Raw genomic sequence first — 116076 nt, forward strand, 5'->3', positions numbered from 1 at the left:
ACTATCAAATTTTCAACCAATCAATTTATAAAGTATAGGCAAAATATTGGATTTTAAATACGCAAATGTACCTATACCCTGCGTGGTCCAAATGTGTGTAGATCGTACGGGAAGCTTCCGCAACTGTAATAGCGTGCTAAAGGGACCAACTATCAATGATTTTATATCAATTCAATCATGAAAATCCAAATATTAATACCTAAATCCACTATATAAAGCACTTTTTTGGAAATTAATCGTATTCAAGTTTTCGGTGTGAAGGATTTGTTTTTTAATTCTGAAACTTTACACGCATCGTCAGGTTAGAACCACGAACAATAATAAAATTGTATTATTATAAAAAAAAATACATGACTCAAGTCTCAAATAGAACATTTTTACTTTCTTTAAATAGCGGAATAATGTTAATAGTGGCTTAAACAGTATATGTATTGGATGTCGGAACATATTATATTTACCGGATCACAATTATATGAGTAATATAATATGGTAACATGAAATATCAGTGCTTCTACTATAAAGACGCTAGTGACGTGCTCAGATTTTTTTGAAGAGGTGGAGGGAGTTAATACCCTCTAATATGAAATAATTTTTTACTTCTCACAGACCTATAGCGATGGGGTGAATAGTGAGGATTGTAACCTAAAAATGAGTCCAAATGGGGAAGGATATGAACCCATTAACTAGCTTTACCCGTAAGAATACCACTGAAAGACGTGTATATAACGAGAACTACTGCGTATAACCCACTGCAGCTTACATATTATATGGTGCTACCCACTGCTACCGTTAAATCGCGGCGCGTTATTACACGCGTGGTTACACAAAGACGGTGATATTTGTGTACCAGTACCACCGATTATAATATACCAATATACCATGCCTATAACGAATGGACTATACAATCGTGGACTGATATCGAACTACATCCGCAGTGATATTGTATAATCCACGTGACTATGTCTCAATCGTCTCGTATGTCGTGAACACAGAGCCTTACGCAACGACCGCACCTGCCCGCGCTCGGTAGCCCAAAAAACACACGAATAAAGGCCGTGTGGCGTAATCACCAAAAACAAAAAAAAACTGTCGACTGTCGTCTGTCAAAGGCCTGCGCCAATAATGAAGACGAGTCACAAACTAATGTTCAATTGTTTTAATATATTTTCACTGCGTTCGAATTTAAATAATGCAATTGTGTATAAATAGCTGCAGAAAATCGTTAAAAAATATAATATTAATAATTAGAGGAACGGGTAGCATATATAATATATTATTACCAATCTGCACGCGTGAAATAAAAACCATGAATGAAAAATGGACCTATAATAATATGTTTGGAGAGAAAAATTAAATTATTACAGATTTATTATTAACTTAATATAGCAGTTTGATATTTAATAATGTTTCATAGTAATGTAAACATTTAAACTTATAATTCACATTACCATATATAATAAAAATAAATATGAGTATATACCATTATTTATATTGGTACTTTTTCGACTATTGCAAGATCTGTATGAAAAGTAATATCATATACTAAATTACCATAATCAATTATTATGATATTACTAGATAATATAATAATATATCGATAAATAATAGTGTTCGAAAAAATAAACGGGTCCGCATATTCCTTTTTGTAACACAAACTATATTGCTATAATGCTAATGAGCCACTTATAAGAATGATGAAAATTGTCAATACTGAACCGACTCACTCTTATAAACTAATAATACAATTGTAAACAATATGTTTTTTGTTTTTATTATTATCATTAATCGTATGGGAGCCGTATATTTGATTCCAAAATCAAAAGGAGCCGTGGACCCAAAAAGGTTGAAAACCACTGATATAGGTAATAATATTATAATATATCGTAGTCGGACACAGTAGGTCTGTGGACTACGATCGCTGATTATTTTATTTTCTGTTCGTGTAATTTACGATGTTGTTTAAGACGCGTAAAAGTTTGCCTGCACCGTTGGCCGTTGCAGTACCGCATGATAATTCAATGGACATTCGACGCACCTTGTGCGACACGCGTACCGGATATCGTTTGATGTGTCGGTGTGAATTTTTTTGTTAGACCAAAAAAGCCGAATGAAACCTACAACTGCAAATCATAATAATATGACGTGTTTAAAACGTCTACGCGTATATGCCCGAAGTCGTATATGAAAATCAGTAAAAACGGTTTCGCGGACGAATGTGTATTGCTATTCAGTGCAGGCAAATTCCGCTTAGATCAAACCAACGGCGACGACTGGTTATGAATTAAAATTATATATTATATTGCAGAATTAACGCACATTATATTAGCCGCCCCGTGTGTGAAGGAAAGCATTTTCTCTTTTGTACCTATACGAATATGTAACTATGTAAGTGGTAAGTCGATAAAACGCCATTTCACTATACATAATATATGAGTTGTTTACCAATTTTTATTTTCGTTAAATGGTCATTATTTCCGTAAATTATACAAATATTTATGACAAGAATTTTTTCTCAGAAATAATCTTAAATTATGTTTTACAATAATAATATTAATACGGTCATCAGTAATCTTATAAAATGTTTATTCATCTATGTACAATCAACGCGTAAATCATTAAAATATTTACATGACAACGTCTAACGGGATTTTTATTCTATTAATTATTAACAACACAGAAAACGATTAATTTTGTATTCAATTTTGTAGATTTGTACGTTATCGAAATTCGCGGTCAGCGTCAAGTCGATCATATAATACATGAATAATTACGAATGTTGAATACGTTTGTGGGTATCCAGTCCCGGATTCAGTTCGGTTGATCGTGTAGTAATAAGGTACCGGCTGATGAGAACTCAGCGCTTTGACATACCTAATCCAACTATACCCGCCGGAGTTCATGACAAATAGTATCCGGAAACGATGTACATGAATTATCTTCGAAGACTTCGAGAAGTCTTTCACAGTCATATTTGGCCATCTTTGTGCCGAATAGAATCTATGAAACGACCGGAATCCCCAAACAATACGGTAATAAGTATTAATTTTACTGACATAAAATCATCGTGTAGAAATCCTGCTTTACCTTTCTGACGGGAAACTATAATACATTAAAACCAGTACCGAAGAAATGCTTCGTTCTGCAGCGTTAATTATTACCGTGATTATGGTATATGAGCCTGAAGCGGTCGGGGACAATTCTATATACTTGGCAAACGGCTCGACTGCTCGAGAACAGCAATATAAAAGTGACAGGATAATTTTTCAAAAATCATAAAACATTAAATAGGTAGGTGAAAAATAACTGATACACAATGATAATAAATAATAATAAATTAAATGTCTTTAAAAATAAAATTGATAACATATTATGTCATATTACCATTACAGATTTCGAAATTGTATTAAACTGTGTTGGCAATTACAATATTTCTTATTTAATTAAAAAAAAAATATGTATCTGTTTTTAATCATATAAATGATTTATGCCTTAAATAGTGGGTGATTATGAGTTGGTAAATTAAAGTATGTAACATTTTAATTGTTTCTTCCATCAGAGTTCAGGTTTCTTAATATTTATTTACTTAGCCTACCCTGCCACAAATGCCTGCGCACGCCTATGGTCACAACAATATTAATATACCGGCCACATATTAACAATACTATATAGTATAATATATTATATGTGATATTAACGTCAATACGTCATTGATAACAATAATAATATTATTAATATATGCACAACGGGACAATGTAACAATATATTTACAAGGTGACCGGCCGACGTTTGCACCGGCGGGAACGCGCGCACGATTTCGGTGTGATGCGTCGTCCGACAATAGGGCCTAGAATATTCACAACGAAACTGATGCGCCGATGCGAGATCGACGTACGAACCACACTGGTAATATTATAATATGTGTTCGTGATGCGAATAACACACCAAGACGAATAGCGAATCGTACGAGTTTTACGCACCAAAACGGTATAGGTATGACCAATATACACTCGCCACTCAATCAACACTAACTAAATTGTAATAATGTATATCATTCATTTTTTTGAATACTTATAAAACTTTTAAACGATTATAATCTTCTAATAAAAATGAAAATTATAATTACCTAAAACCTAACATTCTTTTTCAAAAGACTTTCATCTAACAATATCCATTCGCAGCTATATGCCTATTGCCTATATATTATTATATAATTTCGGCTAATGGTGTATACTAATACCAAATGTCAAGTTAAATCAGCTGCAGATAGTATGTTGAAACACTTCAATGAAATTATAATATATATTATCATCAATGTATTGTTCTACGCATACGTGTAGTCAAATTGTTTGTACTACAATGCGCCGAACAATCCATATAATGAGATACACGTAATGCATAATTAATAATGTTCGGATATAAATGCCCTTAGGAACACCAAAAAATGAATTTATGAACTAAAACCATTAAAAAATGTCCTAAAAATAACAGAAAATGTGTTATTTATTAAATAAATTCAAATTATTATGTAAAAAAATATATATGTAATATATATATATAAAACAGTCGTTTTAAAGATAGAATAAAAGTCAAACTTTCATAGGCACACTTCCCCTTTCGCCATAATACCCTTGCTACGCCTCTGTGTCGTCGCAACGACGTTCTTTTGTAAAAATGTAAAACTATAAATGTACCCGATATACTCAAGATCAATTACAAAAGTGCTTGGAAAAATATATGTGGTCGTCGGTTATAACGACTCTTTGAAGAGCGACCCGGCCGGCTACGGTTCCCCTCACGAGTCACGACGAAAAAGAGAGTCGAAAGACCGCGCCGTGGTCCTGATAATATACTCTCTAGTCTCCACATGGTGTGTGCTGCAGTAGTCGTGGCCTCGTCCGTCATCCGCGGTAGCCGCCGTCGGACGTGTATATACGCGTATTGGTACCGCCGGGACGGGATTGTTGCCCATGACAAAATACATGTATTTTGTCATGTTGTTGCCCGCATCAGTACCGCTGTATAGCTCTGTTCGTCGTCGTCAACGTCCACCATCGTGCGCACGCGAGCCGAAACAGCCGGGCGCCCGTAAAGCCATCGTAGTGATCGATCGCATCGCGACGACCGAATTCGCGAGACCCGTCCTATCCCCGCCCAAGCAGATTACTAATCTACGACCGCTCGACAATTATAATCGTTACGTAACAATGCGACCGACGGCTTGATGGACACGAAAAGTCATATATAGAATATAGATAACAGTAGTATAGTCGGAGCTATAGACTGTACTGCAGTGCGCGTACAAATAGGTAACGACGAATGGTAGAAAAGTTGGCGGGCGGCGATGGAACAACCGGCGAAGAAGCCGGACAACGACGATAGAACATTACAAATAACGTACTAAAGCGTTTGACGTCGAGTAGGTTGCCGTTTAAAGCGGTGGACTCACGTCAGAGTAAAAACGTGCAGGTGTACGGTGTACTACGTTTACGTGTCGCAATCGGGCATGCGTATATACAAATAATACGACGACCGATAGAGCAGCCGATCCAAATCTGAAATCGCAAATGGTATTTTGCGATAGACGATAGTCGAAAAATACAATGTCGGTGTCGGAGACGTCTCGACGAGATATTGTAACAGTAAAAAAAAACAAATATCGTGTGACATGGGAACACACCACAAATTCATGTCTTTGAATGCAGTGACAACGTCTAGTTGCGGTGGCACGGCAGTACTATATAAACGACATCCATATGGTAATACACCTATATATTCTGACTGTGACTGTGGTTATTACAATTTGATACGCGTGTTTCATCTCAATGAGGTTACTGGTTAGCCATCTTTTCACCCTTCACCCTGTATTTTCGGTCGCCGACAAGTGCCGAGGTCGATCTTACATCTGACATCGACAAAAAATGCTAAAACAAGACTACATAAGAATATATACAAATATTAGTGTTTTTTTTAAAAAATAGCAATTAAAAAAGGCGGCTCAAGAGCTCAGAAAACATATCCTATTTTGAATAATGAAGTAATTTAAAAAATATAAATTTTTGAAAATCAGACTCAATTATAACAACAATATTTAAAACAAAATGTATTAATATAATCAAAATACATATAAAAAATATATTTTTAGGGGATTAAACCCCCTAATTGCGCCAATGCGTCCTGTGTCCGGGTCATTTTGACATAGCAGTCGGCAAATCGACACTTTGTTATTTATGCACCATCATCAACTCATTTTGTATATACCACGTGTCCACGTATATTATATATGTGATTATATAATAATAATCCTTTTTTTGTACTGCTAGTGATCTATATATAGGTACAACCGCAAACTACAGAAAGTTTCAATTCGTCGAAACTTATTAAAGGAAAGTTATAGATTCAATAAATAATATGATTTATTGAATTATTTATAAAGTTATTATTGTTGTATTTTTTATAAAATATGCCTAATATTATAATTTTATTTTTATTGTTTTACTATGTTAATATCTAATAAGTTGTTAAGAGGGCGTCAGTGTACTGTTTGTTTTCTCTCTCGGCCAATGCGCAACATAGAAAAAACGCATATATGAAGATGCAGAATCGTTTTTTTTGTTTTTGAGTATACCTACCTAATCTTAGAGTAAAATCACTCATTACAAAGCCGAAAGAAAATAATATTTTTGAGGGTATATCGTTGTTTAAATATTGTTTCAAACAAATTTAAACATTATAATTGAATATTTACATTTTTATTTTGAAAGTCGAAAATAAAATAAAATAACAACAAAATATAAAACCGATTTATCATTCTCTCAAAAATATTTTTCTCTATAAATGTTGTAATAATTGGTTTAGACTTCTCAAATCATAATAATTTTAGGTGAAAGTATCTATGTTGCAAGTGGGGTCTGAGTGAGAAAATAATTTAAGCATAAAAATGGGATGAGGGTGTTTAAAAAATTACCTTAATTAATAATTTACTTATATGATACATGTTGTGGTGAGATGAACATACATTATATACAAAAAATACAAAATCCTTCTATTTTTAGATAATAAATAAATAATTTAATTTCTAAATAAACAGAATTGTTATTAGCATTATTGATTATATTATAGGGTCCTGTAGTCTAAAACTCTAAACATTATTCATTCTGATGAGTGATGAGAAATATAATAAATTTTAATCATAATAATATTGGTTAATTTTTTTGAATAGATATTTCATAATTAACAAGGTATAAGGAGTAATACAAAATACAATATTGAATCTGCTGTATTACGCTTGTAAGACAAAGACAACACATGCAGGTATGACGTCCTCAAGAAACTACTTTTATATTAAGTCTAGCCAGTCTTAGACAGCTAAATTAATGTAGTTACTTAATTCAAGTAAGATAATTTTAGTATTTTGTAAATAAATGTATATACTTATTAAATAAATAGAGGGGGGGGGCTAAATGAAAAAATTTATTTAAAGCACTTAAAAAGCCTAGACATTTAAGTTTTAAAATATTTTAAGTAGGTATCTAAGGCCTTGATATAATATGGAAATAAGTTGAATTGTATAGTTAAACCATAGACAAGTATACATACACACGTCCTGCCAAGAACGTAAACAATGTGTTGATGAAGTATTTAACTTTACAATTGATCTTATTTTCATCATAAATATTTGTAATATTACAAAATCGTTGATGTGACATTCTTATAATGTTTTAGTTAAACATCAGACATTATAATCATAATTGTGTATATAACAGATACTCATTGTCTTAAATTGTATCACAACTTACTACATTTTTATGGTTAATTAGAAATATTGTTATGAAATAGGATCAGGTATAATATTATTAAAATAAAAAATAAAAAAAAAAGTTTTTGTAAAACATTTAATGTATTTAAACCATTTTTCTCAATAGCTTGTTAATGGTATCTTCACGGTTTCCAAAATCTCCACCTTCAACGTAGTGATTGGTCTTCTTACGCCAGCCTCCAGTTGGGGTGTTTAACTAGAAAAATAATAAAATTCAGTCAGTACTCAGTATACAATTTAAGAATATTTACGACTTTATGTAAACACATAAATTAAACTTAATTTTTCATAATACATATTATCTATATGAATAGGTATAAAATATGAAATTTATTATTTATCAATTAATATTTACATATATAAGAAGTTTTTCTAAATTTATTGTAATTTATGAGGCATATATTATTTAAACAATAAAAATATTGAAAAACACAACATATCACTTCATCATTTGCTATATGACGACTTGGAAGGGGCAACAGCTAAATTGATGTCACACCATGGATGCGTCAATTACAAGTAATTGGAATTCTACACTTACTTTGAAAGGCCAAAGGAAGTTCATCGCATACTTGAATCGACGATCGGCTCTATAAATACAATGAACTAAATCTTCTGTACAGATGATACCATATTTTCCCAATTTCTTTTCAATCATTTCATTGTTAGTGATTGGAATGCGTTGGCCCTTGATTTTGGCAAATCCTCTTTTGTAGACCAATTCTCTTACACTCTTCAAGTTAGGATATCCCCAAGTCACATATGGTTCACAAATTCTCAACATATTTAATGTTGCCTAAAAATAATTATAATAAAGTTAAGAAATAATACATAGTATTTACATTTAATTATATCATTACTTTGTTCAATTTGATGAAAATTCCATTGTTGATTTGGCGTAATCTGAACAGTTGCAATACTTTCTTCACTTTAGGAGCTACTTGATTCACACTAAAATATTTATAAAAATTGTATCAGAAATGTTATAAGATCCAATAAATTAAAAATGCAAACATACCCACGAATACGCATGATGAATGCTAATTTTGGCTCTGGAGGAATATAAAAGTCACCAGCTTTCTTAGCATTTCTTGCTAAACGGATTTCATCTCTTTCCTTCATTCTAAATTCCTTAACATAAGCTTCGGCGCGTTTAAAATACTTCTTAGTTTTCTTCACGCGTTCTTTACGTTCCTAATTAAAAAAAAATAATAATATAAGAAATGTCAATCTATACAACTAAATAACTTTAAAATACAAAAAACGAATGTACATAATTGAATCTCAGATGCAATATAAAAATATTTGTTATTGAAATAAAACATTTACACTTTCTTTAGTGTACCTAATCAATGTAAGAATAAAAATGTATTAATACACAAGTACTAAATAATATATTACTCCTCATACTTAACCTTTCTCAAGAATATAAAATAAATTATTTTGATTAAAGAAAACCAATGAGTGTTTCAGTATATAAAAAGAAGCTTAGTTATCTAAATGATATAATTAGAATGAGATTTGCCATTGAAGTACAAATTTGATTAATTTAAGAAACAGTATATCATATTATTACATATTCAAATATATTATATACAACATTCAAAATAAAAATATTGTTTGAGATTAAACAGATTCTGATCAAAATAATAGTTAGTAAGCAATCATGATAAAAAAATTCATTTTAAGTAAAACTAAGTATATCATTAGAGTATTTTCATCACTAGTTCAAATTGTATAATATTAAAACAAATAAACGTAAGCATAATAAGTTGAAATAATAAAAAACAAATATTTTATGATAGAGTAAACATTATTATACCCTCAGTGGATAACATAAGATTTAGAAATAATGAAGAATTTTGTCAATTTTAATATGTTGGAATTAGTTTAATGTTATTGCTGTTATTGCTACATACCTCAATAGCTTTTTTCAATGACTTAAGTTTGAACGCTGTACGAGCCTTACGTCTTTTGAGTACAGACTCCGGCACCGCCGGAAGCCTTTTTGGAGCACTGTAAACATAATATTAATGTAAAAATTAATATTTTTTATTGACATAATAAAAACGAAATTATCGTTTGCATTGGTCTTCAGTGTCCAATAATTGACAAATTTTAAATGTTTAAACAACACTTTTTCAGAATTCATAAACGAATTATGAATACGTCATAACGTAAAGTGGATTAATATGGATGAAAAATATTACTCACTTGTCATCAACCATTTTTGCAGAACGGGATCCAAACTATCGACACAACAAGTAGACTGTAAATACTAGTGCACTAAAAAGAACGATCCTGTGTAGAAAAGTTGTGTTGAAAATTGAAATTCAACATTTGAGGTTAGTGTTATACCGATGATCGCGGGTACAGTGTGACCGTTTTAATCACGGATAACAAATGCACTGTAGTGTTATCAATAATATCGTTGATTTTAGAAATGATAACAAACAACCACAGATAGGTATAAAAATAATAAAAATATTTACTATTATTATATGTTTTAAACACGAACTGTGGCTAATGGCTATAGATTAGCCATGGACATAATCGAATGGTTCGAATCATTCGAAAGTATGGATATTGAATACTTGAATAATAATATAATATTATCCTCGAACTCCTCAGGTCTGTGTTATAAGCATTTGACATTTTTTATTGTCATTTTTTTTTTTTTTATAAACTCCTATAAAAGATTATGTAGATCAAAATACTTGAAAATTGTATACATAATCGTCATAATCCCACATAATTTGAAGGTTTAGAATTTTGACGAAATTTGTCAAAATTCCAAAAACTTTCAAATTATAAAACTATTTTGTAGTTAGAAATTCATAAAAAAATTTCTACCTATTTGAATATTGAATATTTGTATCTCAGTCTTGAAAACTTAATCAAGATTCCTCATAAGAAGTTTCTACTGAAACCATAATATTTTAAAATATATATAAAAGCATTTACTATTTATAGACATTTTAAGTTCAAATTTGAACGAAATAACTAATTTAAACAAATAACGACGTTAATTATCTTGTTATAATTTAAAAACATTATTCATGGAAACTTAAAACGTTAATGAAATTTATATTTTAATACATTTTTATGAATTTTATTATAAGCATCAACATTTTTAAATTATTTTAAGGCATTATCATAAAATATATATGCAGTAAAAAGTTTATTATATAATCAATAGTATTTTGTTAAGCTGTATTAACTTAGATATTGAAAGCTTTAAAAAAAAAAATCCAATACCTATTATTATTTATTCTATATATACTTTTTACTAATTTTAGTTTTTACGGTATTTACTATTTACAAAAAGTTATAAAAATGAAAATTTAGTTTATTAGATTTGGGCATTTCAGGTAAATCAATTTTTTTATTTATGGATAAATGTAAATTTATTTTGGTTAATTATGATTAATTACTAATTAGGGTGTTAACTCTTGTTTCATATCAATTAACATTAGATTTTCTATGTGAATTTGATATAGTAATTTTAATTGATTTTTAAAGCAAATATAATAAAAAAAAGCTATTTTCTTCAGTTATTTTTCTACTGATATGCCACTCATTTTTTTAATAATAATTTGGGTTTCGGGTTAATGAAAATATTAATTCTGGTTTCTGATTAATTTGGGTGTTAATTAATACAGGTTTAGGTTTAGCAATTTATTTGGGTTAATTTGATTTTCGGATGCAAAGCCCTACTACAAACTATATGAATCATTTAGTCTGCGACTAAACCTCTTTATATCATACAACTCACCATAAGTAATTATGTAATGTTGTAATACCTAGAAACTTAGAATTAAGTTACTTCCTAACACTGCTTATAAGCTACAACTTCAATTACCTACTATAATGCTTATTATGTTAATTAATAGTTAACAATGTTCATTAATAATAATATAAGGTTGTGATAAATGATAATAGCAGAAATATATTTTTTATGAATCTAAAAAAAAATATAACTATTAATTTTACTTAATAAACTTATGTATGGAGAAAGGGCTAAGCCACTAGAATACTCAACAAAAAATTGTCGAGAAAGACTTAGTTTGTTAGTGATTAAAGATGTTAATGTATTTTAAAAATAAAAAACTCATTTTGCAATAAAAGTATATTTTTTAGAAGTCCATAAATTATATTCTTGAAATAAATAATACTATAAAATTAATGTTTGGCAAGGGTATATATGTAAGAATTCAGAAATTCAAGAAATGGAAAACAATGTGTTAGAAATTAAAATTTATCCAAACAATTTAGATGGCAGGAATGTATTTTTTAGAATATAATAATATTATATTTTAAATAATAATATGCATATTATTTCATATAATAAATTGATATATTATTATTTGTTATTATATTAATACCATCTATTTTATTATGCTGTCACAAATTTCGAACAAATTAACTTTCTAACACTTTATTTACACATTTTATACATGAGTATACTACCTTTATAGTTTACTGTAACAATGTAATAAACTGATTCAATTACTTATACAATAATATGAAATAATTATTTACAAAATGTTTCTATATAAAACTGATACTATAATATAATTTATTAGATATATCTTATTGTATGCGCTGGATCAACAATTTTAATAACCTCCATATTTTTCCTGCAAATAAAACACATATTAGTTCGCATAATAAAATATAATCATAATTATATGTATATGTTGTTATATATATTCATGCAATTAAATTATTATGTTTATTACTTTACCTGAAATGATGACATCATGCCATTAGCCAAAGACGATAATTTACCAGCTACTTTTGTTACACCTTGTTTAACGCTTTCTTTAACATCATCTAAATCTGGTGGTTGGTATGTAGAATTGACACCTGTCATTTCTTCTCTGCCAAATAGTTCAGCAGATGAAATACTATCACTTCCTTCGAAACGTGAAAGATTTGATTTCTCACCCTATAATTAAAATATAAATTATAGTTAAAAAATATGGTAAAAATATTGTGGTAATTTTGTTTTAACGAATACTCGATAGATAGGTACATATAGTCTTATATACATAACAATATTTTCTCATACTGCATGAATTTACTATAATATAACACCATGAATTGTATTATAATATTAAATTGATAAATTTGAAGTTCATTACTAAATACATCATGATATTTGTTTTTATTTATTTATATTAAATAACATAAAATAATATCCAAAAAAATATTTTATAAAATTATATCTTATTAAAATAATTTACTTATATTACGTGAAATATAAGGATGGTGGAGTCCTTTTTCAAACATTTTACCTTAGGCGAGGAAATAATATTCCAAAAACTTTTATTGGTAATTTAAAATTAAATAAACTACTTCCATTGCCTTTGTAACACTTATTATTTTTTATTATAATAGAAAATTAACAATACAATCAAATACCTGTTAATTGTAATTAATAGTACCAAATTGTACTTCAATTACTTTGATAAAATTACTAGTACCAAACTGAAGCAATTCAAAAATTTTCCCTTCAATCTTACATGTTATATAAACTTAACTTACTTGTGTTTGACTATCACCAAAATATTGAGTAGATGATATTGATTTAGCTCCACCAAATTTTTTAAAAGCTTCATTATTTTCTGCGGGTTTTGACACTAAATTTGTTGATCTATTATTTCTACCTTGTCTTCTATTAGAGTTTTCATAAAAAGAGTCCCAATTATCATTTTCAGCTTCTTTGTTTACTTTTTTCGCTGGTTTTATATTATCCCAGTCATTTTTTATGACATCAATAGTGGAAGGCGTATATGATAATTTTAAACTTTTAATAGAATCATCAAAGTCCAAAAAATCATCACTGGTAATTTGACGATTTCTATTCAGACAAATAAAATGATAAAACAATTAATTCTAACCAATTTATTTGGCAAGAACTTTTTTGTGAATTTAAAACTAATTTTTTGCTTTTTTTGCCAAAGGTGTATATTACAAAAAAAGTAAATAGAATTGGTACAAAGTTATCAATTTTTGCAATAAAATTATGAACAATAAGAATGAATAATAAAATATGGAATGTTAAATATTAAAGATTCTGAACAAAAGTACAAATTACTTTTTTTTTAAACATTATTATTATAAGAAAAATATACAAATCTTACTTGTTCATCATTTTTAAAATCATTTCAGGAGTTTTGTCTTCATCAAAACAATCATAAAATTGATCTTCATTATGGTCTAATGTAGTTTGTTTTTTTACTTCTTTATCTAGTGTCGTCATATCATTTAACGCTGAATGACTAACAATACTATAAATAAAAAAATATTAGATAACATTTACACAATTCTTATTTACTTATAGTTAAAACATCAAACATACTTTTTTGAAGTAAATCCCATACCAAGTCTTTCTAATTGAGCAGCTTTTTTAGGATCAACTTGTTTTAATTTTTCCTCTTCTTTACTCTTTTTTAAACTCAAATCATGATAAGCTAACCTCATTGATGACATCTATGTTAATCATTAACCCATTTTTTAAACTGTAAGTTTGGTTACCATAAAAATTAAATATATTAATATTTAGTTTTATATACCTGAGTTTCTTGGTCTTCATTAGATTTTTCTACATTTACTGTTTTTTCTGGTTCGCTAAATTTCATTTTATCAGCTAATTCTGCTTCTTTTTCTATATCAGCAAAATTAGCATGTACTTTCTGAGCACCCATACCTAATCTTTTTCCTCCCAACTGAAATCAAATATATTAATTTTATTTTACCATAAAACTGTTTGATTATAGTTCATTTTTAAAATGTATATACTAAAGAATTGTAACACAGTGTAAGAGAATGTAACAGTTTCTAACATTTAAATAGCATTTGAATTATTGGTGCTTTGTGATACACACTGAATATTAAATAGTAATTCATACATTTTGTTTATATTTTCTAACTAAGAATTTTTTTTTAAATAGATTATTTTTTTTTAATTTATGTACTTTATTATTATACATTAGTTATGTTTTTAAGAAAATTTTTTATTCGAGTCTGTTAGTAGCAATTATTTAAGAAACAAACTACGTATGTGGTATAGTATGTCACAGAAGTCTGACATAACCATTAGTATCTCAGCATTTAAAAAGAAAGATCCAATTTAATAGTATAAATTTCAAATTTTTCAAAATTATTATTTAATAATTATTATCATGTGTTTTAAAAAAAAAAGTGGTTTAATCAAGATTGATTGGAATGTGAATTTTTTTTAGTAGATTCATCAGAAAAGTTATTTTTTTTTATATTGGATCCTGACATATAGTATTCACTATTCATTACTCAATCACAAAATTTTAAATGTGTTTTCCACCACTTGCGTAAAACTGTTGAACACATTTGGTTTTCTATTGCTTTATTTTGTTTATGAGTAATATTTTATAAAGGAACATTTGTTTACTCCAGCCTCCACCCACCAATAACATACAGATAATTTTTGAGATATAACTACACTTCTAAAAATTTTAATAGTATAGTCAACATTTATTTTACTCTTTGATCTACCTGACTTATTTTACTTATTGACATTAAATAGAAGGTGAAATTATATTTTTAATAAAATTAAAAAAATCAATGAAATAACTTAATACTACACTATCCTATATCTATACAATTTGGTCTATTTTTGTTCAATTTTAATATTTTTTTTATTTTATCTTGAAAATTTAAAAAAACTGAATTGCATATAAAATTTGTTTTGAAAAAAATTGATGATATTAGACTTCTTAGATATACTGTTTACTTACACCAGATCTTTTACTATGTGCTTGACGACCACCTAATAAAGTTTTATGATCTATTGATTTTTGTGCTGCATCATTTAAGATTTTAGTACCTCCTTCAAGTGTTGTATCACCATTATCCTAAAATTAATATACTTTTTAAAACTTATCAATATAAATTATTATCATAAATTATAAATGCACATACTTGTTTAAAGGACATAAAATTGTTACTTAAAAAGTTGTCATTACTCGAATTAACATTAGTTGTATGTTGTTCAAAAAAATCTATTGGTTTCACTTCAATTGTTTCGTGCGATTGGTCTAAAAATAACTAAACAAAACATAAACATTAACATTAATGATAAGGCCCTTGCAAATATGTTATTTATATGCTATTCTTTCATGAATATGGATACTGCTTATATATGTCTTTGTAGTAAAATAACTCATACCAGATATTTAGTATACAAATATTATATTGAAATGCATTTATAATTTAAGAAAATCAAAATATTTAATACCAATTTATTAAGGTAAAGTAGTTATATTCCAGACAGAAATTTAGAATATTTGAAAATTTAAAACAAGTATAAAGAATATACCATATAACAATATAACATTATATTGTAATAATTATAATATTATTGTACAAATATCAAACTATAGTTTAAACTTTAATAGCTAGTTTACTATAAGATATTTATAATATTTCTTCATAAAAAATAACATATAACAATACATTAATACAACTTCTTTAAGGATATAAAATACCTGTGTTCCATAGGTTTTCATTGCTTGTTTAGCACTTTGTAAGAGTTTATCTCTATATAATTGAGCAGCTCTGGAATTATATTTCTGTTGTGCATCTTTAGAGATGCAATTATGTTGCCTGAAGAAAACTGTCTGTAATATCACACACATATATAGAAGCTATAAGTATAGGTGGAACCTCGTTAACCTTGATAACTAGAACCTCTATAAGTTGAATTTTCGGTAACTCAAATTTGTTTTTTCCCCCAAACTGATTCAAGTTATCGAGGTTCCACTGGAATGTTAAAATCAATTGAGAAATAAAAATAAAAATAACTATTACAGCATTTGAATTTCCGCCCAATTGCATTTGTCGCATTTGCAACCATGTCCAATTTGTGTCTAGTTGAGTAGACCTTACAAAAGTCAAATGAACTCCTAAGCTTCTATGTACTGCAGAACAATCCAAACAAATAAACACACCGTATGTTATACTTGACCATGTTGGATTTTTTGAATTACAGTCAAAACATGTCTGAAACAGTTATTATTATTAATTTTTTATTAAAATAAACCAGCCGCAACAATGATTGGGTTATATTGACAATATTAGATTACATGCACAGATAATAGAAGTATAATGATGCATAAAACATAATAATAAAATGACTTAAATACTAGATGATAAATCAGTGAGGGTTTTATTTATTAATTTATTTATTTCAGCCAAAATAAATTACAATTATATGATACAATAAGTAAATTATTACATTAAGGGTTATATCTTATTGAGTAAATTAGAGGTGATTAAGAATTTGATTGAACGATGAAGTGAGTAATTCGGATAGCATAACATTTTTTTCTGTTCTTGGCATAATTATGATATCCAGTAAAAATATGTTTGATTCCGACATGGACCCCACAAGCAATGCATATTGGTATGTCATTGAAGAATTAAACATGACTTGTATGGCCAATCCTTAGTTTATAAATTATAATATTTTTTGGACAATTCAAGAAGGAAAGACCAGTAATAAATATTTTGTTTGATTTTGTGCAGTATAGTGGATTAAGATAGCCACTATTGGAGCCATTTAAGAATACATTAATTATTAATCAAGGTTAAAATATCTTTGTTTGAAACAATTATAAGAAGGATGATTGTGTGGATGAGATTATATTTTTGACTGTTTCATCAATGCATTTGTTTCCATTGATGTTAGAATGGCTGAGATTCAAAATAATTTGATTTTGAAATTTGTATAAATTATTATTTACTTTTAAAGTTAAAGAATAAAAAATAAATTTATACTTAATATTAGAATATTAATTGTACTCAATTAATTTAAAGATATTTGAATTTATTAAGTATGCTCAATCAATAGTATAAATCTACTGGTACACATTAAATAATTACTAATATTATTAATAGATAAAAATAAATGTTGAATATTTTACTTTTAATTTACATAAAAACAGTAACCATAAGCATCTATGAAACTATTCAATTACTGAAATTAAACTAATAGAATCAAACAAATTTTTCTAGTGAAAATCACATAATTTCATATAATATCTTCATTACATAAAATGTAAATTTTGATATTATTTAATTTAAATTTATATTGAATTTATATATACATATACATATTATATGCAGTAATCAATCGCCAGATTTTATTGTAATAATATCAGTCAATAATTAATTTTTAATGTATTGCATACACTTTATTAAAAACTCATATTATAATTGTACACATTAAAGTGCCTAAACTTTATTAGGTAGTAAAGTAATAAAATATTTATTTTCCACCTTTAATATTATTATATTTAGTTTTATTTATTTTCTAGTAATATTAAAATGTTTACTTTATTGACTGGCAATGCTCTAAGACGTTGAAATACAATTTCTATGTCTTCACTGTTAACTTTTGCTTCCGACATGTTGATATTTAAAAATGGTAACTATAATAATGTATAATGTTGTATTATTATAATTTATACTACGTACAAATAACAATTTAATAATGAATGATCTTCTGTTACCTGTAATTATGTTAGTGAATATAAATGGTAACAATGTAAGAAAATTTTAAAACAAAAATACACTTTATAAAAGACGCATAAAGATAAATAATTATTTGCTATATTATATTATTTTAATAAAATGTTAAACCTTGAAAAATTGAAAAGTTGTAAAATGTTATGACACTAATTATTAACTAATAAGTAATATTAAGTAATAATAGAAATCTAAGAAAGTAAGAAACTATAATTTGTGTTGATAAGATGAAATTGAATCTTAAATACATTCAGTATGACCGGAGATGACGTTTACCGTGATGATGTCATCAATTAACAGAGTATTTTAAATTTTTATTGAAAATTTGGTACGATTGGTCATTATCAAATGTTGTTATCAAACACATGTCACAACGTTATAATCACAAAATACAAATTTAAATTAATAAAATTAATTTAAAATTTAAATACTAAATAGTAAAAGTGGTAAAATAATTAAATAGGTACTATGATCATTGATTAAAAATTGCTATAGTTAAAAAATAATTAAAGTTTTCGTAGTCTCATAGTGTAATACCAGAATAAAGACTTCGTAAATGATACATGTAAAAAGAAATTAAATAAAAACAAATAACTAAATATTATATTTTATTTTAATTTCTATCATGTGCTCTATAAACATACATCAATGAGTAAGTATTGATATTTTTGTATGTTTATGTTTAATAATAAGTACAACACTATATGTTTTAACAAATTTTGAAAACTGTGGTCTCAAAATATATAGATTAACTACTAATATAATTTCTTAGGTATAAAAATACATTTTGCAATCACAAACGTAAAACATAAACATGTTTGTAAGTTGTAACACATGACCACTTTAAATATTGATTTGTAATAATAAAATCAATTATATTTTAAATTTAACTTTTGCCATTCCGGTCAGAAATATCAAGATGTAACCTACAGTATAATGTTGAATATATATTGTTAATTTTTTTTTTTTACAGGTAAAATGACATTATTTAAACTATTTGGTACAAATTTAAAAATAACTACCAAAATTATTCACACAACAACAAGATATAAAACCAAAAATTATAATGCTATTTATACTAAAATGTATGAATTAAATCCTTTAAAATTAGTATTTCCACTTCAGCAATTTCAAAGGAAATATTGTTTTCGTTCTTTTAGAGGAGATGAAACTGACAGTGATTCTGAAGATATTGAACAAAAACGAGACATTAAAAATATTATATTACAAGATAATAATGATATACTGGCAATAAAAATAAGTGAATGTAAATCTTTACAAGACATTTTTGATTTGTTGCAAAACAACAATGATCAATTGAATTGGAAAAATATCTCTATGGCTATAGCCATGGTTAGAGAACTTCAAATAATATTTTACAGAGTATGCATGTTTGAAAAAAATTTAAATTCTTTTCTCACTCCTGAGGATAATTTTGAAAACATTTTAACAAATAATGATTTTTTGAATTTAATGAATTTAATGGAAAAACATTATGAGTTTATGAACATCCAATGTTTATCTTACAGTTTATTGTGTTTACATAAAATAGGAGTTGATATTAATTGTACAGTAAGTACAAAACTATCGCATAGACTACAAAATATATTAAAGACTACTCCTGCTGAAGAAATAGAATCTTGCATACTATCCAGATTTACAGTAACAATTGTGAGTCATAGAGACCTTGTGGGTCTGCATATTCTAAAAGACATTTGGCCAATAATTTTAAAAAAAATAAGTAATAATATATATTTACTAACTTTAAAAAATGTTTTATAATTTTACTTATGACTTTTATTATTTGTTGTCGTAGATTTATGTGACACTTATGAAGATATTAAACATATTTCTATATGTTTGTACAATTTGCCATGGTTTTTAAATAAATCTATCATGGATAATTTTGTTACATTAATTGAACGTAATTTATTGAACAAACCCCAAAATGATGAAAAAATTAAATGTATAGTGAAAGTGCTGAGACTGATAAATAGTCCTTACTGGATTAATCAAAATATTAATCTTACTAGATCTTTGTTGCTCAATTTACAAGGTGTTATTAAACACATAGCACTTTATGATATGATACAGCTACAAATGGTATGGAATACATTTTGATCAGACATTCCATCTAAAATTGATTTTTAGTTATTTTTGAAATTATTAATTGTTTAAGATTATTGTGAAACAATCAGAACCATATCAGTTATTTGAGGAAATACACAACGAAACATCTAAATGGCTATCTAAAGCAGATATTGATACTGATATCACTGTACTTCGATTATTATCTTGTATAGTACCATCTTCATCTGCATCTCAACGAAAACATATAGAATCTTTGCTAAGAAAACAATTTTTGTTAAACAATAGTTTTTCTCAATTATGTATTGGACCTCTGTTTAATATTATAAGAAATCTTAAAACATCTGATTTACAAATTTGCAATGCATATTGGTCAAGTGTATTGGATTGGCTAATATCTGGGAAACCTTCAATCCGTGAACACCATAAGCTATTACGAATATGTAACAGGTTAATATATTTAATTTACATACTTAAGTGGCATGAATAGATTGAAATGAGTAAAGGAATTAATTATATTTAAATTATTATTATTGTTTTTGTATTTTATTAGTTTAGAAAACTTTATAATTATTTTTTTATATATATATATATATAGATACATGAACTTTCATAACAATATGTCTGGAACATACAGATACTATAAATTTGAAAATCAAATGATCAATTGGTTAAATGATGAATTAGATCATGGGATATCAGCAATAATTCCATCTAAATTTAGTAAAATATTTTCATTTTTTATAAGTTATCCTAATAAAAATATTGGGTATGAAATGCCTGAAGTAATGGTTAAAAAAGTATTAGATACTGTTGGTCAATATAATATTTATGATTGTTACATTATTAGTAGAGGTCTAAATACAGCATTTATAAACCGAAAGAATAAAACATCTTTGCCAATGTTCTTAGATCAATATGTAAGTAGTATTTATTTATTTTATTTTAATTTGTAGTATTAATTAAATACTTCTTTTGTACCAATTGCATTCAATATATTTTCTTTATTCATTTTCCTGTTTGGAATCAAAAGTTATATAATTAATTAATATACTAAAATACTAAAATAATTAATAGCTTATAGATGCAATATGTAATGCACTATTTTATAAAATATCATTCAAGATTAATTAAATTTGTTCGTAATTAATTTTTTTTACCTACTTTCAGGTACATAATATTTAACTTATGTGGTTTTTCATATGTTGTTGATGGCTATTGGATATTGTCAATATTTGAAGCAAAGGTAATAAATGTTTATATTTATTCCCTTTCTTCCCAAATGCTATAGATTTCAGAATTTTTCTTATATAAATTATATACTTGGCTTCGATTATTTCTGAACTACCTTCCAACCCAGTTATAATATAATTAATTAAAACCAAAATTTTTTAGAAATCAGTAAAATTACAACAAATGCAATTATTAATTAGTACATTAACCTACAATTTATTGAGGGCAATTGGTACATTATTTGTTATATTTTAAGGCAGTTCATATAGTTCATTTATATCTATAGGTTAGTTAATATGTGTATTCTGTGAATTCAATTTTAAAGGTAATAGGACATATTTCAAAAGCATGACTTTGAGTATCATTTGGAGTTTTTTTACTGTTTACAGGACATATAAATACATCTGTTTTTGATAAATTCTAATTTTTAACAAATTTTATTTGCTCATGTGCACTAAAATAAAAATTTCTTTAATAGGAACTACTATTGTTGATACTAGATTTGGATTGATTTATTTTTTCTGAGTAACTTTGATCTTTTCAGTTTTTTGATAACTTCAAAATTAACATTTTTAGGACAGTTGAAAGTTTTAAATTAGGTAATTTGTAATTATCGCATTTTTCAACGCTCTATCTTAATCTATATAATTAGGTATAATTTATCGATAAATTCCAATGATATTTTTTTATAAATTTGATGTAATAATAAATACACCTTGTAATTTTAATCAAAATAAATTATTATAATAATACCTATAATTACAAATTACCAAATTTAAAACTTTCAACTGTCAATTTTTAAGATATCAAAAAACTGTAAAGATCAAAGTTTCTCAGAAAAAAATAAATCAATCCAAATCCAGTATGAATAATAGTGGTTTCTATTTAAGAAATTTTTATTTTAGTGCGCATTGTGCAGATAAAATTTGTTAAAAATTAGAATTTATCAAAAACAAATGTATTTATATGTGCTGTTCGCAGAAAAAACTCTGAATCAAACTCAGTCATGAATTTGAAATATTTCCTGTTACCTTTAAAATTGAACACCGGTATATAAATATAATTACTTATATTTTATATAATCAGCTTAGATGTTTATTACTATAATACCTATATATTTATATTTAATAAAATTTAATAATTTTAAAATTATTTTTAAGGTGAGACTTTGTACTGCACTTAACAAAAGATGTTTAGAAATAATAAATCAAGAACCCAATTTAAGTATAAGTCAACTAAATTCCTTATATCGTGGATATAATCATCGATATAATGTTAAAGAACCGAGGCTTTTTTATAAAATACTTGAAGGGTAAATAAAGTATTTTTTTAAATAACATTAATTTTTAAAGTGTTTAATAACAAAATATTTTACAGGTATAAAAACTATACATCTGAAGATTTTTCATCTAGGAGTATAAGAGAACTTACTTACAATTTAGTTACATCTGATTGGTATGATGCTGAGCTCTTAGACAAATGCTTGGAGTATTTCATAAAAAATCACAAATATTTATTAGCTGAAAATGTAGAAAAAATATTAACACTATTTTTTTTATACGGAGTTAACAGTGAAAAATTTATAGAATTTCTACCTCATGCAACTGAAATCATTAATAGGTAGCAACAACGTTTATATTTATGACCTAATTTACACTTGATTTAATAATTTATTTTTATTTTTAGGGATAAATTTAAAATGTCTGGTTTAAATTTCATGAGAGCTTCACTTGCTTTATGTTATTTTTATAGTCTATCTACATCCATTAAAGATTATTTATTTAGTGTTGAGTTTTTAGAAAAATTAGATGATGAATTAAATAACTGTTATGCTAAGGTTAATTTTATTATAAATATTTATTATATTAAATAACTAAAGCATCACTTTCATTGAATCGTATATTTTTTAGGCTACATATCCATTAAAAATAAGACAATTATTAATGATATTAAATAGAGCTGTTTGTATTGATTATCCAGAATTTGATGTACCATGGTTTCATACTAAATATTGTGAAGAAATCCAATCATTAGGTATAAAAAAGTATATAATACAATATCAATATACAAATAATAATTTATTTAACTATTTATTTTTTAGTTCCTAAACATACTGGTTCATTTTATTTGGAAGTGGAAAAAAAAATAAACCAATTAATTAAAAATAAAGGTTTTCTGAAATCAAACTCTTTTTCTCCATATGGATACAAATTAGATTTTGAATTAATTCTAAATGACTCAAAACAATTAAATAGTGCAAGCAAAAACGAGAAGTAAGATTATATTTTTTAAATATTCAGACTATTAACACTTAATACTTTTTCTACTAGGTTGACTTTGCTTCTTCTAAATGAAAAAGATTTAAGAAAGACTGATAATGAAATGAGAGGCCTTTCTAAATTGAAGCAAAGACATTTGGAAATACTTGGATATAGAGTGATATGGATTAAAAAATCTATATGGAATTCCATGTTTATGACTGAACCAGAAGCTAAATTATCTTATTTAAAGAGTTTAATTTGGAAAAAACCTTAACAATTTAATTTCAAAGATTATTTTATTTATTTGAGTATTATACATTATGGATACTTAATAAAATGTATTCCTATCCCAATGCATTTAATGAAATATAGAATTATACACTTAGTTATAAATTGATTTTTAACTACAATTTATAATTAGTAGAATACAGAAAGCTTATCTAAGTCAATAATTAAAAATTAACATCTTTTGTAAGTGTTATTGCAATTTTTTTATCAATATAATACATATTTGAAGAATAATTCATTTTATTCATGCCTACTATTAATACTATTTTTAAGTTCTTATATAACTTATGTTTTATCATAATTATATAATTTTTATAGGAAACTTATACATTTGTGCATTTGTCACCAATCTGTTTTTATTGAAAGTGGACATTTGACTGAAGAAAATATATATAAATTATATAAACAACTATGATCAAAGGATATTGTATATATGTTTACATATTACCTACAAAGAATTAATAACATGGTTTACTATTGAACAGTACAGGCAGTGGCACTGATGTTATCTGAAATACCTATGAAAAATATTTATATGCTGGTAGTAATATTGTACCTGAGGAATAGATAGCTTGAAATTTCATCAAAAGAATCAACCAATAATCAAAACATATTGTTTAGTATATAGAACATCCATATGTCCATTCCTTTCCCAACTTTAAATTTTGTTAAAATTTAATATATTTGTTAGCTATATGGAGAGTGGAACAATTACTGCTGTCCGCTATCCCCTGACTACAACTTGAGTAAACCTTCTACCCGCCCCAACCAATCAGAGATTTTTTAACTCCCTTTTTACTTTTAACTATAAGCAAATTGTTGAGTCTCTTGAGACGTGGTAATTTAAACTCTGTTTTTTACTAATATTAAACCTGAGATTTCTACACCTACTTAAATTACTTATGACATTTTTCATAGTTGAATTATAAGATCAACACCACTGAGCTTAAATAAAATATCAAATTGTGTATAACCATATTTTGAAACATATATTTGAAAAGCTTTGAAACTAAAAATAAATAACAACAAGTGAAGTATAGTCAGGTGTGTTTTAGGTTCTGAAACATCTCCACTGCCATTGCCATATCATGGAAAAACATAATTGCTATACCTATGCAGCTATGCTCTAATTTCTAAAACTTAATATAGTTGTTATATGAATATAGTATGATTCTATTTCATATTTCATTTAGGTACCTTACTAGTTACTATCATGAAGATTGATTATTATAATGGTAATGTCTTAAGCTTCTACAAGTTATGTATAAATATAAAATTAAAACTTCCCTAAAAAAATTCTTGGCTATGCACCAAAGTAGGTACAACATATACCTAATAATGATAATACATTAAGATATCAAATGCCTCATAATTCATGGATGTTTCACTAGTAGCTTGTAGTTTATTTAATTTAAATAATAGGTAGTTTATAATACATAATCTTATTAACACATAAATTTATTATACCTTATATAAATATTTATATACCATAAAATAAGACATTTAGTTGATGGATACACAATAGTCATTAAGAATTGTAGATATTAAATAATACATTTAGTTAATATATTATATATATTATACAAATTAGATCTAATAGATAGGTAGGTAAAGTATTTGATTTAAGTATTGAATATTGTCATAATTATTATGTGATATAGGTTTGAGGTCACAGGTAATGAATGTTGACACTTGACATGTAAATTGTAAACATCTTTTAGAAGCTTAGCTTAAAATGTAGTCTATATTAAATTATTAAACAAATATACAAATATTATATCAGTATTATCGTTGAACAATGATAATTACTATATCAGTACACTAATGAATAAAATATAGAATATAGATATTATATTTATTTCGTAGGTGTGATAAGTCAGAACAACAAAACAGATTGTATAGAATAAAATTCACCACGAAATAAATATTAATAAGTAGGTATAAAAAACCCCAAATAAAATAAAATCGAGAATAAAATGAGTTAAATAAACATTACAAAAATTAAATAAACAATAGAGATTATATTAAAGATTACTATAAATAGAGAACTATAAATTAATTCCCAGGTTTTGTATAGGTAATCAACTACATCCCTACTAGGTAGCAGCCAGCAGCGTAAATATCATTTGGAATTTGGAGTGCCTTTGAATGCGTGGTCATAGGGTTACCATTTATGTTTGACAATAAAAGAGGACATTTTTTTCAAGATCATGAAAATAATTAATAGATACATTTTATTTTATTTTTATAAAATACTCTCCTACTGACTAGGTACTGTAATGATAATTTGATAAACATGATATATATCATTAAGTATAAATTATATTTAATTGTACACATTTATTAGTTGACATTTAGACTTGAGAAAATAAATTAAATAGGTACTATAGAATTTCTTCGTAATTTAGAAATAAACAGGCCCGGATTGGGCCGACGAGCTACTGCGCTAAGCGCGGTGGGCCGCAAGATTATTATGATACATGGGCCGCTTGCTAAAGTTTGTAGCTAATGTTATGGACCGATAAAATTATTGTGCTTGGTAAGTTTCTGGGTCACAATCCGGCCCTGGAAATAAATAAATACTAACATTTTTATCATAATGTACAGTCTTATTTGTATAGTCTTTATCAAATATTTTTAAATATTAAAAAAGAAATAATAAAAATAAAGAAAATCATAATGGCATAAATTATAATATTAATCAGGTATTTTGTCAATATCAATATTTTTCTGTTTTTCTAATAATGTGATTATGGCCATAATTTCGATCGTGAACATTGAGCATATTACATAAATACCGATATACTGATATCGATTTATCAAGGTAATTATTTAATAAATTCACATTTCACGAAACACCCTGACATTTTCCAATATCGAATAAAACCCCCAGGACATTTTTATTTAAGCTTAAAAACAGGACATGTCCGGGGAAAAGAGGACGTCGATCTTTAATCGTGGGTAACCCTATAGCGTGGATGATTGTTCGCGTATCCAGTAGTTTTGTGCGAGATTTTGATTCGTATACAGTCATAGGAAGGGTTTAGTAGGTAGGTATATAATTTCCATTTGTGCATCATGCTGTGTTCTGTGTACACCTTCCATGGCCCGCAAACAATTTAAAGTCACCCAAATTTTTCTTGGAATATCGAAATCGGGTTGCTTGATTGTTGGATTGATAAACAATGTTTTGTCCATCAGGGTTCTTTGATGTCCAATTCTTATGCCATTTAGTATTCCCTTCATATTCTAGTATTTTCCAGTAATAATTCTTTGGCGGTTATCCGAGGACTTGAGTCGTAGTCTTCCCACTACCGCCCTTGTTCGTATGTATCAAGCAGCGCAATTTATTACGCAAGAGTACAACAATTATCAAAACTGAATCAATATCAAGTACCTATGTACATATATAGACTAAATTGGTTTTACAAAATTACATTTTTTTTCTCAGTGTCCCGATGACCCGATATTAAGAGTGTCGATGTAAACAATAATCAATGGTCGCGACTGCAATAATTTATTGGTGTTAGAGGTTGGAACCGATACTTTTTAAATACAAGATAAAACTTGCCGCATATGAAGAAAACTCACGGCGCCTCATGAAATAGTTAGACGTTGCGATGTTGATAATTTTTTTTATTATTTTTTAAATGAACACTACGTCGATTAGATTCTAAGTATGAAAACTTGAAAAATCTATTTTGAAAAGTTATAATAAATAACGTCTATATAGGTACCTATATATCCAAATTTTATAGTATTTTGATAAGACTTTTTTAAAAGTCAATTAAAAAATCAGAATCCAGTGCGATCCAAATACACAAAAAAAATCAACAAAATCCTAAAACTTTGTGAGCCGTGATTGTGATTGTTTTTCCTGTGCTTAAAGTTATCTATAGTCGTTGAAATGGTATAATTTTATTTTTGAGTACGAATAATAACTTATCGCACGGCTGCCTTGCCGCGCAGAACTAAAAATTGCATATATTTTTACTTTAAATATTAAGCACAGAGTTGCGGCGTGAACATTTTTTACAAAAACAATTTTAGAGACTACCCACTCCCAAAATTGTCGTTTAAAATTTTAAAATATTGAAAATAGTTATACGCATATACGGCCAGTGGCGTGTTTACAGGGTAAGCCGACTAGGCCCGGGTCTACCCAATTTTTGACTGTTTGGTTCCATGTCATAGGAAAAATCTTCCCAAATAGTTATAAGCCAATTATTTTGTGTTTGTTTATTTGAATGGCATACCCGCATACCTAATATCTTATTGATTATAAATAATTTACGAGTTCATTATATATTTTATAATAATGTTAATAATATAACTGTAGCTGGTACAGACATGAGACCCGGGTCTTATATAGCAGGGGTGGCCAACTTTAATATAGACTTGAGATAGACCTCCAAGATTTTCTAGGTTGTAACGATCGACCAAAAAAAAAAAAAAAGGTTGTCAATGTGTGTTACAGTTCTTTTATTCGATATCTGTGTATAATCTCGTTTTTCATAGTTATTTATTGCTTTTTTCTAAATATTATTTTCATATTCCTAGGATATACAAAAATATACAAATTTACAAAAAATTCAAAATTTCAAGAAAATGGGAAAATGTGTCGTGATCGACTCAAATTCATCTCGCGATCGACTGGTTGGCCACTCCTGTTATATAGAGCCTTTGTCACGCTGTCACATATTATTGCACAACTATAAATACTAGATTTATAGTCGCGATATTAAGCTGTTTACCCCAAGTCCGGGTGAGTCCCCAACTTAGTGATGACTATTAATTGTAAATTTGTAATTATTTATTGTCGAATACGTTTATTCTTTTTTCGATCAGTGGCGTCTTCATAAAAATTCGTAAATACAATTAAAGTCTTTAGAAGTAAGTCAAGTGTAACTTAAAATTAAACAAGATATTAGATAACGCCACCTTTGGTATTTAATAAAAAAATATTATCGAAAAATATTTAAAAAATTTTAAATCGTAGATGTTTTTGTGGCTTTTATCCAAAAAGAAAGATATTTTAAACGATTAAGTATATTTATAGGTACTTTATATTTTTTAATTTATTTTTTTTGTAAATAAACCATCATTCTTTTTCTTGTAAATTATTAAAAATATGACTTTTAAAAAAAAGTTTATTTATTTAAATCAAAATTCGATAATGAGTAGTTTTTAAATTATTTAACTTTCTGTAGCTCTGTAGCCTGTACTCTGTAGGTATAAGTACTAAAGAATATAGGTTTGAAAGAAATAATAGGTATAGACTATAATGATGTGTCAAGCGTATAATGTCTAATATCCATGTTTTTATTGTAGTTATTATCAAATAATATTATTCTATTATCATTATGATTTGTAAACATTGTCGGAGTAGAAATAGACAATATATATAATATAGTCAGTATTAGGTACCTTAGTACCTATAAGATTTATTGCTTATCGCATATTCATATGTAACGGTGCATCCGAATTCCATGCCAAAAAAATAAGGGAATGGGACTTTTCGGCGCTGCCGTTTCGACGCTGCCGTATCGGCGATAGATATTTTCGACGCTGCCGTTTCGGTGATAATGACAAAATACATGTTATAATGAAAATAAAGTATAAGAATAAAAAAATAAAAAAATGCACTATAAAATTGCATTTAAATTATATTTATTATAATAACTAAAAAATTGGAAAAAAAATTGTATATTTTATTTTTATAGTATTGTTACTTTTGTATTTATTAGTTGTTTAGTTATGGTCGTACTAATTGGCTACTATTACTACTAGCTATGATAAAATTGTTATCGAAATAACTGACTATAAGTTATATGTGTATTATTTTGTACTAAAATCCCAATTCTAATTATTACTACACACTATTATTATACTATTTTTATAGTCATGAATGTCGTTGAACTTGAATTTTATAAATTTAGTACTTAATAAAAGTACTTATTAAAATAACTTAATATTTTTTTTAATTACACATAATATTGTACTAAAAGAAATTTTCACTATAACATGTGTTTTGTCATTTTCGCCGAAACGGTAGCGCCGAAAATATCTATCGCCGATACGGCAGCGTCAAAACGGCAGCGCCGAAATGGCAGCGCCGAAAAGTCCTAGACCCAAAAAATAAATATAAATTGGAATGTCCAAATAGCATGCCGACATGCCGTGTATCAACAAGTTTATCTTTATTTAACATGCACTTAAACAACTTGATTTTTGATTTTTCTATTTTTTTTTTTTTTTAAACGCACGAATAGAAACTGATTAGTTTCTAGATTGAAATATTTTTCAATCGAATAAACAAATCTAGGAAAAAAAAAGCCCCGGAAAAAAAGCCTCATACCTGCAGCTTAATACATTATTTGTTATTTTATTTTAATTTACATAACTAAATATAATCATTAGTCAATAGGCATTACATTTATCTATACAACACTTCTTTATCATATCTATAAGTATATAACTACATTACTGCAATTTGCATTTAACATTGTCGATAATATTGTCATTTGTAACTACATAATTTTAAAAAAATTTGAGGATAAAAATTTAAAATAATAGTTTATCATTTGTATTATAAATTTAAAAAATGATTATTAAAAATAAATTATTTAAATTATATACAAATAACAATTATTTTAATATGTTATCCTTTAACAATTGTTAAATTATGTAGATACAAATGATAAATGGCAATTATCGACAATGTTAAGAGGCCGCAACACCCGCATGTGTTGTCTCCGGTTTACTGCAAGTACGTAACATAGCAAATTTATGCTCATTTATTTTACGTTTAGCTCCATTAGTTTAAAAATTAGAGTAAATCGACCTATTATGAAACTTGATGGTAAGGACATTATCTGTGTTTGTGTGTTGGTTTTTTACGATAGTTCAATTTTTTAACAAGTTATGCGTATATAACATAGCGTAAATTAAAAATGCTCATAACTCACTTAAAAACTTAATAATCGTAAAAAACCAACATACAAACACAAATAATTTTCTTACCATCAAGTTTTATAATAGGTCGATTCACTCTAATTTTTAAACTGACGGAGCTAAACGTGATCTGCTGAGCGTAAATTTGCTGTGTTACGTACTTGTAAGACTGAGACAACACATACGATTGTGAAGCCCTCTTAAGTACAGACTGCAGCTATACTTTTAGTTTTAGATATGTTAAAGAAGTGTTACATAGATAAATGTAATAATTATATTTAATTATGTAAATCATAATAAAATAATGAATAATGTATTTAGTTGCAGGTACAGGGCTTTTTTTCCGAATATCGAGTAAAAATTTTACCAAATTGGAGAAGGACGACACTGTGAATATTAAATAAAAAGATTGTATTTGTAGTTTAAAGTAATGTGAATGTATTTTACATTTTTATATGATGGCATTTCAAATAGGTAAATAATACTATGATAAAATTTGGTGTTTTTTTTTTTGACAATATACAAAATACAATATAGTATAAGACATAAGTATAACTAGTATAAGTATTAAGTATATATAATATACTATATGTCTATAACAAAATAATAAAGATGATAGTTTATAATAGTATTTTGTAACACAGTTAATACTAAAGGGGGAATAATTTAAAATTATTTAGGGGCCTAATTTACACTGAAAAATTACGTTACAATAAAATAACAATAATATATTAATATTATAATAAATCAAAAACAATAATAATAAAATACGTGTAATAATATTATCTATATTGAAATATTCAACGTCAAATAATAGTAATTTGGAAAAGTATTATATTTTATTTATTTTACTAACGGAAACGCCATGTAACTTTTCTACATATTTAATACTATTTATTTTATTATTTTGAAATTCTGTCATCACTGAACTTATACATTTTTTTTATTTAGTATTTCCCGACGTTTATTATTTAAATTTTAACTACGCATTTTCACTTATGTATTACATTGTACTTGTTTTAAGACATCAACTATCGATTAATTGAAAAATATTAGTACTTGCAGGAGAGTAAAATATGCTATTGGGTTTGTTGTAGAATAATTCATAAGCATTGGTTGTACCTTGTAGTTTGTAGTTTGTACACATAGTACACATAGTAGAATTAGAAAATTCAACCCAAATAGATGGTGGAAATAGCCATCACTCGGATAAAAAAATATTTTAATCTAGAAACTAATCACATAACAACCATATCATAAAGCGTTTCTATTCATGATTTTTTTTAAAAATAAGAAAAGTCAAAAATAAAGTTATAAACTAGTTTAAGTTGTGTACATAAGTGCATCGTGTATGATAAATAAACGTGTGGGTATCTACAAGGTATGCAATTCAGACAAACCCTTCTAAGAGGTGACATGCAATTCGGACATATTATTTTTTTTGCATGCAATTCGGATGCAGCCATATGTAGCTATGTAGGACATGTAGGTGTTTTATAATATATTTGTTAAACTATTTTTAAGACTATATTATCCTTGGTATATACATTTTAATAACTGAGAAACTTTGAAACTACTTTTTTGAACTTTTACTTTTAAATACCTATATCAATATTAAATAAAAAAAATCATCTTCGCAGTTTACTATAAAATAGGATGGTTTTTATTTGAAAAAAGAAGTTTTTATCGTCATAACTCATAAAGTCATAATACACTTATTCTTAAATGGTATAAAATCGAAATATTTAAGAATATGGTCTTTATAGTAAGTTAACTTAAAAACACATACATAAGTTTTTATTACAAATGTATAGTATAACATTTAATTCAGATATTATCACCTAATACCATAGACATATATCTATTATGTCTATGCCTAATACCATTGATTATATATTATAGTATTTATAATCAATGCTAATACCTATATTATATTATTATTACGTTAATATACTACAGTAGGCACATATTTGGTACATGTGGTTACATTGATATAAAATTAAGTTAGCTCACCCCCTCATGGCCTCATGGCCATTACCATAAAAGTTGCCAACGTTACGCCTGTGGTTATAATAATATGTATATAGGTAGTACTTATCGACGATCTTTTATCATAATTTGACTGTTTTATTTAAATAATAAGGTTTATATGTTTGTTTATACAATTATCTGCTATCTACGTAGGTACTAGGTATCTACCATCTGCGTCCAACATAATGATTGTGGAAAAATCAATTGTTGTGTAATTGTTGTATTTAAACATAGGTATTTAGTTAATAATATTTATAGTGTATTTACTAATTAATAGACTATACTACAATAGTATATTAGTATTTCACAATTTCACTGCTTCAATATAAGTGTTTTTATATTTATAGAAATTGGTTAGTAACTATAGTAAGTAATTACTAACTACTAACTTGGTAATGAAGTAAATAGTAACATAAAAACAACAATAGCTCAAATTGCTGCTCCATGCAGTTCAAACTATTACAAATTATAATGAAATGTAATAATGATATTAAAATTAAACATTAGATATTATACATTTATAGATATTGACATAATATTGTGATAACTGACAGATAACTTGTAATATAAACTAATATCACATGACCAAAACTCACATGGAGCGCGCGCGCGCGTACACACACACACACGTACTAAATTTAATAAATTTAAACGAGTACCTATATATGTGTTATTATTGCGACAATGTATCGCTCATTAATTAATATTATGTACCTATAAATTATCAGTATACAAATAAAATGATTATATTAATTATGGTTATTTCAGTTATTTGGGAGGGGCATAATAATGTGGGCTATTGTTATTATACAATCTTGAATCTATGAGATCTTCAAAAAGAAACAGAAAATCTCTTTCGTTAAACACTAATCAGTAATATTAAATCGTGGTTGATAATTATTTGTAATTCTTAAAATTAATAGTTATTAAATTGTATTAGTTTTTGTCCAATTTATTACTTTAAAATAATTTAAATAATATAACATAATATTCAACACGGATTTTCAAATCAATATAGAAGAAATTCTCATACTTTCTTAGTATAATTTATCCGTGATTGTTAACAATCAAAATATGAATATATCGTTTTCTGGATGTGGATTTTTAGGCATATATCACATAGGGGTGGCATCGTGTTTAAAAACTTACGCGCCGTACCTTTTGGAAAATAAAATTTGTGGCTCGTCCGCAGGTGCCATTTCTGCGTGCTGTCTGCTTTGTGACATACCTCTTGGTAAGTTTTTAACTAATTCGTAAATTTAATATTTTACTTAAAAGTTTAATTTTTAGTTACCTATAACGGCTATAACCTTAGTCCCTAACCGATACAGTGATAGAACTATTATACTAAGTTGTATATTATGGACTATGGTATGAACTATGAAATGTGAATATGATACTAATATTATACTACCTAATACCTATGATAATTTTACATAAATAATTATTATTTTATAATATACAATTTTTATATCTCCTGTCTTTTCTTCAACTGTCCCATAAAATATCTCTGATATCGTTTTTTTTTAATACTTCAAACTTCCTCTATACAATATTATATGTTCATTTGATTAGGTACCTATTGTCTATTATAAATAAAATCATATTTTAGATTTTGAGCGGAGCAATAAATGTATTGATTTTAAAATGGCGTATATTATTTTTTGGTACCTAATAGGTTGACAGATCATCAAAAATGTTTTTCGTATGCAATACTTTACAATTGAATTCAAATGTAACATATCTTTAACAGTGACTTAGGTAGTAGGTACCTACTCAATGATGAGGTACACTCAAAGCCTATAAATACTATACAGCGGAGCGATTATCTTCCTACTTTTTTTAATATTATTATTTATTTTATTACCTATAGGCTATAAATAATAGCTAATTTTTTTTTACTATAGAAACAACGAGAATGTTGAATATAAACCGACAAAATATTATGTATTTTATATTTATCTATTATCTATGTATAATGTATATAGTGATGACTTTTTTGTTTGAATTATTATTCGTTATTATTAGTTTAAGTAATAACTAGTCAACTAGAATACTATATACTATACAGTATATAGATCAAATTGGCTACAAAAAGGTTAACTGAACTAACCTTACTAACCTTGAAATTACAGAAAAGCAGCTTTTTTCCCCTTATTAAACGTGTACCTACATATACTTAGATAAAAAAATTCTCTTAGTTGTAAAATCATTTGTTCTGCTCAAAATATAAAATTATTTGGTTTATGTTATAATCAAATAATCATCACTTATATATTATATTATTAGATATATCGATATATGTATATGTTAAGTAATAATATAATTTATTTAAATTCAAATCACGCGATTAAACATATTATCACGGTCCTTATAATATTTAGAGTCAACTGTCATAACGAATTATAATAATAAATGTCCAAATACATGATTGGTATCAGTAGGGGTTGACTATATTTTCCTAATTTATGATGAAACGAATGTTATACATTTAATATAATGACTAATGAGTGTGTCAAAAAGGTGCATCAATCGCCATTAAACGATTAATAAGAAAGCTATAACATAATTTCATATTAGAAGTTTAAAATTCTTATAAATCTTAATTTTACTTATTAGTAAAATAGCAATTGATTATAGTTATTAATTTATTAAACATATTAGTGGTTAGTGGTTAGTGGTTACTAATGACTAACGACCAGGACGGTTGGGAGGACCCCAACCCTCTATAGTCTATACCATAATCCTCAGTAGTTAGAAGCTCATTGAGATATTTAAATCCCTACTTTCGAGCCAGCTAGTGAGTCACTGAATATTTTAATAATTATTCACCTTATTATAAGTCAGGGACCCACTGGAAGGGGGGAGTGGGGGCAATTGCTCCTCCCTGAGAATTTTTGTGTCATTTACGAAATTGGAAGTTTTTTACATAAAGCTGATCTTGGGTATTCAGCGACTAATCGGCAATCCTTGTATCAGTTGTATTTATCAAGTCATATAGGAGGTATTTAATCGTAAAAAGAGACATAACGATTATTTTCATTCGCCGAGTCACTTTTAGCTGGTTCATACAGCTTGACCGTTAGCGCGGACGAGTCAAAACTCAAAATAATTAATTTAATTAATTTATTTACTTCAAACAAAAAAAGATTTCCATTGCTATTTGAATAAAATAATAAAATATGATGTAAATTCAATCAAATAAAGTTGTTTTTTGTTTAAACTTTATTATGTTTTTTCTTATAAATATTAGAGCTAATAGTGTAATTTTATATTAACTTATTAAATTAGTTTTGATTTTTAAAAAATTATTAATGATAGACGATAGTATTATAAAATATGAGTAGATGAAAGATGTAGCGGTAAATCTTCCTATATAAGTATTCAAGTACTTACAATTTTTTTTTGCCCCCCCCCCCCTCCCCTAGCTACATTTCTGTGGGCGTCCCTATTATAAGTTATTGTTATCCAGATAATATAAATGATACATAGCCACACAAGAACTTTTAAGATCTTTTTGTGTTAGGTTATTTTTACACATATTATTCATACACTCTGCAAAGCTACCTTGGGGCAATGTAAATACCAATAGTAATTTACGTACTTAGCTAAGTGTTCTTATTTTTAGAATTGATGACAAGTCAAATGTTAGATATTGTAAAAGAATCAAGATCAAAAGCATTAGGCCCATTTAGCCCATCTATGAACATAACAGAACATTTATACAATCGTCTAAATAAGGTTAAATAACTTTTTTTTTAATATTTTGTAATTAAATAAATTAGATGTATTATAAATTTTTTCCTTGTAGGATTTACCTAATGATGCGCACAAACGAGTGAGTGGTAAATTATTTGTATCGCTAACAAGAGTGCCAGATGGAAAAAATGTCATTATATCTCAATTTTCTAGCAAAGAAGAAGTAATTCAAGTAAGAAATTAAAATTTACTACATTTTCCTTAGGTAGATCTAATACAACTTACAAGATGATTTATTTTATAATTTAATAGGCACTCTTTATTGACTATCAATCAAATAGTTTTAACGTTTTTTACTTTTTATTTTTTTATCATTTTTATTTAGAGAATTATACAATTTGTACACATTTTAGTACAATAAACATAAGATATTACATTTATAGTGACTTGTGGTCTACACGTTGTAGACATAGTGTAAGAACACTAAGAATCATCCAGTGATGGCACTTTGACATGGGTTTATTTTTTTACTTGAGTCTATAAGGAAGGTCACGAGGCCATTATCGGTTGAGCTTCCTGGGGGTAGGGGAGATTTTTTGGTAAGAAGATTAACAATAGATTTTGAATATTTTGATTAGAACAATTTTGCAAGTATTTATAAATTTAGAGTCGCAGTGGCGTGAAAAACATTTTTCAGACTTGAGGCAAACCATAAAATTTGACCACCCAACCCACTACCATCAGTTTTTTTGCAATTTTTTTTTTTTTGATTATTAAAATTATAAATATTAATATGTTTTTTTAAGGTATCTATATGATAAAATAGGCCATATTATTATAAAAAAACATCAACCATTATAAGATTATATAACAGTATAACAGGTTCTAAGTTGCACACGACACACCTAATAACTCACCCCGATTTTTTTCCTTGAGGAAACTGTCTCAAAAAATGACTGTTCGCACGCCACTGCAGAGTAGTGACATCCGATAGGAATAAATTAAAAATAGTTTTAAACCAAAATTCAATACACCATATGAAAAAAACAAAACAAATTTCACAAAGTATCTATTTTATTTTATGGTACCTACTTTGATATTTGATATATAGGTACATAATATCGGGGCCCCGGACCCCCCTAATATTTCGAAGAGTCAGGGCTCCGATACAATGCACCGCTTGCACCAGCGGTTTATCCGGCAATGGATAACACTGCACTTTGGGGGATTCTTGCAATGATTGGGGAAATACTAGAAGGTTCTGTTCTAGATCAGGGGGCAAAGTAACGTTTGCTTAAGTAAGATTTATAATACTTTTAGTAGGTAAAATCTTTTTTTTCTTTTATAATTTGAAGTCTTTACATAAAAACAAATATTAGCTGTAATTTTTTTTATATTTATAATTTTTAAATTATTTTTTGAATGATTGTGTAAATATTTTATTTCATATATTAAAGCAGAATATTTTTTCTGCGAATTTTAATACATCGAATAAGTAGGTAGTTACTTAGTTATAACTTATAAATAGCTAAATCGGTATCTTAAATGTTGTCAAGTAGAGTGAAAACAAAAATAGTTCCTAGTAAATCAACGTCTAGATTAGATTAGGGGTTAGTAAGGCGTCTGCTGTCTATATATCATATAGATATATCATTTTATGTCACTCCTCTAAACAGTCTAAACTTTAATAATAAATAAATAAAAATGTATTATATTTTAAGGTGCTATATGCATAGTTTATACTTGTAATACCTACTACAACTACTGTATTACCTACCTACTTAATACAATTATTATTTATTGTTATTTTAATTTCTAAGTATAACCAATAAAAACTGTTTACCTATGACCTATGCTAAATTACTATTATTATTGACTGTGATTAGCAATTACTAGTTATTACGTATTACCATTTGGCATTTACCATTGCTAGTTAGAATAGTTGTATTTAGTCTTAAATTTGAATAATTAGATAGTTTTAAACTGTAAATTAAAATATTTTAAATGATGCATTTAATTTTTCAGGTATTATTAGCTAGTGCTTTTATTCCAGTATTTTCTGGATTTGTGCCACCTTTAGTTGGTAAATATAGGTATATTGACGGTGGATTTACTGACAATCTACCTATACTTGATAAGAACACTATAACTATTTCACCATTTAGTGGTCTTACTGATATTTGTCCTCGTGACAATCCGATTCAAAAGTATTTAGTAAGTCAATTTCTTTTTAAATATATCAATATCATAGATTATATTAGCAATCTGTAATAATAATATACTTTTGTGTGCTAAAACCAAATTATAATGTGTGTACACTGTGAGCAATGAGCATGGGCGCTCGCAGGAAATTTATCAGAGTGGGGCATAAAGAAATTAAATACCAAAAAATACATTAAAAAAAGTTTATTCCTTGTAAACTACAAAATGTGTTAGAACTATATGAAATCAAATACCAACCCCACACACTAAAGTAAAAATATCGATGAAATGTTTATAAATCAAAACAAAAGTTAAAATGTTCAACATTCTATTTGAATTCCAGGGGGGGAATGCCCCATCTTGCCCCCTCCCCCTGGGCGCCCATGACTGTGAGCCACCCTATAGCAGGTTATAAGTGTTTTTAAAAAAGCTTTAAACATTTGCGAGTCTGAATGAATCTAATGATATAAATTTTATTGAAAACAGTTCTGTATTTTTTTAATCTATAAGGACAAACAAAAAATAAAGAACAACCACACATATAAATATAATATATATACATAGTTATTATAAATATATTTATTTATTTGTATTTGGTAAATAAGTAATCAATAATCATTGTACAATTTATAAAAAAAATATATAATAAATTTATTTTTGTTTTAGTTAAAGATATCAAATAATAGTTTTGAAGTGACTAAAACAAATTGTTTCCGAGTAGCTAGAATAATGTTTCCACCAGAACCAGAGGTATAATGAAAATTCATAGTAGATATTAAATTGTTTTTATTCTCATTAATCTTGCAAAATTATTTTTAGATGCTTGCTAAATTATGTTATCAAGGTTTTGATGACGCTTTAATATTTTTACAAAAATATAATCTAATTAACTGTAAAATGTGTTTAATTCGACGAAACTCTTTTATATTATCCAAGAAAAATATTTATGAGATGGCTGGCTACAACCCCTTATGTATTGATTGCAAATGGAATAATGCTGTGAATATTTTTATCAAACCCGACATATATTTTAATTGAATGTATATCGTATATCTTATTGTTTTATATTATTAGTTGATTATATATTTTTAGTTTTCTAAAGTACAAGGAATGCCTTATTTCATCACATATACTTTAGACAGATACATTGACTCACATAATAACATTTTGAATGAATTCTTAAAATCTAAAAAAATGCTATTAGCAAAATTATTCACCCTACCTTACATGGTTATATCAGATTTAGCTTGGGGATCTGTATTTAAGTAAGTAAAATTTTACTTGGAATAAACTGTAGCTTTAGGTATAGAAGTTTCAAAATAATTTACATGTACTAAAATACCTACATTTTTTTTAGGGTTATGCGTTATTTTAGACATTTTCAGAAGTCTATGTGGACATTATCTAAGTATGCTACAAATATTTTATTGCATTTTTTTGATATTTTTAGTGTACAAGGTTTAGAGTTTGTTAACAAAATATTATTCTACAGTTGTGTGTCAATCGAAACTAACAGAAAAGGTTAAAAATTAATCTTTTGAATTTCTATTGATACCTATTACAGTCTACAGATAAATATTTATATATTATACATACTTCTTTTCTTTCAGATTCACCCTATTATTATTATTACAATAAAAAGTTTGAATATTCAAGGTGTATAAGATGTTCAAAATATTGCCTACAATTTTTTATTGATTACAGTCTAACAGCTTCATCTATAACTATGTAAGACATTTTATTCATATAATATATTTATTTAAATAATTAATTAAATAAATGATTTTTAAAATTTAAAATGTTATTATATAATATTATATAAAAAATTTGTATAAAATAAAAAAAGAATTATTTTTAATTTTATTGAATACAAACACACATTTCAGACATAAAATTTACTATGAGTTTTCATTTAATATTATGTAAAGCAGTGATTCTCAACCGCCGGTCTGCGATTAAAAGGGTACTGTAACTGTATTACACCTTAAATGGACCTAACCGGTTCGCGACCGCAAAAAGGTTGAGAACCACTGATGAAAAGTACCTAAATATAAAAATAAATTTATAGCTAATATTTAAAATGATTTTAAACATTAATATTTTTTAGAGATTCTAGTGGTTATACATCAATTGAACTCTTTAAACACAAATGCCATGAACATGAAATTAAATCTATAAGTTTTGAAAAATATACTAATACATGTTGGAGTCTTTCTGTAACCCCAAAAATTGAATTAAAAACATCAAGGTTAGTACATTTTGTTAAATAGGTATAACATTTTGATTGAAATTGTTGAAAATTACATGTTTTTATTCATGGATTTAGTGAAATTACTGCTATTGAAACTGAATATACTACGAAAGAAGTATTATCTAAAAATCTTAATAAACCTATGCGTGACTTACCTATATCCTATAGATGTTTTAATTGATATGTTTATAGTTTGAGTAAAAGTCATACAGTTCTATTGATATATAAACAAACAGTTTGGAATCGTATTGCAACTATAATAGGTATACATTTATTTTGTTATCATCATATATAACTACTATAAACATTAAATTAAATTATTAATTTAGGGATATTACTTATATTTAATACTATAAAAAATTGAATATTAATTTGATTTTTTTTCAGATAGAATTAATAAACACGTGCATTTTTAATAACTATATTCACGATGTATTACATATTACTGAAGAGCCTACATACATTTTATTAGTTGGTTAAATTTATTGCATTCAAAATATTATTTTTATTTATACTTAAATTTTTTCATTGATTAAATATACTTAGTACTAAGTACGTTTACTTAGTGTATATTTAATCAATACCTTTTAAAAATGCTAAATCATTTAAATTAGTCACAAATAGATTTTAAAGACTAAGCTTTATTTATATTATTACATTTTTATATCTTTCTATTATCTTAATTTTTATTTTATACATTAACCTGCAATTTTTTTATTTTTTTTTCATTTATTTATTTTAATACCTATTAGTTAAGTGTCATATTACTCAATTACTGTTTTATTGTTTGTCACTTTTGTTTGCTTAAAATATTCTAATTATATTCTTATTAACCAACTGTTTTTAGTAAAACACTGAGTACCTAACAAAGGTAGTTAAATATTTAATATTAATATAAATATAGACATTCAATATTCTTGATCAATACAATAATCTGTTTTAATGCTATTACACTACTACCATTGATTTTATAAAATCAATGCTACTGCAGTACTACATTACTATCTAATGAAAATCATTGTAAGTGGGTTAGTCTTAGTTGGATATATTTCACATTAAAATTATTAGGTATTAATTTTGTTTTATTTTTAATCGTATAGGTATCTTAGTTTATCTATGTTAATTTAACACATATACAATTAATTATTATTTTTTGTACATTTACCTATTTTTCTAATAAAATGTTATAATTTATATTTTAAAGATAATTTTTTAATCACACTATATTCTATGATCTAATAATATATTATGAAAAAAAAAATTCAATAATGAATTACTATAAAAATAGGCATTTATTGTGAAATACAGTAAAAATAGTATGACATGTGGAACATTCGCACATATGACATATCAGAAAGAGTATTGCAGATGCAGGGTTGAGAAATCATTTTTGTTATGTATTATAGGTTAATATTTTTATCTAAGTGTATCCCTAATATTTTGCCAAATTTCAAAATATTTTGAATTTTTTAAAGCTATTTATAGACAATTGAAAATTTCGATTTTTCTAATTTTTTTTTTAAATGTATATAAAAAAAAATTGGCAATCCAAAAAATCTTTAAAATTGAATACAAGGTAAAGGTTTATTATTAGTTGTACTTATCGTATAGTAAAAAAAATCAAAAATTGTTATTCATAAATTTTTGTTTATAAGCATTTAAAGTTCAATGTTTATGAAATATATCAAAATCACGAAAATTTGCAAGGAATTTTGAAGTTGAAAATTCGTAAAATGTTTGTGATTTATACCTAAGGTTAAAAAACCTAATACAAGGTTATCCAAAAGTTTTCCTTCAACAACAGAAAAAAACATTTTAGCGTCAATTTAAAAAAAAATTTATGAGCGTATGAAATTGAATTTTTTACGAAATCTCGTAAAATAACGATATATTACAATTTAAATTTAGGTAATACTATAATAATATATTATATAATATATCTTACTAATTATTCTAGACTGGCAGATCAACTTTGTTCAGAATCGTTATTCGTATGTATACAATGATACCTGTCATTGCATTCAAATTTAACACATTCATTATATAGTGACCTACTCTTTATCTCTACTATACGGCAGAGCAATACCCTACCCACTTGCCCACCCTTTTTTTAATATAAATGTTCAAAAATTAATAAAGAACTTTGTATTCAATTTATAAATCTTTGTATAAAAAATATTGAAAATATTTTCGATTTTTTTTTAACTGAAAAATTAACAATTTATGAGGATTTAAATTTAACACATCCATTATAGTGACCTACTCTTTATCTCTATACTATACGACAGAGCGATACCCACTTGACTACCCTTATTTTTTATTGTTTGTCATCATAATATAAATTTTAATTATTCATAACTCAGTTAAGGTTGCCGGTTGGTGTTTTATAATTTATATAATATCTTTTTTATTTCACGATTTAATGTTGTTAGTTGTTTGTCAGTTGTTAAGTGGTGATATTATTACAAAATATGACAGAAATACTAAATGGTGGTAGTACTTCAGTTAAAACAATACATGACCTGATTAGATTGGCTACAAGATTCTAATAAAAGTGAAATTTTTTCTAACTTTTCTAAAGCTTTACAATTATTTGTAACACTATACCTGTTATATGTTGCAGTTGTGAAAGCTGCTTCTCAAAAATGGCTATTATTAAAAGTAAACTTCGAACAACAATGACCCAAAAAAGATTGGATTCACTGATGTTGTTATTTGATGAACAACTTAAAACTAATAATGTGGATATTAACGAGGTCATCGAAGAGTTTAAAACACTAAATGATACAATATGCCGAATGGTGTTATAACTAATAATTATTTCATTAATCATTATAACAATTAAAATCATTAAAATTAACTGTTTATATAAATAAAATAAAATTGAAAATTGCAAGTAGGAAAAATGAATTAATTGTATATTTGTGTGTGAGTGTGGTAATCATATATATGTATTCTGTAATAAATGTGTAATTAAATGTGCTGCACTTGAAGTAAAATCCTGGGACCCCCTATATGTTTATGGTATATGTATATTATATACGCATAACTTGCTAAAAATTGAGTAAAAACTAAAAATATCAAGTTTCATAATAGATCGATTTACTTAAATTTTTAAACTAACGGCGTTAAACCTGATTCGCTGAGCGTAAATTTGCTATGTTATACGTACTAATAAGACGGAGACAACACATGCGGGTATGACAACCTCTTAATTTTTTTATAATTTTTCTGTTTATATTGAAAAATACTGGACTTCTTTAAAATACAAACAAGATTTAATTTGCTACCTATTCCAAAGTCAAAACTACTCTCAAATTGACAATTGAAGCATTGTATATACTATATTTGTATTAACTACTTAACCACTTGCCCACTTAGGTAGTTAGCAAGTTAAGTTAAGGTATCGTGTCAAATACTAAAAAAAAACAAATCATAAAATCAATACAAACATCACTCGGGTTAGAAACTAAAAAAAAAATTTAATAACGCAAAATAATATCTCATTGTCCATCGAGTAACTTATTCTCTTCTCTGTTTTGAAAATGTCGAAATGTATATAATTTTCCATGACTTTTCTTGGTTGCCTGCTTTCATAGATAATATATAATGTATATATTAACTATGCCTGTTTTACCCTATATGGCTGTTTGATATAGTTCAAAGGTTTTACCTAACCTTCGTATCATATCATATGCACAATTTTAGTTTTAAATTTGGGGGGGGGCTATTATAATTTACATGTATGTACTGGGTGTATTCTCCCTGAAGGTGGAAGGAGATATATACAAACCATTTTGGAGGGAGGGGCTATGATTGATTTTGTGTGACCTTAGCCCTCCAAGCCCCCCTCAAATTGTGTTTATTTTTCGCATGTACTATGGGAATCTGGGCCATAGTTGGACGACGACACTGATGTCATAGACTCAACCTATACTGGCTTTACTCAAATGTAGGATGTCATTCGAATAAAATTGTAATCAGACGATTATTTATAGAGAATATTTTATTCGAATAATTATTTCACAATTATTCGTAATTTTCAAACATATAGTCAGGTATTTGAATAATTTTCGGTAATTGTACATACATGTAATATATTATGGTTGGCAGTGGCGTATCCAGGGGATATGCCCCCCCCCCCTTTGTTGGCCGTATTTACTATTTTTTGTTTTAAAGATTTATATTTATTTGTATGCATAAACGCATACTACAATATGCCTCATAACGTTTTAGACAGTATGTGTTCCCCCTCCCCCTAAAAAAATTCTGGATACGCCACTGATGGTTGGTATTTGGTAATTAAAACATATACGACAGGTACGTATTAAAAAATAAAGTTCGCTTTGTATTTTACATGTTTATATGTTTATATATTACACACTATTGTAAATCTCCTTTTATTTGGAATAAATAGAAAAATACTATAAATTAAGAAAATATAGAACTATCTAAAGAAGAAGCTATAGAAAGTAAAAAATTAGAATTATATATGGGTTTTTAATCATATTTTAATAATAATTTTATAATATTATAATATATATATAATATTTAATAATTAATAATACACCTGCTATACTAGTATTAAAATGAATATAAAGTTCTTTATTAACTTTTGATTTTTTATACAAAAAAAAAAAGGGTGGGAAAATGAGTATCGCTCTGCTATATATAGTAGAGATGGAGAGTAGGTCACTATAATGGATGTGTTAAATTTGAATGCAATGACTCAATGACATGTATAATTGTATACGAAAAACGATTCTGAACAGAGATGATTTGTCAGTCTAGGATAATTAGTAAGATATATTATATTATTAGTATTACCTATACCTATATTTAAATTATAATACGTACATCGTTATTTTACGCGATTTCGTAAAAAAATTAAATTTTATACATTCATAAGTCATAAAATTTTTTCTATAATAACGCTAGAATTTTTTTTCACAGTTATTTGAAGAAAAAGTTATGGAGAACCTTGTGTTGGGTTTTTTAACCTTTAGTATAAATCAAAAAAATGTTATGAATTTTCAACTATCTATCAGCATTTCAAAAAAAAAAAAACTTAGAAAAATCGAAAATTTCAATTGTCTATAAATAGCTTAAAAAAAGTCAAAATATTTTTGAAAATTTAATCGTAAATAGTTTACGCTAATATAAACATTTGGTAAAAATTTCAAGTATTTTCAATGATTCGTTTTTGAGTTACCTACAAGCTTACAGCAAAATAAAAAAATTAAATTTATCCAAAACTGCAGGTTATGTGTAAAAATTCCTGTTTTCCGTTACTTTTTCTGGGTTTTACCTGATGCTTTTGAAAACTACTGAAATTTTTTTACTTTTGACTTCCCCCCACCCAAAAAAATTACTAGATTAATTTTCCTTTTCAAAGAGGGGCTGAGTAAAACATCAAGGCATTATTTCTACTTCAAAACGTGATGACTGATGATACACAAAAAAAAAAAAACAAATCATTGTAAAATGAATACATTCTTCACTCCATTCAGAATCTAAAATAATAATAATTTATTTAAGATGTTTAAATCAAACATAAATTAAAGATTATATTATTATTATTTCTACTATTTTAAAATTAGTAACAAATTTGATTAACCTACCTACCTACTAGAGTTCTGCACGGGCCGATAATTTTCAGCCCGGTAATTTTTTAAGTAAGCTCGGCCCGGCCGGGTAACTATCATTTGTTGTAAGTCCGGGCCTGATAGGTCAATTTTTTATGGTTTTTTTTTTTAATATTGTATTCATAAACTGCAATAACTATAATTTACTTATAAGTTATAACAACATATTTATAATAAAAAATTAAATAATATATATTATAACTTAATTTGAAGAATAATTCTCCATTTTTCATAGAAGCTCGATCCGGGCCGGCTTCAACTACATTTAAGTCCGGCCCGGTCCGACTCGTTAATTTTTGTCCAAAAAAATGTCTGGCCCGGCCCAGCCTAGAATTTTATAGGTCCGGCCCATGGAGGTCTTTACTACCTAGTACCTACCTCCTGTAAGCTTATACAGCTTGTGGTGGAGATAGTTATGAGTTTATGATTACTACCTATAAACTGTTATTATTATTTCATTGCAGATAATTGACGGGTTATTGACTATTCTTGGCTATCAGTCTAAACCTGTCAATTGAAACCACATTTAAAGATATTAAAATAAGCACATATTATTAGGTAAATTTTAAATCGTTGGCACGTATATCTTTTATCCACGATTAATATATCTTTAATATATTTTTAGTATATCTTTAATCGTGCTTTTATCGTGATCGTGGGCCATATTCATAGATAATTTAAGAAGGTTAACCTTATGTGAATTTAAATTCAAGTCCTAACCTAACCTAACTTAACCTTTATTATCTATGGCGGCAAGAGCTTCGTTGTTGTTATCACGACCTTGCTTATTTGATATCACGGACTAAGATGTATACTTAGATCATCTAAGTATATACTATAAATCTTATGATCTAAGGATATTATATAGCAGGCTTTATATCATAGAATAAATTAAGTTTTCATTTATTCTCTAGTATAATTACATGGCTTAACTTTTAACACTCCGTTAGTGCTTTAGTAAAGTTCTACCTAATACTTACTAGATTACTAGAATATAATATATATATTGATATCAATACACCTTGTTTAGTTAAGTTTAATATGGGAAAGATTCATCGGCACTTTTTAGTGTTTATATATGCCTATGCGTGCGACTCATTGAACTATATTATATTATTATTTATTATCATTTAGTTCAATGGTGCGACCAATATATATATATATATATATATATAAGTGGTCTTGTTAACGGTAACATTATTGATAACAATTTAAAGCATTTGATTTTTGATTCTTATTTCTTATAATAAAGACAATGTATTGTTATTTCAGTTATTTCAGATATTTGTTTCCGGCACATATATAACTATATGGTTTCTGGTAATTGGTCAATCGTGGTTTTTACATTTCAGGCTTATCTTTATTTACATTTGGGATGCGGCGTGCGTTTCTATGTTATGTCAACGGTTAACGGCGTACCTGAAATCTGAAAATACCGTTTATTTGACATTTTGTATTTGACAAGCTACTAGTGACTTGTCAGCCATTTACATCTTTTCCATCCTGATTTGTTAGTGATCTAAATTGTCGATTATTGTAGACTTTTCTGATTACTTTTATTCAAAATATCGTTATTTTTGATTTTAATTAGTATACAAGCATATAAAAATGGTCTTAAGTCCTCTTACGTCCAAACAAGTCTTGGAGTTCTTGCCTTTGAACACGTGGACTGAGGTATGTTGACAAATTATAATCGTGGTTTTTCATGTTTAATAATAATATTATAGTGGGTAGGTATTAAAATTTTCTATTTATTTTTTTGTGCAATCATTATCGTTATACAAGACAACTTTTTAGTACTAGTAAATGTACAATATGTACATGCTCGCTTAAATTTTTAAATGGCGGTGACTTGCAAATCCAGATTTTTTTTCAAGTGCAATGGGTGTGCAGTTGGTCTCAATAATTGAAGAGCCATATTTCACATATTTCATATTATAAAAAATATAAAATACAATTTTTACAAAGCTTAAACATTTTATATAATATATTAATATTTTCCCTAATCAAGTGTATTGTTTGATTACCCGTAGACAATAATGGATATTTTCGTTATCTTGTTTTTATACAAATTTACAGTCTTTGCACTTGTTATTTGTAAAAGAAAAATTGTAGCAGCTATAAGATAACTTAGCTCAAACATAAGATTAGTGGTCTTCTGTGTTTTATGTATTTTAAGATCAGAGCTCTTTTGCTAGCTGTTCTTTAATTATTGCTTTATTATTGAACTGCTCTAAAACCTAATATATTTCATAATAACTAGAAACCAGCTATATGCACATGTATGTGTATATGTATTAAAATAAACGTTTTAACTTAGGGTGAGAGACAATCACATGCTTATCTAAAACTGAATTGAATATCAGAAATTTCATATTTTTTATCTACCAATAATAATGATTTATTTTTTTTAAATATTTAAGATTTTAATATTTATTTAATTTTCATAGATTCATTTGCTTCAAAGCGATTTTAAAAATGTATATATAGCAACAACAAAGGAAAAAATGGAAAAGCGATTGAAAGATATGCATTCAATTTCATTACAGAGTGGCTCTTATGATAAAGTTACAACATTTAAAGTACTTGAGATAGTTGCTGTTGAAATTAAAGGCAAATGGTAATTTATTTAATATAAAATATGAAATAATTTATTTTAATTCTACTTAACATAACATCCAAAATATGCTCTTATAATTTATGTTCTGTGTTTATTTAGGTATAGAGGTAAATTAATTAGTTTCAATGAATTTCAAACTGACAATACCAGAATTGAATTAATTGATATTGGCTCTATTTATCAAACTAAGTTAGAAAATCTGTTTGTTCTTCCATATTATTTTATGTATGAACCATTAGTAAGTAAACGCTACTCAAAGGCTTACATATTAATTCTTCTATGCATAATAATTTTTATATTATAGGCTTTACCGATAACATTCAAGAATTTTATTCCGAAGAAAACAACGTTTTTTATAAAACCCCTTCTGTCAGAAAGTGTAATTATAGCAATTAGTTTTAATTGTATTATTTTATTAATATTATTATTATTTTGTTGTTCATAGAATCTACATGAAGGTATTGTTCTTGTTGATGTTAACTGTAATGATAAAATGTCGGAAAACGGTGTTCAAGATAATCAGTTATTGAAAACGAAAAAAGAGTAAGTTATTTAATTTTACTAAAAATCCAAAAAGCTTTAAATCTATCATTTCATGTTGAAGATAACCTGCTTACTTAAACTTGAGGAAACTTAAAAATAAAGATCCCCTCGTCAAACAAAAACCAATTTTCCTTTCTATGTTAAATTTTCCTCTTCTTTCTAACTTTTTGTTACACTTTTTCTTCATGGTGTTGTATCCTTATGTGCTTTACAAATGAGAACCCCTATTTTTCTATTTTAAATTATTAGCTATAAGTTGTTAACTTCTTGTTTCATTGGGCTTCAGCCTGTACTATTTTAAATAAAATATATATATTTCATCAGTGACGGATTAAGAGTTAAAGACTCCGAGAGTAAAACAAATTTTCCAAATAATAGGTTATTAGTACTAAAAATATGTTGACTTGTTTTTAAAATATGAAAATTATGATACCAGGAGCAGTTCCCACTTTGCCCCTCATTAGACATGACTCTGTAATTCATATATTTTTATAATACAGTAAAATCCCGTTACAACAAACTCCAGGTGACCAAAATTTTTATTTGTTATAACGGAAATTTCATTGTAATGAAAATTCAAATAAGCTTTTTATAAGCCCTGCTTTTCGGCAAGAGACTTCTATGATTTTTGTTATAACGGGATTTTTTGTTGTATTGGTATTATTTTTAACGGGAATTTACAGTATTTGGTTGTAGAGGTCCATATTTTATGAATATAGCCTACTGAAAATAAGATATCACTGCTCTTAAGATTTTTGACATACAAATTTATTTTAAGTTCACATGATTCCTTTATTATGATTTTTGTAGTTCATTATTTTTTAAATTTATTTTAGCGTTACTCTATTGATGATTTAAATTATAGTGAATTGAGGTAAAACAATTATTTTTTTTTGTTATATCTAGTGGTTGTATGTTAAAATATCCCGATAAAAATATTCTTTGATTATTGTAATAACATTAACAATTAAAAAAGTTTTATTTAGCCTACTTTTAAATTGAATAATATTTTTAATTATTTAAATTAGTTGTTAAGTAATACATTCTATGTAAATAATTCCCATTTAAAAATGTATATTAAAAACAAAAATGAATAGAAAATAACCTTTTGTTACACAATAATATCCTAATTACTTAGGCTGACTTGATATGTATTTGCATATTTTTATTGGTTGGTCATAAAAATAGTTGACTTATATCAACATTTGTTACCTAATTTCCATTTATTTTGAAAATTTTTGCATTTTCAGGGGATATTAAGTTTTTGTGTATATTTTTAATATTTCATACATTTTTAGACATTTTCAACTTAACAAATCAAGAATCATAAAATTGTGATTTAATGTTATTATTGTTTATGTTTAATTTATAAGTATCAGTATTCAGCAGGCAAGCTGATGTATAGTAGGTACAGAGCCCAACTAGAAAATATGGGCTCAGGGTAATATAATTTTAGGGGCCTTAAATATTTGTTAAATGTAATTTTAAAAAAGACAGTGAACATTAAAATAATATAATTGCATTAGTGAACAAAATTTTTATTTACAGAATATTAATTAATTTTTTATACTTGTATAATATTTAAATATAATTATTGATTATGTATTAGTTAGTTTTAATAATATCAATACAAATGAAAAATATTAATTAATATTTACTAATATACATTATGTAAATGTCTAAGAAAAGTAATTATATCAAATTTCACAATGCCAATTTAATATTTAATCAATAGTGGCCTTGGGGCTTCATATAATATCAGGGCCCAGGGCTGCAGTCCCCCCTTAAGTGGTCTTTGAGTATAAACCTGTGTTATAGATTAAAAATTAAAATGTTTCGATCATTAAATTAAATTATGAGTTATTCAAATTCATTTTTAATGCAATATTATTAGGTAATAATTAAAATGTCGTCCATCATTTAAAGTTAATTAATTTTTAAATTTGTTTTAGCAATAGCTCTTTTGATGATTCAAGTATTATAACTGTTGAAAACATGAGCAATAGTCACAACATTAGCAATGGCCACAACATTAGCAATGGTCACAACAATAGTAATGGTCACAACATCAGTAATGGTCACAACATTAGAAACGGTCAGGACATTAACAATGGTCACAACATTAGAAACGGTCAGGACATTAACAATGGTCACATCATTAACAATGCTCTCAATAATAGCGAATCAAGGTAAAAATGTTTAATTTTCTATTTAATAGTTATATATTTATATTATTTTCATATATTTGATTCATATGCTAATAGAACATTTTTTATTTACTACAGCTTATATCTATCTAGTAGTTCCAGAAAAGGTAGCATTTTTAGTCAAGAAAAACTTAACAATATGCCATTAAAAAATGAGGATTATTGCATTTTGACTTATTTTGAAGATTTCACTTGTTTATATGTTGGAAAAGCTATTAAAAGTGACACAGATGGCAGTTATAATTTCTTTGATTTTGACATTTTATGCAAAACTGCTTGTAGTACAGGTTAAATTAAATTATATTTAAAATATATTTCATGCTGGTCTTATAATTAAAACAAGGTATTTTAAAATTTCTGAAATTTGTAAATTGAAAATAATTAAGTTTGTTTTATTATTTTTGGTACTTATTAGTTTTACTTTTGACTATCGTAGTTTAATCGTTTAAGACTATCTGTGATATTAGTTCTTTATGTTTTATAGATTTTAAATTGTAATACTCATAGTTTAATCCAAGTTCGAAGATTAAGGTTTTACACAATTTTTTATAGCATTTCTTTAATCTTGTTTCTTTAGTCCAAATAAGTATAAACTTAGCTATTATTACAAATTATATTAACGACTACTAACTTTCATTGCAAACATTTTTTTTTTTATACATCTATATTATCTGCTCACTTTTAATTTTTAATTGAATATAACTACAATGATTGCTGCATTCATTATTTATTATATCTATAATTATATTTTTGTATCAACTATATACTGATTTTTTTTTGTCATGGAAAGTATTTTTAGGTTGTATACAATTATAAAAATTAATGATTAATAATGATTGTTTGAAAAAATAACTGATAAGTGACAGTCATTGCTATTTGTAATGTGTTTTTTAAGTATAATCTTTAACAGTGACTCAACCAGTGGAGAGGGGTTAAGGGGCTGTAACCTCTCTCAAAATTTCTCCGAGGCCTAGTATAATAACCTATGTACTTTCTTATGTATATAATATTAAATAATATACGCCCCCCCTGTAATTTTTTTCTATTTGCGCCACCGATCATAAACACCATTGTTGATAATCAAAATTGTATTAAAACTAACTATAAGTTGTACAGTAATAATAGATATTAGAGATAACCAATAAGTACCTTATTTAAAGTATATTCACTGTTATTTCTCTTTAATAAACTGCAAATCAATTAACTAATTTATGTATTTTAATTATTAGATAAAATACTTAAGTATGATCCTATTGTGGGAGATATTGTCAAAGTTTTTTCGTCTCAAAATGATGGTTTATTCAGAGCAAAAATACTAAAAAATAATAATAATGGAAGTTATGATGTTTTCTACATTGATTATGGAAACATTGAAACTGTCTCATCAAATGTTATTTATGAATTGGCTAATGAATTGAAGAAGGTATTTATTTTTTACATATAATTTATTATTTTATTTTTAAATATTGAGGTGGATTTGTTATAATCAAATAATCTATTGCTTTTATACATTTTAAATGTGACACCAAAAATAAAACCAATATTTTTCAAATTATGTGCTTTTCTTGATTTTCATCATTATCATTGAGTGCTGTCCATTATGTTCTTGTAAGTTATGCATAAATGGAAAACAGGTTTTCCAAACTTTTTATTTCTTTTTTCAGTCTGTTTAATAGTTGTACATTACATTTAATGAGTTTTCTGCATTATCATATAATTCATATTTAATTCTATAACTGGTTCAAATTATAAAAACTACAAAGACTATTTTTATGACCTGATAGTATTCTGATCAAATATTAATATAATATTAATATTTTATAAACTTGATATCACAACCAGCTAATTTTATATGTTAAACTGGTAGATTGCATACTTTAATTTATGTGAAGAATCATCTAATGCAATTTAATTGAAAAATAAAAACTATTAAGCAAATAACTGATTTTTATGGGACCAGTATTTATCAAATAGTTTTTAAGTCTGTTTTAAGTCTGTTTTAGATTCAAAATTATAATTCAATTACTATTTATACATACATTATTTAAACTATATTTATATGTATTCTTATTTGTGTAAAATTTCAGCCTGGAATAGCTGTTAAAATAGGACTCAGTGATTTAAAAAATATTCAAACTACTGAACAAATTAAAAATATGTTTAACCAGTTTTGTGACAACGGAAAGCTGTTTATGATTGTACGTAATGTATAATAAGTATATTAATATTAAAAAAAAAATTTTTTTTAGAAATTCTTCTATGTTTGAATATTTCTATAGTTATAATTAATCAAACAACAAGAACATAGAATTTCTTAGATTAGTTAATTATAGCAATCATTTTAATAATCAATAATCATATTTATGTTTACATTAAATAACAAGTTATATTGATTAATGCCACATAATTTTTAGTGTAAGAAACTTATAAAAATACAAATATTGATCTCCAAATATTATTCTATAAATATTATGTATAATTTATTTATATTTAGTATAGTTTTTAAATTAAAATGTTATGTATTATTTTTTTAGGAGTTGGATGAAAGATCTAAAAATTGTCTAGAAAATGCAAAATTGAAAGATATAGATAATGGATCATGTATTGATTCTAAATATATAATGAAATACACATCAATACAACCTGGTAATATTATGATACTTATTATTTCTATTATTAATACTTTATTTTATTTGTGGACTGCATAATAAATAAGCTTATATGCATAATATGTTTATCATAAATAAATAAATAATAATATGTTTTAAATTTATTATTGTTTTATGAATCAGGAATCATGCCTGTGCAAGTTGAAGAAAATATTTCAATAATTCATAATAATAATCAACTCAACCATTTAAAAAATAACGATATAGTTTTTTTAAAACATTTTGAAGATATGAATAGTGTATATATTGTAAAGGATGTACAACTATTAAATGATGTGATTTTAAAAATTATTACTGATAAAAGTGAGTTTATTTTTTGACAACTTTTCTTAAATATTTTACAAATTAATGAAATTATCATTTTTTGGACTTTTAGCTGCTGTTTGTAAAAAAGAATTAATTGTCGGAGATATTGTTAAAATTGTGCTTGAAAAATCTCAATATCGTGCAAAAATTAAAAAAATTGATGTTAATTTGATTTGTGTTAAAAATATTGATTTTGGATACTGTGAATTTGTCGAGGCAAATTCTGTTTGTGAACTATCAGATGATTTATTAAAGGTTTGATATTAAAATGAATTGAATTTTTTGAACATATAAATATGTGTATTTATAATTTTGTATTATCTTTGTTAATATATGTTGCATATTATATATAATATATGATCTATTCATAGTTGTTGACACTTGTTGGCCAGTGTCTTGTCCATTTTTACTTATGTATAAATTTAATAACTTTTAAATTAAAGGGTTTAAAATTATTTATCATTTAAAGGTAGATACTTAATTCTATCAATGATTGAGTATGATGCATTTTAAGGTTCATTATCCTTATTCATTATTTCTAAAATTGGTCTTTCTGTGATTTGTGTGTTGTTCTCATCATATATTGAATGCATTTTGTAAAATATAATATATTATAGATTATGTTTTTATTTTTTGAGTTTTGCTAAAGGTTACGGTTTATTAGAAAGAATGTTAGATAGGATGTAATAAGAGAGTAGTATGGTTAAAGCTACCTACTATAGAAAAAATTATGAAGTATAAGTTAGGTGGTTTGGTCATATTATGAGAGGTGACTATGGAGGCAGTAAGAGTTACTATGGAAATTAATATAGAAAGAAAGAGAGGCTAGAGAAAAATCAAATAGAAGACGAATAGAATAGAGAATGATATAGTATAAATGATATAATAGTGTGAGTAAAGTAGATGTATGGAACATCCCTTATAGAGGTATAGCATGATGATGGCTGACTATTTAGTCAGGTATGAAGGACAAAGATATGGAAAAAGAAAGAATATTATCCTATGTTTAGTGTTATACTTAAAATATGATAGTTTCTATGAATATTCAATATTTATGATTTTCTTGTGTTATCTGAGAAGCACGATTCTTTTATATTTATAACTAAAAATTAAATTCATCTACTTAAATTTCATTATCTCCATTAAATATAATTTTATTTATTTATGCCTTATCACTTTATCTAACTATATTTTAAATGTTTAGAGATTAAGAACACTTACATTACATTAAATTGATGGATAAGTTAATGACCTAACCTAATAGATATTTGTATATTTATATCAAATCTAGTATTGTTATTTAAATAATATGATTATTTTGGTAGATTCCTGGATTAGCTATAAAGATTGGAATTAAAGGAACTTTAATAAAGAAGACACCTGACTTAGATGTTTATATTGAAAAAATCGAAAGAATTCCATTATATTTAGTAAGTTTTAAGTCATATTTTTAGATATATTATGTAAATAAACTAATGGATTTCCAGTTATTAGTTATCAACAGGAAACAAACTTGTATGTACAAATAATCTGCTGTACAAAATATGCTTTTAAAAATACTGTAATATGCTACAAAATATGCATTTATTTTCAAATATACACTTATATCATAAGGTTAAATTAAATATTATATGAAATTAATTTAAGAAGGGTATTTTGTCGTTTTTACCAATAATATTCTTCATCATCAATCTATTAAATATTAGCTCACATTTATAAAAAGTGAAAACAAAAATTAAATTCATATTTTTACCTTACTGGATGATCAGAAGTTTCTTAATGACCGGTCGTAATTTTATCGATATTATGTGGCTGTAGACTTGAAAATATAAAATGAAACAAATATATGTGTTATAAATAAAAATATGTACTTAAAAATATATTCGAAAGTGATAATGTAATATTTTTTAGTTTTTCTTTTTGTGATTAAAACAATTTTATCTATTTTTAAATTAGTTAAGACCTTAAATATTCACAAAACTATTTTTCAATTAATTTTGTGAAGTTATGAATGTTAGGTTAACTGCTCTTTGTACTTCATTTACTGCGACTATCTTTGATTTATATACATATTTTTTTTTTAATGTAGAAATGCAGAAAATTAAACATTGTTCTTGGTTATTTGGAAAAATCGAATATTAATTTAATTTGTAAATTTTAGGAATTTGAAGAAGGAAATTCCAGTAGATATCAAGAAATTATTTTAAGGAGAAAAGATAATTCTGAAAATATTTTTGAAGAGTTTTTAAAATCAAATAAAAATCAATTAATTTGTAATCGTAAGAAAATTGTAATTTTTAATATTCAAAATGTGGTGTTAGGTTAACCTTTTTTTATATTAACAGAAATTTCAAACAAATGTGAAAACAATGACACAATAATCAAATCTAGTGAAAGCTTAATCAACAGTTTTGAAAACATTACATTAACAGTTGGGGATTATTGTATTGTTTCTTATTTCAAAGATTTTAAAAATATTTATTTATGTAAAGCTGTAAAAAATGATGCAAATGATTATGAAATGCATAATTTACCTATTGTTCTAAAGACCATGGATAGTAAAGGTTAGTTATGTTTAATCTGTGCATTGTATCAAATATATTAATTATTTAAAAAAATTATAAATTGTATCATCTTATGTTTGTTAAAAATTAAAAATTCTTAAGAATTAAGTATTTACTTGTATTAGGATGAACTATTTATTAATACGTAATTAAATTATTATAATATTAAAAATAATGTGTATAGTGATTTGCTAATTATTACAATTTATATTAAAATATTGTTTCTTTTAGATCGTAATGCTAAAGTAAATCCAGCCATAGGAGATATTGTCAAAGTATTTTCACATTTGTTCAGTGATTTTTATAGAGCTAAAATATTAGATATTGACAATAACCAATTCCATGTTTCTTACATTGATTTTGGAAATACAGAGATTGTTAGTTCAAATGAAATATTTGAACTTTCAGATGAATTGAAAATAAAGGTATATCAAAAAGTTATGATATATATGTATTTAAATTTAATTAAAATTATTTTACCTTAGACCAAATTACCAACTCCAGTAGCGATTGAAGTTCCCCCAAATGCCAAAACAACAGATGAAATTCAAATTTTTTTTGATAATTTAATAAATGCTAGTGTAGTTTTGTGTATTGTAAGTTTTTAATTGTTTAAGCTTTTATTAAAATTGATTATTAATTAAAAAATTTTCCAGGAAAACAAAACACAAAATATTGATGGTTCAGAAAATATTATTCTAAAAGAATTAAAGTCTGGTAGATTAGTAAACACTGAATTATTGAAATTATTACCTGTTGAAAAGATACCAATTAATAATTTTGAAAATTCTAATAAAACACATGTTGTAGATGCTAAATGTGACAATAATCATGATTTAGAGAATGTTAAAATATTAAAGAAAACTATGGATAGTTGTACAAGTCAGTATTCTAAATTAAATATACTACTATGAGGGATATTAAATTGCAATTTCTTAATTATTTTATTTAGCTTTGAAATAAAAATTTAAAATATTGAAGTAGTAAAAAAAAGTAGATATTTTTGTTTAATTATTGTCCTAGAACATTTTATAATATAATATAATATACTAGGCATGTCTTTTATTAAATAACACTCATTTAAAAATCTATTAACTTTTTTAAAAAATATAGTTTTTTATTTTTTTGTATGATAACATATTTTTATTTTCATATTTTAAAGCAAAATTGTTTTTTTGAACTCTTTAGATAAACCCTTCACCCCACAAGCTTTTTGAGCTTATTGGAGGGTTGTAAATATTTAACAACTTTATTTTCATTTATCTTTTGTATTTCTTATTCATTGTAATCTATTATATTCTGTTCAATGTACAATAAGGAATTTAATTGCAATTAAATAAATAATAATAAAAAAAATTGTTACCTAAAAATTGAAATTTAGACGAGTAGCTTATGAGTTATAACTTCAAATACAAATTTAAATATAAAACAAATTGTCCAAATTTTGATTTTTGTGTACCGAAATACATAGTAAAATGTTGTGTTCCAGAATATGAAATTAAAAAAGTTAAAAAGTTAAAAATTATTACAGTAAAAAGTATTAAAAAATTTGAACGGGAAGTTAAGTAAAAATATATTTAAAAAAAACATCAATACATTTTGAAATGATGAGTGTTGTTCTTAAAAGAATCACCCTGTATAATAATAATATAATATTAATATAATACAAGGTATATATTTTAAAAAAAGTATGACTTATTTTTTGCCCTACTATCCAACTATTTTTATTTACTTTGTATTATTATAAAGTTTTTTAAAATTTGGCTATTGTGGTAGTCCCTTAACCTCAATGTAATATATTTTAAATCATAAAACTAATATATTAAATACTTTGTTTAATTTTTAGCTGATGAAAATGTTCATTTAAAAATTGAAGAAGAAAAAAAATCACCAGACTTTAAATTTGGGCCACTTAAGAATAGAGATTTAGTTAATTTAAGATATTTTCTTGATTCAACTTCTGTATTTGTTTCTCGAAGTTCTGAAGAACATTTAAAACTGTTTTATGATGTTACTACAAGAACAATAGAAGATAACTGTAAGTATCAATAACTAATTATTGTAGGATTTATAAGGATGTTAAATATTTATTAGAAAATTCAGTTATTTATTTTGCTTTAATTAGTTTTTATACTTAGATTAGGTAAAAATCATATTTCTTAATTTTATGAATATTTTATTTATGAAAATGTATGATAAAATAAAAATAGTTTCAGCTCAGATCAAGCTCAACTTTTGTATCTTACGATATCTAATTTATAATCACATCCATTACAGTGCTATTCAATGAGGCACATTTCTGCAGTGTAGCAGAACAATTACTTGTTTTTTTTTATATGTACCTAGCTTCTAAACATAAAATAAATTTGACTGTAAATGTAAATTTATATAAATGCTATCAAAACTTTGAAAATAATACCAAAACTATAGTATGTAAATTATGTAACATACAATTTAAAATTTGTGATCTTTGATACATAGAATATATCAATTTATATCTTTGTTCTTTTTATCTACATTCTATAATAATTAGCAAGTGTTTAAGAATTTGTACATAATTCAAAGTATGAACAAATCATTATTATATTGGGATTTCAAAATGAATCAACCTTGTGATTGTCCAACAAAATAAAATATTGTTTTTTTATTATTATGAAATGTATATTTTAGTATTTAAGTGCCAATTTAAAATGTATAGTTAATTATTTTTCAAATATGGTTGTACACAACACTTTTAGACTTACTCATATTTATAATAAAAAGTAAACACCTAGTTATTGTATGTTAGATAAATATAATACAATTGTTCATATCTATCTATCAACTAACTATTAACTATTTTTTTTTAATTTTAGCGAGAAGGAAACAAATAGAAATTAAAGTAGGAGATATTGTTAAAGCAATATTTCTTGATAATATGTATAGAGCAAAAATACTTAAAAAAGTTGATCATAATCGTTTCTATATTTCTTTTATTGATTTTGGAAATGATGAGATTGTTTATGCTGATGAAATTTTTGAATTACCCGAAGAACTAAAAAAGGTTATTATATTTTATAATTTAATGTTGTTATATTGGTAAAATTAATTTATTATAAGTTTAATAATTTTAGTAATACATATAGTATAATAAATTTATATAATTATTATTTTATTTTTTAGATTCCTGGTTTGATTGTAAAAATTGGAATTAAAGGATCACCAATAGTTGAAAAATCAAATGATTTAGTATCAAAATATTTAGAAGATTTAGAAGACGAATCTTTATACATTGTAAGTATTTTTAAGCATTATTTATATATTTGTTATTGGTGGTGGATTTAAGATTTAAATTATAATAGCCGGTTCTTTGTAAACATAAATGAAGTACAAAATTTATCCGTGATAATGATATAAAAAACCTTTTATTTACAGACCATTTTTCATTTAAATAAAAACCTTATTTTTATTTGTATTAATCATTTGATATAAAAATACTATTTGTATATTGTAATATTATTTTTAAGACATAACTTCTTTATGTATTTTTACTGGCTTATAAAATATGTGTAATAAAGTAATACATGTATAAATAAACAAGACATGATGTGTTGTTAGCTTTAATGTTAGAAGAAATTTTGACCTATTATCAAAAAAAAAAAATTATTTAAAAATTTAAATATAGTTTGTAAAATTTATAACAAATCGGTGCCTATATTATATTTTAAGTGTAGCAAGTATTTATTTAGTATTATCTATATAATTAACTTAAATTTGATTAAATAAAGACAATAGGTAATTTTGCTAATTTGTACTATTAAATGATATTGATTTAAAACAAAATATTAAATTTTAACAAAATATGTTATATGATAAATCCAAACAGTTGAAATCTCCAAGTTTTTAATAAAGCTTTTAATTAAAAATATTAAATGCAAATATTTATGTGTTTTTTCTTATGTTTTATAAGAAATACGCGATTTTAACTATATAGTTTATCACAATTAATTTTTAATCTAAACTTGCTAATTACATTTCCTCCAATTCTTAATGTTCTTATTACCAAAGACTATATTTCTCCTTAAATAATTTTGTATAACTTGTCCTCGTATAATTGTATATACTCTACTACCTATTATATCCTCATCAATCTGAACCTATAAAATATTCCAAGTTTGTTTCATTATCAGCTTTAATAAAAGACCATATTGTTTTCTATTTACTATTAATACTTCTGTTATGTATACATTTAAATTCTGAGTCTTTATTTTTACTTTTATTGTTATCTATGCTTCTTCATTTATAATAGTTTTTATAATAAAAATCTATTTAAATAAAAAATATAATAAGTATAAAAAGTTAAAATAAAATAATATGTATTATATTAATTTTTTTATGTGATATTCAGTTATAATTATAATTATATTATAATTACAGATGTGTTTAAATTAATTAATTGATTATATTAAACAATTTTTTTTTGATACAACTACTTCTAGTTAAACAATTTCTTTTAACTTGATTCACATATATTTTGTTAGTTATTACATTTTAAATTTATATGTTTATTAATACATTTTATAATTTAGGAATATGATGAAGAAAACCCGAATGGATTAAATGAAGCTAGTTTAAAAAGAAAAAATGGTTCTGATATTTTTGAAGAATTATTTAAAATTTTGGGAAAACCAATGGTTACTAAAGGTATTTTTTTACTTAATTTCATCCCTTATTGATTATTATTTTTATTAAACAACAAATACTTAATATTATTTAAATTAATTAAGTATTTACTTATTTTTATAACCAACTTATCGACTTCAATATTAAATTACTTATAATTTTATTTAAACTTAACTACTTATTTTTTTTAAAATCATATTTCACATTTATAACACATGACATGACATAACATTTTTTTTTTTTTTTTTTGGTAAGATGTCTTATTATTTATTATTGTCTTAATATATTGTATTATTGATACTTTTAAATCTTCTAACATCTTCAATAAATCAACTGTACTGAATGTGCTCTACAGAATACATTTACAATGTGCTTTCTATGTATTTATTATTTTAGTAAAGTGAATATTTTTAATTGAATATAATATCATAATTATTATTGGTGTTATATTTTATTTTAATCATATAATGTATATAAATTCTCATACTCGGAGAGTGTTTATGAGCCCTTACTTATTTTAAATTATTATTATTGTCAATATATTAACTATTTATTATGATATTTTTTGCAGAAGAATCCATAAAAAAAGAACAGAACTTTACTAAAAATGAGACATTGTTAATAAATTCACCTGAACCAGAAATCATATCAAATATTGAATTGAGAACTGGTGATACTGTTTTTTGTAGTCATTTTGAAGATTTTAATCATCTATACCTTTGTAAAAGTTCTAAAAATAATACTATACCAGAAAATTATAGTATGATGATTGATTCTAAATTGGCAAAAGGTAATAGTAATAGTTATATAAATTATTTATAATATTTACAAGATGTAATGTAAAAAATTATATTTGTTTATTAGTATTATTGTCTATCTAAATTTGTATAGATAATTTTAAAATTTAAAAATAACTAAGTTGTTATTCTAAATTTTAAATTATGTTATTAAATAGCCTTAAAATAGAGCCTTAACAAACCTTGTTGCTGCTCTGTACCATTTGTTTGTATACAAATTATATATTCTTGGATCCATCATAATGACCTACTCAATGATGAGGTATACTCTACAGTCGTCTAGGTACACACACTTAAACAGAGTGACTTTTTTTTTGAGGTATCAGTTTTAACTCAATTAATTATATTGATGTATGAGTGTGTTGGAAACAATAATTGTGTTGATTTTTAAGTTATCTATATATACATTTTGGTTAATACTTTTTCTATTTGTGTCAGGTATACTACTTGTACTTTTTAATAATTCATACAAGCATATATACAGTGCGTTTAATTAAAATGTTTAACTAGAAACATGAAATATTTTAGCTGGATAACCTTCATTTGAAATGGGAATATTTGATTAAGATAGAGAATACTAAAATATGTATTCTTAGCCAATTTTTAAAATGTTAACCTTTTTGGTATTTGCATGCATAATAAACCTAATATATCTAAAGATTCCAAATAAAAATTTAATATTTTACAGTGACTTGTGTCATTATTTTTTATTTCTATCTTTCATCACCTTTGAGTAAAAATGGTTCAATTTTTAACTTTGGAAGTGGTTTCTGGTAACAAATTGAATCTAGTTGGTACTGGTAGGGATTAAGGTCAAAAATAATAATTTTTATGCAATACATGTTTTTAACTAGTGTTATTCTTAGTCTGTTAAGGAGCCGTTACACCAGCATTTGTTTTATCTGTCTATTTGCCACATAATATAGAAATAAAGATACTCCGTATTTCCACGAATACGACTCTGGTTCAGTTATCGAAGAAGAGTATTTCCTGTGCATTGACCGTATAGATTTTTAATATTTACAATTTTGAATAAATTTTTAATGGTTAAAAATAATCAAAATAATTTTAAATTAAAACATGCTCTTATTTATAAAAAAAAATGTAAATATTAAAAATCCATCCGGTCAATGCACAGAAAAAACTTTTTTTATATAAAATAATAATAGGTGCTTTTTGCCCTAAACTGAACCAAAGAGTTGTAATCGTGGAAATCATATTTGAGTATAATATTTGTTGTGCTGCTACAAATAAGATTTTAATTTTCTAAATGTTTTTAATTAATTTTATGATATTACCTATTTATATCAGAAATATAATGCGTTCTTTTGGGTCATAGTATAGTGATCCTCTTGTTACTTCTTGTACATTAGAATGGTAACCACTTGCCAATCTTTTTACTTTTTTTAAAATTTAATTTAAATATGAAATTATGAATAAATATAATGATTATTTTGTATGTATAAGTTAATTTAAATTTAAATATATTATTGAGTATGTTGTAATTTGCATATTGTAAACTTATAACTGTGTATAGATATATTATATAACAATAGTTAACACTTAACATAAAATAATATTTTATTTATTTTAGATATTGTTGTAAAAAAGAATCTTAAATATAAGGATATAGTAAGAGTGAAGTTTGAAGAGAAAATTTTCCGTGCAAAAGTACTTGATAAATGTGGACTTAAATATTCTGTATTTTTAATGGATATTGGAAAGAATATAAATGTGCTTGCTGATGATATCTTTGAACTTCCAAGTACCTTAAAAAATGTAATATCTTAGTTTTAAAGCTAATTTTATTTTTTTTTATTTATGCATTAACATTATTATTTAATATATTTATGTATAGATTCCTGGTTTAGCTCAAAAGGTTGGTCTTAAAGGTACACAAGATTTAATAATTACTTCAGATGTTAAAGATTATTTTTATAACCTGTGGCATAATGATCCAATTCCATTAATTTTAGTAAGTTATCTTATTTTTTTTCTTGAAAAAACTATACTTTTAAAACTTAAGATGACGTTATACCTGAATGTGTTGGCTCTGTCTTACTAACACACATCATAGCAAATTTGTGTTCAGCAGAACATCTTTTGTGATGTTTACTTTAATATTAGAGTTAATTTACCTATAATTAAATTTAAAGCTAAGAATATTATCTAGAAAATGTCATATGTTTTTATTGATATAATTTTATAATTATAATATCAATAAAAGCATGACATTTCCTGGATAATGTTGTTACCTTTAAATTTGATAATATGTAAATTTATTCTAATATTAAGCCAACATCACAAAATGTGTTCTATTGAACGCAAATTTGCTATGATATACGTTAGAAAGATAGATAATACACGTGGGTATAACGTCCTCTCAAGAATGTAACTAAATTTCTTTTTTTAACCATTTCAATAGAATGTTGATTGGTCAATTGCTATTTGCATCAACAGTTCCTAATATATTATTTTTTTATTTGCTAATTTTTTGTTTATAATATTTTTATATAAATTAAGCGCCCACAAAACCATTTTATTTTAATAATTAAAAATATTTTTAGTATTTATGTACCAACAGTTATTTTATTTAACATTTGGCCTTAAAGTACTAAAATGTGGTTCAAAGTAATAAACCATAAATTAATTTAAGACATAATTGCATAGAAATATAGTAGTAATGTCAGTGCTCAACTTAGGCAGAGGAGGAATCGGGCGGAGTAACCCAGTTAATTTTTCAGACATTTTAGCGTACCTTTTATATTATTTTTAAGGGAAATGCACGGGACACTTATTATTTTGCTTTTTTTTTTTTTATCAAAATCCACGAAATACCATAATAATTTTTTAGTGTTTTTATAAATTTTAGTAGTTATAGTATCACATTAATATTGATAATATCTTATTGGATTGTGTAGGATTTTATTGGCATTAAAATTATACTGAATAATTAAATTATGTTTTTTTAATTAATCCTAATTTGAAATATAGTTATAAAATTCCAATTTTGAACTATTCATTGTAATATTTTCCCTTTTTCAAGTTTAAGCTAAGCACACTTATATTATATATTATCAGCTAATCCATTTAAAAAACTATTAAAATGTTGGTTGGTTACAACAATCTAAGTATTGTGATTTTTTTTACATGAACCTTCTCTATGCTTTCAAAAACTGTATTCATCACCAAAATATTATATATTGCTACATTCCATTTTTTTAATGGATCAATTATATGAATATAATTTTTGAATCAATATATTTAAAAGTTTTTACAAAATATTGTATGTGCATTTATAAAATAAGATTTGTAAAAATAAAGTTCTGTCAAAATATTGATTAAGTGATGCTTATGAATATTTAAGATTATGTAAATTTTTATCTTAAAGTGATAAGTCTACCTTATTGGTACACATTTAATGCAATTTTATTCTGATAAAAATAGGAATTTAACTTTATAAGTAACTCATTTTAATTTTAATATTAATTATCTCATATAGAAAAATTGTGTATTTAGATATTTTATTTATCTTAATTCTAAATAAAAATTCTTATTTCTCTTAGTTCGCTTGTCATTTATATAATTATGAATATGAAATGTATTATTATTCGTACAGAGATATGATGAGGGCAATTTCAATTATTTAAATGAAGTAAATTTAATAAAACAAAGTGATGGTCTTGATATTGTTGATGATTTAATCAAGATGTGTAGTAAATCTGACATGTCTAATAAATCTAAACCGGCTCAAGTAACAAAAAGTAATGGTAAGATAATCATAATTTCTTATAAGCTTTAATTTTATAATACATGTGGTTATTACTTTTGTTCTATAAGATTATTTTATATGTGTATTGGTTTTCTAATTGTATTTTTTGTTTTGAGGTAATTATTAATAATTTTCTAGTAATTTAAAAAAAAATTTTGAATTATTTTTAAATTAATATGTTTATACCATATCCTTAAATGTATTTAAAATAATTGATAAAATAATATAATGTATTTTTCAATAATTTTCAGGTTCAAATATTAATAATTGGCAAATTTTAAGCGGAGATCATGTGGAATTTTTATTTGGAAATAATGTTGACAATATTTTTGTAAGAAAAATAAAATTATATGAAGAATTTAAGAATGTTTTAGACCAACTAAAAGAAGAAAATAGTAAGATCCAATTTTAAGTTTAATTTATTATTCCAAAACTAAAAAATGAAACACTGAGATAAGCAATTTACCAACATTTTTATACCAAAGATACAAATGTTTCAAGTAATTTAGTAAACTTAAAACTTAGTAAAAAAGTGTGTGCAACTTGGTATAATATGCAAAACTAAACTAAAAATAGTATTTAATGCTTGCTTTTTGTAATCCTATTTTGATATAAATAAATTTGGATATGTAATATTTTACACAAGCATTATTTATGATGGGGCCTAATTGGGCTCAGACTTATGATCAGTTATGAGTGTTATGATTTATGAATGTATAATAGAAATTTTTAATATTATATGACAAGTAAATAATTTAAGAAATATACTCATGTCAGCAAATTATCAAAAATCATATTTTTAATAAAGTTATTATGTTCCAAATTAATTTAATCAAAAAATATTGATATTTTAAAAATATTCTAAAAAATACACTACTTGACTTAGTTAAAAATTTTTACCATAAAAATTGTTCTTATAATCAGATTCACAAATTGGTTATTTTAAATTTATCCAAAAAAATTTAAATCAAATTTAAATTTTTTATTTTCAGTACTAAAAAATAAACATAAAAAAAATATTAAATTATACATGTAGCGTTGGGGTCTCTTAATTATAAATAAAAATATAATTGAAAATATTAATTAGAACAAAAGTTATTCCAAAAGTCAGTTCTATCTCTGTTACACCCTTTGTATTAGATATTTTATTATAAAATTAGCATTTTACTAATATTAACATTTAATTTTTAGTTAATCAGCTTATGAATTTTTAAATAAATATTTAATTGAACTTGTAGGTACTAATATTTTTTTATTTTTTATAGGTAAAAATTACAAACCAATAACTCCAAAGACTAATGACATTGTTGCAGTATATTCTACAAAATATAATGGGATTTATAGAGCTAAAGTCAACATACCATGTTTTGATGATACAAATAGGGTTAAATGTCTTTTGATTGATATTGGTCAAATTGATATGATACCACCTAAAAATGTATTTTCATTGCCAAACTATGTACTATTAAATAAAGTGAGTAAAAAATGTATGTAATGATTAACAGATTAAATTTACCTGACATTGTTAACATAAAATGAAGTGTTTCTAATAACGATTTTCTGAAGGTTAAATATCTATAAAACAAATTAATATGTTTACACAAACATATCAGTCAAAATTAATTCTAACCTTTTTTATTTTCACAAATGAAATTATGAGAATGATTTTTATGTTTTTTGTATAACACCAGCTAATTTTATAAAAGCACACTGTCTATTAACAATATTCTCAAACAGAAAAGATCAGACTTAAAGATATTGTTTCCCTGCAGTGTCAAACAGTGGAACAGCACCGCGTTATAGTGCCGTGTCCAGATATTGCAGGAAAATCATACCTTAATGCACATCACAATGCTACATGCTTTTCAATGACTACGTTAATTGTAATGTCTTTTTTTTTTTGTAAAATGTGTTAACTGGTTTATAGAGTATGGCAGTGGGTTCTGATGTGTTGTAATTTAAGTTAGTCAAGTTTTTTTTTAATTTAAATATTAAAGCTTCAATATTGTAGGTTATTAGCCTGTTATTGAATTTAATATAGGTATTGTGTGTTTCTTAAAAATTGAATGTTACATTGTATATTCTGTTCCAAATAAGAAGACTTCTGCGCGAACGACCAAAATATGTTCTGTTTGCAATTGTAATAGATTGTCTACCTCTGATAACGACTTAAGTTCGTCAGTCGGGCATGTCAAGAATTAGATTGTGCAACAGATGACACACATACAAACTTGCACAATCATATATTATTACTAAGATAATGATTTGATGGCCGATGTAAGAATAATATGCCATTCCGTGACTGGGTGCAACTATAACGACGTGTGCCTCGTTAGCCCCCCCATGCGTGAATTTACAATTTTTATAATTTTTATGTTACTTATAAATTTTATTATTTCTTCATTGGTTTGGCATTCATTAAGTGCTTCTTTTATGTTAAAATTTCATCATCAATCATGTTCAATTTGGTGTATGTTGGTGTATTGGTGTACACTTCTCCACTATGTGTCTATGTATTGTATGGTTAATGGTTTGTAGCATTGTTGTGTATTGGTTGTGGCTCTTTATCAATTAAATATGAGTGTGTGAGGGAGTAGTGCCATTCTGAGGTGATTGCAATATCTTGTCGTCAGTAGAATTGCCTATGTTTTTAAAAATATTTTTGAGTTTGTTTAATATTGGTAAGATTTCCAGTGATTTTGCTAAGATAAGAGGATTCTTTTAGTTTTATTAGAACTTTTATGTTGTTAGTTGTTTATTGAAGGACTTACTAGACTTGGAATAGTTTTCATTGTAAGATCAGCACAAGTCTTCCTTTTCGTTTCCTGTGATACCAATGTGGAATGTGGAATGGTACTCACATACATAAATTAAATGTTGTTTTTTTTTGTTCGAATTAAATGTGCTTGAATGTTTAGGTATTTTATTTATTTATAATTAATTAATAAACAAGAAATAAAACACAATTATTTTACTGAAACTTAAATAATTTTATGTCACACATGATTAAAATGTAAATTATATGTAGTAGAATCTACAAAACAAGATTGTAAAAATAAAAAGTTAACATTATTTTGTAAACAATATTACATTTGTATTAGAGTAATTAAATATATTAATTAGTAATTTCTTATATAATTATATTTTTTCAGGTGCCAAATATGGTTCGTAGAGTGACACTTGCCGGTGTAAACAAGATCTTTAATACTAAGATAACTCCGTATCTATCTTCATTGAAAGGAAAAGCATATATTATGGCATGTTAATTTTTATAGCATACCCATAGATAAAATAGAAATGGATAGGACAAGCATATGTTTAATATATTTGAGGCCGCGTGCCTGGAGGGGATGTCAATTGAGGCTTCTTTTATAATGATAGTCGATACTCGATATAGGTATACTTATTTGGCCTCAATTGTTCCCCTTCATGACTGCTGATAAGATCGTTATGGCCTATCCATATCTTTTTTATCTATGATTATCATACCGGCACAACATATTTAGTAATTTTAAACTGTTTTGTTTTTATAGGAATATGATAAGAAATCTGATCAATGGCATAAACAAGAAGTTGTGTTAAAAGAACTACAAAGCAAGTTGTCCATTAATGATGAAGTACAAAAATTATTTTCTGATGATGCTTCTTCTGTTCCTATATCTCAGCAGCGACGATTAGAAAGAAAAATTAGTAATAATTTACTATTATTATTTATTTATTTATTTAATTTAATGGTAATAATCGTGAATTTTATTTTCATATAAGTCCTGCCTGAGCCAAAAGAAAGTACATTGGAAAAACCATCTCATCCTATTAAAAGTGGTTCATCTGTTTTCATAACTAATTTTGAAAACTTCAATTCAATTTTTATTCGTGATGCATCATATGAATTTATTGAGAACTTTAATGCATTTAATAAAAAAATGTTGAAATATTATAGAAATAGTATGTATATTTAGTCATATAATAACTTATTTATTAAGCATACATAATTAAATATTTAATCTATAAATTTAATTTTTTTTAGCTAATAATGAAATTGCCAAAGTAAACTTGAAGATTGGTGATAAAGTATGTGTACAGTCATTATTAAATGTAGTAATGCATTCTCGTGCTATTATAATCGACATCATTGATAACGAATACAATGTTTTTTATCTGGATTATGGAAATACAGAACTAGTTAGTGCTGAAGATATAATGGCTTTGCCAGAAGAATTAGAAAAGGTATTTACGTAGTTAAGTAATTTATAGGAATATATATATTTTTTTATAATAATCATAAAGTTATAAGTAGTTTTTATAATCTTTTGTAGTTGAAAACCTATTTTGAGTTTTTCTAATATAGGATTTTTAAGGCAAGGGTATGTACTTGTAAATATCTTGTTAAATTTTTTAATTGTTAGTTATTGCAATATACCACAATAATAATTGTTGTATCCAGCAATTTATATTTTAATAAGCCACTTGATTTTTATAAATTTTAGATCCTGTAGTTTGAGCAAAAAAAAATCTCGAGAAAATTTATTTTTGATTAAAATAATGATTTGAGAATTTATTATTGTTAATTTTTTAATTACTGTAATTGTTGCAGTAATCATAGTTGCATGATCTGAAATTCTAAAAATTTAAGTGACATCAAAATAGTAGCTATATTTGAAACTAAAATTCCATGATTTATTTAATATTGCATTAAGTTTGAAATTTAAGATAGGCACAATTCTAATGTCTTTAAAAATGCCTCTCTTACAAGACTCAAAATAGGTTTATAAACCCATTCATTATTATTTTTATATTCTTAGTTTGTATGTAAATATCTAAAATACTCTGTTTATATTATGTTGATTATATTCTAATAGATTAAAAAGTTTGTTTTGAACCTAACCTATCTATGTTTATATTCTAATTTTAAATTCATGACATTTTTAGTTCCAAGATTTTGTCATAAAAGTTCAACTACAAAACATGCCACCGTTGAATACCAACAATGAAATTCAAGTTATCAAAAATCATTTCAAAAAAAATTTTATTACACCCAATGCAACACTTTCTATTGTAAGTAATTATCATGTCATATATGTATATTTAAATATTGTTTTGTAATTAATTTATTTTATTACTATTTTATAAGTATTAACTGTTGAACATTTTGGTTAGTATTGATTTTAAAAATGTGTCCTGTTTAACATCTATCTGTTGAAGGATGAAATCTTTTTTGCTGATGTTTATTATTGTTTTTTTTTCATAATCATTGAAATATTTTCTATAAATTTAAAGAATTGTTTGTTTCAATTCATAATTTTTTTAATATTTACTTATATTTGATAGGAATTTAATGAGTTCAATCCAAAAGGTCTTGATGATGTTGTTTTAAGGACAGAGTATTATAAAAAGGATATTGTTGAGGATATTAGAGACTTACTAAATGCACCACCAATGAATATTAAAATAACAGGTAAAAATGTGGTGTATAAGTATAGTTAACATGGTATTTTTAATCTTATTACATAAGTTATACAATAAAAAAATTATAGAAGTATTTCATTTGTGATTCTATGAAGTCATCACTTGGAGTATTTTTTTAAATAAATGTATCATAATCTTAAATTTTTCATAAAAAATATAATCATTGATTTTATTATAATAATATGATTATATTAATTATTAATCATTATTTCAGTACATATAATAAAAATGTATTATTATAAATTTATTTTCAGGGCAAAATAAAAATACAGAACAACAAACTTCATTTCCTGGCATATGTCCTTACCCTACACGAAGACTGTTATAAGTTATAAATTATTGTTATTAAATACATTGTGTATCCAGTTTTATTTTTTAATTTTTGTTATTAAAAAGAAAGATGCTTTTTATTTTATACATTTTTATTCATTAACTATTTTATAATTATTAATTTTGTTATTAATGAGTTAATATTTGATTGATTTTATACATTTTAATAAAAGAAAAGCAAGATAGCTTTTGTGATTTTGTAATAACTTATATTTGTTGTGCAAGTGCAATTTATTGTTAATATTTATGCAATCCTTATTAATAAGATGGTCAATGGACTATATATAGATTTTATAGATAATACATTTTATTTTGAGTTCAAGTATTTTAAAATCAGTGTGTAAATTTATAACATATCTGTTTTAATAATACTTATTTAAGTAATGATTAAAAATAATTGAATACTTATAAAATGTAAAATAATATATTAATTCCTACATACATACCATTGAAAAAAATGTGGGAGAATACATTTTTGGAGGATCAAAAGTTCTCAATACTTTTCAAAATGATTGGGGAAAAAATATTAATAATTTAAAAATAAATAATCAGCATTTTCTAGATATGGTAATGGTATAAATATCAAAATATTTTAGCTCTATGGTGTTGCCTATTTATATGCAATTAACAGTTTACAGTTCTTTTTTTTCGATTTTCTAATGAAAATGTGTTTGTGAGTAAATGTAATTATATTATTATATCAAGACCAATTTTAAGCTATTTGTAGGTATTTGGAATTTGACCTAAAAACTTGAATATAATTAATATTTGTATTAGGGATTAAGTTGTTCTTACAGCAATTTAGAATGATTAAAAATACAGAAACATTTTTTTAATAAGCCTTGTTAAAATACAAATCTTAAAAATTAATCAAAATGAAGAAAATTTTAGATCACAGCTGTGGTTCTAATATTTGTTCTCCAAATCATAAACGTTTGTGCGGGTCAGCCTCAAACCCAGGATTTCTGGTAAACGGACAGTTTGTACTATTTATTGTTTGAGTTGCATATCGCGGACACTTTGTACGGTGATAATAAATTGGTAAAGTTCGATCGCGGACGTTTTATGTAAATGGTGGTATTTTTATTTTGCATGTTTGTGCATATTTTGGATAAAATGCATATTATTGCGAAAAATGCATGTTTTATAGTATATTTCGTAATTAATATTTCGTATTATTTTATTTCTCAATTGTATTATATTAAGACAAACAGCCGATCACCGATGTATTTTAATAAATTAATATTTTTTTTGTAACTATATTTTTGTGTTTATCTTATAACAATTTAAATACATATATTTTTGCATATTTTGGTAAATAAAATGCATATTTTACAATTTTTTATTGCATACAAATCCTAGCCCTGATTATTATTATTATTATTATTATTATTTATGTATGTTAGCATTGTTAACTACCTGTGTTCTGTAATAACAAATTATGTCTAACATTTCATGTTTCAACATTTTTTTTTTACCTGAAATAGTACAAACTGTTCGCCATGTAAATTTTATTACTTTCTGAAATAGTACAAACACTACAAACTGTCCGCGGTTTTCATTTTTTCTGGGTGACCGTACAAAGTGTCCTACAACCAGGATTTCTTCATGGACCCCTTGCGCGCGGGTCTGGTACGTATATTAATATAGGTACCTACGAACCTACGTAATATTGTTTTAGGTGAAATATTTCACTTGTTATCGATAACCTGCGCTCAGTAATTTTGAGAAATGAATGTATTCTATTATTAGTATATTATTATCGATTATAGACTATAGTGATGTGTAACCACTACCACAGTGTAACTTCATAGTTTATGATCAAATGATTATAAATTTAGTTGTACTAGGTAGTAGGTACATTATCTGGTTATGACGTATAAGGTAGGTACTTTACTGTTAGCCCGTTAATTTTTAACCAATTAATGTAAGGTATAATATTATTGTGTTGTATACTTGTATATTAAAACTTAAAAAGGAATAATTATCAAAATATAGAGTTAGGAGAATGTTCCTCATTAAAATGTTAAAATGTGTTGGTATGCCGTACACGTAGGCACTTACAATGTATAAAATATGCAATCGAATTTTAAATTAATTAATATACGATAAGATGTATTTTCCATTAAGTCTAACTGGTAGGTATAGAAATTTAAATTATTTAATTTATTTATTATTACTTTTTTTTGCGTGTACCTACAACCATTTTTGTCGTGATACCACGTAGAATATGAAATTAAGTACTTTTTCTCTCACACCTCGTCGTGCTATCCCATATTATCTACCATAGAAAAAAAACATTTTAAATTGTATAATTACAGAGCATGCTAAAAAAGACATGTTTATAGTGTTTATACGTTATTAGAGTCGTTAGACCTATTTTAATTATTACGTATAGCCGGAAAGCAGATATACCTATATAGTACCTTAATATTATATTACCTCTTGGCATTGCTTTAATTTTACATTATTAATCAATTGATTGCTCATACAAAAAAGAACGCATGCATTATGATTATTCGTATCATGTATACGTATCCAGGATACTGTTTATACGCTTTAAGGTTTTAGATTTAGACCATTCTTAGCAAGTAAAAAATAAATTCGATACCTGTATTTTCCACGAGAGATATCGACCAATCCGATTTACAATGCGTACCTACCTATCAAGATTTATCTTTGATTGTATGATAGAGGCACAGCATACACACGGGCGTTTTACGGTTACATATCTACTTTTTGGCCAAGCCGGACAAGTTACATAATTATAAATTATTTTAACACATTAAGTCAATATAGTTGTTGTAGAAGAATGTTAGTCGAGTTAAAAACTATTTATTTTTATTTTTAGCTTGAGAAAGTTACAAGTTGAATTCAAAAAAAGTAACGGCTGAATTAAAAATCGGTTGCAATTTTTTTTAAAACTGATTATTTACAATCTACGCAAAATCTCCAAAGTGCAATACATTCAAATTTTATAAAAGTATAGGATACCTAATAAGTTTATACAAAAACATAGATATATTATAGTAAAAATAACACATGTTACTATGTTAGTGTGATTGACTGAAAAAATATCAGAAAGTGAGCCCATATCAAGGGCGTATTTGAGTTGAGCCCATGGGGAGAGGGGGGATTAATTTTTCATCTATACAGACTAAAAATAATTTACAATTGATTATCTATACAGGCATAACATTCTTATAGTGTTAAGTATGATGTCATTACGATTTACGATCTTTATCAAACGGAAAATTATTTAAATAAATTATTAATTAATTAATTAATGTATTATATAGAAAAAATATGAGCGATGGAGATGGGGGCGAATGGGGCCCCACCTCCCTAAAACACGCCCTCGGCCCATATCTAATATTTTAAATGATATAATTTTATTATTTAACTGTTTAACTACTCTTTAAATGTTTAAACACTGATTCGGAACAACTGGGTTATCTACTGTTATTGCGTTGTGATATTTGTAATTAATATGTTTGAGTGAGATTGACATTTTTCATGGATATTTTAATATAACTGTATTTTTTTAGGCGTTATTTTGATTCCTATCGAAATTTAGAAGTACCGCATTCAAGTAGATATTGAACTACGCTCAAAGTTCAACTAGCTTATATAATTGTTTAGGACGTTTAGGTGTTTACAGTGCTCGAATTGGAGGCTGGGACTCACGTGGACGTAGTCCGCATTCGTTTTTTTCATAGATTTCAGCGTTCCCCTTCATTTAATTAAGCGAGGAAAAATACCAGCTTTATAGTACCTTACTATATGTGCAGGGGGTGTGGGGAACGAAGTCCACAACGGGTTATTTTACAATTTATCTGCTACGGAACGGTGTTTTCTGAACTAAAACCAGCGCCCGTTCACAATTTTTTTTTTCAATTCGAGCACTGGGTGTTTAAAAAAAAATGTGTAGAAAAACCTATCACGAAGAAAAATTTAACTCGTTAAAATGAAAGTTAGATTTAAATTAACAAAAAGTAAATCGTTTTGTAACACATAGTTAAAAGTAGATATTATAGCCTATGAACTCTTAATTTTTCTAACTCGTTAATGTTCCGGAGTTGCTTTTTGGGGTAACGTTATGGAAGATCCACTTTTTTAAAATGATTATTATCTATGATGACTAATAAAAGTAATTATTATGTATATTTAATATTTATAACAGTTGTGTTGAAGTTTTTAATTTTTTTTTTTTTGTTTTTCGTTTCAATTTGTACACATCAAACACGCTGCAGTAGGCAAGTCGCAAATCGCAAGTGTATATCGTTAAAAACTATTATATCAAAGCTGGTTGGTAAAATTGCCCAATTTAATGAACTAAACTAATTTCCTTTAGTTAAGTACCTAGGTATCTTAATTAAGTTCATGTAGGCAGAATTAATAATATTTCTATGGGGGTTGATATTTTTCACTTTTCACCCGCCATGAATGATTTTCAAAGGATACTTTTCAATTGGCAAATAATATAAAAATAGTTACCTATACATTTATATACTAATGTATAAATAATTATCAATAATAAAGACTAAACGTTTTTAATAATTATAGTTTCAAATAAGTTAGTTCATTTTGAAGGGGATGTCAGCGCAATATTTGCGTTCTTTTTCAGACAGATTAAATACATTGACGTCAAATCATTTTATAGATCTAAGTGGAGCGATGAATGTATTAATTTTATAATGATGTGTGTGTATTTTTTTGTTTGTTTGTGTCTCTCAACTGTTATCACCTTTTGAAATGATAAAAAAATAAAAATCTCAATCGTATAATACCGGATATACCTACCAAAGCGGTATTCACTTGCCCACATTTTTTTGATTTACGTTCAATATCTGAAGTACCTAATTTTAGAGTAAAATCACCTATTGCTTACAATAATTTATTCCAAAGGATTAATTTTTGAAGGTTTGACGTATTGATTTTATATTTTAATTAATCTTATATTGATTTAAACAATAATAATACAATTTTTTTTTAAATTTAAATGGTTACAAAATAGTTTTGAAATAATATTTAGAAAAATCGATATGCCATACGCCCATACCCTTAAATATTATTCTCTGTTAGGTTTAGCCGCTTAGGTAGGTAGGTTTGTAATGGTCGACTGTACTCTAGGATTAATCAAAAACATTGTGACGCGTAGACTAGACTCAAGTCACTAGAGCCTATAGAGAGATGAGAAAAAACAGAGCGCTGACATACTGTTAAATCAATGAATAATGATGAACATTTCTTTTGTATTAGTTTTTGATAGGTGTTATGAATTGTCAACTGTTTTGGTTAGAAATCATGTTCAACTTTCACTCTGCAACTTGTGGAGGTCTGATCAATTAATAATACTTATATACTTACAAAATATTTTGGCTCGTTAGTTTAGGTACAGTTGTTAATGAATAAAAATACGTATTTATGTGTCCAATAATAATACAATTATGGTAAATATTCATTTTTATTGAGATAAAAAACGTGTATAAAGTTACATAGAACAAATAGTTTTGTTGTTGCAGGTACCTAATGGTTTAATAGTTAATTATTCTTTACGAATAATTGAAATATATAAAATATAAAAATATAATTTTTAAAAACAAAATCAACGAACTTCACATTAGTTAACAGTTATACCGTCGACAGATAGCGGCCAATATTATATAGTAGGTAATATGACAATTTGTTACGTGAAATAATTTTTTTAAATGATTTTTTTATTTTCTAAACATTTTCCATTTCCTCTTAATATACTATATATGTATATAATTTTGTTATGGTTTTAATGCATATAGATAATGTAGAGTGGATGACAGAATATGTTCATCAATAATGAAATGGCTCTACATATAGTACATATCCTATACAGTGAACTGAATAAAATTATTTTGCTGCTCTGCTAATTATTACTTGTCAGATTCAAGTACTTAGGTATCGAAGTAGATAAGTGTATTTCATTATTAATATTAAATACATTTTTTTTTGCTTAAAAAACCGAGCCTATATCGTAGGTGGTTACTTGTAGTTATTGTGACTTAATAATTAAATAAACGATTTTAAATAATATTGCCGTTTACTGTATTATCTATTGACCGCTATCGAGTGTCGCGCGATCCATCGATATATTATTATAATAATGGATGTTAGTTAGCGTATTTGTAGTTTTGAGATTCGTACAAATGCGGTCTTTCGTCCACTACTCTGGTCCACGGGTGCGCTACCCGGCCGTACTGTATGTCAGTAATCGCTTTGAAGAGCCTCGCGTACAACGGGTTCGACTGTTCCATGGTTGGCAATTGCACGTCTGCGTCTTCGTATAGTATGGACGATACTGGACTAATGACTGCTGCTGTACCAGTTCCGAAAAACTCGAGTATCTGAAACGACCGAAAGATAGTTTAAGACGGAATGATAATACTTTTATACTTTCGTTAACATTTTTTAAAGTAGGTAGGTGTAAATGCCTCCATATTCGATTATAAATACACAGCTGGCAATAATTACGTTATAATAGAAATTATGTTAAATAGGCGCCTACGTGGCTTGAATGTTTCAACACGATGAATATTAAGGGGCAATATACAGTCAGTTATTTAAATTTTACAACCGTTATATAGTAGGTACTTATAGGTACATTCTTTTGTTCGTTTGAGAAATACCTATGCTTTTAAATTTAATTACTCAATCTATCTATTCTAATGTAACACTTAGTAACATAATATATATATTTCAATAGTAAAATTTATCATATTAATTATTGTCGACGGACATAGACAGAATTGAGAATGTGTACACCTACCTAAGAGTACCCACATAATATATATACATATTATTACGATACATTATTTTTGCAAGATGATATTCCGAACATTGTTCATAATAATTATTGTATAAAGGAACTTATTTTTTTTCTGATTTTAAATATCTCCGTAGTTTTATTTGTGTGAGAACCGTCTTTGAGATAAAAATAAAAGCAATTTTGCGCAAAATGGTATACATTTTAATATAGGTAACTTAATTTGCTTACTTTGTTATTTTTATTCAGTTCAATTAATTCGTCCATTGTGAAGTTTCTCTCCTCTACACGAAATTCGTCCCATTCTTTAGCCAAGTCCAGTACCGACTGTCTAGTGATGCCTGGTAATATCATACCGTTTAATGGTGGAGTAGCTAATACTTTTTCTGTAAGTTACATATAAAACATAATATTATATTTATAAACAATTGGTAATTATCATAATATGACCAATAAATGTTCAATAAATGTACAATAAATGTACAGGTTGGATTAAAATATAATATATTTTTAGTCTATTTACCGCCATTTTGATTTTTGTAAAGAATAAATACGTTCATCGCACCAACTTCTGTGATTTGTCGGTCTTCACCATATAACCATAGCATTTGGTGACAACCTAATTTTGAAGCTAATTCCTGGAATTAATGGTCCAAAAATTAGATATGCGCAAATACATTGGCTCTTAAGACATATAAAGAAGTAAAGGCTTGAGTTCTTATAAATGTATGTATGGCATTAGAGAAAATAGATTTTATTAATAATATTAAGAGCGAAAAAACAGACATCTCTATAGTCTATACTCTATCACATCCACACATATTGGATTTTAAGTTAATTATCTACTAATTTTTTCAGCCTCAGATCGTGTGTGATGTCATGTTAAATTTGAAAGTGATCGTTATTAATATTTTAAACTATTATTGTACCTAACGGCTAACTGTAATTAATTAGTTGTATCCTACTATAAGCTTGAATTTGGGACAGCATCATCCTTTTTTTTTTGTAAATTGAAAAATTTTAATTTAAAATTTAATATATAATGTGAATTTATAAATGTAATATTGAGAGTATAATTTGAGTTTTTGAAATAAGTATACATTATATACTTATTAGTTTTTTCATTTTTTTTTACTCGGCATACTTGCATGTGAATATTGTGATGATAGTTACATTCAATTGTTAGGTACATATTGTTAATACCAAAGTATAACATTTGAACAGAAACTTATTATACAATATTATCTATAGTGGCTAGTGTTACTTTCTAATATATTACTATTGAGTATAATTATCAATGGGATTTGGCATTTTTAACTAATATTATTTATGAATTAATAGGCCTAATTATTAGTTTGGCATTACCATTGATTATATAAAGATTATTATATACTATGTATAATCAATGATATTATCTACTAAGACTGATATAATAATATAATAATCGTTAGATAAATAGTTATTTCATCATTCATAAATTAATGTTTAAATGGTAGTGCGTCAGTATAAAATAATTGTATTCTTTTATCAACTATATTCATGCTCGGGATTTGTGTGTAAATTTTTTATCAGTATCATGTGAACTAATTAAATTATATTTAATATTTTAATCGAAGGTATTCAAATGAGTAGATATAGTATATGTGATAAGTTCTAAAACGTTCAAACATTTTTATATTCTAAATTGTTAAATTTAATTGTGATAGTGAATAGTTTATCGTTGTGTATTTATATTTATGAAATATAATAAAATTATTAGTGTATATACTAAATAGTGTAAAATAAAAAATAGTGTGTGTACTTAAATTAAAATACTAATATTGAATAACAATAAATTCGTGAGTACATAGATACCTCTACATCATGTTTCATAAAATATTATAGGTACCTAACTTTTCTAAATTCAGAAACTTGCATTTTATAGACAGTTAAATAGAAAAACTCAAAAAAATTTAAATTCTTAAATAAATATAAAACACGGTTCTTAACATATTAAACAAATTGTAAATGAACACTGAGATTCATATTTCTATTTTAACAAATTTTTCCTATTTGTTTGATACTTATTTTTAAATTAGTGTAGATATATTATAATTATTTATTTTATTTATTAATTATTCGTCACAAACTAGGTCTAGGTACTATCGTCGACATTATTCAATTTATAATCTTTTTATTAAAGTTATATGATTTAACGATGAATTTAAACACAAAATGATTAATAAAACATATTTTCTTTAAAAAAACTAGTCAGCTAATTAGAATATAATTAAATAAAATTAGATATTTAATAAAAACATGAACATTAATATTTATAAATTATTTTTAGCGTAAGAATCATTACAATTTTGTAAAATTATGTTATAGTTGTCCTTGTCTTATAAAAAATGTATCAATTTACGCTATTAAGAAATTAAAGCATATGTCGGCATGCGTTTGTCCCTTACCTGAGGGTATAATGTGGTGGCGTAGTTAGCGCCTATTTTAAAGTCACCACAACCACCAGGCCATGCTCTAGTGAATTTTGGGTTGGCCATCAGTCGGACTGACTTGAATTTATTAGAGAAATATGATCCCACGGTGCACATTATTACGTAGAGAAGGGCTGTATCTGCTTGTGCCACACCTAGTGTGCCCTAAAAATGCATAATATCTGTATAAAATACGTTGTATGACTATCGAATACTTTTGATAGATAATACATTGACATAGGTGTAATTTCAAAAATATGCTTAGCCAACTTATTTGGTAATGAGTTATAAATCACACCAACATTATATTATAGTTGTGCAAATTAATAATTATTTGCGTATGGCTTAAAATTGTAATTTAAATAATATTTTTATTATAATTTATAATATAATACAAGTTTTTTTTTTAAATTATCATCTTTTGCAGATTTTTCGTAGTGTTTTAAGTTTTTAAAAGGATTCATTGTGAATAGTGGTAACTGACAAAACCACTGTCAATATTGTAGAAAAAATATTTCAGTTGATTTCGATATTTTATAGGAAACTATAGTCTATAATAAATCGCTTATAATAACTATTTTAAGCGTGATTCTTATTTGTATTTAAAAATGAGTTTGATATGTATAAATAAACTTAATAATGAAAATAGCACACAGAATATTCATATCAGGAATATAAGTTTCTAAAAAGTGACGGGAAGGAGTAGGTACAAACTACGAATTAATAACGCCATTCGAGTACAACGTGAAGGGCAATAAATAATTGCCAATTAGGCCTGTTTGTGGAATTATATTCAGATATACTTGATTAGCTTTTGCCGGGAAAGATTTTATTTTTCTAACGAGCCAAGTACTTACTTCTGTGCCTATGAGGTTAGGTCTAATGTATAAACTGAGCGGCGCCGACACAGGTAACCACTCGTTGTCGATAGATACTAGACGTTCAATGCCTTTGAGTAACACGTCAGTATCTATTGATGGTAGGCCTACTCTTCTAGCTGATTTGTTTAACCTCTGCAAGTTTAGTTCTGGTCTGAATAGATTCATGTGGCCATGTTCTGATCTGTATGCCTTCATCCCTTCGAATACCTACGCAACAAAACAACATAATATTAAAACAGGAATTTCGATTTTTTGTCGGGCGTTAATTATAATACTACCTATATTAATTTTAAATGTTTCAAGGATGTCAAGGTGATGCGGTAATTGATTATCTTAATTAACAATAATATAATTTTCAGACTATAAGTGTACGAGATTTATTTCAACGCGATTACTCATTGTACCTATAATTAAGTTGAAAGTTTTATTTCCGAGTATGATATGGTGTATTGATGTTTGCTATTTGCACAATACGTTATTAATATAAAGTATCTTACAAGTTATAACGTATTAGTTATCGATTTTTTAATGTTTGCATAATGCAGTGACCATGGGCATATTTATATTATCAATAGAGTTTAAATGTGGTATAGTTGCACTGATATAATTGCTATTTGCTAGATCTTATTGCAAGAATAACTAATCAAAAAAAGTTAAATTGAGGCAGAAAAAACATTCTAAAAATCATATAACTATTATTAAAAATACACATATTATGAAGTATAGATTTAAATTGAAATAATCATATTATAATATATCCATACGAAGAGAAAAATAATAATAAAAATAATTGGACATTTTTTTAAATTAATTTCTCTTGTACCCGTTGGTTTGCACAAATCTTTTATTGCCATATATGAATGACGCCATATGAGTTTTGAAAATGATGTTACACAGAGAATAAATGATTCGATTATTTTTTGATTTTACTCGTAATTATTTTTGATATTTTTATAGTAAATATAACATGTTAAAATATGTTTGATTTCTATTTTTTCGAACCCATACAATATGTTTGTACATTGTATAATATACTTAGTGTACGGTATTAGAATTTACAGAATTTGAATTCGAAAGCCGATTACATAATTGACTATACATTTTACTCTGCAGATATCTTGCTATTACACCGTTTGTGTGTGCTCGTTCTTTTTTTTATCGTCTGATTGTGTAAAACTATATGACGTAGGTACCTATATACTGTGAGCAGTGAGCACGCATGTTCATCGTGTGTGCTATATTTTTAATGTTTAGTTGCTAATGATTGTTATCTACTGGTATATTTTTATACTACCTAAACAATTGTTAAAATGTCTATATATGTATTCAATTATGATTAAAATATTCGTTGTATATATTATTATGTTATCATTAAATTTTAAAATAATTTCTTACTTGGCTTATAACACCAGGTTATACTAAATTATTACTGTACTATTATTATTTAAACTAATTTAAAACATGCATATTATTATAATTTGTTAGTTACTATATAAAATTAATTCTAGGAATATTACTTTTGTAGCTAATATTTTGTGTTTACCAATCATGCAGTATAAATGCTATTAATAGAACAATGCAAATTTCACCGTTGTATTGAGCATTTGGATTTAAAATATACCTAAAGATATTTAAAATAATAATTACAGAAAAAAGAAATATAATATAATATTTAATAGTCCGGCGACTATAGTCATTGATAAGCAATATTGTAAATCTCATATAATGAGATGTTATTTATTGTATTCCTTAATAAACGGCGCAATCTTAGCGCCAATAAAGTGTAATAAATAGGTATACGCATTGTTATCTACCCCTAGTGTATATTTGAATATTGTGCCGAATTATAAAACAATCTGAGCGGATTAAAAACATTAACATTGGACATTTATCAAAATACGTATAATGTTGACAAATGGGTTTAAATTAATTTTACAAGCAGAAGAAAAAATACTTTTGTACTATTATCACTTAAAAAAATGGAAATTATGTGAAATCAGATTTAATAGCCGTTATGGTATCAATATTTACAGTATACATAATTATTTATTATAATGTTAATACTAAGAATAAAAGTACATAAAAATGGTTTAAAAAAATAAGACATAATGGTCAAAAACAGTGTGGTTGTCTGCCAAATCCATAATATTATGCTATGTCAGGTATATTCAAATACTGATTATGATGAAAGTAATTATGTATTTTAATATACACGATACCCAGTACCCACTATTTTATTTTCGGTGATTTGGTAAAATTTGAAATAATAATATAAAACAAATTTAGTACAAACTCTACTTCACCATTTTGTTACTGGTAGACGGCGAGTACTAATTATAGCGAATTGATTAGCATGCAGATTACTTTTTTGACCTTTAATATAATAGGTTTCTGTAGACCTTATTAAACAAATAATGCATGTATGTTTGTATTTTGGATATTCATCATTATAGTTGTTTAGATTAAAAATATTTATTTATTCATTTAAATATATATTTTACCTCAGTGGCATAATGAAGGACTTTAGCTGCGGGATGTAAGTGGAGATGTTCCATGGGCGTGATGTATGGTTTCTGCCAGCCACCTGCATGCTTGTCGTAGTGTATTTTGAGCATGTGGTCTGTGAAAATAGTACCAAACTTAATTTGGGTGCCACTTTTTAGAATATTGGTGACATTGTCATTAAGCTTCGATGATTTGCATAATGTGATGTCGATATCTGGTTTCACGCACTATAAATAAAATTATAATGCACATATGCTTTAAAAATATATTTGTAACAAAAGAATACTATTACGTATAACAGAAAATATTTAAATTATGATTCAATAAAGTATAATTTAGTATTAGTAATCTAATTTATAATTGTGTATTTAATTTGTTAATTCATTTCATATTGTTTTAGTACCATTATAAACTATTATTATACATTTGTATACATATTTATTTGTAATAATTAATTTAATTATTGATTTCTAGAGTTCATTGAAATATGAATTATGTAATTATCAATAATGCAATAAAAACACTTCTATATATAATGCATTTATATTTGTTAAACCTAACTGATATACACGCTGTTGAAATAAGCAATTGTAATTTTATCATTTACTGAATATTAGTGCAGATTATTTCCGATCGCACAATATTGTTTTAAGAAACGGCTATGATTTTATTCAAAATAATGGATACATGCTAATTTTTTTTAACTCCACTTACAACAAATATAACGTTTGAATGAACAATAAATACACTATTAAAAATAATGCACGTCATTTAACTGAAATAATATATAATAATATAGTAAGTATTTATATAATTCATTTCTGATAAACACTCATTAATTAGGATTATTTATTTAATTTTTAATGAATTATAGATTTTTTTTTTGTATAAGTACGTACAGAGATTTTATTTTAATATTTTTAGAACTTATCATTAGTTAGTTATATCTTTTCTATTTATAATATGATATGATTAAATCAATTATATCAATTTTTAATTGCGGTCTTTAGATATTAAATGACGTATCCTAAATCATGTGAAATAAAAATGTTGAAGTGAAAGAGTTTACACTATATATTAAACAATTTGTTTAAATGCCTAAAATATTAAATATTTGTTGATATTTAAAAATTGGTTTATACATCTTGGCTTCTTTAAAAAAAAAACATAAATCTTTACTTCAGGTTACAGTGTTATAATTCTCATTTATTATTTAATCATTATTTTACTTAACCATTATAATATATACTTAACTATAATGATGGGTTTTTGGAGTATTTATGGAAAAATATCAACTTCATACGCTGAAATTTGAATTTTAATAAACGTACAAAACGTTTAACCAATATAGTTATTATAATATTAATATTAGCTAAGTATTGAAATATTTGAAATATAATATAACATGAAGGGCCAAGTAGAAAATCTGTCAAGGAAAGACAATTACAGTCTACATTTTAAAACCATATTAAGTCGAATAAATTAAATTTAGTTCAAATAGTTTAATAATTCTTAATGGTCCTGAGCATTGCAAACAGTGTATGCAGTGTGCAATCAAAAGCTGGGGAAATTAGTAATGTATTATATTAGAATAACAATTAACACTATAGTCATTATGATAATGATGAAAATTAACTACAATTTGAGTTATATAATTTATGATTTGTTAGTTTATTGGTAACTATTAGAAACTAGGAATATATCTTCTTATTTGCAGGACACTGTTTTTTTTTTTATAAAAATTAATAGATTTTTTTTTAATTTGAATCAGTCAGTATATCAGGAAACATTCGAAATGTATATAATCTCTTATGGAGACTTTAAATAATTATAATTTATAAATTAGATGTTGGAGGTAATACAATTAAATAAAGAAAACATTAAAAAAATTTTTTTCTCTAAAATTTAAAATTCAAAGTTTTATTTTTTTAGGAACAAAAAGAAGAGGAAGATAAATATAATAATAACTATTAAAAATATACACAATTAGAAAATATCTTAGGTTTTTTAAATTAATTTGTTGATTTTTTTAAATTTTGGTTTTGATTATATTTTATTTCACGTAAGAAGAAGTAATATCTAGAATTTAATGCGAAGGTTAATTATTATTAAATTAATTTTATAATCATATTGCATTCCTGAGTATGTGGCTACATGTAAAGTAAACAATTTTTTTCTTCTTATGCTAATTTTTTTATTAATTATTGATGGTACTGATAATGAGATGTATTATGGTATTATGGTTACCTATTAAACTATATATAGCGGTGTTAGATGATAAGTATCTAGGTGATATTAATTTACAAATTTACCTTTTCGAGATCATTTTGTGATACCGATGACTGGTTTCTTTTAGACAACAGATGTTGAATACTATACAATTTTCTGCATGTCTGTAAAAAAATATTCATCAAATTAAAAATATGTATGAAATATATACTTAGATTAATCCTAATAATGATTTAGGGATGCGGGGAAATATGAACTCACTATTTAACGATATTTTAATGTACCTAAGTATTTTAAACGTTGAGACCATTTATAAATGTGTGTCATTGGACGGTTATTTCGTTTGAAATGTAAAAAATATTAATAATAAATTATTGCATCAAAATTCGTCTACTATAATTTATTTATTATTTAAAAACCACATTTAAGTGAAAAATGGCTAACAATTAAAATTTTTCTTAGCGCATGAACTGATTGCTATCTTAGTTTTAAGTATCAATTTATATTTTAAGTAGGTATGTAAGTAACTAACATATTTGAAGTATATTATACTCCGTTAAAATGTAAATAATTAAAATAAATAAGTCAAATATACGAAACGAAATTTGTATCTTTCTGACATCACATATTTAAAAATACAAGTTAGAATAAGTTAATTAATAATAGGTGCACTAAAATAGATTATATTATACAAATCAAATAATATAGTATATATATAAATAAATTATATTATATTATATAATATAAGTTAACAAAAATTATTAATGAATTACAAATAATAATATATTTGATTACCTTTTTTTGTTTAAGTATTTTTTGTGTAACTGATAAACAAGCATCAATACTCGCCATATTAGAAAAAATAAAATAATAACAATAAATGAACCTTTTTATTCAATACAGTAATTACTTATAACTGTCAGAGATACACTTTTCAGTATTTATGTAAATATTAAATATTAATGTGAAATGCTGGAGCAATAGTCGAGAACTGAAAACACATTCTTATAGCAATCTAAATACATAGACTATTATCAGTCTATCATTATCGGTTATTTTAATTGTGTATTATTGAATATATGTATATAAGTTGTTAATATTCTTTATAGGGCAATGAAAGAGATTACAATATTTATGTCTAATAACTTGTATATCAAGCGTTCGCTTAACAAAGGTCAAAAAGGTTCAAAAATATAAGAAATTAAGGACAATATTATGTTAAAAATTAGCCACAGTCTATATTTTTTAGAGTTATTAATTACGTTCTAAAATATCATGCTGATGAATAACAATCGGGTTCAAATGGTTTTAAATAATTCAAAGCAGATAATGACGTGAGTTAGATATAATTGATGTGTACACTGTAAACTCGTCGAAGTTTACTTTTCTATATTCTATTTGACAATTTAGAATTAATAGTTTATTTAGAAATATTATTGAATATATTTTATTTATTCATAAATGTTAGTTTTTTTATGCCTTTTTTTGAAATATATAACTTACAAAAACTAGTATCATAAGAACATTTGATATCAGAGGCGTATGTAAACATGGTGGTTTCAAGTGCATTTGATTTGCGAGATCAATCTTAACCGTTTCTTATGGTTATTATAATTAAACTTTATTTTAATTTCCTTGCATTCTAGAATTAAATTAGTGATTAATTATTTTACATTATATTTTTATTAAAAATGTATTATTATGTAGTGGCAATGCAGCATGCTCTATTTATAACAATACGTAACGATATACATTTTAATATATCATTATTATAGATTACATACTTATTAGATGACATTTAGACTTAAGAAAATAAATTATATACATACATTATAATTTATAATATATTATTATAAATATAAATTGTATTTAATTTTACCGCTCAGTTTTTTAGTGGCTTAGCGGCTCAGCCGCTCACCCAGTTTCCACTCAATTATTGTACACTTTCAAAACTCATGTTCTTTGTAAATTTAAGTTAATGCTATGTGTATTATTCAAACTAATTATCTAACAATATTTAAATAGTCATTATTCTAAATGTTACTATGTAATATAAATATTTTATGTAAAACAAATCAATAAATGAATATTTTAAGTAGAACAATATTTAAGAAATTCACTTAATCTAAAAATATGTATTGTATCGTGAATAATATATTATTTGTAATTTTATACACTATGTATCTAACACAATATTATGTTATATATATTAAAATTTAGTTGTATCAATATGTACTTAACACCAATAATCACCTATTACCATCTATCTTTTACTTTGATTGAGATTGGTTCATAATATTACATAAAAAATGAACGAAATAAAAACACCTCAAACCCTAAAATCATCAACAGAATTGATCTGGACTAATACAAGCTCTGAACACCTAATAACAGCCGGAATTTATACATATGAATACATGATAGTACATTAGTACCTATGAAGGCCTTTCAACAGTACCTAGTACTTCCTCATGAAAGAGAAGCTTCTCAAGAAAATCTGCGAAGACAAACTATGGGCTTATCAATTATAGATCAGGCCATTAGAGATTAAAATTAGATTCTTTAATCGATGAAAACACCAACAACAGATTGGTAGAGAACAAACTAAAAAGACGTGGCACTGGTTCGCGGTTTAAATTTATCTCTGGTATTCTATGAATATTTTTTATATAGTGAATAATTTTTACATGCATTAATACTAATTTAAATATATATTTATTATATCAGACCTTTGGATGAAACATAAAACTAGTAGCTGACATTTTTAGTATCATCACACATTACATAATGCATATAGCATGCACTAAAAAGAACAAGAACATGCTCAGAAAAACGAAGAACAGTAAAGTTAGTATTTACAAAACCAAGATACAACTCGAAATATACAGATAATCAACACAGACAATACAACTAACCATCACAAATAAATTAAACTGTATCCAAGTATTAAAAGATTATCAATCTAACAAATACATAATTTACAACTTAGTCGCATGCAAATAATAATTAAATAATAAAACAAAATTTAACTTTTACAAAATCGTTGAATTATAGGTTAAAGCCATATATTTACTATAGTTATATTAAAGCGTAGCTATTGATCTATCTATCTATATACCTATATATTCTTATTGTTTTCTCTTTCTTTCTTTCAACATTATATATTATATAATATATAATAAGTATATACATGCGAGTACACACACAAAATAAAAATGGGATAGATGTAATGATATACATTATAATATATCGTTATAATTCAATCATTACATTAAATATCATATCATAATAAAATACCCAATAGTATATAATAATATTATGTCACACATACAACACACAGATGCTCTGAGAGATACCGCAATCTGTGCCTTGATTACGAGCAAAGGCGGCATCTCACAACATCATCTATAAAAACCCACACGACATATAAAAAATGCTCATCCAGTTTTCCAGTTTCCACTCAATTATTGTACACTTTAAAATTCATGTTCTTTCTAAAATTTAGTTAATGCTATATATTATGTATCATTCAAACAATAATTTAACAATATTTTAATAGTAATGTCTTATTCTTAAATTAACTCACCATTCACCATTACCCTATCTATTATATTATTTTAACTCATTACAAACGTGTTCAAACAATAATGGCATATGATGACGATAGGGTTTGTATAAACAAGTTATAGTTAGTAGTTTATAGCAATAGTTGTAAATTAATAATAGAAAATTAAATTTAAAGATGAATTAAAATAATAATATTTAAAAAAAAAAAAAAACAATTTCAAAGATACTACAAACAATAATGTGAATACTTATTCACCTACTATTTACTAACCTATTAATAACTAGGTATGAAGGTGCTTGGGAATCGACGGCTATAGTAAACTAAATGTACTGTTTTTCGGATTTGTATATATAATATTCTCCGTACTCTGTATCCTTAAATCAGTGGCGCCGAACTCATATGTCACGTGAAGCGATCGCTTCACTTCAAATGGGTGGGTTGGTATATATGAGTTCTCGGGATTAATGGGTTAAAAAAGTTAAACAAGGTGTTATATATATTATAATTGATGTCTGATACCGTGAAACATAAAAGTTAGAAGACGGAACAGAGTGCCGTGCGAGACTTCACCCCCTCTATATAATATTATATACGTGGAGCATGGGGAAACGAGTATATTTTATTTCGACATTCTGATATTATATAATATTATACACGGAGAAATCATTGAAATATAAAAATATAATATAATAGCTTTGTTCGTTTTGACCAAAAGTGTACACTTTTTCAATAATAGTGTACACTGAAGCGTTTGTTTTGGAAAAGTGTGAGCGTACACACTGTTTGTTTGTTTGTTGAAATAGTGTGGGTTTAGTGTGTGAACTAGCACTATCCACACATTCCATACTATAGTGTTAACATAAGTTTTTAAAACGAACAAACCTATTATAATATATTTTTTTGTTATTTGTTTATCTACAAGTCTAACGCTCTTGTTCACCCCTTCGTTCATCACCGAAACCATCGTTGACGAATGTTCCTCCGTGGACCGCGATGCACTCGTTGATCGTTGTTTCTTTACTGTACGTCTGTACGTCTATACTCTGTGGCAGTTGCGAGTCGGGCGTCCCCTCAACCCCGCCGATTACAATAACCGACGACACCGTACAATAACCACAGAATAGGTATAACACCCAACACGGTGAACTCGAATAGGTAGAGGTAGCATACCGAATCGTATACCGAAATTAGAAATTCCTTTGCAACTTGTACAGTTGTGCACTACTCGCGTGCACTCTGCACGGTTTTACATAATCTATATAGTTACTAGTTAGTATACATTACAACGAAAATATCAACTTTAATCAGGTAAAAACTTTTACTAAAAATAATATTATTATAGTTAGTGCTTTGTAGTCTTATATAGTATTACGTACATGCGAATTGCAAAGTCCTTACGTTAAGTTAATATTATTTCAAATAATAAAGTGTAGATACATATCCACAATAATAATTGATGTTGCACAATGCGCAATAATTTCATCATTTAAATTGTGGTTTACCTTTTTAATTTTTTTATTATCTAGTTAAATTATCTTCTAGAACATGATATAATAATTAGATATAGAACTTAGAATTATAGTATTAAACCTAAATACTCTTTAGAATAACATATACTGGATGTTTTAAACTCAATACTTTTTTTTAATAAATAATAAATCAAAATCAGCATTCTCTATTTTATAAAACACATCTGTACAATTTTGCTTATAAATAACAATGTCTTGTTCCAAACTAGATGAATTTTGTAAAATAGAAAAAAAAATATTTGAAATATCATGTTTATGGTTTGATGTATCAAAAGACATACATAATGTATGATAAAATTCTTCAAATAAACTTTCCTTACTAATAAATTTATCACACTGTTTAATTTCTGGGATTCAGAATCTGGTGAACAACATACAATTTGATCATCATCAGATTGAAGTACAATGTTTTCATTAAATAATATTAGTGAATTTTGATTATTTTGAGGATATGAAATTTGCTTATATTATTGTCAATTTTGTCTAATACATAATTATAAATTTTTAAACTAAATCAATATGAAATACCTCTTTTTGTGTATGAGCGCAACTTATATGATACAAAATAAGGTAAAATTGTTTTTGATTATGAATTATATTAATTAAGCCAAGGCTATTCAAAAATGTCATCCGAAGACCCCTTTGATTTTATATTGTTAAATTTATAAGACAGAATGTAATGATTGCTTTAGTTGTTGACATTAATTGTTTAGTTTAATATGTTAAAACTGGTTAAAAATTATTATTATTTAATGTCTATGTATTCCTTTGAAGTTAAAATATCTTAATTTTTTGATTTTTTTAAAGTAATAGTTTCTTTATCACCAAAATTCTAATAGTATCCAATAATTTATGATACCAATTTGATTTTATCTCTTTTAAGCAGCGATTTTTTGCTTTTAACTTTATATAGTCTATTAGAACTGTTTAAAAGCTCGTTGTTACTCTGTTAGATGCACTATTTTGTAAATATTTGTTTAATGATAGATATTTATACAGACTGATCAAATGGGTTGTTATATTCATAATATATGTTGATTAAAATGTTAGAATTTATACGTGAATTTTCTAGTTAGTAGAAAGCAATGAAAGCAGAATTCTGAATAATTAAGACTATTAACAGCATGTACCAAATTTTTCTTTGATTTAGTTTTTTTTCTATGAAAAAATACTTTTGAATTTATTACCGAAAGGCAAACAACATAGATTTCTGTAATGGTATACAATATTGTTATTGAGGCAAAATATGCTTGGCTTTTAATTTTTTGATTGAAGTTGGTGTAATTCCTGCTAGATATATTATATATTAAATACATTACAAATATCTAAATTAATATAAACTGTGTCATTTTGTTCTCATGAATAAATGTTACAGAATAAAATATTAAAATAAATTATATTTACTATAGAAATAAAAAAAATTTTAAGACGAATTTGAGCAATTAATCTAAAATTAAATATTTTTGTCATTTAATATTATTTCATAATTTATTAGTACTTAAATAATAATAATAATAAAATGTTTATAAGAAACAACACTTAAATTGGATGACTTCTACTTGTAGTATATTATAGTGAGTTACTTTGAATAGGTAGTATATACTATATTACTAAATTATAACCAACTTTTTAAAATTCTTATAAACAATTTTTAGTTTATTCTTTATTCTCAACTGTATTCAATCATATTGTATTTCATACCCTTTGAATTATTTGAATTATTTGCAATATTTGCAATATTTGAATTTTTATTTTTATTTTGAGTAATTTTCATTAATACTTTTTGCATGTTATAATTATTATCTATATTATAGTTTGTATACCTAAAACACAAATTTAAATGCAGTTACATTTAATGGTTAATACCTTCCTACAAATAATTCAACTTAATCATTAATTATTATTTGTTTTAATGCAACTAACAACGATAATTTAATATACCAACCATAATAATTGGCTAGGTTTCACAAGTGTTCGTTTGATTTTTGTTTAATTAATTTGACTTCAACTTAATAAGAATCTTATAAAACAAATTCAAACTATAGTAGGTACTATGGGTATTCAAATTTTTATGAATTTTTAACTATAAAATAACTTAAAAATTTCGTAAAATATGATCTTTAAACGTTTATATATATAAAAAAATATGTGACTAACTAATTTGGATTAAAATATATTTTATAAGATATTTTTTTATCTATTATTATAACTTTCGATAATAAATAGGCATTATATACCATAGGTACTTGATAATTTGTTATTTGTATTCCATATTCATACAATTATTAATATAGAGCGAAATATTTGTTTATGATATAATAACTGTCCATAACGGATTTATTTATTTTTGATTGCCTTAGTGTATTTTAGTGTCGAAATAAAAAAGTTTCACTGTTTATGTATTTGTAAATATTAACTTTATAACTGACAAATAAAATATAAAAATATACATTAAAATAAAATGTTTTCGTCAAATAATTGTTAATTTTATTTATGTGTTTATTATAAGTACTAAAAACTATATACAATTATTTAGTAGATATCTTTTTTTTAAATTAATTAATTAAAGTAAATGCTTCAACAACATGAGCTATTAGCCTATATTAGTAGATATTATTTATTCTGGTGAAAATAAATATTATTCAATGATCCGTAAATAAGGCATGTGAAATATTTTGACGTCATATTTTAGTCTAGTTCACCACACAATAGTCTATCTTGTACGTCATCTGGTGCTTTACACAAATAATTCAAACAGAAATGGACGTAGTTAATGGTTAATATAATAAAGAATTTTAAATATCAATCGCATATTTTTTTTACCTGATATTTCTTACAAATTATATATATAACGAGTGTCGAGTATATTATATGATGAATGTATTGATATTAAAATGATGTGTTTTTTTTGGCTGTCTTCGACTTTTAGGACAGTAAAATCTTTTTGATTTTTCGACTTTGGGGGTGGTTCTGGTAACTATATAATTAGATCTAGTTGGAGTTTTTTTAAAATACTAATAAACAATTTTTCACTCGATTAAAAAAGCTTGGAAATTTAATACAAGGTAGCTTTTAAGTTGTTAACCAAAAATCTAATAAATATATTATATAAGTGCAATTATTTTTTTTTATCAATGTTTGTAATTCAAATTTGGACGAACATATATATATTGATATATACTATATTAATTATTTTGTTATAATACAAAAACATTATTTGCTTAAACATTTTATGTATATCATAAATTTTACTATTTGCAATGAAATATTCAAAATATGTGGATTAATCTTGTGTTTTTATCTATTCTCTTATATATTTATACCTCTTTATTATACCTATTTATATCTATACTATAAATGTAATAATAATAATAAAATAAATTCATTCAATAGCTATAAATTTATCATGAAAAAAATACTTGGTGATAATATAGGCTGACAGACCGACTAGACACATAATTTTTACAAAGCGGTATCCACTTGTTCACACTTGTCTGATATGTTTAGAATAGATTTTATTCCAACTTCCTAATTAAATTTCAGACAAGCTTAAAGGTTAAGGTTACAGTTAACATTTTGTATATAATAATAACCCATAATAGTAGTATAATATAAATACAATTTTTTTTTTTTTTTTAATACCGCATTAAAAATAGAAAAATAAATTAAGTACTAATTATTATTGTTGATATTTACATTATAATATATATATATTTTATTTTTTTTCCATTTTCGTCAAATAGTGTGTATGAGACAAGCCGTTCAGGACAGCTAACATAAATATATAATAAAATATAGACTGAAATCTGAAAGAGCTTTTCTTCAAAAATCGTTTTTTTTGTTATGCATTGATTTATCATTGAATTTAAATTTAACACATTCATTACAGTGATCTATTGAATGACGAATTATATTAAACTTATACTAGCAGCAAAGCAAGTTCTCTAAATTTTCGGTTTATAAAAGTTTGATTGTAGTTAAAAAGTCCCTCAAAATTTGTTCTTATAAAAATAAAAATATATCAAATACATATAGTTATTTTTTTATAATCTTATAGGTGTTTGAAGTTGAAAGGTATCAAAGGCCAAAAGTGAAGGGACTTTCCCACATAGTTTTTTAATTTTTTTAATATAGGCATATTTTCCATTTACTATTTATTAAACAGTCATTACAATGTAAAGCTTTTTTGGTAATATATTATAATTCTGTTTAATATACTTATTCTTGTTAATGCTATTTTTTTTTTATTCTGCAACGTTACAATATTATACTGTTATAATTATTAATTATTCCTTTTTTGTTGAACAAATGCAAATGTTAAATGTATTCTAACATTAAACATTGCATTATATGTTAATAAATTAGAAAATGTATCGTTCTTTTTTGAAAAGTACATTCATTAAGTACTTATGTAAATTGGTGTAAATTATCAACATTTAAAGTCTTTTGGGTTTTTGAAGTTAGGTAAATATATAACTATATAAGATATACATTATTCAAAAAATTTATCTGGAAAATTCGTTTTTATATTTTCTCAGAAAACATCATTGAGAAATTACGATCTATTTTATATTTTTATATTCGAATTACGACGCCCAATCAATAGAGTCATAGAGGTATGATAAAATTAATACGCATAAGTGGTAATAAGCGTTCTTAAAAACGAGTTCATGGACACTTTTTATTTTTTAATATATTTTATAAGAGTATATACAATCTGTAAAATCACACGCATTATAGGAAGAAAAGTATAAAAGTTCATGGACATATAAAAAAAAAATAAATGCGCATTAATTAATTATTACCTATAATAAAGATGAATTAGTTTTAGTTTTAGATTATGAGTGAATCAATGAATGTATTGATTTAACAACGATGTTTTTTTCCTGCATGCCATCACCTTTAGGAATAGTAGTAACAATTCTTTAATATCAAAGGAACTCGCCAAAATTTTCACTGTGGGGGGAGCAATGTATATCTCTGTATTTTGTTATGCTTTTAAAAATATACCTTATATACAAAAATCGACCAATTAAAGTAGGTGAGGGGCACGGACATAATCGCCCAACAGTATGTATCATAATTTTATGATATATCATTGTACGCGAAAAGTTATTCTGAGCGAAGATGCTCTGTCAGTCTATATCACTAAATATATTTCGTAATATGTTTTTTGATATAGCTCTTAAAGTAATTTATTTTAATTTTAGTATCACAGTAGCCTGATACATTTTTTTCTAAAAAATTGGATTTATTATATTATTACTTATTAGTATTTAATTATACTAAATATAATCAACTTATACAACTTAAAATTTAATAATATCTTTCTGCAATGCCGTATAACAGTAAAAATAGATTCTTAGTGTAAATACAGTAAATAGATAATAATATCTTAAAATAAATCAAAATTTCTATTGCGTACAGTAATAATGATAATAATATAATAAACTTAAAAGTTTATACGAATAATGTTTTTAAATAATTAAATTATAATAACATTATTAACATCATTATCTATTGTTTAAATAAGTATTTTTTTTTTAATGTGGAATTAAAATATCTATAAAAAAAGTTTTGTTTTTATATTTTTTTTATACTTTATAGTTTTAATATCAATTACTTATGAAGAATCTTGTGTTAAATTTTCAAAACTTAGATATAAATAAAAAAAGTTTATTAACTAAAAAATGGTTAGCAATTTATGCGATTTTGATGAATCTTGTCAAAATTCTAACTTTAAATGCATATATAAAAAAATTTACTTATGTAGGTACTTTTAATACTTTTATACAAATATAAGAATAGCTTTGTGGGATCTTATGTGAAGAATTTTTCAAGTCGAAAGACTAGGAAAATAATTTTTTATCGACAATTATAGAAAAAAAAATTGTAATTTGTTATGTCTATTAATAGTTTAAAAAAAGTTAAAAACATTAAAATATTTTGAAAATTTTATCATATAATATAAAAAAAATATAGTGAAAATACCGGCTTTTTTTCCCAAATATTAAAAATTGTTTGAAGAGTAATAATTATTTCAGAGGTAAATAACCAATATTGTAAAAATTTGAAATGCAATTAAAAAATAAAAAATTACTGTTATGTAATAAAATATAATTTTATTTTATTTTTTTATATATATTATATAGATTTTAAAGCTTATAAAAACTTTGTATTAAATGTATAAATCTTAGTATAAAACTAAAATGTTTTTAGTTACACAATAATTTGTCAATTTTTCGCAATTTTTATGAATGTTGTAAAAATGCTTAAAAAAAATTGTTGTGACTATGGATTATCAATATTTTTTTATTGGGAGATACTTATGAGGAGCTTTTTATTATATTGTTAATTATTTTTACTCAATGAATAATTTTTAATCGAGGTTTTTAGAAGGAATATTTTTTAGAAATTAAAAAAAAATATATTTTGTCTTTATTGATGCTAAATATACTTGTGCTAATATAGGTACATTTATTTTAGTTATTTTTGGATTTATGTATAACAAAATTTTACAATAATTCAAAAAGTTTGACAAATTATCAAATAATTTACGAATATCAAAATTAATTGTCACTGTTTTTATTACTTTTATTAGCATTGAGACGAATTTCGTCAAAATCAAGAAACCGTATATATAAAGTAGTTAAAAATTCATAATGTTTTTAATTTTTAAATCTATAGCTTGAATCTTCAATATAATCGTTAGTTATATATTTTTAATTTAAGATTCATCATAAGGTTTTTTTTTTACTTAAATTAAAAAAAAATAAACGTTTAGCGTAAAGCCACTTATATTTTTTATGAGTGTTTGAATTTCAAATGTTGGCATTGTATATTCAAACATAATAATAATTTATTCTCAAATAATTTTTGTTATTATTCATAACATATTAACTTTATTAACTTGAAACATTCCATTATAAATATTATCATATTTTATACATACATGCAAATTTTTAAAATATTTAGATTAATAACTATTTTTACCGCATGAACCCATTTTCAAAGTTTTATGGTACGTCATCGGTATTGATTTACAAGTAAATAAACAATGATATATATATAATATATTATGTGTTAAATCTTAATGAAAAAATTCTAAAACATTTCGTACTGCTAATAGAATCATAAAAAAACAAAAATGATTAATAGTAATTTAAATATTAAGTAAAATACCTATTTTTAGAAACAGAGGCTTACGAGGCTGTACTAAGAACTTATTATCGAAGGGTGGGAGGGGGGGGGGGTTATACAAATCTTAGTAAGTGGTATATAAAATAATGAATAATTTTTAAATGATTTAAAACAGTTGAACACATATAATTTAAGTACTCATACATAAATTAATAAGGTTTGTTAATAATTATTTTAATACGCTTAGTGTACGGCTATAATATAAAATTCAATTTAGAAGCACAAATTCTAAATTTCTATTTTTTTCTTTAGAAAAATTATTGATTTCTTTCTCAGGATCGGTTAGAATATTTCTATGTATATGAGGTAATACTAAACCGGTTAGTCTATCCTCAGCGGTAGCGTTTCTCAAATAGCTCTTAATTCGTTTTAAAGAAGAAAATGTCCTTTCGGACGTGGTGGTTGACACCGGGTCTATCACAACTTTTAGTAAAAATAAAATGTTAAGAAAAAAGTTTCGGCTATGGTTAAAGTATACATTAAATATTTTGATATGCCGTTGTGGTATGGATTTGTCCTTAGACAATACAAGCTCAGATTGCGTATGATATATGCTATAGCTTTAAATTTTAATAGTAAATCTAAGTCCAAAAAATTTTGAACATAAATTAAAATTACTTGTCTTCATTGACGAAGTTATGCATTTATTTAGTAGTAATAAATAGGTATAAAAGTGATATAATATTTTTATGATTAGTAAAACATTCTTTTAATTAATTAATAAAACCATCGAAAAATGGAATCGCTATACCAATAACTAATAAGAAAATATTTTTTAGGACAATCAGTAGGTATTAATAGAGTATTAATAATTTTATTTTTTCTTGTTCATCAGACTATTTTAAAAGAAGTTCAACTTTAAAAAAAATTGATTTAATGGTTTGGTCCATATTATATTAATAAATAAAAAAGCTGATATTAAATTTCTAAGTTTGCGTAATGCGAGACTTTTTTTACGGGGGGGGGGGGCGTTATACAAATACCGTTATCACGTATAAAAGGTTTTAATAGGTAATGGATTATTAATTAATTCAAATTTAATATATCCATTATAATGATCAACTCAATGATGAGGTACATATATAAGGTTTTTAAAATTTGTTCAGAAACTATGAACAATAATTATTTTGAAAATGCTTAAATATTATTTTCATATTATAGACAATTAACAACAACAAATGTTAAGCTACAATGGATAAAATAAAATAATATAATATTGCAAAAATTGGTCAACCAAATGATTTCTTTTGATATTAGTTGTTTGGTTTACATTCCAATGTAAAAATAATAGTTTCAATGACTTTAAAAATAAATTAAATTTTTGTTGATAAAATTCTTATGATTTTATGGTTTGTATATTATAAATTATAATCAACCTATTTACGTATGAGTAACATAATATTGGTTAGTATACTAACTATACTATAGATTGTGAAGAGTTATTTGATTAGTTTTATTTTAATTTATTTGATAAGAAAATTTCGCGCTCCAACAATTTGGCCTTTAAATGAATAGGTTTGTTGTATAAAATAATTTTGTTTTATTGAACTAGCTGTAGATAGTAAAAGTTTTGTTCTTTGATAATTAGAAACAAACGTCATCATTGTTTCCTACATACGCACTGAAATTTTATTAGTCATAAATGTTTTTACAATTAAAAATATCAAAAAATAAAAACAATATAATAATTCATCAAAGAGCATTATAAAATATGTGTCTATTCACGTCATACTTGTCTTTAAAGTTCATACATCACAAAAATATGTTTATGACAATTAGAGAATAAATTCAATTATAATAATATAATTACAACCATTCAATTATAAATTATAAAACTATTTCTATAATCTTCTAAAATTAAATATAAAATAATTAAGTAATTTAATTAATGAAATATGCTACATATTTATAATTTAAAAATATACATCGTAATTCGTAGTTATACTAATACGGTTCTATATGAAACGATTTATTGGTTTTACAATAAAATCTTTTTGAGGCATAAAAATCCAGTTTTAAATTCAAATTTAATGGGGGAAGAATTTTTTGTAGAAAAAGATCTATTTGATACTTAGAAAAGTCAAAAATAAAAACACACACTTCTTTTCAAAATTAACAACGAAAATTACAAAAAATAGAAACATTTACATAAAACCAGTATTTAAAAAAAAAAGAATTTTGTTTCTATATTATATTGTAATTTAAAATTAATTATTCAAAGTAAAATCAAAATATTATGTACAATTTTAAAAATATTTTGGCTCTGTTTTTGCTAATTATAGAAATTTGAAATTTTTTGTTTTATTTCATAAAAGCTTTTCGTTGGCTAAAAAGGTTGAAAATGTAATACAACGTTCCTTATAAGGTTTACAGTGACAATAATTATCAAAAATACACAGAAACAATTTTTTGTATGTTCTTGTTTTGACAAAATTTAATACTTTAATGAGAAATAAGGTTTAAATACAAAGAACAAATACTCATCTCAGGGAATAAAAACTCTTTACCATTAAATAAATTGTTATTTTCTACATACAATGAAATTTTTGGAATATTTAGACTAATTTTAAGCTTATTATACAATGAACCTGTTTACACCATTCTATAGACTTATAGTTCACGGTCTTGACTTATAAATTAATATAAATAATATAGGTAATATTATAATTAAATCTAGTATCTAGTAAGTGAAAATATATATATATAATTGGAAAGGTATCTATTAATTGTCAAATAGAGTTGCAATTTTTTTAACAAATCTTATCGTTAATGCAGGTAAAATTAGGAAATCATACTGCTAATAGTAAGTGATGTCATCTGTCCAGTTAAATAGAAATGTTAAAAAAAAATGTTTTTTATTCGGGTTATATGATTTGTTACAAAATATAAAAAGTTTAGAGAAATCTAATTAATATATAGAATAAAATAAAATAATACCTAGTTAATTTTTCCATATAAAACGTAAAAAAGAAAAAGCATAAACGCCGATGCTGAAGAATTGTGTGTGTCCTAAGAAATATAATATTTTAGTGTGTTGATTTTATAATCAAAATAATATTCCTAGTAGAATTTTGTTTGATGAACAGTACTATTTATAATATAATAGGCGATGTGTTTAGCAAAAAATAGTTCCAAATACAGTATAGCCAAAATAAAAAATCATAAATATATTATATTTTTATAAAAAGAAATTGTCACATCATCTTTACTCAGTATTGTTTTTCATAATATACAATTATTTATTATTGAATTAAAAGCTAACTGTTAGCTTGATGTGTTAGCTGCTAACACATCTATTACATTTCAAAGTGACCTTTCAATGAAGAGGTACACCTAAATTCTACTATTCATCATAGGGATTTCCTTGGATATTTTTTTTATTTGAATTTTTATCCGAATATGTGATGCGTTCAACGCATGTCACAATAATGGCTTCATGTATTATATCTTTAGATCTCGTTAAGAAGTATGGACCAACTCATTATTTTTATTCTATAGTGTGTACCTACTACTAATATCTGATAATTTTAAACGATTTGATTATTTTTTACTTATATACTCTTTTTATTTTATATATTCGATAGGACGGTGTAAATCGAATGAATTTTTTTATTTCTTTAAGTGTATTGGTTAATTTATTATTTATTTATTTTTACCAATTCAATATTCAGTGGGAGACTATATAATTAATTTAAAGTTTCAGATGACGTTTTATGTACTTAAAACATTTTTCATTCATTTACAGTATATGAGTATTATAACCTAATCAAATAATATTATATACTAAAAATATGAATTAAGAAATTATTTATTTATTTATTTATTTAGCATTTAAACTCGTCAAAATATTTAATTTATAGAGACAATTCAATCGAAATTGTCTGTATGGTATTGTCATATTGAGTTATTGTATTTTTTAAATAAATTTTTTTATTATTATCAATGTGTTTTTTTATATAGTCTTAATGTGTTCATATGAATGACGTAGATACTAGATCTTACTATTGAGACGTTACATTACGGTTATCGCATTTCAGACTAAATACCTATTAGGAGTGGTATAAATGTATAAATAGGTATATCGTGTATGCAACACAAGTTACGGTTAATAAAATGAACACTGACTCCGAGCTAGTAATTACTCGTCCAAATCCAAAAGGTTAATTATCAATATACTTATTGCTACATTTGAATCATTTTATATTAATAATAAATAATTATATTATAACATAATAATAATAGTTTATATTTGATTTTGTATTACAATATTACACGCTTGTGAAAATATGTATCATTATATAGTTCATATGAATACCTGTATCTGATAATATTTTAAAATTATTATTACATTAAAATCGTTAATATTTCAAAATGTTTCGTTTTATGTTGATAAGGTTAGGTTATAACTACATCATGTATCTACCGTGAATGTCATATTGCCACGTACGATGCATTTTGTAGTTGATTGATGATTATTTTTTTATGTAAAATTATTTACTTTCAATACTGCATTTTAACACCTATAAAAACATAGGTAATTTTTTAATTATCATTATTTTTTATTTATTTGTATGGCATTATTAATTTATTTCGTACTTGCTTGTTATCATGTGGATACAATACGATCCAAACCTACTTTTTTATTACAGTAAAAACATAAATGTAACATGCCGCAACATATACATATTATATTTAACATATAGGACTGTTAACTCGTGAATTAATGATGTTTAACTATCATTTTCTGAATTGGCTACACTGGAAAACAGTGTTGCGACTGCGTTTTTATAAAATGTATAAAGTTAAAATATTATTAATATTAAGTAATCAACTTTATTTTTAAATATTATGGTAATAAGAGTTACATTTTATTTATTATTTTTAAATTTGTTTATAAAATAGTACGAAAACAATAAGTAAAATTACTTCTTGCCTTTTCTAAATTATTAAAAATTTAAATGTTACTAGTTTATTGCCATTAACTTAAATAGAAAAGATGAATACAGCATATTTGTATACATAAATAAGATTATACAACCAAAATCTGAATTAATTTACCATACGCTTTTAGCAAACCATGAAAATATTGGTATTTGAATGTTATGATTTTCTTATTTAATATCATTGCCGTTTTTTTAAATGTTCCAACAAATTAACTATTTAAATGGATTATCATCAATAGGTAACTATTTAATAGTAAAGGTTTTTCAATATAGTTAATAAAAATGTTTACATTTCATCATCGAATGAGCAATATTGATGTTTCTTCATTTTTCTTATAAACATATAAAGTACAAAAAGTAGGCATACATCCTACTACAGTTTTACCAAATAATACAGTTTAACGATAAACTACAATCGTCATTAGCGTTTTATAATCAAAGTTCAAATGTTATCTGAACAATCATATACTGTATAAGTGTTATAAGATTAAACTATTAAAGTAGGTAATTACTAATTAGATATAATGTCAACATTTAATTAATATGGTATTTTACATATTAATATAAATAAGTAAGTTAGTAGGTACATAAGGAGACATTTTTCATTACGCTTAAAAATAGGATACCATATTTTAAGAAATGCAGTCGAATATTGTGGGTAAAATTAAAATATTATATTAATTTGAGCTAATAATTTTAAGCAACTTATAAATAAATTGAAAAAAAAGGATATATAAATAGGATTATATACGTATGTGTAATAATTAATAAATTTACAACAGTATAACAGAGAACAGTTATTGCAAAAATTATTATATTTTTTTGTTATTTTCATTTCCAAAATAAAGTGGTAGATGGTGAAACTACTATTCGTATACAATTTTAATTTTTAAATGATATTAATTATTAAATATATATGTATTTAATAATTAATATTAATACACATATAAAAAACGTTAGATACCTCACTTTATATTATAGTGGGTTAACAACAAATAAATCGGCAAAAAATAAAGACTGAATAAAATTATAAAATATTGCAAGTAATCATACATTAAAAAAAAAATGATTTTAAAATAATTAATATGTTTCATACTGATGTAATAATGTGTGTAAATTAATAAAATAATCACTCTGTATTATATATGCATGTATTGAATATAATATCTAATTCTGAAAGTAGATTGTTCATATTTTATGAATAACCCGAATAGGTATATAGATATAAAGTATTTTTATAAATTATATTATAATAGTATACGTCATTTTGTATGTGAAGTATATTATGCGTATTAATTTTCTATGAAAACAATACTGATATAGTGATGTTACTGATTTTCATAAATTATTGTTATTTTTGTCTAACATAATATAACATTATAAACGTAAAATATATGAATACCAACCTATTTACAAATTAGAATGTTGAAAGACCAGTAAGTTGTATATGTTATCCTTTTTACGTCACACATAAAATATACATATACAATGGTAAATTATGTTTATTTTATCAGTGTTTTATTTATTAAAAAAAATAATTCTAAAAAAATTTAAATTATCACGTGGATTATGAGTGAACAGTACATGAGGATGAGGAATGTCTGAATTTTTAAGAATTGAATTATTACATTAAAATTGTATTATAATATTTTAACTTATATTTATTATAATAATACTGTTTTTGTTAAATTGGCTATTAAATTTTACCTAGTTAACAAAACATTATTATTTACTATCACTATTCAGATTATAAGACTTATATATACTTATAATATAAGTATGTTGTAAATTGATTTTCATAATAGGTACCTATAATACCTATACATAATTGCTGACCAAGATTTTTTGATTTATAATTTAAATTTTAATTTACCCGTGAGTTTTTTAATGGTTAATATTAGTTATGTCCAAAAGTATTAAGATTTTAGAAAATACATTTTTTATATTGTTTAAAGTGAAAAAGAAAAATTTATAAAAATAAATATAAAATCACAGACAGAATACAATTTTAATTTCATATTTTAAAGTATAATGTTTTTTAGAAATTTTGATGTATACAAATTCGTTTTTGAGCGATTTCTATAGTTAATTAGTTATAAGAATTTAAAGTTTAATGATGAGCTAAATAAATAGGTATTGGACAAACATATTTTGAAAAATGAAATGGTTGCATGTTACTTGCGTCCTATTTTGAAGACAAGTCGGCTATACCATTATTATCGATGTTGTCGGTGTTCGATTGGTAGTTAATATTATATTGCACTACTATACAGTATAGTCGCAGTAGAATCTTGATTTTTTTTTCTCGATTCACATTTAATATTTGTACATCCCGTCATAACCAATGAAAAACATTTTCACTGCTTTCCAAATAGTATATTCATAAGTTTTTAGTGGTTAAATAATGGTTATTTAATTAGTATCCACAATAGATTATGGAAGAACTGCAGTGGCGTGGCGAACTAAAAATTTTCCAGAGGCAAGTTACAATTAATACCCTATGTACCCATTGAAGGGGCTTCAAAAAAAAAAAATCCCGTAAAGTATCATTTAAATGTTTATAAGTTATTAATGCATAAATGCATTAAAATATAATACAACTAATTATATTATTTCAGATCATTATTGACTACCTATTGGCTATTTAGTATACCAAAGCACATTTTCAACTAAGGACCCAACGGCCACCACAGTTCGTAGAACTGTATTACCTCTATACCAAATATACATATTCTTATGTAAATAAATATATTATAATTATATGTATATAATTTATTTCAACAGTTATCTTTAATAAATATTCTAAACTAATGATATTAATTTGAAAAAATTCAAGTATTACATTCTTTATGCACTGTACTTGTATAGTTTTCGAAAATTTCAAAGGTAATTAATTATCTGTTCATACTTATTCAAATAATTTAAAAAAAATGTTGAGTAAATATTATAAAGCTAGTTATAGTGGATATCATCAATAATGTTAGACTAGTGAAGATTACCCGACAATTTATTTCCATTATGCAAAGATATTTCACTAGTGCACTTTATATTCATTTTTTAAATTTTCTAATGATAGACCATCTATCTATTCTGCAACATAATTAAATAAGTTTTAAGTTTACTCTTGCTCTTTTCCAAAATAAATTAAACGCTCAGGTGACAGTAAAAATAAGTCTTTTAAAATATTTTGAGCACCAATGAATTGTGATATAAATAATATTATTTTATTCAAAGCTATAGAGTATATGTTTATTTTACATTTTTCAAATGGTGAATTTAAACTTACTTTGTTAGTATTTTCATCTATTTGCCTCTTCTGTTTTTTTATAATCTAATAGTAAATCCTATTCAGGCAGATTATATGCTTCACAAAGGTGTTTGGCTTTATCTATAATTTGTTTATATTTTATGTCAGAGCGTATAGAAAATACATTTTCTTTAGCATTATTAGCATTATTCAAAAGAATTTGATTTTGACTGAAATTAGTTGAATTGTGTGGTGATCGAAGAAATATTTTTCATAAAAATTAATGTCACTACGAAGCTAAATGTTGAACAAATATTTTTATTTATACTTGCATTTGAAGATGTTACTCTATTATCAAAAGATTCTAAAATAATTAGATTTCAATAATGCATTAAATTGTTTATAAACAACATTATAATTACGCATTCATCTCGTATTAGAAATATTTTTTATATGACGAATTCTTTTTTCTGGATATAAATTATGTTGATATTCAATAAATACACAGTACCTTTTTCTACCTCTTATAAATTCAATAGCTGATTGCAAGGGACCAATACATTTTTTTGTAACAGTACAAGTATTATCAACTACAACTAGATTTAATAAGTGTACAAAGGACCATACATAAATTGACTTTGAGATTTTACGTTGAATAAATGTTCGTAACCTTCAATAAGTACCAGTATTGCAGTAGTCCCTGTGCACATACATTTTTTCTAATTAATGTTATGCTTTTCAGTTATTTCACAAAACTTTTCGTACAATACTTTCTCAGTCCCATAGCTAGTCCCAATAGCTTCTAATGATCTAATAATATAATCCTTTCTTTATGTGTATTGACAAATCTTATTGTAAATTAAAACTGTTCAATATTAGTAATATCAGTGGTTGTGTCAATAATAACTAGGGCTCGGATTATATGAAAATACATATTTTTACTGTGACTTGATAAATTAATTTAGGTGAGTGATAAATTTGTTTCAAGGGATTTCAAATGAAATTAACTATATTTTATTTTACATATTTGTACATATTTTGCCATAAGTACATGTTTTTACATATTTCTCAATAATTCCATTTTTTCCTACATATTTTGACAATTTGTTCATTTACGATTTTTTTAATAATTATTAATTATGTATGATTGTATTTTACAATACAAACAATTTCCCAAATTTCCAAAAGTACAAAATAGTAACAAAATAATACCAATTATTGAATTTAATCTACAGTAGATATAACTTACTCTTTCAGACACAGTCAAAATGCAATACTGTCCAATAACATCAGTGGAAGCCGAAAGATCATTTAGTTGGTATAAGGTAATTTAACGACAAAATCGAAGATCTTTTGAATTTCAAAATGTTTCAAAGTTATTATTAATAACTGATAATAATCTACCTTTTTAAATTTTAGTTAAAATTGATCATCTTACTAATTTTCTTAATATTTTAAGAATTTTTGAAGTTGGGTTAGGTTAACTATTTAGGATAAAGAAGTAAGTCTTTTTATAGTTCTATTATTTGAAGTCAACTTTTCATCATATCTTCAAAGAGCTATATTGTGACGTCCTTAAAATATTATAATTTCAATGACGACACGAATAACTTCTTGGTTTTCTGCTATATTTATATTTACATTTCCCATTATATGAAAATTAATTCTATAATTTTTTTGGTAATGCAATCCCCAACTAATTTTAGATTCCAATTTGATCCGTTAGCCAAGATTAATTTTTCAGCTTTAGTCAATCTAAATAATTTTCAAGAATTACGATACATTCGGTCGGAATAAGGAGAATAGGAAAGCCACAAACGTTTTGTTTGAATTTCAGTTCCTATTAGTATACGTAGTAATATGATGCATGGAAAGATCGGTTTGTACTCATAGTCTGTTTTAACAGGAAATATATTATTAATTAATTCATTAGGTAATGGCTGACAAGGTTTTAAATAAACATGATAACTCAATAACGAACTTGAGACATATTGAGGAATCAAAGCTGGATCATTTGTATATTTTTTTTGATTCATGTAAGACTATTTTCATAGTATTATTCAAATTCAAATATTCAACTGAATAATTTGAAAAAGTGAATTTCTATTTTTCGATATTTACATTAATAAAAAATACAAACACTAATAACTACACACGCATAAATAGGTTAGGTTAGAGAAAGGGAAGATTATTTTATTAAATAAATACATAATATTTACCAAGACATTGTTGTGATGTAGATACTGGTACAATTTGACGCACATATTTTAATCATACATAATTTTTAACAGATTCAAATTGATAATTTTCTGGCTTTGAACATTCTCCTTAAATAAAATAATAGCCATTTGTATAAAGCATAACAAATAAAATAAACGATTAAAAATTAATTAATAAAATGAATATAATTAACCAGAACACAGCTGTATAGAATCAATCAATAAAATACACACTTTGATCTATCATCAACATTCAACAGATTCTATTTCCTTGCTTGTAGAACTTGTAGACTCTTCTAAGTATATATAACTATATATATATTTATATATATATAATATATTAAAAAAATAATATTTTATAGGTATAAATTATTGAAATAAAATATATTAAATTCTATTTTAATTTACCAGAATATGGTTTGACGTATTTATAAGCATTGATAATATTTGTTGTTTACAATAATTGAATACCAAATTAATTTTGTATACTTAATGGTTGATACATTCCTAATATATTATATAATTCAATATGTTATTATATTAAAATTAAAATATCCAAGTATTTAATAGAACATAGATATATTATCATAAGATATCAATAATGAATAATATATTTAATATAGGTAATAATCAAAATAAAAATTATAGTTTAATGTAATAATCATTTATATACCTATGACTTTTGTAAATATACCCATTAATCAAAATTTTAAGTGGATATTATTTTAATATAGAAAATATTTTGACTATATAATATAATATAGATAAGTTATATATCCGAAAGTTCGAAATTCCCTTCTCATGCATGGAGTGAATGATCGAGTAGCTTACAAAGAACTATAAATGCTTGAGAAGCTTTTCACTGAAAATGTAATGAATCTTTTTATCAAAAAAATATGAAATAATTGTGTATAAAAGTATTGACTAATTTACAAAATAAAAAGTGAGTTTTTTTTATCACGAATCGTGCATTTTTTATATTTTTGAATGCGACTATAACACACAGTTAATATTTTGTAAGAAGATGTATATTTTATGTATTCAAATTTCAAATAATGGATTATTTATTAATGAAATGAAATAATTAACAAGAACATATTTTTATGTACAAACATAATATGTATAATGACAATGCTATTTAGATGTACGCATTTTCATATCGTTCATATTAGTATACATTGTATATATTATTAAGTAGGTATATCGTTAAATTTAGATTACAGTATTATTGTAACTTACTTTTAATATTTTTAACTATGTTAATCTATTTTTGATCATTAATATTAAATTAATAATAAATGTATTTACTATAAAAATATTAATGTTTACAGCTTTTTAAGGTTGTTATAATAATTTAAAGATAGTAAATTTATCATTAAAGAGCTTGAATTTCACGACGTTTGTAGTACCTGATATTGTAAATAAAATTAGTATTGATATAAAAATAACAACTTTTAATTTTTTATATTCTGTATTTTGATTAGGATAGAACTTGCAATCTCCAATAGTAACAACTAGATCCAATTTTTTTAAAATAGAAACTACCCTCAATGTTGAAAAAAGAATCATTTTTACTGCTCCAAAACATGATGGCCAGACAAAAAAAAAGATCATCGCAAGATCAATTTTTTAAATCATTCTAAAAATTCTATGAGGTATGGTTGTTTAAAATATATTGTTCTTGAGTCACTTGATTTTTTTTTTGTAAGTTATCCTGATTCCTAAGGGCTTGGCTTTATTTCTAGCAAAATAATAACAACTCATAGTTTTCTATGTTAGTATAACAAAATATTGTTTTTCTTTATTCATAAAATGAATTGAAATATTCATTTAATCAATAACTGAAAAATAAGCATTTCCAATTTACAACTATTGAACTATCTTCATGTATAAGATAAACACAAATGTTACAAAAAATCAATATTTTTTAAATTTATTTTGGTATTTTATAAATTTACATAAAACTGATAACTTGGCAAATAATATTTTAAACTAATAATTAATGTAAATTAATTAATATAATATAATATAATTAATAAATACAATTATGAAAACGAAAAACTACATAAAAAATATTTTGAATATACTATTGGTCAAGAATCTCTAATTCAATATGGTTATAATATAAAAGTTAATTCTTTTTAAGTTTGCTGAAAAGCGAAAATTATATTAAATTAATTTAAAACTTTCTTATGAAATACAGTTTTTTTTAATGTAAAATGGAGCTTCCAAAATTATGTTGTGTTATTGTATAAGCTATAGGATATATTACTCTAAACTTATCCTACATACTTAGGTACGATATTGTGCTTTATTATTATAATAAAAATGTTTAAAATGAAGAAGAATTATAAAAATTTAACACTTAGATAGTGCTCTAAGTTTTTATAACCAATTAAGTATAATATTATAATAAATAAAAAAAATTTCAGTTCATTTTTAATTGGTTTTAATTTCCAATTACTAATTAACTAAAACCAAGCTAAATAGTTTTATTTTTCGTTTATATTTTGTGTAACAATCAGTCTCGACAGTTAAGTTATTGCATTAATACTTACACAGTTTTTATATAAATAAATATTATTTTACAAAATTGAACAATAATTATTGTATTATAAATATTTTAACCACCTTTCATTCCGTTATTGTAAATTCTTTATTATCAAAAGTAATTGTTGTACAGTTTATTTATTGCATGGATTATATACCAATTTTTTTTCTCAATAAAGCTAAGAAATGTTTAACAGCCATTATATTATTATATTATATTATATTATGTTATGCTATATTATACTATTATATATATATTTTAATTAAGTTTAATTATAATTCATGTTATTTGAATATATATTATTATATTTTATTCTGTGTACATGATTGTTAATTATTATTTGCAATTTAAAAATAATATATACTTTATAATTACAATTTGTTTTAGTCAAAATATTCATGGTTATGAGATCATATATTTTACTATTGTTAAATATAATAGTATTAATGCAGTTGAGCCTTAAGGTGAATATACAATATTTATATTAGTTTTTAAGGAATTTAATTTATGAGTGTTACTGTATACATTATTAAATTAACTGTTTAATAAGGTTAAATTATTCGTACCTATTTAGTTTCATTTTTTTTTGTGATTGTAAACCTTTTTTGGGACAGTTCAAATGCTTCGATTATCAATAATGGGGTGGTTTCTGGTAGAAAATTGGATCTAGTTGATACTTTGGAGAATCAAAAGTGTGTCAGTCTTTAGTTATAAAAATATTTTACAATATATTTATATTTCTTTATTGGTAATTAGGTAATTACTTTTTATATTTGTTATATTGTATTTAGAACTACTTTCTGCTAAACACATCACATATAATATTATAAATACTAAATAGTATTGCTCTTTAGTCAAAATTTTACTAGAAAATAGAAATACTATTTTGATTAGGATACACAAAATTCTTTAGTATCGACGTTTATGGTTCTTCTTCTCTTATTCGTTTTAACGTTTCATATGGGAAAATTAACTAGATATTATTATTTATTAAATAAATTAGTTAGATTTCTTTAAATTTTTTATACCTCGTTATAATACAAGTCATATACCCGAACATAAAATATTTTTATGTTACTGAACATATGACGAATAAAAATATTATAAATACATAGACATAATTTTTTTTTAAATGCATATAGAGTTAGAATTTTGACGAAATTCGTCAAGTTTTGTAGTAAAAATTTCATAAAAAACTTTTCTTTTTATATTTTAGTTTTGAAAATTTAATATAAGATCCCTCATAAGTAGTTTATATTGAAACCATAAAATATAAATAATAGTAATATATAAAGGCAATTATGTTTTTATATGTATAGTGTAACGAGTACAGCAGAGGGATCGAATTATATATTTACTTTATCAATATTTCAAAAACTCTAATTATATGACCATTAAATAAAAACTGCTAAATGAAGTTTCCTTTACAAATTAAATTAAAATATAATATTTGATATTGGGAAATTAAAAAAAAATATGTCACTGTTTTTGATGTACACTCATAACTCTTTACGCAATGTTTCATTTTTATAATATTATGTGATCGCTGTGGATATGGATAAAGTATCAAAGAGTGGGAAATATATAGGGTAACGTCTGGCAACGCAATCAGCGGAATTCAAGCACCTAGTCCTCTTCTTTGATAAAACCCGTCGATTCAGCATATTCACTCTGCACCATCGCCCCCTTAGCTTACTGTAAGCTCTTAGAACCATTGAGTAGACACTATTATGTTTCATCACCCTTAAATTCCAAGTAATAATCAATGAAATTATAATTTATAAGTCTTTTTTTATAAATTAGATAAGAATGTGTTTTTCTTTAAATAACTTTACAGTATATTATTTTATATACTGTGGAATTTTAAGACACTGCGAATAAACATTGAAAATTAATTAATTATCTATAAATACATTTTGTTTTAATAAAATAAATTTTATTCTTTTATATTGTATCAACAAGATTATTAAATTTATTTTTATATACCGTTAAATATTTAGGTAATGCAATGATGGTAAAAGCTATGCTATAGGACATGTAGGAAATGTTCACTGAGATATTCAGTATCACAAAGAAGAGTTTTGTTGATTTAAAAAGTTTTTCAAATGTGTAGAACCAGTACTAGTGCTAGAGTTGATAAAAAAATAAGGTGAAGTATATACATTTCACAAGTCCAATATAACATAAAAAAAATTAAAAAAACAAAAATTAAAGTTAAGCCATTCAAAAGAAATTACTTAATTAATTTTATAATTAATTTTTGATGGAACTATACCAAAGGTTAATCTAGAGTAGTATAATTTAAATTATATAACATTTTATGAAAAATGAACCAATAAATTTAGAAGACATAAGGTTTTTTTCAAGGTAGTACTATATGTTAGTACCTAGTTTATTATGTGATAATAACTGTATATTTTGTTTTCAATTTTATTAATTATTTTTGGGTTAAATTATATGTTTTTTAACAATTTATTTTGATACAAACAATGTGAACCCTACTTAAACTAAGGTACCTTATTTTAAAATTTAAATATTTTTTATTCATGAACAAAACTATTTATACGTCAATTAAAAAAAAAACTAAAAAATGTAAAAAATCATAAAATAGACCTTATATTTTAAACATTTTGCTATATTTTCATTAAATACTTACATGTATATTTGGTTAAAATTGTAAGCTTCTACATTTTCTAATTAAAACAAAAAACTAATTCAATTTTGTCAAAAACTTGTTCTATGTAATATTTATTATTTAAGCCTAATCATTTTTTATTTTATCTATTTTTTTTTCTAGGCATGATGGTAGGGTTCGATTATTATCGAAACTAGGTACTATGAATCTTTTTTCTCCACTTTTTCTTCCCCAATTCACTAACAAAAAATCAGAAACCTTATTAAAGTATAATTTTCAAGTATTTTTACTGTTCTAAAAAGTGATAATGGACACACATCATC

At 25.0% G+C, this 116076-nt stretch overlaps 6 protein-coding genes across 10 annotated transcripts; 3 read left to right on the forward strand and 3 right to left on the reverse strand.

Annotated features, from left to right (window-relative positions):
- Positions 1–7877: 7877 nt before the first annotated feature.
- Positions 7878–10192, reverse strand: LOC132920595 (large ribosomal subunit protein uL30). The gene is made up of 6 exons (XM_060983100.1): positions 10031–10192; positions 9736–9832; positions 8835–9010; positions 8677–8767; positions 8358–8612; positions 7878–8012 (listed from the first exon to the last, which is right to left on the reverse strand). Exons 1-6 carry the CDS (start codon positions 10042–10044, stop codon positions 7902–7904), a joined length of 744 nt encoding a protein of 247 aa, XP_060839083.1. The 5' UTR covers positions 10045–10192; the 3' UTR covers positions 7878–7901.
- A 2046-nt stretch (positions 10193–12238) lies between these two features.
- Positions 12239–18584, reverse strand: LOC132920588 (ADP-ribosylation factor GTPase-activating protein 2). Its single transcript, XM_060983087.1, has 12 exons — positions 18373–18584; positions 18196–18291; positions 16670–16861; positions 16348–16479; positions 15782–15907; positions 15598–15714; positions 14398–14550; positions 14184–14314; positions 13966–14112; positions 13367–13682; positions 12564–12767; positions 12239–12456 (listed from the first exon to the last, which is right to left on the reverse strand). Exons 2-12 carry the CDS (start codon positions 18268–18270, stop codon positions 12436–12438), a joined length of 1614 nt encoding a protein of 537 aa, XP_060839070.1. The 5' UTR covers positions 18271–18291; positions 18373–18584; the 3' UTR covers positions 12239–12435.
- A 206-nt stretch (positions 18585–18790) lies between these two features.
- LOC132920577 (FAST kinase domain-containing protein 1, mitochondrial) lies at positions 18791–24445 on the forward strand. The gene is made up of 11 exons (XM_060983077.1): positions 18791–19040; positions 19362–20129; positions 20205–20491; positions 20568–20926; positions 21075–21396; positions 22870–23021; positions 23087–23329; positions 23396–23546; positions 23620–23743; positions 23811–23982; positions 24040–24445. Exons 1-11 carry the CDS (start codon positions 19037–19039, stop codon positions 24242–24244), a joined length of 2787 nt encoding a protein of 928 aa, XP_060839060.1. The 5' UTR covers positions 18791–19036; the 3' UTR covers positions 24245–24445.
- A 9703-nt stretch (positions 24446–34148) lies between these two features.
- Positions 34149–41998, forward strand: LOC132931995 (patatin-like phospholipase domain-containing protein 2). Of its 2 annotated transcripts, XM_060998154.1 has the most exons (12): positions 34149–34477; positions 36872–36984; positions 37055–37174; positions 38968–39156; positions 39811–39894; positions 39964–40143; positions 40237–40409; positions 40502–40665; positions 40755–40872; positions 41252–41392; positions 41588–41658; positions 41783–41998. In XM_060998154.1, the coding sequence occupies exons 1-12, from the start codon at positions 34318–34320 to the stop codon at positions 41809–41811; spliced, it is 1542 nt and encodes a 513-aa protein (XP_060854137.1). In that variant the 5' UTR covers positions 34149–34317; the 3' UTR covers positions 41812–41998. The 2 variants fall into 2 exon arrangements, with proteins under 2 accessions (XP_060854137.1, XP_060854138.1); XM_060998155.1 differs by lacking the exon at positions 41588–41658.
- A 6069-nt stretch (positions 41999–48067) lies between these two features.
- Positions 48068–73186, forward strand: LOC132931857 (uncharacterized). Of its 4 annotated transcripts, none has more exons than XM_060997904.1 (36): positions 48068–48231; positions 48313–48714; positions 49491–49660; positions 49760–49898; positions 49965–50039; positions 50106–50203; positions 52156–52392; positions 52489–52697; positions 53640–53833; positions 54498–54608; positions 54945–55056; positions 55203–55382; positions 55456–55640; positions 56711–56815; positions 57547–57664; positions 57731–57949; positions 58181–58374; positions 58435–58545; positions 58606–58831; positions 59796–59987; positions 60805–60992; positions 61112–61222; positions 62518–62632; positions 63183–63401; positions 65003–65187; positions 65267–65383; positions 67028–67178; positions 67432–67575; positions 68446–68654; positions 70333–70437; positions 70714–70870; positions 70946–71125; positions 71208–71407; positions 72110–72235; positions 72509–72635; positions 72901–73186. In XM_060997904.1, the coding sequence occupies exons 2-36, from the start codon at positions 48649–48651 to the stop codon at positions 72972–72974; spliced, it is 5349 nt and encodes a 1782-aa protein (XP_060853887.1). In that variant the 5' UTR covers positions 48068–48231; positions 48313–48648; the 3' UTR covers positions 72975–73186. The 4 variants fall into 4 exon arrangements, with proteins under 4 accessions (XP_060853887.1, XP_060853890.1, XP_060853888.1 ...); XM_060997905.1 differs by lacking the exon at positions 48068–48231 and having other exon boundaries at positions 48247–48550; positions 48632–48714; XM_060997907.1 differs by lacking the exons at positions 48068–48231; positions 72509–72635 and having other exon boundaries at positions 48245–48714.
- A 5238-nt stretch (positions 73187–78424) lies between these two features.
- LOC132931327 (branched-chain-amino-acid aminotransferase, cytosolic) lies at positions 78425–88857 on the reverse strand. Its single transcript, XM_060997386.1, has 8 exons — positions 88657–88857; positions 87945–88025; positions 85629–85859; positions 83104–83334; positions 82223–82411; positions 80299–80413; positions 80007–80161; positions 78425–79356 (listed from the first exon to the last, which is right to left on the reverse strand). Exons 1-8 carry the CDS (start codon positions 88711–88713, stop codon positions 79123–79125), a joined length of 1293 nt encoding a protein of 430 aa, XP_060853369.1. The 5' UTR covers positions 88714–88857; the 3' UTR covers positions 78425–79122.
- Positions 88858–116076: the final 27219 nt, after the last annotated feature.

This window comes from Rhopalosiphum padi, chromosome 1 (assembly GCF_020882245.1).
Source record: "Rhopalosiphum padi isolate XX-2018 chromosome 1, ASM2088224v1, whole genome shotgun sequence".
Classification (NCBI taxonomy): domain Eukaryota; kingdom Metazoa; phylum Arthropoda; class Insecta; order Hemiptera; family Aphididae; genus Rhopalosiphum; species Rhopalosiphum padi.

Bases quoted from the DNA above. Each gene is read 5' to 3' on its own strand.
- LOC132920595 (XM_060983100.1), bottom strand. The intron at 9,011-9,735 runs GTATGTAGCAAT...TTTTTTAATTAG, and splicing joins CATTGAAAAAAGCTATTGAG to GAACGTAAAGAACGCGTGAA. The intron at 8,613-8,676 runs GTAATGATATAA...AATTATTTTTAG, and splicing joins TTTTCATCAAATTGAACAAA to GCAACATTAAATATGTTGAG.
- LOC132920588 (XM_060983087.1), bottom strand. From the start codon at position 18,270: ATGTCGGAAGCAAAAGTTAACAGTGAAGACATAGAAATTGTATTTCAA. The intron at 14,113-14,183 runs GTATGTTTGATG...TTTTATTTATAG, and splicing joins ATGGGATTTACTTCAAAAAA to TATTGTTAGTCATTCAGCGT. The intron at 12,768-13,366 runs GTAAGTTAAGTT...TTTTAATTATAG, and splicing joins TTGGTGATAGTCAAACACAA to GGTGAGAAATCAAATCTTTC.
- LOC132920577 (XM_060983077.1), top strand. The intron at 20,492-20,567 runs GTATGGAATACA...TAATTGTTTAAG, and splicing joins ATATGATACAGCTACAAATG to ATTATTGTGAAACAATCAGA. The intron at 23,022-23,086 runs GTAAATAAAGTA...AATATTTTACAG, and splicing joins TTTTATAAAATACTTGAAGG to GTATAAAAACTATACATCTG.
- LOC132931995 (XM_060998154.1), top strand. From the start codon at position 34,318: ATGAATATATCGTTTTCTGGATGTGGATTTTTAGGCATATATCACATA. The intron at 36,985-37,054 runs GTTAAATAACTT...TTTTCCTTGTAG, and splicing joins TATACAATCGTCTAAATAAG to GATTTACCTAATGATGCGCA. The intron at 37,175-38,967 runs GTAAGAAATTAA...TTAATTTTTCAG, and splicing joins GCAAAGAAGAAGTAATTCAA to GTATTATTAGCTAGTGCTTT.
- LOC132931857 (XM_060997904.1), top strand. From the start codon at position 48,649: ATGGTCTTAAGTCCTCTTACGTCCAAACAAGTCTTGGAGTTCTTGCCT. The intron at 49,661-49,759 runs GTAATTTATTTA...GTGTTTATTTAG, and splicing joins GTTGAAATTAAAGGCAAATG to GTATAGAGGTAAATTAATTA. The intron at 65,188-65,266 runs GTAATATCTTAG...ATTTATGTATAG, and splicing joins TTCCAAGTACCTTAAAAAAT to ATTCCTGGTTTAGCTCAAAA.
- LOC132931327 (XM_060997386.1), bottom strand. From the start codon at position 88,713: ATGGCGAGTATTGATGCTTGTTTATCAGTTACACAAAAAATACTTAAA. The intron at 82,412-83,103 runs GTAAGTACTTGG...ATGCATTTTTAG, and splicing joins CTAACCTCATAGGCACAGAA to GGCACACTAGGTGTGGCACA. The intron at 79,357-80,006 runs GTAAGCAAATTA...CGGTCGTTTCAG, and splicing joins AACTGAATAAAAATAACAAA to ATACTCGAGTTTTTCGGAAC.